This window comes from Lotus japonicus, chromosome 5, assembly GCF_012489685.1.
Source record: "Lotus japonicus ecotype B-129 chromosome 5, LjGifu_v1.2".
Classification (NCBI taxonomy): domain Eukaryota; kingdom Viridiplantae; phylum Streptophyta; class Magnoliopsida; order Fabales; family Fabaceae; genus Lotus; species Lotus japonicus.
The window spans coordinates 10,127,192-10,267,986 of record NC_080045.1 but is presented as its reverse complement, the minus strand read 5'-3'; the positions used below and the strand labels follow the sequence as shown (position 1 = coordinate 10,267,986).

The following is a 140,795-nucleotide window of genomic DNA, read 5'->3' as shown; positions in this document are numbered from 1 at the left end:
ATACTATTTTAATAATAATATTAAATAATATTCTTGAATTGCTTGTGCTATATGTGATATTAAGTCTTTTAAAAATGTGATTAATTGTTAGAAGAAATATTAAGTCCTAGAAACCTCTAGATGTTGATGAGCGCGACGATACGAGCATTTTGACTATAATATTGCTAGGGTTCGGCGACGGCGACTTTTAGGTCAAAATCGACCCGACGACAGCGATAAGTTGGCGAATCGAGTCGACGAGGACGATTTCGTGGGCCGGACCTTATGGGGAGGTGCTGGGCATGATTTTAAGAATATTCTAGGAGAGAATATTCCTTGGTTTTATTTTTGAAGGTTTTATTTAAATAAAATGGGGTTTTATTTAAATAAAACGCATTTAAATAATTTTAACCTATGATTTAATATCAAAATTAATTCTGAAAATATTTTTGAGGCATCATGGAGTTGGTGCACGAAATTTTGGAGCCAAAAATTATTGATGAGGATTTTTGATTTTAAAATTGAAGTTTTTATGCATTTAGGAGGGAAATGGTGCATTTAATGCATTAATTATTTTGGGGTTTTTATTTAAATTATTATTTTAAAATTTATGGTGAAAATCTGAGCAAGGAGAGTGTGTGGTCGGCCAAGACTTGTGGAGGAAGGAAAAAGAAGACTTTTGCAAAAATTTCCTTTTCTAGCTAGGTTTTATGATGGAGAGAAATTAGGGATGTGATTCTTTGATTTTCTAGTTGATGGGGGATTCATTTCTAAAGTTTTAAAACTTCCAAGGATCCCTCCAAATCTGATTTAAAACTCTTGTGACTCAGATTTTATTTCTTTAAATAATTAGGGATTTAAATGCTAATTTTTGTGGGGTTTAATTTAGGAAATAAACCTAAATTTGACGGCTAAAGGTGGGGAGTTTTGGAAAGTTCTAGAAACCCTATAATGGGCTGAAGGAGGGGCGGTTTTGGGCCTCACTTGGGGAGGAATAAAAGCAATTAATGCTTAGCTCTCACCTCTCACTATAAATAGAGAGCTCCTCCTCCTCATTTTTCACAACAAGCTCACTTGCTCTCCTCTCTCCCTAGCCGTGAGCTCTCTCCCTCTCTTGACTTCTTTTATTTATTTTTTTATTATTGCTTTAGTTTCTAAGCCTTGAGCAAGGCCATTCTCAATATGCTCTGTGGTTGCAGCTTAAGCTGATCTGCCAAAAACCAGAAGAGAATGATTTTGATCGGGTTGCTTAGGAATGTTTATGTTTTTGGGGGTTTTTCTTAAGAAATTCATGATGTTCTTATAACGTTCTTATGATCTTCAAACAATTATTTTAGAAAAGAGGTTTTGATCTTATGAAAGAGAAAGTTTTGATTTTTCGAGGTTTTAAGATAATGTTTTTGAAAAGACGGGGAAAGGATATATTATCGCTAAACGACTACTAATTCGTACCGTTACTCTGTCCACATGACTAGGAAGTTCGAATTGAGCGTGATCCCGCCAAATCCAAAGTCCTAGGACGTGTTTTTGCTGTGACAAAGGTAAGGGCACTTCGGCCTCGGCCGGCCTAGATAAATTGTTTGTGATTGTGATTGTTAGCAAGCATGATGCTAGGACTATTGATGATGTATGTACTAGATGTGCTATATGATGATGATGCAATAAATGCTAGCTAGTGTTATTATGAACATGCCTATATGCCTAGGGTGTTAGCTATATTTATTGCTATGCATGCAAGTTATTATGCGATGATATGTTGTTCATAAGAGATGAACGTGATGGGCTTAGGGCCTAGTGATGATGACTGACTTGCATGGCATGCATTGTGGACCAAGTGACCTGGATTGGGCTTGGTTGGCCACAGCTAGTGACCTGGATTGGGCTAGTTGATGGTGATATTCAGGGGAGGCCCTGAATAAGGACGAGCAAGGTACGACGATGTTGGAGAGGTCCAACCCCCGATCTTCAAGCTGTTGGGCAGCGGTGCGTTGGAGAGGTCCATCCCCGATCGCGGAGTCGTGTTCGTCCAGCCTTTCCAAGAGGGATTGGCTTGAGGATATCCAAAGCTTCTGCATGCATACTTACCCCACATTGACTAACTATGACCTAGAGACATGATAGTTCCCTTTATGTGAAAATGTTAGCCTAGGGCTTACCTATGAATACTTGACAAACACAATACTTGACTTGAGTGGTTGCTTTCTAGAAGTTGACCCTTGCTTGTTTGTTTGCTTGCTGTTTGGGGCGCTTAACGCCTAGATGGATCGCCGGAGAATGGGCCTCACTCTGCATAGCATGGATGAAGACACCGCCTGGGAGATAGACCACTCCCTGGACCGGTATGTGTATAAAGGCTTTATGTTTCTATCGACCTACAACCCGGACGACACTCATCGAAAGGTGACAGGCTTCGAGGGCGAGATTCGGATGCCCTATCCTCCCGCGCGGTTTGCACCACCTGACGACGAGAAGTCCACTATGGAGACAGACCCTTCGGAGGGTTCATCACCACCGGCCGTGTTCACACCGCCCCCACCTGGGCCTGATTCTTCGGATTACTCCCCGGCATCGCCTGTACCTGACCCTCCCATCCCAGAGGCTCGCATGGAGGAGATGTTCGGCAGGGTGATCGAGCGCCAGGAGCAGAGGCTTCGGACATTGATCAGGGAAGTCGTCGATGAAGCATTCAGGGCCAGAGGCTTCGTCTGAGTTGGGTTGGGAGAGTGTTGTGTCTGTACTTGGGGTGAGGTCGAGTGTTGTTTTAGGGCTCGATACCTTCTTAAAGCCATCGTGTATGTGGATGAGCTTAAGTAAGGTTGAAAGCACTAGTTTCCTTCATTGAGTCTTGATGTAATAAAGAAAAAGCCTTGGTCTATTTAATAAAATGAAGTTTATTCAGCATTCATTCTATCTTTTATTTACTATCATTAAAAGGTTTTATTTCGACAAAAATTTATACACGTTTTTGAAAAAGGTTACTAAAGTGACCCTCGAGAAATCGGGGCGTTACAAAATCTGGTTCATCAAGGGGCTTCAACCAATTTCCTTGAAACTTCTTGCACAACCATCATCTTCTTCTTGTTGTGAGAAGAATTGGAGTACTTATTCCTTCATCCATTCCAAAAAAAGGAATAAACTCAACAATAGAAGAGCTAATGACCTAGTTTTTATACATACAAATCTTCGTCTTCTTTCAACAAAGAGTAAGAGTTATATGGAAGGTGAGACCAAAATGTGGGACGTAGGTGGAGATGCATGGGAGTGCAGCTCCATACATCACCCACCAATCCCTGTGCTCGAGGTCCCATCTATGTTGTGAGCAATCATATTGGGCAAGTTCTCCATTTACACTTGCGAATTTGGCAATCTCAGCATATGCCTCTAATCTTTCCTTCGCTATCGGAAAGTAGCTTCTTAAGCACTTGTTTCTTTCCATGCAAATGTCATTGTCCATATCAAGGGTTACTCGGTTTGGAGCTCCCTCAAGCCATTGCTCACAATAGTATCTAATAGAAAGTATAATCAACAAGTAAAAGTTAGTTGGTTCCACTAAGAAAGAGTACAATAAAAATTGAAGTTACAAATGAATTAAGCTTACCTTGGATTAAGTGAATGGGCTAAGCAATGAAGTGGAGTGTTACTTTTGGTCCATATATCAATTAGGATGCTATACACCACGTCATAGAAGGACGAATGTTGATTCAACTCCTTGTTCTCATGTTGAAATATTGTTAATTTCACTTGCTCAATCATGGAATCCCATTTCTCATAAACCAAATGAAGAGTGGGTTGATTAGTATCACAAGCACGAAGCATGTCATATATGGGACTTGTAAAGCTTAGCACATAATCAACTTTCTCCCACCAACTATCATTTGAAATTGTGTCTTTCACAAATATTGCTCTATGTTTATCATCATCTCTATAGCTAATCCATTGTTCGTCAATGACCATAGAAAGAAGACCTTGCTTAACGACTCTCAACCTTTTAAGCATGATAATGGTTGAAGCAAATCTAGTCTCAACAACCGCAAGCAACTTCAAATTCACAAACTGTTGAGACATGGAAAGCCTCATGGAATGGTTTATGATGAAATTTCTAATGAGTTGAGCATCATCAACAACCTTAGATATCCAACTACACTCACTGTAGGCAGCCTCATTACTTTCAGTATTTTTTGGATCACAAATGTTTTTCAATGCAAGGTTCAATGTGTGAACAACACACGGTTTCCAAAAAATATGAGGATGAACACCCTCCACAATAGATCCAGCCGCCTTGCAAACAGGTGCATTATCAATAATGACTTGCACAACATTTTGTGCTCCAACATCTTTAATAACATCTAAAATCTTATTTGCAATATAATTTTTATCCTTATACTCACCAGATCCATCAACAGCCTTCAAGAACATAGCTCCTGCATCTGAAGCTACCATAAATACATGTTCACAGTAGTTGCAACGCCAAGTTGCATTCCCTCCTCCATCTTGCTTACTTTGTAACAAAGTCACATAACCCTAAAGAGGTGTTTTTCCTTCAACTTTTCCGAGTGCAAATTTTCCGAGATACGGAAGAACTAGATTGAGCACTTGAATTGTTACTAGATTGTTGAGTAGCCATTTGCACTGTAACAAGAATTCAGACAAAAGAACATGAACAAAATAGATATTCACAAAGAAAAAAATGAGCTCTCCTACCGAAACAAAAAGTTTAATATTACAGGTTCTTGAAAATGAGTTACAATTTACATGTTATCAGTATAAAGATATGGCCATAAGGGCATAGACAACACATGGAACAAGATAATAAGAGCAATAAAATTAATAAATAATTAAATATGCAGGTGTTGAGTGGACAGAGAAGTGGAGAAAATGGAGAAGGCACATATAATTGATTCATAATGAAGAGAAATCATGTCAGGGTCAGTTTCTACTAACATCACATATATGCATAGGTTATAGTAAGAATTATAGGTAGAAACTTGTAGCAAAACGTGAGAGAGAAGAGGAGAAGAGAGGTAGAGGCATAGAGAACTTACGTGAGACTGAGAGAGAAGAGTAGAAGAAACGTCGTGCAGAAGAGAGGAGAGGGTGAGAATTGAGAACGTGAGGAGTAAGTTAGGTTTATTTACTATCTAGGAAAATATTTTTTAATTATTTAATTAGTAAAAAAATATCAATTTTTTACGTTAAAGTACCCAGCAGCGTACCCGGGCCGCACCGCCAACCCACCCAATTACCCGTGGCGTACCCGGTGATTTTCGGTGCGCACCCGGTGGCGGTGTGGTAGCCGTACCCGTGATTCTATGACCCAGTGCGGTGGCCGTACCCAATAACCCGGCGCCAAATTGTCGTACCCGTGCTTCATAGAAAATGTATCACCGTAACAACCGAGAAGAAGACAAAAAAAAAACAATAACAGGAATGGAGATGATGCCTAAAAAAACGGAAAACGTGTTGTTTAAAACTGAAAATTAAAAAAAAATGTAAATTACCATAACACCAAATAATGTGTGTTGTTTTAAAATTAATTAGTTAGGAGGGTCTGATACTTTGTTTCTGACGAACGCTCCTCTGCACTTTTTGCAGATGCTTGTGGGATTGGGTTCCCTAGAGATTTTTGCTAGTTTGGGTTCGAATGATAAAATTCTGAATCATACTCATTGACTAATTGCAGCATGTTTGGAAACCTCTTTTGGAAAAGAAACAAAAATACTATTTACATTTACAAACTACTTATAAAATTGCATATTTATTACGAGATAAGTTACAATTGTGATCCCCGAAAGTTGAGGCATTACAGGTGCCCTCAACGACCTAAAAAAATCTTTATTGGACACGAACTGGCGGATGAAACGAGGTGTTATGTCATTCCAACAGTGTATGGATCTTGGAGCGACACTGGAATTTATTCAGGCTCAGTGGGAAACTCCTGCGGATGACGGGGTTTGCGGCACCTGCAAATTGCATGGCTCCGTAAAAGGTGTCAAGATGCTCTTGGGATTTGCGGCACCTGCAAATTGCATGGGCCCATAAAAGGTGTAAGGCGGTCGGACGAAGGTAGCTCAGATTTGGTGTCGAATTGTTGCCTCACAAAGAGGATTTTTGGGAAGGATGAATTCCTCTATGTTAATGTTTGGAACAAGCCGATCATGGCTTGAGCTCGGATCTAGTCCAGAGTGTAATTTTAGACGATGGATGTTGCACTCAAGTTGCGGGATCCGAGTTCTATGCTCTCAGATGATGACTTGTGATTTGGCTTCAGCTTGTCATTCCATCTCGATTGTCGTCTGCTGAAGGCAGTAAAGGGCCTCCCTAGAGGTTTGGGGAGAAATAACACGAGGCTCATCGAAGGGGCTTGGTTTGACTTCCTACTATGGAAGTTTCTCTGGTTGCGGTCTCCTATCCATATTTCGCGCACTTAGTATTCTTCAATGTAACAATCAGAGGTGGGTTGGAGTCGTGTTGTACATAAAGTCTTGGCCATAGTCGTAGCGGGGGTAAGTTCTACCAGTTCCCGCACATGCTGCCAATTGATCAGATGAATCCAATCAAATCTCCAAGGGAGAAAGTTTAGGTAGAGAAGACGACAAGCTTCGGGTAAGGTGTTGGGCGTTAAGGCGGTGGCTGGTTGTGACTTCGATAGAGGTTGGCCTTCACTTTATCACTTCAAAGCTTAAGTCAATGAATTCATGATGGCTGAAGTGAGTAGTGATGGAAGAAATAGTTCTCTATAAGAAAGGAGAGCGACTCTCGTTATATAATGGCCTCGTTTATATAGTTCACTTGGCGAGCAATTGGGTACGGGGTTTCATGTTGCTTCCCTTTGTCTAGCGGTTAAAAGACTAAGCGATTTGCTGGGAGTTTTTTGATCGTTTTGATCTTGACTCAATTAAATTAAATACCTCTGCTGGTCTTTGCGTGTGTGTTTGGCTCTCCTTGGGCTATGGATGTTGGTTGTGACGACCATATGATGGATCCTCACGTGACGAGGTTTGTTTAGGTTTAGAAGGGCTCAGAGGTTAATTAGGCTTAATGCATCTAGTGCGGGACGTTGATTAACAGTTAACTTTCAAGTCTTGAAAGCGACTACTCATTCTTATGGATCCATCCCTAGTCTTTTAACCTGGTTCAAGAGAAGGTATACAATCGTTCTTTAGAACTATAAGCTCTTGACTCGTTGATCGAGTCTATCTTGAGCTGGACAGAGGTGAGGATCCAGGTTTTCGTTTGTGGGAGGGGGGAGAATGGTTTCCCCCAAAACAGAAGTACCTCAATTTTGGTGTTGACCGAGTTAACAACTTGAGTTTGGCCGAGACCAAGTTTTGATTGACGTTTGAGGGGAGGCATACAGTTGCCCCGAAACAAATTGCATAGTACGGGGCATAATCACATATATATTTGCAATAAACTATCATCTGCACTACACTAACTAATTTATCTATATTGGACTACATCTTTATGCTTTACTTAATTGATTTCAATGAGTAGATATAAGTTATGATACACTCACACCTCTTTTTTTTACATATCATTTTTACCATTTTTTTCATTTCTCTCTTTGTATTTCCTGTCACATCACTTATCATATCACTCATTTATCTCTCTTTTCATCATACCTTAGTGAGTTGGAGACGAAATTAATATGTGAAGTGAGTATTATCCGCATATTTGAGTGGAATGAAATTAATGAGTTGGAGGCAAAATTTAGAATTTGTTTTTAAAAAAATTGGGTTTTTTTAACATGTGGGAGGTTAGGATTTTTCTTCTTTAATGAATATTTGAGTGGAATGAAATTAAGGAAGATGATGGTGGTTCGTAGAAGGAAGAAGAAGAAGGAGCTTGAATTTGTGGAAATGTATGAGGTATGGAGGAAGAAGATGATGATGGAAGTGGAAGAAGTGGAAGTGGAAGACGAAAAAGATGAAGTTGGAAGATGAATAGCTAGATGTGATTAAAATAATTTACAAAGACTAAAACTGATGCTAAAAAACCTACGTGGTCGGTCACTCTCAGTTGACTTGCTCTCAATGTGGACATACCAGCCAAAATTGATAAAGTAACGACTTAATTTAATTCCTCTTACAAAGTCAGGGTAAGCCAATAAAATTTTGGGCATTGCTCTGGTACTCTCTAAGAATGAGAGGGTTTAGTACCCTAGCATTCTTTAGACCATGAAGGACTAAGTTGTAAATTAAACAAAAAAAATTAAAATCATGACAAAACAAAGTAAAAGGTACCTTCTATTTTGAATGGGTACCTAAGAAATTGTCTAAAATTGTATATTATGGTAAAAAACCGGTGACTTGGATCTGGCTCGGTTGGACCACAGACTCAGCTTCTTTTGGAAAAAAATGTCAACACTAGAGACAGCACAGTGGAGAAGCCCAAAGAGAGAAGAAAGATTCAAGATTCATGGTTTCATGAAGTTGGTTGAAAATAATAATATTAGTCGTGTGTCTGTGAGAGGGAGAGGGAGAAGGGGAGAGAGAGAGAGAGAGAGAGAGAGAGTTGCATGTGTAGTGTGCTGCTGCTGCTAAGGGTGTACAAGACCCGGCCCTACCCGCCAACCCGTCCCGGCCCAAGCCTTTCGGGCCGGGTTGAACCCGGCCCGATCATTAAAAGATGTCGGGTTAGGGTTGATCATTGAGTTATCTGGCTTCGGGTCGGGTCGGGTTCGGGTTGACATTCGGGCCACCCGGCCCGTCCCACATATATATTTTATAAAATTTTAATTTGTTATAATGGTCAAAATATGATAGATGATGCTCAAGTTTATCTTACTATGTGGATGATATGAAAATGTTTAACATCTATCTTACTAATTAAATAAACGTTGGTTAAAAGATGAACACTTTCATGCTTTAACAAGAGAAAATCATGTAATGCACATGTGAGACAAGTGAAGAGAGATCAAACAAAATGAGTGACACGTGCATATAGATCAAATAAAATGTAAATCTCTCAAGTGCAATAGATTATGACATAGATTATGCAAGAATTGGATCATTTCAAGCTCTTTCTTCTAAAAAATAGTTCTCACTTGTAACCCTTTTAGTATGTTATTGTCTTTAAATTTTATAATTAGTATTAAATAGTCTTAGATTTATTGTCCCTCGGGTCAACCCGGTCCCGTCCTACATAGACCCGTCCTAAATTGGACCTGCATATTGTCGGGTTTCTTCGGGTCTAAGGACGAGTTAGGGTCTAAGAATTGGCCCGATCAATATTTAGGGCCGGGTTAGGGTTAACTAAAACCCGTCCCAACCCGTCCCTTGTACACCCCTAGCTGCTGCCACAATTGGTTGCTACTTGCTAGGGTTTCTTATTGTCTGGTGCCCTTTTGGTGAAATATTGGCCTTTTTTATTGGTTGAGCCTTATTTTGGTGCTATTGGGCCCAACGGGTTTGTTTTTGTGCATTAAAAGCTGTGCGTCCCATTTGATAGGGCTTCAACCAAAAATTGCAAAAGTTGTGGTCTATTACATTAAATATTTTTTTGTAAGTGGTCGGTTATATATATATAGTACTCCCTCCGTCCTTAATTATAAGTTAAAGTTGTAAAAATCGCGTTTATTAAGAAAGTCTTAATTGATGCATTGGTTTTTTAAAAATGGTACAATCTTTCATATTTACCCCTATTTAAGTGGGTAGTAGTAGGAGGAAAGAGAAAAAAGTGAGTTTTAATTTCAAAATATTGGAATTTAAAAACCAATAAATGCAAGGGTAAATATGGAAAGAAATATTATCTTTTACAACTTTAGCTTATATTCAGTGACAAAACATAAGTCTTAACTTTAGCTTATAATTAGGGACGGAGGAAGTATAAAATAAACAAATTAAATGATTGTCTAAATAACTCATGATAAAATTGGGTTAATTCACTCATTGTCTAAGTGCATGTGTACCAGTCATATTATAACATGTGTCATTGAGTACGAGGTTTCATGTTGCTTTTCACTGTCTAGGTGAGTTGGATTAAAAATTAATTGATTAAAATTAATATAAGGAACTAAAATCACAAAAAGACCTAACATTATAATCAAAATGCAATCAAACCTTAATATAAACTAATTAAAATGAGTCCATTTAATAGATACATTTAAACTCCCCATGTAAGGTTCATGATTCTAACCTCATCATCATTTTAGAGCTAAGAGATCATATATTTATATGGTTAATTTCATAATTCGAAAGCTATCATTCTGGGGCCAAGAGATCATGTATGGTAACTTGGTAAGGTTCCCCAATCTTATCTCAGAAGCAGAGCAGACAGTTTCCTTAAATGCATGGGACGTGGACGTTTACATGGCTTTCGATTATATGCAACTAAAAGACTGTCTGATGCAATGTCTCTTTCAACGATAAAGCTCAACCCCATCCCAGCAGTGTCCAACTTCACTTGACCACGTCCTGCCTCACTAGATCTAATTCATTTTTAGATCACTTCTTTTGCAGTCGGTACTAATAGTAGTTCTTTTGGTAGGACATTCCCCCTACGTATATTTTATTTATTTTGGATGGGCTCCAATCTTTTTAAACTTGTTTGCTGTAAAATAATAATAATAATAATAATAATAATAATAATAATAATAATAATAATAATAATAATAATAATAATAATAATAATAATAATAATAATAATAATAAATAATAATAATAATAATAATAATAATAATAATAATAATAATAATAATAATAATAATAATAATAATAATAATAATAATAATAATAATAATAATAATAATAATAATAATAATAATAATAATAATAATAAATAATAATAATAATAATAATAATAATAATAATAATAATAATAATAATAATAATATAATAATAATAATAATAATAATAATAATAATAATAATAATAATAATAATAATAATAATAATAATAATAATAATAATAATAATAATAATAATAATAATAATAATAATAATAATAATAATAATAATAATAATAATAATAATAATAATAATAATAATAATAATAATAATAATAATAATAATAATAAATAATAATAATAATAATAATAATAAGCTTTGTCTCATTGTGGTTATGTTGCTTTGTTTTGCCATCAAGAAAGGAAAGTTGTGGACGATGCTATAATTTCAAATGAATGTGTGAACTTAGAGGTGGAATTCACTTAAGCACAAGAAAGAAAGTTAGCTATTGAGAAAGGTTTCTTTAATATCCGTGTGAAAATTGATTGTTTTACAGTGGTGTGATTATAAGTGGGAGTGATAACATATTTCTTATTGCCCATAGTGATTGATGATAAAAGTCTCACATTATCAAGAGATATGATATAAATAGCTTTTATAAAAGGTAAAGCAACTATCAACTCTTAAGTTAGTTTTTGGGTTGAGTCAGGCCAAATTCTAATAATGGATGAGATAAAATTGCTTGTCTCATCTTTTATTTATATTTCTTTTGAATATACGCATAGAGAGACAAATATGTTAGCTCATAACTTAGCTAAGTATTTTGCTTCTCATATGTATGTTTGGTTGTTGGTGCTCCATCTTCTCTCCTCTTGTATTTGTTCAAACATTTTATATTTCCTATTTCAATGATATTTCACTTTCATGTAAAAAAATGACTTGATATTATTTTTCTTATAATATAGTAAATTTTTTGTTTTGATTCATAAATTTTTATTTTTATTTACTTTACCCTAAGTCTTAAAATTCATCATAATTTAGTCTTTTTGGTCTTTGATAAGAAGGGATCTAAAAGAATTAGAGACTAAATAGAGTATTTTTTTAAAATATATGAGCACTAAATTATGGGGATTTCTAAAACTTAGAACCTAAACCAAATAAAAGAATATTTAGGAACCAAAATATCTATTGCTGTATTATAAGGACCAATGATATTTAATCCTAATAGTACCTACAAATATAATTTAATAGATTCGAACCCTGACTTGTTTAACTCTGTACAAAGTTTAGGTTATTCCATAATAATGAATCTAGACAAGACTATCAACATTAAAAGAAATAACATAAATGTGTGGTGGTGATTTCAAAAAAAAAAAAAACATAAATGTGTGGTGGAAATTAAAATTTGAGAGATGTATCCACTTAACATAATCTTCAAATCTCAAGACTCAAGCGATTAATTTTGTGTGAATTGGGCGAGACTCCTCATCATAAAAGAGGTCCCGCCCCTTGCTGTCCAAGGGCGGTACGAACTGCCATGCAATGGGCGACTAAGAGTAGCAAGCAAAGGATTAGTTTAAGTGACACATGTTTTTAAGATTTCGATTTAGAATTTTGTTTATTAACAAAAAAATGCTTTGGCGTATGTGATAAAGGTTTTTTCCTTGTTAGTACTGCTTTGGACCTAAACCCTTATGATTCAATCATAGCAAAGCAAATACGGGTTTATCGTCCTCAGGGATTGTGTGAACATCAGTTCCACCAGTTAAATATTGATTTGAGCAAATGAAAATATGTTTGATAAAACTGTTTTTGTGGTTTTTAATATAAGGAAAGCGGTAAAAGAATGTTTACAAGGACAACAAAGAAGAAAACATATTTAGAATGCATTCCCTTAATCCTCTAATTGTTTCCACTCAATCACTTCTGTAAAGCTACATTTCACTTATGATGCCGAGAGTGATCCACCTAACTATCCCTAGTCTAGGTGAATCTATCAGTTGGAATTCCTAGACGTAATCCCTTACCATCTAGAAAACCCAAAAAGAACACTAAAGCTCAAATCCTCTCTCAAAGACATTCCCAATGACTGATTCATCCTAAGACAAGGTACCCTAGGTTGTCGAATCTCCGTTGTCACTCCGGAAACTCCTGCTAGAACTCAGAACCACACCTGTCACGTGGAAGTCCACTATCGTTCCTACCCAAGATATTCTAACCTTAAGACAACTAGTCCATTGAGTGGTTTCTCTCTTGAACCGGACCCGCAATTATCTCCCGATCTCATGCTAGTCCTTGGAAATCAAACGCAAATCAATCGATACTTGAAGCGAAGAAAGTAAAACTTTAACACAGTGTTGTGACCTAAGACATAGGCGCTCTACTTTCATTTATCTAAGCATTCACCAACTCATATCAACCTCTCGATCTATTTACAAATTAGTGAAGCTCATTTGACTATCAATTGATTGGTTAGAAGCATGAAGCATAGAAAGAAACATCATACATGAAATATTATCATTTACATTCATGAAAAGAGCTTACAACAGTCAAAGCATCAAGTTATAACATCCTAAATACAAAAATAGAAACAACATGTACAAGGGATAAGGAAGAAGAGATGAAACCCAGAAGAACGGCGAAGGATCTATGGCGATCGAAGCTTTCCCAAGCTTTCCATCGCCTCCGAGAGGTTGTCACGGTCCTTCGGCGGTCGTCGCCACGCTCCGGAGCTTCAATCTGTCAATCCTAGACCCAGGGACCCTTCCCCCATGAAGCCCAGCCTCCTATGAATGTTTTAGGGAGGAAAAAATGGAAGAGATATTGAAAATTTCGTGGTCTGGCCTTTTATAGAGTTTCTGGCCGACCTTAGTTGGCTCAAGCCAAGCTAAGTTGGCTCGAGCGAACCTTTCTTCATGCTGAAGTAGTTAAGACCGCCTTCAGTCCGCTCAAGCTAACTCAAGTTGCCTCAAGCGAACTATGCTGAAAATCTACTGTAAAGTGGTGGCTTGAGCCAACTTTTGAGCGAACTCTTTCCTTTGCTTATTTTTCAGCCTTGTTTCCAGTCCGCTCAAGCTAAATTTGAGCCAACTTTCCTCACTTTATTTTCTTACTCAAGATTCAAGCCTTCTTCAAGTGATCATCTTACTCCTACATCAAATTTAAGACATTAAATATTAAAAGCATAATATTTACATTAATTTTATGCTAAAACTAAATATTTTCTAAGCAAGCTACTTTGGGGATAAAATGATCAACAATGCAAGCATACTGATCAAATAAGTGCCTATAATGATAATGAAAAACACGTAAAAATTGCACTTATCAACTCCCCCCAACTTAACACTTTGTTTGTCCTCAAACAAAAGGTCATGACTTTCATTCAACAGGCATGGTCTTTGAATTCTTTAAAGCTCAAATTGCAAGATTTTTTAAGAGTTTCAAATTGAAGGATCCAAAATCAGAAATGTGATGCCCAGAAAAGAAAAACACAACAGCGATACTAATGCACATCCACACTGAAAATCAATAGGCATACAATCTATTCCTATCTAACCAAAGAATACTCATTCACTAATCAGTTCATCATGTTCAAAGTAAGGCGAGTGTTTCACTCAGCTCCCTCATTGAATCACAGGAATCAATTTTGTTACTCGTCTCCGTAGTTATCAAGGCTGCATGTTCAATCAAGGATCTCTAAGGTCTTTGAGGGTTGTAATGTGGTCAGGCTTCAAAGAAAAGTGGTTTTACTGGATATGCAAGAAACTCAATAAGCTAAGAGAGCAATCACAATTCAAAATAATCATAAATGATAAATCACTCTCTCAATTTTACCAACTATCTCATTCACCATTCTTTTCTTTTCTTTTGACCCTTTTCTTTCTCGATTTTTTTTTTCTTTTTCTCAATCCCTCTTCTCCTCCTTTTTTTTTTTTTTCTTTTTCTCTCTTTTTTTATGTACAACTAGTCCTTTTACCCGTGCGATGCACGGGGATTTTAATTTTTATTTATTATATAAAAAAAATTAAATTTGTATTATGTTTATTTAAAAAAAGTTTATGAGTTAAAAGGACAAAAAAAAATTGAATATAAGAAAACACGAATTTATAAATTTTTTCCGTGAAGAATGTGTTTGCTTTTATTTTGTAGAAACACAACTATTTTATTTATTACTGAGTTTTGTGTTTAATGTTGCACTATTTAATTTAGTTTGTTATAGAGGAAAAAAAAATATTTTGTTACCCGTGCGTTGAACGGGGTATTATGTTTATTGAGTTAAAGTTTAATAAAGTAATTTATCTTATTAGGTTTATAAAAATAAAGTTATGAATTAAAAAATTAAAATTAATTTTAGATGTAAGTTAACTTAAATTTTTTAGTGTTTTTTTGTGTGTCGTATGTGTTTGTATTTATTTTGTAGTGACATAATAATTATATTAATTTGTGTTTTTTACGTTTATTTCAACGTTGAACTATTTAATTCGGTCTTTTATATAACAATTTAATTTTTTATTTTAGTAGTTGAAATATTATATGAGTTTAATGGAGGTGTACTGTCAGTGTAAAGAAATTTTACAATGATATCCAATTATTATATGTCACGTGGGATAAATGATTATATTGCTTATTTATTTTAATTAAATTACAATTATAGTTTCTGATGTGACGAAAATCAATTAGATGTTTGTGTAAAAAAAACTTTACACCGACACTATATATTACCTTTTCTCATATTATATATGAGCTGATAAAAGACATTGGGTAAGTAATGATTATAAAAATATTTTGTTACAAATAGAAAATAGAATGATTATTACATTGAGAATGTAACTTGACATTTTGATTGACTTACTGGCTTTCACTAAATATAAGAAAAAAATAGAAGACAATAGTTAGTATAATGGGATAAATATATTTGGATTTGTTTTATATTTATTAATTTAATTTTGCCATTCATTAACTACATGGAGCAGGAAGGTTACAACTCTTTTTGTTGTGACAATTATTTTTTGGCAGCAAAAGAATGATTGAATATATTAATTAATAAAATTTTGTGCAAATTAAAAAATCATGATAAAATTCTCATTACTATAATTTGATTCAACCATTTAATAAAATAATAATAGCAATACACATCTTATCCTTAGTTTTATATTTATATAATTTTTTAAAATCCAAATTAATTTAGTATGTCCTATGGAATTTTGTAAATGATATTAAAATTTTAAAGATTAATAATAATATATTATTTATTATATTATATAATTATAATCCTAATAAAATTATCATGCATGTCTTATGGATTTCCGTAGCTGATATTAAACTTTTTAATTAGTGTGTAAATAATATTAACTAAACACCAATAAAATATCAAAGTGTAAGCGAAAGGGTTAGTAAATGGTTTATTGTGGCATTCATATTAAAGTTAATGTTAAAATTTCAAAATTAATTGCTAAAGAATAATATTAATATTTATTTATATATATTGTATAAATTTGATTATAATTTTCTGTGTCTTGTGAAATTCTGTAACTTATGTTATAATTCCCTAGAAAATTTATCGTGTCTTTTGGAATTTCGTAACTGATATTTTATTTTTATTTAATTTGTAAATAATATCAAATACACAATTAACAAAAAAACTAAGTGGAGGCGCAACGGTTATTAGAAATTTTATTGTCGCATTCATATCATATTTAATGTAAAAGTCCCAAACTTTAATATCTAAATATTAATATCAATATTGATTTACATCATTTATAAATTTGAAATAATTTACCATGTCCTAAAGAGAGTTCCATAATTGATATCACATTTTTTCAAGATTAATATTCAATATTAATTTTATATAAATTAAAAATAATTTTCATGTCCTATGGAATTCTGTATATGATTTTATTTTTATTTGATTTGTTACTAATATTAATTAAACTCTAACAATAAGAAATTTAGGTGTAGGTTAAAGGATTATTAGAAAGTTTAAGTTGACATTTATAACAAATTTAATGGTAAAATCACAAGCTTGTGCGGAATATTAATATGAATATTAATTAATATATTATATAAATCAAAAAATAATTTATCAAGGAATTCCATAAATCATATTAGTTTTTTATAATATTAGTATTAACATTAATTTATTTATTATATAAGACTGAAATGATTTATGATGTCTTACGGAATTTCGTAACTGATATTAAGTTTTTTAGATTAATATTATTATTAAATAATATATATAATAGGAAATTAAAATAATTCATATGTCCTATGTAATTCTATTACTGATATTTACCTAATTATTGCCCCTAAAAAACCTAATTATTTGATATGTAACTAATATTAACTATAAATTTGGTGAAGCTGGAATGATTACTCCAACATTTATTTTGGCATTCATATTAGATTTAATGTTTAAACCCCTACCTTTTGTACCAAAAAAAAACCCTACCTTTAATTTGTTAAAGATTAATATTAATATTAGTTAAATTTTTAATTAATATAAAAGAATTTATCATGACTTATGGGGTTCAATAATTAATATTAATTTTGATTTATTGTGTAAAATTAATTTAACTAAACACTAAATAAAAAAACCGTAAGTCATATTAACCTATGGAATTCTATCTCATATTAACCATATATTTTGATGAGTAAATTTTGCATTCTTATAAAGTTTAATGTTAAAACATCCACCTTTATTTTTAAATAAATATTAGTTATTATATTCTAGAAATCTAAGCAAATTTATAACTAATAACTTTTTATTATTTCAAAAGATTAAGAATCCTAGAATGGTATTTGTATTGTTACAAAAATAATTAGTTAGAAACTATATGGAAAAAAAATTAAGAATTCTGAAAATTCGTCATGTTACAATAGAAAATACTAAATTTGTATTAGGGTGTATTTTTCTTGTTTTCCGATAAAGAAAAAAAAAGTTTATTTTTTCTTCAAACATCAAATTAATTTAACCACTTTATTCATATAATTAACCACAAACTAATATCATTTAACCAACTAACCACTTACAAAAAAGGATATAATTTACCGTTACCCTCTCAGTATTGATAAAATCTGCCTTTCAATTTATCAAAAAGATCTCTCTTCAATAATAAAGTTGTATCTTTGTCAATTCACCATGAATAAATCAATTAATATTGAATATGTTTGATACATTGTAATGGTGCCTAGACAAACCAAGAAAGCTCAAACTTTCTGATGCAATAACATAATGTTTATAGCATACTATTTTTGTCCTGCTTCTCAGAATCATCCTTTTCTTCTTCCACTTCTTTCTCTTCCCCCCTCTTTGTCCTCTTCAATGGGAGTCGTACCACCTGGCTTAGACCTTTCCCTTTCCCACTCCTGTCAATATATGCATTCAACAATAAATCATCTTGTGTATTGAATGGCCACAAATAGAGAAGAAAAATAGTTAGACTTATAAGAGAGTCAGTGGAAAGTTTTTTTTATTTAGAGTTAAAAAATTCATAAAATTAATTAAAATTTTTAATTATATTCATTCAAAAAAAATACTTTTTATTGGAAATTGTTCCAATTCAAATATCAATTAATCTGGATTTCCATTTTACTACTTTCAAACTTCTCTTATATTTTTTTCAATATATCATATAATAATTGTTCCACTGACTTATAAGAGAGTCAGTGGAAAGTTAGTACTTGTAATTATTATAGTGGAAAGTTTTTATTGGCATTGATATCAAATTTAATGTTTAAACGATTAACTTTTATTTTTTAGGATCAATGTCTTGTATAAATCCTAACTAACTAATCATGGCCTCTGGAATTCCTAAATGATGTTAATTACTAATATGTAACCACTAAATTCTTCAATATCCACAATAAGCACATATAAATGAAAGAGAAGATGTGACATTTGGCCTTATAAGAGTGCTCTTCCAAATTGAGGGCATTGAAACTTGTAAATGTATGAGTGGCAATTCTTGACCTTAAAAAATTAAAAAGAATATCTTTTTAATAGAAAGTAGAAGTGAGGTTTAGTAAATAATTAGGAGAGAATCAATTGAGATAACAGTATGAAGAGAGAATAAAATGAGTTATAGTATTGGGGGACTTCTTAAGCCAGGGGATATTCATAAGGTGTCATTTTTGAAATCATGCACCCATATGAGGAATAAAATAGAGAAGATAGCAACCTAATGTGAACAAAAAAATGTATTGAGGAATAAAGACTGTATCTTACTGGAGTGGAAGAGGAGAAATGAGAATAAAGAAGACAACAACCTAATGTGAAAAATAAATTGTAGAAAAATTAAAAGTCCGTACTCTGAAGTCAAAACGCAGAAAGAAAGGAAAAAAAAAAGAAAGGTTCTTACCACAGTTGGAGAGAACGATCTTGCTCTTTGTGGATTTCTTCCCTCTCGCTTTGTTTTCCACAAAACAAATGGTAAAAAAAAATTAGAAGAATGGTTCTTACCACAGTTGGAGAAAACGATCTTGCCCTTCACCGTTTGCAGATCTTTAAGCTGCAGATCTTTCCTATTATGAAAATGTTTAGCTTGCTCGAAGATGGCAGCAAGTTGAATTTGTATTGTTCTATGTCTATCAAAAAAGTGCAAGAAGGTAAAATTGCAGAAAGTAGATTAAAGCTCCGTTTAGAAAAGCTTATTTGATTTTATTTAGAAGAGGTTATGTAAACAAATATCAACCTCCAACTCTGAATTAAAGAAATTAAAATATTAAGGAGTTGTACTCTTATGCATAAAGAAATTAAAAATTGAGGAGGTTCTCTTTGTCTTTTGTGATCTCTTTTTGGATAAACCAGAACCTCAAAGAGTTCTGAAACTTTGATCCTATGACATCCAAAATCATGTGAACATAGAGGACAATCAAATTAGTCCGACGAAAATGTACTCAATTAACTCATGAAAAAAAATCAAATAATCTGAGACAACATGTGGTTAATTAATTTCCATTAACAAAGAGCTTGAACTTTTCAGGATTTATGGTTCTAAAATCTTCAAGCGGGTTTTGTGTGAAAGCTCCATCTCCCATGATTTTATGGCGTTTTGCACAGTCTCCTCTAATGAACCTTTTGGCCATTCCTTCAAAATAAATAAATAAAAATAGAAACTCATGAATCATGAGCAACCATAGATCAAATATAGAGAAGAGAGAAAATAAATAAAAGTGGATTGATGTGGGACTATGGTATATACTGCACCTTGGTAGCAGCAAGTTGAATTTAGTATTGTTCTATGTCTATCAAAAAAGTGCAAGGAAGGTAAAATTGCAAAAGTAGATAAAAGCTCTGTTTAGAAGAGTTTATGTAAATAGCTAATGACCACATTAGCCAAAAGCAAAGGATTTCATTGAGCATTTTGGTCTCTGTTAAAAGAACAATCCAAGAAGAAAAACATTGATTAATTTTACTATTAAATTCCAGTTGTACTGAATAAAAACCGAGGAAACCAAAAGAAGAGAAGCAAACCTGAAACATTACATAAAACTTTGGACAATCAAGATTAAATCTTTCAAATCTTCACCATGCCATCATCCTCTGTTACCCAATAAAATAACAATTTATAAATTCAAGCATGAAAGTTTAAAAGAAAGAAATACAAATTTATTAGATAACTTTCAAATCATGATTTCTTTACACATGTGTCTTACTTTACTTGTTCCCCTCATAACAATCTAATCTATCATCTTCTCCACTCGCACAGTTTGAACCTGAAATTAACAAAAACCAAATTATGATATTCTAAATTAGAAGCTCAAACGTTGACAGACACACTCACTTTTTAAAAAATTGGCAAAAGACAAAGAAATGATATAATAGAAGGAAAAAGCAAAAAAGTACAATGAAAAGTCATTCGCCATTTGAGAGTTTGATCAAGCTTGAAACGCATATGTCCGAATCTACTATAAACCAAATAAAAAGCAAAGATAAAGGTAAGAAAACTGGCAAAAAAATGTATGGAGCAAAGGGCTATTTATACATGTAGTTTAAGCTTTGAAGAAGATGAAATGTTTAAAAAAACTGAAGAATATTAAAGGTTTCTTCAAAGGTATTTAGGACCCCATATAAATGAATGCATTGATTTTGACAATTAAGTTTAGTGAATGCATTTGAGAATGTAGAAAGACAATGAGATTGTTATGAAATGGACGGCTGAGATTCAATCCAAGTGAAATAAAATGCATCTTTACCAAAATATCCATGGTCAAGCTTCATAGTCTTTGAAATTATTTGTTGATTGACAGATTTACCCCCAAGGCTATAAAAACTCTCCCTTTATATAGTTTATAGATTTTCACTTTCAAGTATGTACAAATAGATTGATACACAAACCACACAAAAATAGCACAACTAGCCTTCTCCCCCCAACTTGAATACAACCATATTATGAACAGATACTCTCTTAACCCATTCAGCTTTGGTCAGATCATTGTTTTTCTTTTAAGGCTCAAGGTTATAAACACGAACAAATCACAAAAATATTATTTTCCAGGCTCAAAAGGGCTAACAATGGAATTAAAATGTAAATGGTAGGTTATATGGCTAAGTGGCTGTATATACCGAACAAAATATGCCTTGATCATTTCCAAGAAATTGCATACAACAATGATAATCAGAGACTCAAACAAAACCAATCATGCAACACAATGAGGAATCTCTCAGCTCACAAGTGTTTAGGAACACTCCCTCATATTGGTTTGGATTCAAAGCATTCCCTGATTTTCAAAAAATTTCATGTTATGCCTATGAATTTCATGTGAATCATACAATCATATCAAGTCATGCTATCTCTGAGTGCAAACACCAATTAAATCAAGGAATCAAACAATTCAAATTGCATTTAAAAGCATATCATGCAATTATATTGATGTTTCATTAACCATGCCAGTTAAAACCAGTCAGCTATCGATGAAATCTACATAAAGTGTTAATTAATATATATACCAAAATGCTAATAAGATATTAAAAACAAAAGAAAGAAGGACAAAAAGTACTCCCTCATGATGCTTTGCATTTAGTCCAAGGTTGCTCATCAAAGCTCTCATCCCCTCCAAGAGATATGGACTGTCCTCAAGCTAAATGTAAATATCATCATGAACCTTTTCCAGTGGAAGATGCATTTTCTGGGCAAGTACTTGGCTTGAGCAAAGTTGTAGTCACTTGAACAAAGTTGTGTTGGCTTAGAGTTTGCTCAAGCCATGTTTTTCCAGAATCATGAAGTCAAGTTCGCCTAAGGGTTGATAAGTGTTCGCTTGAGCGAACTGTATGTTGGCTTGAGCGAACTACAAGAGAATTATGCAGATTTGACAGGATTCCAGGGAATTTCTCAGGTATTTCACAACTCCATACCCCAAAAACCAATCCATGCTAAAAATTTACCCCAAACTTGATTGAACATGATATAATCATCAAGGAAAACTTGTGGAAATCTTAAAATCTAGCATTTAGACATTGAATCCACAAGATCAAAAACTCAGTTCATAAAACTAAAAACTGAAACCTCAAGAGCTGCAAAGTGCTAAAATCAAACCAAGCTTGAAATTTAACAAACCAAAACAACAATACACAAAACACAATGCATAAATATACTAAACTAACATTGAACATGAGAAAATTCAAAGGTCTTGGAGAGCAACCTGCATAATTGTTCAGAAAATTCACTTAAAGGCATGACTTTCTTCCATTTTAACACAACCTTATACCTCAAATTTTGCAATATTTACCATCCTTGCTTTCCATTCCTCCCTATGCATGAAAAACACTATTTTGGACCTGTGTCAAGTCTCAATTGCAGATTGTTAGAATCAAAAGCACATAATCCAATTCACATTCCATCCCACATACAAATTCAACAAGTCACACCCCCAAAATTTGATTTGATCACATTTGTTGTATCCAAACTCATTGAACAATCTTCATATGCTGGATAAAATTTGTGAAGCTCATAAAAACTCAAGTTTTGGCATAACTTCACAAAATCACTATCCTAGTTCTAAAAATACATCAAAAACTCATGGTTTCCAAAACTTATGGTTCTATTGTGATTCAAATAACTCAAAAGAGGATATTCATCATGTAAACTTGCAAAAGATCACTCAAGAACCAAAAGTGAGGAATCCTTAGGGAATTTAAAAACAAAAACAGGAAAACAAGAATAAGAAAACAACAAATATGTACAATTCACATATACAAAACAAACCTATGTATCAAAATCATCATTTCATGACTAATGACCTAATCGAGATTAGATTCACTAGCTGATTCATTCTAGGTCAGATTCAAAGAATTTCAAATCTCAAATCATGTTATAGGTGATCAGGCTACAACTAGCATTAAGAACGAGAACAAATCAGTGAAATTGACACATAAGAACAAAACATTGAATATGTACATTATTTACATTTCTTACAACTCAAATCAACATTCCACTAGTTTCACCAACATTTCAAACACAATCCCCGGCAACGGCGCCAAATTTGATAAAGGATTTTTCCTTGTTGTTTGTACTGCTTTTGGCTAAACCTTTATGATTCAATCATAGTAAAGCAGATACGGGTTTATCGTCCTCAGGGATTGTGTGAACATCAGTTCCACCAGTTAAATATTGATTTGAGCAGATGAAAATATGTTTGATAAAACTGTTTTTGTGGTTTTTAATATAAGGAAAGCGGTAAAAGAATGTTTACAGGGACAACAAAGAAGAAAACATATTTAGAATGCATTCCCTTAATCCTCTAATTGTTTCCACTCAATCACTTCTGTAAAGGTACATTTCACTTATGATTGCCGAGAGTGATCCACCTAACTATCCCTAGTCTAGGTGAATCTATCAGTTGGAATTCCTAGACGTAATCTCTTACCATCTAGAAAACCCAAAAAGAACACTAAAGCTCAAATCCTCTCTCAAAGACATTCCCAATGACTGATTCATCCTAAGACAAGGTACCCTAGGTTGTCGAATCTCCGTTGTCACTCCGGAAACTCCTGCTAGAACTCAGAAACACACCTGTCACGTGGAAGTCCACTATCGTTCCTACCCAAGATATTCTAACCTTAAGACAACTAGTCCATTGAGTGGTTTCTCTCTTGAACCGGACCCGCAATTATCTCCCGATCTTATGCTAGTCCTTGGAAATCAAACGCAAATCAATCGATACTTGAAGCGAAGAAAGTAAAACTTTAACACAGTGTTGTGACCTAAGACATAGGCGCTCTACTTTCATTTATCTAAGCATTCACCAACTCATATCAACCTCTCGATCTATTTACAAATTAGTGAAGCTCATTTGACTATCAATTGATTGGTTAGAAGCATGAAGCATAGAAAGAAACATCATACATGAAATATTATCATTTACATTCATGAAAAGAGCTTACAACAGTCAAAGCATCAAGTTATAACATCCTAAATACAAAAATAGAAACAACATGTACAAGGGATAAGGAAGAAGAGATGAAACCCAGAAGAACGGCGAAGGATCTACGGCGATCGAAGCTTTCCCAAGCTTTCCATCGCCTCCGAGAGGTTGTCACGGTCCTTCGGCGGTCGTCGCCACGCTCCGGAGCTTCAATCTGTCAATCCTAGACCCAGGGACCCTTCCCCCATGAAGCCCAGCCTCCTATGAATGTTTTAGGGAGGAAAAAATGGAAGAGATATTGAAAATTTCGTGGTCTGTCCTTTTATAGAGTTTCTGGCCGACCTTAGTTGGCTCAAGCCAAGCTAAGTTGGCTCGAGCGAACCTTTCTTCATGCTGAAGTAGTTAAGACCGCCTTCAGTCCGCTCAAGCTAACTCAAGTTGCCTCAAGCGAACTATGCTGAAAATCTACTGTAAAGTGGTGGCTTGAGCCAACTTTTGAGCGAACTCTTTCCTTTGCTTATTTTTCAGCCCTGTTTCCAGTCCGCTCAAGCTAAATTTGAGCCAACTTTCCTCACTTTATTTTCTTACTCAAGATTCAAGCCTTCTTCAAGTGATCATCTTACTCCTACATCAAATTTAAGACATTAAATATTAAAAGCATAATATTTACATTATTTTTATGCTAAAACTAAATATTTTCCAAGCAAGCTACTTTGGGGATAAAATGATCAACAATGTAAGCATACTGATCAAATAAGTGCCTATAATGATAATGAAAAACACGTAAAAATTGCACTTATCAGTATGATACATGAATTACCAAAAATAAGATATAAATATGAAGAAGAAGAAGAAGACCAAGAGTGACTAAAGTGCAATTAACTTTTTTTTAGTACATCAGAAAGATAAATTCCATCTTCAGGAATTAATTACTGGACCTCTCATACTTAACTCATATATATGTTTTCTAATTCTTACTACTTGAGCTATTATTTGAGGATAAAGCGCAACCACTTTTAAATCATAATAAGACCACATATTTTTTCAGAACACACCAAAATCGCCTCTAAACAAAAACGAAGATATGTATGCGATTTCCTAATTATAGGGCGGTGTCTATTTCAAGCAATCCCATCAGCCAATTAAACAGTGTCTATAGTATACAGTCCATCTCGCCCCTTTTTTATGGGTCCCTCTCCCTCCTCCCTAATTTTCTTCATGCCCACCACCACCCTCCTCGTGATATGTTTTTTTGTTTTGGATTCTTTTAACATGCAAATGTTTCATCTTGATTGCACCATTAATGATTTCAGCTTCATGTATCTTCCTTCTTTTATTGAGTTTAGCCTCTCTCCCTTTGTCTTGTTTGGACGCAAAACACGCCAAGCTTCATAATCGAAATTGGCCAATATAATTGGGTATATATGTTTTTTGTGAACATACTTTTTTGGTTGATATATAGTACATACTTCAAACTTATTTAGTTGAAAAATAAAACTTATTTACCATTAAATTGGTTACTAAATTAAAGTAGGGTAAATTGTCACTATAGTTGACAATACTTACATTATTTGTTTTGTAAGAAATTGTCACCCTAGTTGGTGGTACATGCATTTTTTTATTATTTTTTTTCTTAATTTTCTTATGGTGTCGCCACTATATATGCTTCGAGATTTCAATTTTTATTTTATATTTTTAGTAGCATCTCCACTATGGTTGGAGATTTCAATTGATGGCGTTTTCCTTAAAAAAAAAACACAAATTGCCAATAAAGTGGCGTTTTCCTTAAAAAAGTCAAATCGCCAATGACAATGGCTTTTTCATTAAAAAATAAATAAATAAAATCAGCAATGACAGTGGCAATAATAGTAAAAAAAACGTCAACTTAGTAGCGACACCATAGGTAAAATTAAGAAAAAATAAAATATGCATATATTGCTAGTTGGGTGGCCATTTTTAAGAACACAAAAAACAAAATTTGGATATCGCCAATCATGTTGACGATTTATACTATTTTGGTAAATAATATAAATGTGACCCTAATTTGGTAAATTAGTTTGAAATTTGCATTATCAACATAAAAAAGTGTCTTACAAACACATAATTTAGTGGCGATTTTTAACCGCCGTTAATATTTTTGTAGTGGTTAAAACCCAACAAAACTGTGCATATCAAATAAATACTATCATCATTCCTTATCAATTGTCATTTAGAAAAAAATAATTCCTATTTATTTGTCCACTTAACATTTCAAGAGAGTTTTAAATTATGTTTTTAAGAGTTATACCCTTGTGAGTAGGTCTATCCACTGGACAAGTTTGGTCGGATTCGGGCCGAAAAACGCAGGTTGTGTCGGGTGAAAATCATCCAACCACCAGGTCCGCCACCGACCGTCCAGTTGCCACAGACTGTTTGGTTTCGGTGGTTAACGATTTCAGCGGGTGGGTTTGGACGGGGTTAAACATTTAAGAAAAAAATGAGAAAAAAATGAAGATGAAGATAGACACAAGATTTAACATTCAGAAAAAATGAAGATTAAAGATTAAATTTCTCCTCTGCCAGCCCATTATGAAAGAAAATCATAAAAAAAAAAAAAATGGAAGAACATATTTGGATTGTGGAAGACCAGAACTGAAAGGTTGCATCTTCATTTGCAAGAGAAACCTGAGGCGGTGGTGCGGAAGCTGTTGGTGTCAACATCACGAGCGTGGGACAAACTCCGGTTGCGGCGGCGTATCTTCATGTGGTGGCAGTGCTGGACCTCAAAGAAGGAAAGGTTGTGGTGGCGCTGGATCTTTATGGGTAGTGATGAAAGCGCGGGACGTCAGAGAAGGAGAAGGAGGTGGTGGTGTGGCGTGGTGGAATAAGATTAGAGAGGAAGAGAATGAATGAATGATGGATGGTGGTTGTGCGTGGTGGTGGCTCTTGGTGGATGTGCGTCTGTGCGCCGTGGTGGCTCTCAGTGGATGGCGGTTGTGCGAGGTGGTGGCTTGTGGTGGGGAGGAAGAGAAGAAAGGTGACGGCTAGATCTGCTAGGGTTTGATAAAGTGAGGCTTTTAAACCTAAGGTTGAGGGTTGATTGGGCTAGTTCTTTATTTATTAAACTTACTTCGGCCGGTTCAGAGCCCAAATCGAACTCGACCGAACCAAACCATGCTCAACCGATTTTTTCCACCCGTTCAACCCGAAAAGCGACCTGTCTGACCCGAGATGGTTTTTTTTTTCTTAGCGGGCCGGACGGTTTCAACCGGGGCCAAAAAAATTGGACAACCCTACTTGTGAGAACAATAAATGAGGAAAGATAAAATACATTCTAAAGGGTAAAATAGAAAAATAAAAAACACTTTTTTTATGTAAAGAGATATACGTACGCAAAACAATATGCATTTACAACAAGAGATTACACAACAGCCTGGAGGAACTTGAAAACCCACCCAACAAAATAGTAGAAGAATTACATAGTAAACAACCATAACCATTATGTTTATTGTGCAAACAAAGACAACCATCGACGTTCAACATTATTACGTTACCTAGAATCACGTGGGCAGGACCATAAAGTAGACGGTTCAAGTGATCCGAGGTCGAGATAGCAGGGGGCGTCAAGAACTCATCGCACTCTTCAATGGAAGAAACAATTCGCTAAAGAAAAAACTCCACTATCTATGACGTGTCATCAAAGACAACGCTGTTACGCCAACACAAGAGCCACCAGAGGAAAAAACCCAAACTGTCGTTGTTTCGTATGGTGAGTGAGGAAGCCCACCCAGGTCTGCGAACATGAATGAAAAAGCGCAACAACAGTGGGCACGTCGTGACGTCGAGCTGGGTTCAGACTTCGATCGTATGGATAATCACACAACATTTTTTGTACATCGAAAAGATAAATTACACCCTCTAGGATTAACCCCAAGACTTTCCCCTTCCAAACCTCTATAACTCAAGCTCTTACAACTTGACCTATCCTTCAGGGACACACACTTGTCTGCTTAATTATCTCTAATTTAATGTAAATCTACCGTAATCCTATGAAATGGGAGCTCTAGTTGTCTTTTAACCCCATAAGACAATAAAGAGTACATTTAAAATAAGTCCACTCCTAAAACCCAGTTAAACTTTTTTTGTGTGAATTGGCCCACTAGTTTTATCATTATTTGATCAACTATCCTTCATCAGCTATATTAAGAGCCCAGTTAGACTTTGTTTTTTGTGAGAATTGGCCCATTAGTTATATCATTTCTTGATATCCATCATCGGCTATATGTTGATCGAATGTCTTTATCATCAATTATTTCCAAACTAATTGACAATTTCCCGGCATTAACACTATGAAATTTTTGGTGCAACTATTTTAATTTATTTCTTTATTAACATCGCATGTTTATAGCTGGTCATGTTTAGGGCTACTAATAATATTTAGTCAACCAAGTGATTGAAACCCTTAGAGTTAAGCAACTAAGCAAGTGATTTGGAGTTATAGGATGTTGTAGCTGCATGTCTTAGAACGTATTATTATTTGTATCAAACTCATAGAAAAGATTGAAAGAGATGTATACGATGAGTGTGTAGTATCTTAGTTTAAGAACAAACTTTGAATACTTTAATCAAGAATCAATTAAGAGCCTAGTTGGATACAAGTATACAACATTTTCTCCATTTCTGTTAAAAATAAAAATAAGTGCATTAATACCCCCATTTTCTGCTAAACACCTGACTGCCACAAATTACAGAGATTATGTTAATAAATTATGTAATTGTAGCAGTCAAAAACCGTCATAAATTGCTACTCCATCCGTTCCAAAATATAGGTTGTTTTAGGTTGTGCACATTGTTTAATAACTCATTAATTGATAATTATTTTGATTGAAATACCCCTATTTAAAGTTGTGTTATATTAATGAGAGATAAATGTTATTATTGGTTAAATGGATAGTGAGAGTTGTGATAGGTGAAAATTGGAGGTGATAATTAAAAGATATAATATTAAATGAGGGTATATGAGGAATATTAAAGAGAGAAAAAATGCATTGGTTTGCAAAACAACTTATATTTTGGAATATTGTATAAATTCTAAAACAACTTATATTTTGGAACAGAGGGAGCAGTATATATCTGACTAAATGCAAAGAACCATTTTATAAAAATGAATTATATATAGCAAAATTATATCCAAATACTTAACAACCTTGAGAAAATATTGACAAAATATTCAGATTTGATTAATCAAATACTTAATAACCTTTGATTTATATCCATAAATTGGTTGAATATGTTTTTGTACCTCATAAAATAGTCGATTATTGATTTTGGTCCATTTTAATTTTTTTTATTAATTTTGACTTCTAAAATAGTAAATAATTGAATTTGATCCTTCTATCTATTTTATAGCGATTTATATGTCTTAGTGATAGTTTTTAAACGGTCATTAATATGTTAGTTACAATTTAAACCATCTAAAGAATTAATAGAGGAACTAAAATCATTAAATCTCAAAATCAACGAAAAATTTAAAGTTAGATCAAATTCAATAAGCCATATTATTTTAGGGGAAAAAACATATTTAACCCTATTTTATTGCACAAAGGGCAACGTTGTCAATCAGCGCGAGAGAAGTTGATGATAAGCATTGAATGGCATATTCGATATTTTACAACAAATGCAAGTCCCTTATCCTAACAAAGCATGCATATAAGCCCATGCCCATCCCCTTGTACTGCTACATTGTTGGGCTCTAGCTTTTTTTCTCTTTTCTTTCATTAATTTTCTTCCCATTTCATACACATCTATCCATCTTTATCCCAAAGTTGCATAGTTTCTTCAGCTAGCACATCCACCATGAAGGGAAGGTTCATGTTTCTGTTGGTGCTCCTCTGTGCATCTTTTCATGTCTCCCTCTCCTTTAAGGACGGTAAGCCCCAAAATTGTACTCTTTTTCTTATCTAAGAGAAATACTCTCAGATTTCTTCGTTTGATATGTGCATACATTACCTACCATTCTCCATACAAACATACTAGTTATTCTAATTTGAAAGGTTCCAACTTCATGCATCTTCCCTTTACTTCCCTAGTTAATTCGCTAGTCTAGCAAATACTCCGTTTGTTTATTTCTATTACCATCTTCACATTTAGAAATGTATAAGAAGAGTAAAGTAAAAAATAGAAATATAATAAGTGATGTGATAAAAATATAAGAAAAATAAAGAAAAGAAAAAAAGAGAAAATATAAGTTGAGTGTGAACGTATTAATATTATTTATTACTAGTAACTTGGACAGAAACTTTCAACAAAATTCACACCTCAAATTAGAGGTAGGATGAATGCATATTATGAAATAAAGAAAAATAAAAGAAAAACAGTAAAAATTACTCCCTCCGTTTCAAAACTATTGTAGTTTTAGTTTTTTCACAAAGTTTAAGAGTTCATTAATTGGTGTTATAATTTGACTGAAATACCCTTATTTAATATGAGTTATAAGAAAGAGAGAGAATAAAAATTATTGGTCAACTAATTGGTGAGAATTGTGATTGGTCAAAATAAGAGGTGGTGCTTGGGAGATACACTATTAAATGAGGACATGAATGGAAGAAAATGAGATAAAGTGCTTTGGATATGTAAAACAACAATGATTTTGAAACAAAACAAAAAAAGCTAAAATTACAATAGTTTTGGAACGGAGGGAGTAAAATGAAAAAAAAAAAAAATGTGAATGGATCCAAACCTTTTTAAACCATATGCAGAGTCGGTCAAAAGTGAGCCTTTACCAATGTCTCCTCAATAATTTATATTGTCTCATCAATAAAGAGAATTTCAGCATTTAAATGCCACAATGGATGAATCAATTGTAGTGATTTTTGATGGTTTGGATCGATATCATCAAAACAGAGTGTTTGGTTCTATAGACGGCAAGTGTAACATCTCACATTTGGTATTTTAAATTGTACTCCCTCTGGTCCTATTTATAAGCATGAAAGAGAAGAAAAACCTTGGTCCTTTTTATAAGAATCAAATGAAAGTTTGAGCTATATTAATTAATTTTTTCTAATGATGCCCTTATTAATTCTAACTTGTAAAATGTGTCTCATTAATTATTTTCTCTCTTTCCCACTTTCCAACATTAATAACAAAGGGTAATTTTGAAAGTTTATTTTGATTTAAGACAAATTTAATGCATTTTATCTAATTTAACTACATTTCTTAAACTATGTGAATTTTTTTTTTGTTGCTTATAAATAGGACCGGAGGGAGTACTCCGCTATTAATCCCTCTTCCTTGATATTGTACTATTGTGCTAGGGGTAATAGCCTGTATGATGGTGACATGAGTGTCATAAATCATAGAAAAGATAAGTAAAGAATGACATTTTGGGGGCCCCACAATGTTAGGCATTGATTGAATAATGCATATGCAAGATGCTCTGAAAATTTCACATGGGGTTGTGTGCTTACTGGGGACGATGTGAGTAGACAATTACTAGAGATAGGTGATGCAGAAAACCACGTGACTTCAAAAAGCCACTTTACCTTAGCAATTGGCCAACTTTGGCAGTGTGCTTGTATTCTAGTCTTGGATTGGCCAAACGAGCTAGATGAGGTTGCATTTTAGCATTCAATTTGGGTTCCAGGATCTCTGTTATTCATTTGCAAAAAGCTAGCGGTCCAATGAATGAAATGAAATATACAGTAGTTGTTCTTACTTGAAGATAAGATCAATTTTAGTAATAATGTCCTCAACCAATTCAGAATGCGATAACACAATGAAAATAAAATTTGTGTTGTTATCTTCCCTATGTTGATATATTAATGCATATGTTTGTTTGCAGAAAAAATTTATTTGGGGATATACTATATAATTTGGGTTGTAAAGTTTTTTTTTAAAGGCGTAAAGTGTTTAAAACTTGTAGTATAAAATTTACTTATGTTTTATTTTGAAATTAATTTTACTTTTTATTTAAATATAATTTATTTTTTAAAATATGTCTTATTAAAATATTAAGTTTATTTATTTCCATTTTTGCGCAAAATTACCTTCTATTTTAATAGCATATTTTTTAAATGTGTGTCCTACTATTTTTCAAAAATACTATTTTGGGTAACCATGGAAAAACTATATGTGCAAAACTCTTCAAAATATTATTTTTCTAATAATAAACCAAAAGAAAAACTTTTGTGTAACCCTCCTAAATCATTTGTGACATTAATTCTAATTTGATGGATTATTGAACCATTTAAATTAGAGACCCAACCTTTTCCACTAGGTAGCAAAGCTTTTCAACATATTTTCTTCTAAAATATATTCTACTCAATACACTACCTTAATTAATTGATATATACCTGCAGGACTGGTGGCAAATGGAGACTTTGAGCTTGGGCCAAAGCCATCGGACTTGAAAGGCACGGTGGTGATCGGCGGGAAGAGCGCCATACCGGAGTGGGAGATCTCCGGCTTCGTTGAATACATAAAATCAGGCCAAAAACAAGGTGACATGCTACTGGTAGTTCCAGAGGGTGCTTATGCTGTGAGGCTGGGGAACGAGGCTTCCATTAAACAAAGAATAAAGGTGACTCTTCTTCAAAAATCATAGTTTGCCCACAAAATATAGATATTGCTTTTCGCAAATCCGAAAATTTTTATTTACACCTCCAATGATTTTTATAAAAAAATTTTTATTTACACTTTTGCAAGTTGAAATTCTGGAAGAAAATTATTGCTATTAAAATATAATATAAAACTGTTCATATAGCTCTTATCTAACCGCTTAAGCTTTTTGGATAATAACTTGTTTGACATGATGTTAGAGTTTCTATAATTAAGTGGTTTAAAATTTGATCACTGTCGCCTCTAATTTTTCAAGTAAAAAGTTGAATTAAAAAGCACGGTAGGTGAGTACGTGCAATGTTCAAACTTCAAAACATAAAGGTGTACAATAAAAAGTGATCCCCACAAAATATTATTGATAAATCATTGACTTGAGTACAAGATTAAAGTGATTAAACATAAATTAATTGGTAAATGAAATGGCAGGTGATTAAGGGAATGTACTACTCAATCACACTTTCGGTGGCTCGCACGTGCGCGCAGGAGGAGCGAATCAATGTGTCTGTGGCTCCAGACTTTGGAGTGATACCGATTCAAACATTGTACACGAGCAGTGGTTGGGATTCAATTGCTTATGGATTCAAAGCAGAGTTTGATGTGGTGGAGATGGTTGTTCATAACCCTGGTGTGGAAGAGGATCCAGCTTGTGGCCCCTTAGTTGATTCTGTTGCCCTCAGAACTCTTTACCCTCCTAGGCCTACTAACAGTAAGTTTCATCAATTATAGCTTACTGTTAATTAATTAGCATATACTACATAACTACTTAGCTAATGCATTAGTTGATTTATATTATGATTAGTGAAAATTAGATATATATGGCAGATGAGAGATATATTAATATTAAATGAGAGTATAAACTAACAACCTCATTTAGCTTTGAGAAATGCTTCAATGAACTGATGTTATATGAAAGAAAATGTGATAAATAAATAGTCTTAAATTTTTAAACGGGTTTTGAAAAATTGGTACAAAGCTAAATAAACAATGATTAGGAATGGAGGAAATATATTCTAGGACATGTGCTCTTTGGTCTTTGACATGTGCTTTTACATATTTGTGAAACAGTAATTCTCTCCCAATAAATGGCTGAAAGAGATGATAATTATTTTTGGGTTGTTTGGATTATGAGAAAACTGAAAAAGAGTTGAAAAGTGATAGTAATAAATAAAATGAGAGTAATTATATTACCAATTTATTCTTATATACTTATTAAAGTTATAATATTTAAGTATTGACTCGGTGATATATTTTGAAAACATTTCTCAACAAGAGAATTCATTTCATATATTTTTATCCCAAATATAAAAGAAAAGACAAAAATAACAAAAAGGAAAATTAAATAGAAGGAGCAAGGTTGCAGTTGCATCATTAATAAAGAACATGGTAATGGCATGCAACAATATTAATACATGGGGCAACAACATTGGAGAAGGTTGATAAGTTAATGTCTATTGTTAATCACTCACTTCTCAAGTTTTCAGCCCACTGAACTTGGACACTTTTCCCTCCCATTGATTTTCTTGGCTCTTCCAAACATAAAAGATCTTTTTTTTTTTGGTACATCGGAAAACCATAAAAGATCTTTATCCCTTCCCTTTTCCTTTCCCTCTTTATTCTTTCCTTCATTATTCCATAGAAGCAAACAGAGCATTAGAGTTAGGAGGAATTATAAGGATATAAATGTTTCCATGGTAAAAGTAATTAAAATTCAATGCCTAATTTATTTTAGTTAAGATTTAATATAATTCAAGTTATATTTGTTGTGAATAAAATGCCACTGCTCATTTAATTAGATTTTTAAAACAAAGAAAAAACAAATTAAAGGATTATTCTTAGACAAAAAATACTAAAAAATTTCAAACGTTGTTAGTAGAGTCAAATGCATGCACAAATAGACAGTGATATACTGCTAACATAGTTAATTAGTTTGCTTAATCAAAGAAAGCACATAAGAACATTCATTAGTAACATAAGACAATTGAGCTGTATCAAAACCAAAACCAATAAAGGCAACTTGTAATAATAAAATCATTGGCAATAGTAGGTAGGATGTTACACTCATATTTATGAAAAGCAATTATGCATTCTATCCCTTTAAAGCTTTTCTTGGAGCTATAGTACAAAAGCCTGCATTAATTCAAATTCATGTGTTGTCTGACAACAGAATAGAACCGTTGTTTTCTTATTGCTTCACTGTTCAGTACTAGACTAGATGATGAAAATGGTTTTGGACTTTGGTTACACAGAACATTGCTTCCCTTAAAAACAGAAAAAAATTCTACAGAAAATTTAATACATGCCAATATTTGTACGGAAAGTTTTAACGCTTACATGAGACCACAGACAAGCAATGAGTATTTACTATTGCCCACTTTATTTCTCCAGTTAGGTGACTATTTATGCAAAATGTACCTCACAAAACTGTCTTCTACAGTGATTCATAATTATTTCAAAGCCAATTCACCGCATTAAAATAAAAGGAAATAGTTTGCTTGAATGTAAAATGAAAAAATAAAGGTATATTCATTCTTCACGATTTGTACTAAATCAGAATGCTAGAATTCTCATTGGTTGAAAATATGATATAGATAATTTTATAAAGAGTAGAGCAACCATTAACGTTTGAGCTAACTTTTAGGTTGAGTTAGATCTCCTAAATTCTAATGTTATATTAAAGTCTATCACAAATCTATTTGTAGGTGTTATCTTATATCACAAGTGCTTATGCATGTATTTGAGAAACTTATATAAATTATTACCTATAAGCTATTTTAAACTTATATATTTTCATTACTTGTTCACATAAAATTAATTAATAAATTATAACTTATTTCAACAATTTCCTCACATTAACTTATATTATTCTTAATGTGATGGACTTTGTTGTCCTAAAATTGTTTATCCGAACACACCCTAATGTTATTAAGCTTATTTTTTCTATACTATTGATTCATCAATATCTTCAAATCAGTTTTTTTTCCTCTTTGTGCTAAATTAATATCTCATACTCCTTCCTCCACAGAGAACCTATTAAAGAATGGCGGTTTTGAAGAAGGACCATATGTGTTTCCCAACTCATCATGGGGAGTTCTCATCCCACCCATGTTAGAAGACGACCACTCTCCCTTACCAGGTTGGATGGTGGAGTCCCTCAAGGCAGTGAAATACATAGACTCGCCCCATTTCTCAGTCCCAGAAGGGACTCGAGCCGTGGAGCTAGTAGCCGGAAAAGAAAGCGCCATCGCGCAAGTCGCGAGAACCGTTCCCGGCAAAACCTACGTCCTCTCGTTCTCCGTGGGAGACGCCAACAACTCTTGTGAAGGCTCCATGATCGTGGAAGCCTTCGCCGGCAGGGACACGGTGAAAGTGCCTTACCAGTCCAAAGGCAAAGGCGGGTTCAAGCGCGCGGCGCTTAGGTTTGTGGCGGTTTCGCCAAGAACACGAGTGATGTTCCTCAGCACTTTTTATACCATGAGGAGTGATGACTTCTCTTCGCTGTGTGGACCTGTGGTTGATGATGTCAAGTTACTGAGCCTGCGTAAACCATAATCGGATTCTTATAATTAATTATTGGGTCTAATGTTGTGAGGATAGTGAATCAAAATAAGAATGTTCTTTTTTTCCTTTTTCATTTAACCTTTTTTAAGACGCGAGAGGTGCTAATTATATGTATGAGTTTCATTCTACTATGAATATGAGTGTGTAAATTAGATGATGTTAGTATATATAGACGTATACTATACAAATAGCGTGTTTCTATTAATCCTTTCATGTATTTTGCACAAATAAATGATGGAAAAAGAAATATTAGATTTCATATATATATCTATACTTTATTGATTAACAGAAAATGTAGATTATGAATCAGTGTGTGTACAATTACAGTTCATGAATACAAGTTCATGAATACAAGAGCAAGAGAAGAAGCTGATCATTAGTTCTAGTAGTTCTTACAGAATAAACTACCATGACTAACTTACTTTTTGATGTTTAAAGCTTTGTCAACTAACAAACTTGACTGTTATGTGTAATACTACAAGAAAACAGATGACTAGCGGCTGTCATTTTTCTCATTTAGGGGCGGTTAGCGGTTGTAACCACTGCTAAAAGAACTCATGGCCGTTCAGTTACTCACACCAGATTTGGACCACAAAGCAAATTACCCATAGTTATAAGCAACCGTCGGCATAACTGCTGCTAGATGCGTCTAAAATACTATTGGCGGTTTAAACCACAACGAAACCAACTTTGTGAAATGTCCGTCGTAATATACCGGCGGTTCTACCCGCCGCCAACCTAATCTCGTTTTGGTTATGGACTAATGTTCGTTGCTACCGCCACTGGTCTAATCTTTGTGACTAATGTCGGTCATATCGAGTGCTAGTCTTATTTTTTACATTCCATTTATATTTTGGTCCACTAATTCTCACTCCAAACTAATTAATTTAGCGAAGCAAAAAATTCATTGGATGCTAAAATAACAATTGATGAGATTGGACCATATAATTTTTCCATTCAAAATCACCCAATTCTCCTTATAAGACATGTTCTAACCTTGATTGCAATTTTGTACTTGGTCGTCCTAGCCAACTAGAGACATTGGCGATGTAGCCATTTGTGTCAATCTGAATGATATTGGACCGTGATAAATTTTTATACAATTCATTCTATAGAACGAATACATTATAAGAGAAGCTTCTTAGATATAGAATTGATTATGAAAAAATATGTAAGTTGATGCAAACATTATATAATTTTTAAAATAGAACATTTTTTTTATGCTTAACAAAGAGAACAGAAAAGAAAGCCCCTACTGTCTAACCATTTCCATCCCTAAAGAATCAGCCAAGATGAAGATGAAGTGCTCCATGCCAGGGAGGGGATCTGGAGGTGGAGGAAATCTAAATCTTGGTTAGCTTCAGCTTTAGCTAAGAAATCAGCACAAGCATTCCCTTCACGAAGTAAAAATACGAATCTCGCCAACAAAAAACGGGCGAGAAAACGAGGTTGAAAGAAGTTCAATAGACAAGATGCTAGTATCGACTAACAGCAATATACATAATCAATTATGCACTCAATTAGGTAAACTTTTATGTAGCCTAATTAACATTTTGAAGGATGAGACTCCATTACGAATATGCGAAGAATTTATATAACAAGGGGAGAAAGAAAGGAAGAATCTGTTCAAAGATAGAAGTCAAAGAACTGCTAAACGAAAACTCCTAAAAATATAAAGGAAAAACTACACATTGTAGGGCGATGCAGTCATAACTTCAATAAGTCAGCTGGGAACCTGTGTGCCAAAATCAACAAAAGTGTCACTATAATGGCAAAATTCTAAAACCACTTAAAACGAAATAAAAACAAAAACAGAAATCTGTCAACATGTCCATACCAGACAAGACAAGAATTCTATTAACATGGATCTTCTGTCTGTAAAGCATATTTTGAACATTCTTCAGATTTGGGATTGTCACTTGGTGGCACCATTACCCGAGTCCACATTGCCGTCCTCATTGCCATTACCTTTGGAATCCATGCAAGGGGTCAATGGTGGGAAAGACGGCACAGATTTCAATATGAATTTCCTGCCAGTTCTCAAGCCTCCTGAGGAGCTTGATCCAATCACACGTGGAGGAGAAACTCGCTTTTGGATCGGGGAATTTGCTTTGACAGTCTTTGTGGGAGTTGAACTTTCCTTCAATATAGCAGGTGTTTCATCTTCTACAATATCAAACAGCCTGCTATCTGATTCAAGTCCCTGTAAATGTTGTGCTTCACCTAAGTTGGTATTCCTTGGGGTAACTGGTGAACTACGCCAACGAAGAGAGCCACCAGATAATTGGCGAACACATCCATGAGAGACTCGGGATGATGGAGCACTTGTCCCCACAGGTTTAGCTGGGATGGATGGAGCACCAGACGTTGAATCAGGATTTGACAGAGGAGTGAGCTGAAGTATGCAGGAAGCTGAATTACATGGTGGTGCTGGTGATTGTACGTTCTCATAACTTTTCGAATCACAGGAGTCAGTTAACATCAGACTCCTGTGTGATGGGAACATGTCCTTGCCTTGGCTGGACAAATGGAAAAAGGTCAATTAGAACAAAAGCAGGGACATCATGTTAAAAATATGTAGCTTCTGGGTGTCATAATTGATTCTTCAAAAAGCTAATCCAAACATGCTAAAAAAACTAGGATTATAATTCCTTATTCAATCAAATATATAAGGATTCATAATGGAAAGAAATCTTACTCAGAGCATTGCAACGATGGCGTTATAGGTGACAGATGATGTTGATCATAGAACTCTTTCTGGAACAAATCTTCCCTGCTTGCCACCATTTCCGGTTTATTGAGCATGGTGCTATCTGACCCTTTTTCAACATTACTGCTCACCCTTTCTTTACTCAAAGCATGATCCGGTGCAACATAATCTGTATTTAAAAAATGTGTACTACATTAACCAACATTTTTGGCAGCACATCTTGAAGATTTGTATCCTCTCTTCCCCCATAATTTGACATTCAAATAAATTCATGGCTATTCACCAGTTAGTGGAGATTTAATAGTTCCTTCACAGAGCGTATAATTAGAGGTTGGTAGGGTTGGGGTTGAGATTCTTGATTCAGTTCCAAGTATATCTATCAATAAGAAACACAGTTGGGCTGGTTTGAACACTTCTTTTAAGAGTAGTATTATTATATCAAAACTTCTTAACATCATTGCATATCAGTTATACTTACTAGACAAAAGTTAAATTAAATTTCGTGGTGCATTAAGAGTTTACAGTAGAATAGCTATTCATAATATAAACCCTAACCTTCTTTCTTGCCATAGACATTCTTGCATCCCTCACATCGACATCCACTTGAGCATCCAACATTAGACTGTTTCAAATATTAATGAAAAAATGTGCTGTAAGCTGGAGATTAAAACTAGTGAAATGTGTAGGGCAAATAGAAATGTATATAATACACAACCTGATAACATTCACAATATTTTTTCAGACACATTGACCTTTTGCAATTGCAACCTCTTGTGTGCCTTGCTGATGACGGTGTCGTCAGATTTACATCTTCCTGCGAGGGCACAATTAAACAATCAACTCATTTTTTAAACCAAAAAAGATAGACAATATAATACGAGGGTCTTGTACCATATTTGACGGGGCATTAGTGGCGCTTTTCACAATCTTCGGAGCAAATGCAAGTGGATTTCGGGACTCAATTTGTTGCCTTGTCTCAAGAACTTTCTCCCCATATTCTGGTTTATTGAAGCAGTCTTGGCAAGAACAAGGGTCGAGACAAAAGACTCCAGCAGCAAAACAGTCACAGTAACTGCAGAACACTCAAATCAAAATACATAAATGCTGCATGTACGTATGAAATGAGATGCCAAAACATATATAAAAAATTACTCACAGTTTCAAACATTTACTCTTCTTACAGTTGCACCGCTTACAGCCATTACCATCTGCAGTGCTTGATGTTTTCTTCCTGTAGAGAATTGCAGTCTTTTGTGATATTACAAAACATCTAAAGAAAAAAAAAATTGTAAAATATGAAAAAGATCAGAACTAACTTTTTCTTGCCCGGGGTATGTTGGTCGAGTCCCTCAGAATTTCCAGCATCTGTAGGGCTTAGTTTCCTCTTATCATGGCCACTTGCAGGATACAAGGCAATAGGTTCTTTCAAGCTAGGAGAAAAATAATCTGCAGCTAATGAAGCATCTGTTTCATGGATCTCATTTCTATTATCAACTAATGGTTGCCGATCCATATTTGATGATATTACGTATTTCTTCATGTTCTCCACTTTATTTAAACTTATTGAAGATGTGGATTGCATCCCTTGTAAAACATCTGATGATCTCATACCCGTAGTTGAAGCGCAACTAGGTGGCATTCCATTTATAATGCTATTTAAATGTAACCCAATACCTGCTGGCTTGGAACCTGTCTCCGGAATGCCTCGTTGAAGATACAAGGAACTGACAGGTTTGAAGGGGTTGACAAAATGCATTTGGCTTGAAGTTGCATTCAGTTTCATGTTAGACATATTACTTCCAAGAGCACTGGAGGCAGCTTCCCCAAATTTTAGGCAGCGCCGACGAATGCCATGGTACTTCAGACTAGCCTACATTGACCATAATAATTAATATATTGCACAAAGAAAATCTTCACAGAACTGAACCAAAGAACAAAAAAAATGCAAATTCCTGATAATCAGACTAGAACTCATTATTCAATGGAAATCCATAGAATAGGCATTAACCAAATCCCAAATGCCAAGCAGGTAATGCCACTAGACCACAATAATAGTCTCACCATTACATGACTAAAACCTTTTAGCCAGCATGATATTACTGATTAGTCATGGTTACAAGATTCTACAGGCTCTAAAGATGTATTCGTAAATGACAACCCTATTTCCTTATCTTAAGAGATACACTTTACCGGGAGTGTCTGATGTAATACCCGGACTCACCCCACTTTTAACAAACTTGATTGACTGAAAAATGAAATTAAAAAATGTCCACAAATTTTTTAAATCTCCATCTGAAGAAATCTTGATGAGCAGAAAAATGGGGAATTTTTAATTAAGATGTCTGATATCCGTTCCCATCCACTAGAGATATGGAAGGTACCCTGCTGGTATATTCCTTTAAAAAAATTCTGCCATGAATCATGATGCATGCAAAGCTCCATAAACTTACTAACTATCAAAGCATAGCTTTTAAAGATTGTGTCAGTAAAGAACATAACTGTTCTCTTCTCTTAACTGGTGATCACAGAGACAAATGACAGAAAAACAGAAGTATATTCAAGCCTTACTGATCTTAACAGAATCTACACAGCTTAGAACTTAGAAGTATAGAAAAATAGAGATAGACAAACATGCTCATTCAAAGAGGGAGAAAAGTGTGAAAAGACAGAAAAGTACACACAAAAGCTAACCTGCCTTCAGAATACTAAAATAAACACCCAAAGGAAGATTGATTACCTCAGAACCATCTTGGGAAATATTCTCTTGCCTTACATGTAAGGTCGATACCATCTCATGGCAATCTTTAGATTCTTTAACATCTTGCAGAGGATCAGACATTGATTGAGCTGCGCAATCACTATGATCCGGTCCATTTCCTGCATGCTGAAGCTTAAACTTTTGTGAGTCAACTATAAGACTGAAAGACATCAAAGTCTCAAATCAATAACATCTAAAAACACTGACTGCTGCACGTCAACATCATCATACATATAGACTGCAAGAACTTATTGCTACCTGGGTAAGTGAATTATGAGAAACATCTGCAGCTAAATTGGACTCAAGTTTTGTGTGCTCTTGAGAAACCCGTTCAACAACTCTTTTGTCCCCTTCTGTTTCAGGGTTTTCAACTGGCCTTTCTTGATGAATCTCATTAGATTCCTCTGACAAAGGCGAAGGCTCTTCTGCTTTATCACCAGGATCATCATTCCCATTGCATTTTAATATAACTTTCTTTGTCCGAGTTAAGTTGCTTGGTTCAGATTCAACTGCATATGTAGATTGTTCAACGTCTGGGTTGACTGAATACATTTCATCAGTATCCCCAGGATCAGCTAAATATTCATCAACAGATGTTGGAAAACTGCAGCTTTGGGTATTCGTATCATTCCTGAGGCCAATATCCTGCTGAGTGTCAGTTGCAAACCTCTCTGGCAGAGGCAGTTGAGAATTTGATTCATTGGAATCACCAGGAGCTACACGAAGACTGTTGCCTCCATTGTAACTTTGAGACATTTCTACACTGGATAAATGAGTGCCTTGAGGCCTGACACACATTAATTTTGTCAACAAGCAGCCAGAAAATAATAAACACACACAAATTTGAAGTCACAAACCTTTCCAAGTACCGCGATTCACGGTCACAATTAACACGTGGCGACTTGAACACCAGAGGTGGGGAATTAAGCCCAAGAAAACTTGGTGCCACATGACAAGCCTTAGCAGGCCTCATCGGAGATAAATTGCTGGCAAATCTAAAAAATGGGGACTCCTGAAATTAAGAAGGTGACACACGAAATTAACACAGTAGCTATGATATTGCAAATGAAATCAAGAATCAGGACAAGAGCAAGATATCAATAATCAATGTGAATGAATGAATCCTCTCTAAAGTCTACCAATACTTCCATAATCGAAGGTCTTCCATTTCATTTGTTTTCATCATTCAACATTCCAACGCCATTAAAGCAATTTAGAAGATAGATCATCATCATTAAAGCAATTTCCAAAACAGCTCGAAAAGGGGGCAAAACAAAATAAACACAAAAAAACACCACCAACAGTGATTTCTAGCCGCGACGGCATTGACCTTGATTCACAAATCCAATCAAACGAAGTGAGCTCTTAAACAAACCAGTTTCTTAGAAGAAATCATGAATCAAAATGAACTGAATTCGTTACTTCACAAGATTCCTGACACAGTTAATTAACACCAGAGCGCATGATGAGCAAGCAAACAGCAATTAATCCAACAAAATTGAGTGAAATCAAATTAAAACCCTAATTGAAGTGATTAAGCAGGCAGAACACAACATGAATCAGTACAATTAATTGCAAAAATGAATCCAAAAGTAAAGGAGTGTTTGTGTGTGTTCGGAATTACTTGAACTTGAGGGGATTCGGATGAAGGAGTATTGACGGAGGCATTGAGAGCAGAAGCAGAAGAACTGCGATTGATCTTGGAAGGTTCTGGAGAATCCATCATCACTCACAACAATAAATCACACTTGTTCTTCGTCTTTCTTGTGAAGATGAAGATGAAGATGAAGAAGAATTAAACCCTACAGTGACTGCATCACTCTTATTCAGTCACTCATTTTTATCTTTTTTATTTTATTTTTCTTCTCTCTCGTTTTCTTTTTCTTTTTCTTTTTTGGTGTTGTTGATTGTTGTCGTTGATATTGCTTATGAGTTCTCAGAGAGTGTGTGGTGTGGCGCGTGAAATGCAAATTCCAGATAGGTCAGGTGCTATTGCTAAGGCGGGCGTTTAAAATGCGAGCGGGAAATTCCCCTCCTTCTTCTCTTCTTTGGGCCGGACCGGGTCGGGTCACTAATTAACAGGGTTTATTAGGTTTTTTCTGTTAAATAAAATATCAATTTTTTTTGTTACAAAATAAATAAACGTTATCAAAAGAGAAAATAAAGCTCAAGTGATAAGAGCTAGGGACATAAGGGTTGAGTGGGGTGAAGGTTCACGGATTCGAACTCGTAAGAAAGATTAATTTATTAACATTTCTAACAACTAACATTTGCATAAAAAAAAATGTACCAAAATAATAATAATCATACACAATATATTATTTTTGAAACTAAAAAGCTGCAACTCGGACAAGTGTCACCCCCTCATTCTATGTGTTTCTTCGTAAGTTTTCACTCTCATACTATAATTAGTAAGTAGATTATGTCATATATATTTTTTAAATAATTAAATATTAAATAATTCAATATTTTCAAAAATAAGTAATGTATTAATATTGCATTTAATAGTTTTTTAAAGACATTTAATAGTCTCTTTTTTAAAGACATTTAATATACATTAATGACATTAGAATAGTTAATAAAAGTCAATTGTAACTTTTTTAAAATATAATAGTACTGTATTAATTTGACATTTAATGGTTTTTAATGACGTTAGAGTAATTAATAAAAGTCAATTGTGATTATAGATGTATGCTGACAAAGTTTTTATAGTCAATTGTGACATTAGAATAATTAAGATGTATGCTGACAAAGTTTTTTTTTTAATGATTATAGTTATTTTTTACATAATAATATAAAAAAATTGATATCATATAGTTTTAAATGATTGATTTGGAAATTAACTCAAAAATTTTGTATTTTATGTTTTCGTATGTACATCTATATACATCTGGAAGATTAAAATAGTTTTGGTATGTTGATTCAAAGTATAACAAATTAGGAAACAAAGGAATTAGAATGTACCTAAGATTAGAAGATAAAAAAAAACTTAAATAGGTTATATACGTATTTAAAAAAAAAACGAGAGAGGAAATATGAAAAGGTCTAATGTATGCTAACAAGGTACTCTTATTCCATCTGTACATGGCGCGTAGGGGTGGAAATGGGCTTGGCTAGGCTTTGTGAGGTCCAGGCCTGACCTGCATTCGAAACTCGCGACCCAAGCCTTGGCCCTGTGGCATTTCGCAGGCCAAATTTTAAGGCTTGGCCTAGCCTTCTAGGAGGTCTGATCTAGCCTACGAGCCTGTTTGAAAGCCTACTGACTTAAAAAAAAATCCTTTTAAAGAGGCTAATATGTCTTAGGGCCTTAAGGAGAGCAATCGCTAGGTGAGAGGCTGAGAGAGTGAGAGTTAACAGAGTGAAAGACAAAAGTAGAGAACGTTTCTAATTTAGGTTTTCATCTTAGAATTTCTTCTCTTTTAATTTTTAGTATTTTTTTAGACATGATATTAAATTTATTAACATATTTTTTTGGTTACAATTAAATTTCTTTAATATATTAGTTATATATTTATTAAATCATAAAATATAATTTGGTAAGTGAGTCGGCCTATCAAGCATAATATGCTTTTTTATAAGCCTAAGCCTAGACTTTTTAGCTAATCAAGTTTTTTAAAAAGTCTAAGCCTGATCTTTTTAGCAAATAAGCCCGGCCTAGGCGTGACCTTTGTAGGCTAGGTTGTAGGCCCTCGAAGAGCCACTCGGCCCATTTCCACCCCTATTTGGTGTGGGATAAATACTAGTAGTTGTAAAAAGATACGGTTTTTATCTTTTAGAATTAGATGATTGAAGATAAAATATAGGGTTAATGGTCAAATTAGTCTTTTTAGTCCCTCGGAGTAAAATTAACGTTTAGTGACGGTCATTTTTACAATTATTGGTGGTTTTTTACCGCCACTACACATCATTTTCCCTCAGAGAGACTAAAATTAAACTCGCTTACAAACTCAGGAATAATTTGACCATTAACCCTAAAATATAAATAAAAAAATTGCTGGTTCCATTTGGGTAAAAAGAGCAAATGAAACTAGTTTATATGGCATATGCTAAAAGCATCTCCAATGCTAGTTCTTAGCATTATTCACCTGGACCCGTACTGTCACATGTGCTTTAAGCAATTCTCAAGCAACTTTTCCATATTTTGCTTCAATTATAAGTTCTTAACTTTGAGTTCTTAGCACTATTCATTTAGTCTTACACACTCAAGAAAGAAATATGACCGGCTCCACAACCCAAGTCTAAACCAAACCCTTCTCATTTTCCCTTTATTTTAGCAAAATATTTCTTTACTTCCATTTCAATAAAAAGACATGATAATGTAGGGGTTTTACCTTAGTGGCGAAAATACGAGATTTTACCCAAATTAGCATCGGTCTAGTTGACGACAATTTTAAGCAACATAAAACCTTATTTAACATTTTTCATCAAATTGTCCGATGCTAACCAACGTTTATTAGCATTTATTTACCTTATTATATATATGTAATAAATGACACTTTATATATATATATATATATATTATATATATTATATCTAAAATGAAAAAATAGATTATGCATACCCTTATTTTTTTAGTTAAAGCTCGTCATATATTATACAAAAGCTGAGTCTATAAAGAGAGCATGCTCAATACAAGAAGATGGATTAGACCACCATACATTTGCAGGAAAGGCAAAAGCATTGGAAGTAAGAATATGTGCCACTCCATTAGCAGATCTTCGAGCATGACAATAAACAATCTTAGAGAAGGAACTACTTAGACGCCTACAGTCCGCGATAACAAGCTCAATCCCAATAGTGCATTGACCCCCTTTCAACGCATTAAAACTTACATAAATATGTTTTTAGGACTAAAAGGAAGGATTAGGTTTGTAGATCAACGGTCCAAAAAAAAGGTTTGTAGATCAACGTTAAATGTCATAAGATTATTCTGCCTTAAGCCAAAAATTTGGGTCCCAATTCATTTGAATGCACTTACATAGTTACATTGAAGTTTTTGTATAAAAAAAGGAGGTAACTTGGGAAGCAAAAAATGTATAATATATAAGTATATAAATAAAAGCAGAAAATTTGGAGAGACCATGACGATGAGTGACAACCTCAGTCCCCTCCCTCCGCCACTATTTATGAAAGAAAATACATTAATTATTAAGTGCACTATTTTTTATTGGATATTTATTCATTTTAGACATTAACATTGACCGTTCACAATGAAGAGTGGGGTACCATTTACAAGATATTTGGAGACCATACAATTGGTTCCCCTTAGGCCTTAGCCATTTGTCACTTCTTGATCATCTCATGGTGGATTCAAGATGCATTGCTTCATCTTCCTTTTCACATTTACGTCTTCAAATCCAGAGACATACAGAATCATATCCACCAAAGGCAAGAAATCAAGAAATGAACCCAACAATAGTTGGTTTCAGAACAAGCAAGTATGACATGATATTTACCACAATCACAATTTATTGTCTTATATTGTCTTGGAGTGAATTTGCTCCTCCCTCTGTCAATCAATTTTACATGATGAATTGCAATTCCTCCCAGCTATTTGTGCCACCTCGAACAGCAAAAACCAGTGATTACAAGGAGGTCTTATGTTAGAAAGGCCAAGAAATGCATCTGCTCAATTGAAGTAGCTGAGAAGAAGAAGAAGGGTACTATTGCTGGTGCAGCTGCTCTTGTTATTGGTACTAGTATTGGTTCTGGGATTCTTGCACTTCCACAGAAAGCCTCCCCTGCTGTACTGTACACCCTCTAACACTCTTTAGATGCAAAAGAACAACTTTTGACACAAAACTGAGGTTGTCCAATTTACCGCAACGATTAAATAACTACATCGTTGAGGAATTTGGATTCTCTGCAGATGAGGTTCTCTACAGCTTTCTCCTCCTATAGACAATTGATTTTTGTAATTAATGATTAATCTAAATAAAAATTAGTTTATTAAATTAAAGAGTATTTTGAGATTTATTGGCTTGGGGAGGCTGTAGAAATCTGCAGAGAATTCGGATTCCATCATAGGTGAATCGGATCATGATTTTTTCACGTCAAGTGAAACATTGTGTCTATCTCTCTTCATAAATATTCAAAAGGTCTCACTTATTTAATACATGTGAATAAAGAGATAGATACAAAATTTCAAGATGAACAGACATGAGAAAGTTTCCAACTGACATGAGAGGATCTTAATCCATTACAATGTACCTAGGATGAGTTAGTGAACTCTTGGAATAAGTTAGACAGACAGCTCCTGAAAGTATTAATGCAGTTCATGCTAACATGTCCAGATTTGTTTAATTGCAGGGGTTTATTCCAAGTTCTACTTCAGTAATAGTATGTTGGATTTTTCTCCTCATTGAAGCCTTTTTGCTAGTTGAAATTAATGTGGGTTTGATGAGAAAGAATGAAGGGAAAGAGAAAGACAATGAGTTAAAGCTTGTTTCTATCAGAACCATGGCCCAAGAAACACTAGGAGACTGGGGTGGGACATTAGCTAGTGTTGTTTATATTTTCTTGGGCTATAGTTCCATGGTTGCATATATTTCCAAGTCAGGGGAGATCCTTTTCCAATTGATTAATCTCCCAGCTCCAGTTTCAGGCTGTCTTTTCACTATGCTCTTCACAATACTTGTGTCAATTTGGGGAACTAGTGCCACTGATCAAGTCAACCAGTTTCTAACCGCTTCCATGATTGGTACATAAATATCTGAGTGATGCATTATTGCCAATTTTATGGCTATGAATTTTCAGTTTAAGTTTACTCAAATGATGTGAATCATAAGTTATTTTCCTTATTTTTGTGATTTACTATGTGTATTTTATAATTTTACATTTCCAATAGGATCTAAGATCTCATCTATGGTCCTATGATTTAACACCACCCCACGCCCAAAACAGGACATTTGGAGTGTGGCAAGATTGTATATCGGCGGGTGACTCATGCATAAGTGATCTCTAATAAACAGATCTAAGATAGACTCTAATACCACCTTAATATTTGGATTAGGGCTAGAAAAAATAAATTTGCTTAAACGCCGCAAAAAGTTTGACACGGAAAATATGTGACCATGCTTCTTAGTGTCTAACTCTACTCCAGAAGTTAACTTAGGGTGAAGATTGTCCTATTTTATATATGGATTATTTTGAGCATATGGTACCCGTCAACACGACCTTTCACCCTCTCCAAGATCTTGCATAAGATCCCAACCCTGACAACATTATTTATTGGCAATATGGCATCGAGCAAACTAGACCAGAGTTTACCAAATATTAGGTTATTGTATGTTTTCTCTGGTTTTATGTCAGCATTTCATTCTATAATTTTTTGATGATTATTGCTTTGACTTTGTAACAATGTGTAGATTCTTGTTAGCAGGTTTATTATTGGCTATTGAAGTGCTAGCTGTGGTGTTTGGGGGATGGTCAGGAGTTGGGGGCATTAGTGATTGGACAAAAGTGCCATCAACAATTCCTGTGATTATTTTTTCCTTAGTGTTTCATGATCTAGCACCATGTGAGAATGAGACATTATTTTTATGAATTGTTCTGTATTTTCAGCTTGTAGTTTTGCTAAGCAATTTAGTTTCCAAAACCTTGCTGCAGTTCTTTGTGCTTATTTGGATGGTGACCTTCGTCGTATAAAAGCCTCAATTTTTCTTGGTAGTCTTGTGCCACTGGCAGCATTGCTTGTCTGGGCTGCAATTGCACTTGGTCTTGCATCTGAAGCAGAACAAGTTGTTGATCCGGTGAAGTTGTTATCTGGGTAATTCAGCCTCTGCTAAATACTAATATTGATGAATAACTAATATTGAGAAGTCACACGTTAATCAGATGTATGGCCAAAATAGTCCTTATATATGGTAAAGCAATCCTTGCCGCTAAGTTAACTTTTGGCGTAGAATTATGCCTAATCCAAATTCTAATATGATATTTGAGTCTGGCCACTCATAAATAGGTCGGCTGCAGATGCCCAGTCCTGCAAATTTCACTCTCCTCCTGAGCTTGAGGAGGGTAGAGGGTAGAGGAACCCTCACCATGAGCTAGCTTCCTGTTAGAGTCATGCCTAGTCCAAATTCTATTAACCATCAAGTTAGAGACAAATTTGGGAAGCCTAGTGGAAAATTCACTCAGAGTAATCTCAGATTATTTTGTTTGGCAGCAGAATAATCTCAGATAATAGTTACAATGAGTATAAAAGGATGTAATAATAGATGCACCACATCAAATGAAAATACCAGAACCTTAATAGAATTCTGTCTAAACTATCTACTCTTATATTTGACATCAAATGCCTTCTCTTCCATGATTTATGTTTTTCTCTTCTCATATATTCTCTCAACTTTAACAAAATAGTACCAAATAACAAACCTCTAACTACAATGCCAATGGCTTAGGTTGAGATGGAGTGGTGTTTCACTTATGGTTGGTGCCTTCTCACTTTTAGCAGTAGGCACATCACTTATTGGTACCCTCCTAAGCTTCTCAGAGTTTTTCAAGGAGCAACTAAAAAATGAAACCTGGCGATTCCCTTCAACACAAAAGGTAAAGGTAAACTATGAACCTTGAAAATCTTGCTTAAATAACATCCTACTTGTTTCAACTTTTTCCTATAAACGTGCAAAAACAAACTCAATATAGAAAGTAACCAAACATCATGGTATGATTATTTTTAACTAAGACAGCTCATTGGACAGGGAAATTGGTGGGACATGAATAGAATGAATGTCACAGCTGTGACAGTGGTAGTTGCTCCTTCTCTCTTTGTCTCAACAGCATTTCCAGATGCATTCTCTGCTGCCACTGATATTGCTGTAAGTTAAGGAAGAGGTCTTTTTCTTCATAGGTCCCAAGTTTTAGAATCTGATTTCCCTGCCGTTGGATTTTCCTAAATTCAAGTACATAAGATTAGATGGTTCAGATTTAAAATTTGATTGAACTATATATTCAAATCTAAGCCATCTAATCTTGATCAACCAATTATGAAGCCATGTCTGCCCTGCAGCACCATTCAAAGTCTTATTCCTCTAGGTTTTTTTTATAAGCCTTATTCCACTAGGTGAGATCAGCTATATGGATCACGGATCCATATTAAGATATCGATCAGTTTTAAATTGGCTGCAAAAGGCCTAACACAACCTTCCTTATTTATCTGGGCTTAGGACCATAGGTGGAGTTGGAGCATTACTTCTGTAAATTTAAAAAAGTTTAACTGCAGGAAATCTAAATCCCGTGTTATTCCGATATTAAGTATTTATTTATTTATAATCACACATAACAGATTCTTTCTGTTTATGCTTTAACATGTCTTAGGGGGGTTACTGCATGACAGTGCTCTATGGAGTTCTCCCACCAGCAATGGTATGGGAAATGCAGAAGAGGGAAGCTGAGCCTTCTGGACAAAAGGAATTCTTAAGTGCAAGACCAGCACTTATTGTGATTGAACTATTTGCATGTGCTATCGTGTTGGAGCAATTCCTGCAAGATATACTAGCACTGCAATCATAACTATACCTTTTTCTTTTTTAATCACCAATAAAAATCATCAGCCAAAAATGGTAACTTTAGTTGAACTTCTCTACCATGCTGATTAGAATTTAATCTACAACAACTATATTAGAAGTTGAACTTTACATATATTAATGTGTCAATATGTTTGAAATGTACATATCTTAATGTTTCATCTTGTGACAATTAAACATGTCAAAGGAGAATAATCACATTTTATCTTTCTATTACATTTGTCCTATAGATTAATTTTGTGTTTTGGTCTTTCGTCCTACTTTGTCTCCCCTGGTTGCTATTTATGGCAAATTCACCATTGCAGCAAAACAATATTGTATCTCACCTTGGGATGAGACATTGTACCACTAGCTCCAACTATGAATATAGTGTGATTTGCTTAAATATAGTGTGATTTGTTTTTCTTGATTTATTAGATTTTTTATTTTCCTTTATCACTGTACCTCAAGCTCCGGCTATTTAACTTTTTGTGTACTAGTGTTTGTCATGTGAGACAAAGTAAAGCAAGAATAAACCAAGAATATTCAGCCTATAATGCCAAATGTGAAATAAGCTTTACTTGGGATTCAATTCCAAACTAACACCCAGATGGTGAAATTCCAACAAAATAGAGAATACTTATTGGTGCAGGTGTGTGGTAACTGGTAAGTGTGTGGTTGAGATCATCAAGAATTTTAGGGATTAGGAAATGCTTGAAGCAATGGCAGGGATGGCAGAGTGAAGAGCACGACGGTGAGTAGTTCTTTGAAGTAGTTTTCTTGGCTGCCAACATAACTTCTGTTTCAATAAAATTTCAAAGGTAACTACTGTCTTTGTTATTAAAAATGTATAACGTAGAAAAAAAACCTCCGGAGAGCAGCAATGCTCACTCCTTGGTATGCATGGCTGGCTACTATCGCAAGCGGGTTCGGGTTATGCCAGCATAACCCCATGAGCACCAGAGGATCTCACTAGGGGTTCGAACTCTGAACTTATGAATAGGGAGGTGAGAGTCAAAACCGGAATATGTCCATTCTAAACCAAGTTGGCAAGACATATCTATTTATACAAGAAATTCTTACATCCTGAATAAAAATTTACTTCATGAGAGATTATGGCCTTTAACTTCCCCCTTCCTTGTAATTCCTTATAAACTAATGACTGTGATACGTTCTAGTTTCTACCTCAAGAGCATGCAATTGTTGATTTTTTACCATCTGATCCAGACATTTTAATTTTGTCAAGAACACAATTTTCTTTGCTGAGCTGATGACTGCTGATACTGAAGATTCCTTTCATTATAATGAGCAGAGTCAAACGAACCTCTCTTTTGGATTTTAGCCTATTCACTCTTTCTTTTAATTTGGTAACAACTCTTTTTTAGAGTGGAATAGTCAGCATCACTACCCACAATTTATGTTTCCAAGATTAGGTGGTCACATCCAGTTAGAAACATTTCTTCCCTTATAGAATAGCTCCCAATTGAAGACTCACATTTTGACCTGTTTTTTTTTTGTCAAAGATGAATGGAATATAACTCAAAGGATTGCCTCACGGCACTTACATTTTGACCTGTTGAATGTCAAAAGAAGACGACCGACTTTATTGTAAATCTCCAACAGAAACGAGAAAAATGGTGGATAAAGACAGACTTTTCATTCAAAATTTGGCTTTTGTAAACTTATTTTTCTTCAAAATCAATTATGACGTACAAAAGCTGTATTCTCCTCAAAATTGACTTCGTCTATAATCAAATTTAGAAGAGCTTCATATTAAAAGGAAGCATCAAAGCTTGAAAATTAGACTCACATACAAATTGTATATTTCTAGTGAAAATAAACAAAACAATATGGAAAGAAAGTGCAATTTTACATACAATTGTATGTGCTAAGACTAAAAAATAAGTGAAATTGCCTTCAATAATAGATGTGCTTTGCCCTTGAGCAGAAGAATACAATGATTTGTTTTCACTCTAACAATGACCAGTTAAGCCATGTCAAAGCCATAACTAATTAGTCAGTGCCAATAGGCAAGACATCAAAAATAATCAAAATCTCCATCCTCAATTTCTTATTAGAAGTATAAAAAACCCAATAACCAAAATGAAATCCAAAAAATCGAACCGAATTTGTGAAGGACAAAAAAATAAAACTCAGGTACTAATCCTATTCCTCATCATCATCATCATCCTCTACCAGTATTCTCTTGCAGGCTTCATAGCACATGAAAGAGATTCCTGCAGCTGGCACCAACTTCATGCAGCTTGGTCCCAACCCTCTATACAAACCCTGGATCCCTTCTTTTTCAAGAATACTTGCAAGGGCATGAAGCACATTCTTGTAGACTTGCCTTCCACTAAGGGCTCCAACTTGCATGTGCTTGCGAGCCACTTCGAGCGGAAAAGTTGCGGTACTTGAAATAGCACCCGCTAATGATCCTATCAAGAGGGTTTCGATGTTGCCAATCTTCTCTTGTTTGGAAAATTTTCTGTATGCTTTCCTTAAAGAATCGTAGGCAAAGTAATTGGTGGCGGAATATGGAATAACTCCAATAAGACTAGGTGCAAGGCCTCTATAAAGTTCTCCAGCACCTTCTTCTCGAACGATTTTCAAGAATGCATCAAATAGACCGTCGTAAACACCTCTCTGCAAAATTACCAATCCAGCATAAATTTTGTTTCTATTATCTGACGGGATGTTAAGGTGTAAATCCTCTAAAGTAAACTTCCACTCACAAGGGAAAATGTAAGAAATTTCAATAGTTGATAAGAAAATCAACTGTTAGAATCAATGATTTTCTCATCCATGGTAAAGATAACTTATGAACTACTTACTTTAGAGGAGACAAATCTATATAGAAGAGCGTGCACTTTGTTTTACATGTATATACCTGGATAGTTAATCGAGTTTTAAGTAACTCCAGAGGATATGTCAATAAAGTTGAACTAACTCCAGCGCAAGCACCTGCAATCAGTGATGGAGGAACGGGGAGTTTGGGCTGTTCCCCAGGCTTTGGTGAAAGGTTCTTGTTAACTGTGTCATAAGCAAAAAGCTGCAGAAAAAAAGTGAAATATATTCAGATGCATAAATATAAAAGCACTACCACATACAATTAGACTTAATATCATTGTCTTAATGTATTTTCGATTTTCAGTGAAAATGAAAATAGAAAATGAAGAAAGCAAACAGGCGCTAACATAGTTCTTTTCAAAATTTGAAGCAGATATTTCCCATAATGCACTAAAAAGAACAAAAGGTTGCTTTCTATATAAATGCCTTATGAAGGAGATTTAATGTTTTTCTTGTCAGAAAACAACAAATACTCTCTTCAAAGCAACAAAGAAGGCTATTATTACTTATCATGTACGTTGTTCCGGTATTCTATCACCAAGTCAAATTAAGGAAGCTCAACATGTTTGCTAGGTTAACTTGGAGCACCAGAAACTTGCCAACAAATTTACAGAAGAGACAAAATAAGTGTTACCAAAATCCAAGACTGCCAAAAGTAACATAATGAAAAGATACCAACAGGGAAAACAAACCAGTTACTAGGGAAGAAAGCAAAAAGTTCATTTGATTGCATGATTTGTCTTGACACAAGTTTAATTCGCAAGTTAACAGGCAAAAAATTATCCTACTTAAGTTTCAAAGAGCAAACATTTCATTAGGGGCAAGTTGTACATTGACCTGAATTAAAGTGTCATTCTTATGGTCTTAACATCCTCCAACACAACCTATCCTCCACCAGCAAAAGAGAAAAAAGAGCACATCCAAGGAACCACATGAACTGTTTTATTAACATGAACCAAACAAACTTAAACACAAAAACTGCTACATGATTTAAAAAAAAAATCATGAGATTTAACAAATAGCTCAACACTTGAACAAAACAAATCTGGAGCAGTATTACTTTTTGTCACTAATATCACTCCATCAAACGGGACAGGAGCAAGTGCTAGCTAAATTGATACTCTTTTTCAGCAAGGATAATGTGACTAAATTGTTGAAAATGACAGAAAAATATAGTCCGCAGAAAACAGATAAAGGTAAACTTTGGCATTGTGCTGATACCATATAAAAGAAATCCACAATTCATAAGTCTAAATCAGTCAATCAAGGTGGGCCTGTTCAACTTTTTTCATAAAAGAATTGGTTTCATAATATTGTTCATTTAACGTAAAATTTTATCCTGTGAGAAAAAATTTAAACTTTTTGAATGTTTTCAATAACATAATTTTTAGTAATATATTTTAATTAAAACAAGTTTATTCACAACAAATAAACTTACATTGATAATATATATGGTCCTCCTAAAAATCCAAAAACAAAAAAACACTCAAACTGCAAAAGTGTTGAAACTCTTAAAATTTGGTCTAGGCCTAACTCTAACTCAAAAGTTAGCTCAAATGTGAGGATTGTTCTACCCTTTATAATGACTATTTTGGACATATATCTAGTCAAATTGGAACTTCTCAACACACCCGTTAATGTGAGACTTCTCAACACAAACAATAAAATCAAGCAACTCAATAACAAATTATGAAACAAAACCATTCAAAATGATATAACACACTCATACCTCAATGGCCTTGCTAGGTGCAACACGAATGACATTAACAAAATTGCCCCTAAACAACCCCTTCCACCCATCACTCTTCATGATATTATTAAACACCTCACCACTGGAATGGCCACTACTCCCAACCATCAAATGAGTCCTTATCGTCTCCAACGGCGCCACCGCGGTACGCGACACCGCCCCCCCAATGGCCCCACTAAACAACCTCCTCAACGAAGGGTTCTTCACCTTAATCTTCAAACCCCTCTTCTTCTTCTTCATCCTCCTAACCCCTCCCACCACCTCTTCTTCATCATCATCATCATCATCATCCTCATCAGGAACACCAACAATCTTCACCTTCCCCTCCGACTGAACATACCTAATGTAAAACTCCGTGCAGGGAATCCTCATCCCATTGCCGCCACCGCCGCCACCTTGGGAATTCGCAGAAGGGTCGTTTGGTGTTTGGCCAAACCCCATACCCATTTGACCAATGCTCGCAAATAAACCACCTGGGTGGTGATAACCTTCATTCTGAACATTCCATTGAGACCCCAAATTTGAAACAGAGAAGAAGCCATCGTTTCTGTCATCGAATAGCGAAACCCCTCGCATACCCATCAATGAAAAAAACCCTTTAGGAGTGTGGGGCGGCGGAAAGTGCGAAGAGGAAAGGGAGAAGGAGGTTAGAGAGAGAAGGGTAGGTGAATGTGACTCTGTTGTTGTTGTTGTTGTTCCTCTCTCTCAACAACACTCCATTGGGTACGAGAATCAAAGGTGGTTGTGAATATTATATAGTATGTAATATTGCAATCTATGCAGGGTTTTGTTTTGTATTCCTTTGATCTGTGGGCTGGGTTTAGACTAGGAGTAATGAATGTCCTCCTTTAAGGCTTTCTATTGCTTTAGAGGAGTTAAATGATAATTCACACTTCAACTTTAATTTCACTTCAATTTTGTTATTTATACTCTTTTCTCATTGAATCATACTATCTTTACTTTCAAAAAAAAGAATCATACTATCTTTTATCGTTTTTCATACCAAAAAAAAAATCTTTTATCGTTTTTGAATGGGTTAATGATCAAATTAGTCCATGAGTTTGTAAGCGAGTTTGATTTTAGTCCTTATGAAGAAAAAAATGACGTTTAGTGGCGGTAAAAAACCGACAGTAATTGAAAAATGACCGCCACTAAACGTCATTTTTCCTCATAGGGACTATAATGAAACTCGTTTGTCCCGTCTTGTGTGACGTATAAGCGGCAATGTGGTGGTTGTGTCCACACGATTGTTCCGCCTTGTGTGGCGCAATAAGTGGCATTGTCCTATCTTGCGAGACGTTATTGATCGATCCATTTAGATAGCAGCATAAAGTCGCATTATAGGGCACTAACAGCTGATTCTATTTATGTCTGATTTAATTATATGTTATTGATTCTGTTTATATCTGGTTTAATTCTATGTTGCTGATTTTATTGATATCTATCTTGGATTATATTGTAAGCTTATTTATTTGAATGTTTTGAATTACCCAAGCGGCAATGTGGTGGTTGTGTCCACCTGATTGACGCGCCTCGTGTGGCGTTAAGTGGCGATCAGGAGGTGTTGTCCATCTAATTGTCCTGTCTTGTGTGACGTATAAGCAGCAATGTGGTGGTTGTGTGAACCCGATTGTCCCGCCTTGTGTGACGCAATAAGTGGCGATGAAGATGTGTTGTGCTATCATTGTCCCGTCTTACGACACGTTATTGATTAACCCATATTGTTGGTTTTATTTGTTATCTGATTTGATTTGATATTGTTGAAGTTATTGTCATTTGATTTGAGTTTAATCTATGTCGTTAAGTTGTTGATATCTGAGTTAAACCAATGTTGTTAAGTTGTTGATATCTGAGTTAAGTCAATGTTGTTAAATTGTTGATATTTGAGTTAATCTATGTTGTTAAGTTGTTGATATCTGAGTTAAATCCAATTCGTTGATTTTGCTGATATATGATTTGATTTCATGTTGTTGGATATATGTTGTCATCTATCTTGAATTAAGTTGCTAGCTTATGTGCCATGTTATGCACTTAAATTTGTTTTTCTCTTTTATGTGAGGTAGTTGTATGGACTGTTTGCTACTTGTTGTTTGACCTTTGTGCGAGTTGGAGATGAGGACTTGAAGAACTGTGGAAAACTCGAAGAATAGAGTTGGGTGTAGGGCTAGAGCCTTGGGTTAGAGAGCTTACCGTTATTGGTTTAAGCTTGCATAAGGATTTTAGGAATTTTATAATTAAGGTTTCGGGTAGGTTCCGGTGTATTGCTTTCCTGCAGTTTGCCGATGTGGAGATCGTTGGGAGTATGTCGGACTTATGGTGTCATTGCATAATAGACTCTTTGTTGAATCTGGTTCTTGTTAGGTTTTTCAGGTTGTGTCCTTTCGTTCTTACCCTTGGGTACTTGCCTTGTTCAAGGCTTGATGTAAATGTGTTTATAGTTGGGAGTAGACATGACATGTTTTGGAAATACTTTGAAAAAGAAAAAAATATATATACTCGCTTTTATGAATCCCTTAGAAAACATTGCATATTTATTTTAGCAGGTTACTGAAAGTCAGGGCGTTACAGAACGGGTGTGGGAGAGTAGGGTGGGCGATAAAACAGAAACATAGTGATCGCTAGCCCCACCGATTAATTTGTTGAAAATTAATCAATGTCATGATTGTACACTATACACATGACATGGTCATGTGAGAAAGAGGATCCAAATCCATATCTGCTAGCTTAATTTTTTTATTGGAAGCAAATAAAAATGCTAACTTTCCACGTCATTCTTTCTCTTACTTTTCTCTTCTACTTATATTATTACCAAACCACCAATAAAATATACTCTACCCTTACTTTTCTCTCTACTCTTATTCTCTCTTCTCTCTTATCTCTTTCTCTCCTAAACCAAGCATACCCTTAGATCATACATCACACCGCAGTCCTTTTCACCCACAACTTGTGGCGGGAATCAAGGTCCTAAGTGATTATGTAACCACATAAATGGAACCTAACACTTAAAATGATGCACGAACACATAAAAGTTTACAATTTACTGTAGCTCTCAAAAGGGTGAACTAGCAGGATCAAAATGTATTAAACCATACAAATTACCGAACAGTTTGAGAAGTAATTATTACTATATGTTAGACCTGTACGTTGCGCGGACATATATTGAATTTGTTTTAGTAAAATGATATATATTTTAAAACATAAATGAAAGACTAAGAGTTATAAAATAGTAAATTAAAATAGTAATTGTTTCAATACTTATAGTATTTTCTAATAATTAAAAGCTTACATAAAAATAGAACTAACAATAAATCATGCAACTAACTTATTTTTTCATAATACATAGATATAAATTATTTAAAAAAATTAATTCATTAATAAGAATTTTTAGAAATAAAAAATATAATGAAAATTTTCATATAACTAATTCTACTGAAAAATTAATTTTTACTGTGGTTCTTAACCTCTCTCTTCAATTTCAAAAAAAAAACTCTCTCTTCGTTCAACCCTAACCCTAGGGTTTGCTCTCGCAGAGACCACACAACGCCGGTGGCCATCTCGCTGCCGCACAATCTCTCCTCTATCGTCGTTGTTAACCAGGCTTCAACACTTGTAGCAACAACAATGATTTTTTTGGTGGTGATTTTGGTTCCGGTAGCTATCTGCCTTATAGTTGTTTTGATGGTAGGACAACAGGTAGTTTCAGATAGGGAAATAAAAGATTCGTTAGAAGCTGATGAACCCAGAGGTATTTCCCAAACCTTAATTGGGTATGGATCTTATGGTAGAACATCCATTTTTTAAGGTTCTGCAAATGGAAGTCCAATGGCGTATAAGGCCGTTCCAATAGAATGGAGGGTTTCTGTAGAGTTAGAGTTGGCTGCCCTTACCAAAGTAGATTCTCACAAGAATGTGATAAGATTTTTTGGGTAAGAAGAGATCAACAATTATATTATCTGGGTTTTGAAAGGGGCCAATTTGATATGGTTGAGTTAATTTCTGGCCAAATAAGATTTAAGCCCGCGAATGCAAAGAGTCGTGAGTTTCTCAAGAAAGCAATAACAACTATAAAATGGTTCAACGATATAGGTGCAACCTCTGATTTGCTCCGGATTTTACACAGCTGTTTCAAAGGTTTGCACCATCTTCACTTGGAGGGGGTTGTGCATGGATTTTTGAGGTGCCAGTACATTATAATAACTGGTGGTGGGAAAGAGCTACATGCAAAACTTGCTGATTTTGGGGAAAGCTTTTCTAAGCTGGAGGAAAATATGGCTAAGGATTTGTTTCGCGCAGGCTGCATATTATTTTACTGTTTGAACAGACGATCATTGTCATTTGGGCAACGTACTGGAAGTATTTTAGACTATGACTATGTTATCGGGATTTAAATAATTTGTACATTTTTTATGATTATCTTGAAGCATCTCATCTCCTCCGCAACTTGCTACGTGCTGACCTAATAAGATTTAGAATCGCTGATCAAGCATCCTATTTTTTGGAGTTGTACGACAAAGATGCAATACCTATGTTATGCGCATAAGCAAATGACAATTGACAATTGAAGATGGGGCTCAATCGAAGAATTGAACGAATCTGGTCGTGAATATTTTGGGGATTATTGGATTTCCCTATTTCAACGCAGAAGGACAAAAACTTCTATAATCTAGTCATGCGCTGGAATTATCATTGTGACAGTTTGACAGACTTGCTACGACTAATTTGAAATTTTAAAGAGCATCATGATGCGGACATCGAGGCGGCTATCGGGAGTCTACCCGAAGCATACTACTGATTTTTTGAAAGCAGATTCCCCCAACTCTTTATGCGGGTCTACTAGGTCGTTGAAGTTTATTTTAGAGAAAGAACTCGTTTTGCACATTATTTTGACTAGGGAGAGAGTAGGTGGAAGAAGACATGGTTAACAAAATCTCGAATGTGTGAAGGAACCCTTTTGTATTCAGTGGTGGGTTTGTGGAGTTGGTCTCCTCTAGCATAATTGTTCCAGTTATTGAAGGTTTTCTTTGGCTTAGGATCTATATGTTTGGTTCCTTGAACGTCTTGTTTTGGCTTTAGAATTAATGTACTATTTCCTTCTCTAGGTTTTCCCCAAGACGGGTTTTTCCTAGTTAAGATTTCCTAGTTAAGATTTTAATTAGACATTTTTTTTCTAAAGTCTACAGGAAATTTTCTCTAGGAGTAAAGCGATGTTTTTTCTGTGATGTATCTAGTTGTACTTTTTTCTTTGTATTGGGTTGAAGTACCCATTGTACCTGATTTCAATAATAATTCATTGCTTATCAAAAATATAATTAATTTTACTAAATATATACAAAAAAATATACATTTCATTAAATGTTATGAATATTTGTAGATTATATAGATAAACACATATATAGATAGTAAACATGTATTATACGTTTGTTATGTAAACATACATTTTAAATGTGTTACATAAACATGCATTTTATCATTCTTGAATTAGAATACCTAGACTTTGAGAAAATCTAGAAGTGTCTAAATATTTTAAATTGCTATTTATAAATATGATATATATATATATATATGTAAAAAATGACTTACATATTATTGATATATTTTTATTGAATAATTATTAATAATTATAATTTTGATTAAATAATTCTTATGTTAAATATTTCATTTTTCTAATTTGGTATATAGTAGATGTTATTTTATTGATTTATAAAAGGACTAAATATGGAAATCGAATGAAAGGTTTTACATTAATATGGGTAATTTTTATCAAACTATAAATGAGTTTTATTAATGAAGAGCGCAAGAAATTAAAAATTAAATTTTTTCAACCAATGAAGCACTTTCATCCCTAGTAAAGGTTTTTATTTTTTTTCGACTGAATCGACTTATTACTAACGATCTGTGTGGTCGGAACTTAGCAACGGTTGATGTATAACAACAGTTATGACCAATGCTAAGTTACCGACCACTTTTCAAAAATTGTCGGTGAATACTACCGACGGATCTTTAGCGTTGGTAATTTCTCTTTAACAACGACATTTAGGGCTTGTCGACGATTTTTTACCATCAGCAATTCCTGTTATTCTTGTAACGATTGTCATATTTGTAAGTTACAATTTAAAATTTGCTTGGATGACGATGAGATATGTGTCACTGTGGCAGCTCGACATCTTAGCTTCAGATTTAATAAATTACTTAAATATGACACACACAATGCGTGGACATATAGTTACTCGGTAAGATTGTTGAGAAATTAAAAAATATAATAATAATATGACAGGTCAGAATATGAAGGGTCAATGATCAGTTTGAGATAACTGAATTGAACGGGTTAGGAATCACATCATTTGAAGAGCATTGGAGATAGAGTTGACACGTCATTTAAAAATCTAATGTGGCAAGCAAGGAGTAAGAAAGAAGAGTTGTGTTGCCAGCGTTACAATACGTGCATCAGAATTAATATATTATAATAGATAGATAGATAGATAACTAGATGGCTAAAAAGCACTTTTGGGCCTTGATGTTTCAAGTTTGTGCAAATTCTACCCCTACTCTAGTTTTGTTGATGTTTCTATCCCTAATGTTTTCAAACAGTGCACCATCTACCCCTCCGTCAGGCAGACGTTAAAAAGGTAACGGAATGAGCTGATTTAGCTTTTTATATATATATTTTTTGGACCTGCTACCTGGATTACAAGTGAAATTGGAAAAGAGGCATGAGAGATTCAAACTCAAGACATGTAAGTAGCAAAACATGCATTTAATCAGTTCAGTTACATACATAATTGATATATACATCAAGGAAATTTAATTTATATCATTTCTTTGATCATCGTCAACTTCATATACTCCTCTTCACCTCTCCAATCCACTCAGGAACCTCTCCTGAGAAAGCCTGACTGACGGAGGGGTAGACGATGCACCGTTTGAAAACATGAGGGGTAGAAACGTCGACAAAAATAGAGTAGGGGCAGAATTTACACAAGTTTGAAACATCAGGGCCAAAAATGCTTTTTAGCCTAACTAGATTGAACTTGATCAATCATAATAGCTAACAAGTACGCAGATAGGATCGAATCCTTCAGCATTTATACATTAAGAGTTTTTCAAAAGTACACATTTATCATGCATTGCTACCCTATTTAGATAGCAGCAAGGAATAAAGAATCAATGTTGTCACTAATTTGATCACTCGTCCACTGGTGTGTATTACAGATAAATTATTGCTGGTTAGTGGTTACATAGAAGGTATAAAAATCAACTTGGCATCAGAAAGTAATTTCCGAACAAGAAGCATATAAAATATACCATCAGACTGATAACTCAGGTAGTATGCTGTGGTCACAATTCCTTTTGAAATTTTTATGTTGCCTCTGAAAATAAGGGTGGAAATTACTGACTCCATCCAAGTATAATGGCGTTTGCATTTCAATGAGGCGGGAGGCCTGCACAGAAAGAACCAATCTTCTTCTTAATTGATCTTTCAAAGTTGGGGAACATTATAGAATTTAGGAGATGGCTAAATTGTTGAATACAAATTAAAGTTTAAAAATTACTAGTCTTAGAGAAATTCAATAAGAAGATGAATTACGAAACAAAATCCATGGGCAGCGCAAGTAACAGCAGACAAATTATGCAGCTGCATTGTATTCTAATATCAGTAATGATAGCTGCACATATTTTACCCTCACAAATCCTTTACAAATTCTTCGGCCAGAAATTGGATAACATCGTGATCCTGTAGTAAACTCTTGGAAGGCCAAAGTATGAGGGGTTTGCAAGGATAAAATCTGCCCAAGTATCATTACTCTATCATAAACTTGAGATGGTTATCAATATGATAAAATGTTAACGCTGTCTGGAACATACTCGAATAAGATGGTTCTTCACAAAATATGGATATAGGAAGACCATAGTGTGACCACATCAGATTTTAATTATCAGGTCATTTAAAGTCTATACTGTAGTATCAGTTTAGAAAGTCAAAAGTTCTTTATACAGCATGCCTTTTACTCAATACAAATTATGCTTCACTATGGCACAAGTCTGTTGACTGCTAAATAGTATAGACTGCACTCTCACTGTTTTAATTATCTCCTTGAACCACTTTCAGATTTCTTACAGAATCCAAATAAAAGTAAATTGTATTTCTTGGGTTACTTCCGAGTTTACTTGAATTTCCTACAAAGTCATTATATATTTAGCATCTTTCATAAAAAGTGAGAATCTAGTATATGATAAACTCACTAGCAGGTACCAAACATGTATGGGAAATACATCAAACAATCTCATTATCAAATGCCATTTATAACATTTTTAGTGAAGTCAGAAACAAGGAATACTGCATGGAACTATTTCAACATATTGCTAAATAATGATTTTGTTAGTCCTACTCACAGCTCTGCGAAAAGCAAACATCTCTTCTTGACCAGAATGCATGGACATGATGCTAGCCACGGAACCTACTGAGCTCAGACTGCCATCTGCAAAGACATTGCGGCGAAGTTTCCCACCTTCAGTCTCTGTTTCAAACTGGAAACTGGAACCAAAAAAAGAGTGAGGAGGTTCCGATACCAATGCATCATTTAATCAGTACCATAAGATTTACAGCAAAGTCAAAGCTCATTATTGTCAAGACTTTATACAATGAAGGAACTTTAGCCCCAAGAACAGAACATAAGTGAGTCAGTAGCCATTATTTAAAATCACAAATTATCGAAAGATCTCATAACTCATAGATAAGGATGGCAACGGATAATGGATCCAATGGGCATCCATAAAAAATACATAGTGTATAACTGTATATTAGAATTAGGGAGGCTTAACTCAACCCAAAAGCTAGCTCAAGTATTGAGGGTTGCTCTACCCTTTATAAACAGTTGTTTGGCCATATCTCGCCAATATGGGACTTCTAGCACACCCCCTCACGCCCAGGGCTGGACATCTGGAGCGTGGAATGAACATCAATGCCAAGATAGTCCTCATATATGGGAAGGCAATCCTCACCTTTTGAGCTAGCTTTCAGGATAGAGTTAGGCCTAACCAAAGTTCTAATATTTATATTATACATCATGTGCATTATGTTTATGTGATGGGGGAGTTAATAAAAGCAAGGCAAATCCATGTGAGAATCAGGAAGGCGAGTCCTTGGAGAGCCAAGAAGGGGAGGTATGGTGAGCCCAAGTGAGAGTCTGGAAGCTTGGAGAGCCTAGATGGCGAGTCCATGAAGAGCCTGGGCCCCATTCATGCATTTCATATGAGACGATGATGATGATGATGTGTGTACTAGTATTTCAACATGAGTGGTGTGTGGTACGGTAACAGATCACGAGAGGGTTGATCTACTAGGTCTAGATCAAAGGTTGGCATACTGCATTCATGCATATTATTATGTGCCATTGTGGATTATATTTTATTTTGATTTATGAGAATGACGTGACTGCTCTGTCTCATTGATTGTTCAATTGTGAGGGAAACTTATTTGTTTATCTTTTGCTATTATATTTTCCGGTGTGTCTCACTCCCTCAGGTGGTTATATTTTCAGGATAAGCACTCGGAAGGACTAGATCAAGTTGGTCTTTCCAAGCAAGCATTGAAGCTATTGAGACATGGTAGTCTTCCATGGAATTAAGTTGTAAGATTAATTCTTTTACTTTAGGGATTTTGGGAAAACTCAGAATTGTATTATGTTATTATGTACTTAATCAAACTGAAATGTTTTTACTCTCGAGGTGTTTAATCGAACTCAGAGGTTTTGATGTTAGCAATTTTGGCAGATGCAGAATTTTCAGATCATCAACTAAGAGAAAGTCAGGTTGTCACATAGAACACTTCTACGTTGTAAGTCAAAAGCTCTCTGTGCATCATATAGCTCATACAAACAGACAAAATTACCTATCCAAGTCAAAAAGTGTGCCCTCTTCAGTTCCTTGAAATAATTCGTCAATTGAGGAGGATGCTAAACAACATAGACAGCAATGATGATTGTATAACTCATCAATAAGGGTGATAAATCTCCGTGCCTAAAAAGTGGAAATTTTTTTTGCTCAAAAACAGGATAGAGATGTACAGAATGAGAAGTAAAAGCGTAAAAGCATTGCATTTGAAAAATATCTTAAAGAAAAATATACCATACATCTATAAGACTTGCAATGTTATATCTAATTGAATGCTAAGCAGCAAAGAGCCAACAAGAAAGTAAGCTTAGAGATGAGAATGATAAGATGAATGAGTAGTAGTTACACAAGACATCATAGGAAGAACTACAATTAAAGAGAAGATGGTAGAGTGGACGACAGGAAGAAGATAGTCTAATTTCAAGAAATAGAGGGAGACCAAGGACAAATATTAGCTAAACCATTAAGAGAGATTTGGATATAATTGGCATATCTTTAGATATGATTCTTGATAGTTGATAGTATATTATGGCATCATTTAATCCATGTAGCTGACCTCACCTAGTGTGGAAGGGTTTTGATTGTTGTTGTATCTAAGGAATATCTTAGGAAATCAGGGAGTAAGAAAGCAAGCTTTTTAACCCACATTCTTTGGACATAAAAAAAGGGCAGTTATCAAAAAAATTGAGGCTAACTCTACTTATCTTTACTAATAATACCTTGTCACGAATGCGCATACTCATCACTGGAATGTCAGAAATGAAAACAGTGTGATAGTTTTCAGCTACTGCTATATAATCTGCTGCACCCAACTGAAAATGAAAGAAGTTTGAGAAAGAAAGAATAAGTTATCTTTAGAACCCGCTTGCAAGTGCACAATCACACAAGAGAATTAAAAATCATGATGATTTTAAGCATGTCATATAATGCCAAAAGAACAAGGGAGGGAATAATAATGAAGCATAACATTTGTACTTGTGGAAGATTGAGTGAGAATAGAATGGTTCTCATTGAACACAGGTATTTATAACATGGTAAAAGGCAACAAAAAAAGTAAACAAAACCACTCCTAATAATTTCCTAGTCAAGGGATTTCAAAGATGATATGCTAAATTGTAACCAAAAAAAAAAGATGATATGCTAAATGAATATACAATATTTACATTTACAGTGCAATACCTCTCCTCACGTTGAGGAATAGATGTCTTCCATTCCCAGCTTGATAACTAGAACATGGAAATTTGAGCTATTCATCCCCTTTATGAGAAGAGGAGGAAATAGCACAATGCACCAGATATCTTACAGAGGGAGGAATAACCGTTTGGAAGGGGTAGGGACACATAAAGTAAGCAAGAAAGTTGTGGTAGAGAGAAATTGGGGATTGGCTATAACCATGTAAGGGATGAGTGTTGAAGGTAGGCTAGGACTAGGATGTAGTGTGAGAGGATAGACATTCTTGAAGTTGTGATAGAGTGGTTTTGAGATCTTACTTGCAAGCTGTGAATGATAGATATACATTTACAAGCTTGAAAGGGGGGGGGGGGCATAGTAATATCATGATAATAATATGAGATATTTTATTTCCTTATTCATGAGATTTGTACAATTGTAATTAAGCGATCTGAATAGATCTTATTCTTTGTAATTATTTCCTTAATTAGGAGAGCCATAGTTTGTGACAAGATTACATTCCTTCTCCTTTCAACCCAACTTGACCATTAAGAAAAAAAAATATAAGTAAAACATTTGTATTTAGTAACTACATTTGGTAGAAAAATACTTTGGTCAACCACCAAATAATAGAAACAACGTACCGGACGACCACACAAATACTCAAATGTGAAGCGTGCAACTCCTTCACAACTTTCAGGAACCTCAAGTATCCTGTCAAAGAAAAAATTATATTATTCATGTTTATATACATCAGATGGAACTCAGAAACTCAATGGATTGGATGATCCATTGGCAGAGCCAAGTCTAAAGAAACCTACCATTTGGAAGGTTTATTTCAAAAACAGGTGTAGGACAAAAAAAATTACTTATATCTGTAGGAGCAACTGTGCATTTTTAGAAGCAGGAGCAGTTATGTAATTTTAAGAAGTTATTTAATTTTCATATAATATGTATTGTGTGATAGAAGACAAGGGTTAGGTATGAATTTGGTGGTTCTTTGGACAGAGTTATTCCATGTAGGAGTTCTTAAAAGTTAAAACTATAGGAATGTTTCTACTGTAACTTACTGTTAAATTAGTGTGAAACAAAAGAGCATCTCACTAGGGAAAAATTTAACAAGGTTTTGATTGCAAGATTTGGAAGAAGACTAGGGAACCCGCTTAAGAAGCTAACAGAACCCAAACAAAAGAAGTCGTATGGAGGAAGGAATACATCGAGCCTTTTGAACTGGTTTCCTCTCAATTTGATAGTTAAATGTAAGTGAGGTTCAGGTTAGACAGTTATTTAATTTGTGGTGTGATAGTAGACAGTTATTAGGTTCTGCTGCAGCAGTTACGTAATTTTCACGAGAAGTTAATCAATTTTCATATATATATATATATATATATATATATATATATCTGTGTGTGTGTGTGTGTGTGTGTGTGTGTGTGTGTGTTGTGTGATGGTAGACCAGGGTTAGGTGCGCATTTAGTTGTTATTTCAACAGTTATTCTTTGTAGGAGTTCTTAAAACTCGAGGACAGCTTCTGCTGTGATTTATTGTTCAATAAGTCTTTTTTTTATCCCAAATTCAAGTGTTCTATCAGCATCCATGTTTGACACAATTAAATATAAAGAGGATGGGTTACCTTCCAAACATTACTGAGATGGTATTGGATATTATATTTCCTCCAAATCTGCCTGTTGCATCATGCCAGATTTTCTCAAATTCATTGATAGTTTCCCTTCCAGTAGGCCAGAAATAGTGTACCTGCATGTCTATACCCAATGAAGTTCCAATAGGTTTCATTTCCAATATGCATAATATGATTTGTTTTGTTGTTAACGTATAACAATTAGAATATAAATCATGCATGGAAAGAAAAAATGAAGTTGGCAGATGACTGGTAGCATAATTGTTATGATATTTTTTGAAAATAAAGAAATATACAATAGAAAGGATTCTGGTAGCCCAAATATAATTCACATGATATTTTTTTAAAACAAAGAAATATTCTCAGATGACAGGTAGCATAATTCTCACGGACTTTCTTCCCTATAATTATGTTGCTGAGCCCAGAAAGGATTCTGGTTGCCCAAATTTGTAAGGTTGGCGCCACACCAGCTTTCTAATTGACCAAGGCAGATATACACTGAATTGATATTTCATTAAGTTAATGACCTAATGAAGTTATATGCATTGTTTTGTTTTACTGAACTGTTAATGCAGACATTTAATGATCATCTTTATAGTGATACTTAACAACAGCCACAACTTTTCCTTTATGGTTCACCTAACACCGTGGCCCCATGTTAAAAATCCCCACAAAAGTCAAGCTCAACCAATATCAAAAACATGACATGGGCTTCATGAAAGAGGAAATGAGTGCATGGTTCTGTTATGAGATGAATTTTTTATGAAAAATTAAATTATATATTTAGCGAGCTGGATGCTTTTGGGCCTTCCCTTATGATATATGCACCAAGCTGGATGCTTTTGATAGATATGCTCCAACTTGAGGGGGAGTGTTGGAAATGTACCATTAATTATTATCTCTTTTCCAAGTAGCTTTGTTCATTGTAAAGCCTAGTTCTTTGTAGACTTGCATTAGGAAATTGTGTAAGCATTAATTTCTCTTGTAAATTGTAGCATTTTTTCTTCAAATATACACATAAATAGCTGAGTGGATTTCTCAGTAAATCAATCTTGGCTTCAATCCCAAGTGAAGGTTTTGGTTTTCCCTTAATAGTTAATATCTTGTTCAGCAATCAAGCTGATAGCTACTAACACCAAGCTATTGATTATTTCCAATCTATCTAAAATAAGATATCCATTTCTAAATTTTAGTTAAATAACTTTAATTTTTAAATATCTCAATAGCCACAATATAGTGCAACTGCAATCCCTACAGGTAGGTGTGCACATATAAATGATATAATATATATATATATATATATATATATATATATGTGTGTTTGTGTGTGTGTGTGAAATGTAGATCACGTTAGCAAAATATATTTTCTGAAAGTTCAGGTGAAGGTAAGACAATAACTGATAAATTAAATTCTCACCAGGTTGACTGATCTTCGTGCTATGAAACGACGGTAGTCAATTTCACTCCCTACTAATACCTTCTCACAATGTTCTTCCAATTTGGAGAGAAGTTTTTGGAATATTTCTTGTTGCATACCTGGCTGCCCAAGAAATAAGTTTTGAACAAAACAATGGTAAATAAATATGAGGATTTTTTCATATCGGTCTAGGATCAAATTCCTCCAAAAAAAAGAAAGTCATTAAGGACATCATCAGTGTAATCATTAACCTCTACCTACCACATTATTGAATAACCAATAAAAGTAAAAAACATATTCCACAAAAGATTGACTGGTAAAGAACAAACCTCATTTAAGTCATTTGGTGCTCGATTACTGGTAGCCACAATAACGGTTCCACGGCTCAGCAAATTGCTTAGAATTCCAGATAAAGCTACAATGGCAAATACATCAACAGTCTGAAATAAAGAGCATCAAAATTAAGTCGTATTATACACTACACACCAAAGTATGAATAAAACAGTTGATGTAACTTAGAGGAAGCTCTGCAATTATGTAAAATATAATATCAAATCATTCATGTGTATGTGTCTTCACCCAACGGTTTAAGCTTTAGTATAGTTGGTTCAAGACATGGTATCAGAGCCTCAAAGACTAAATGGTCTAGAGTTCGATCCTTGTTACCCGCATTATTCAAATAAAAATATGAATTTCAGCACATGGTAGGTGGAGATGTGCATTGTTCACGCTTCAAACCCATTGGCTCTTGCGTGAGGGGATGTGTTAAAATATAATATAAAATCATTCATGTGTCTTCACCCAACGGGTCAAGCTTTTCGGATAGTTGGTTCATGAGTCATGACATTAACAATGAGTCAAGAAGGGACAAAAAATAAGATGCAACTCGATCTTATTGTCAATAACTAACAATCCCAAAAGCCTAAGCAGTTAGGTGAAAGCAAAGAATAGTTTTATATGGGCAGGGAAAATTATTCCTAAAACAAAGCCTAAAATAGTTACACACAAAAGAAAAGACAAGGATGCATACAGTATTCACTGCAATAAATCCTTTCCAATTATCACGAAAAACTGCTCCAAGTGGGAAGGGTGCATACAGTGTTCACGAAAAACCCAAATAGCAAATAAGAAAAGGTTACATCCATTCTATTCTCCCCAAGTAACATAAACCAATAATGATGGATAGTAGTATGGAATATATGATATATGATATACATAATGCAATATAGTAATTTTCCTTTACCTGAATCTCATCAAAGCACAAAATGCTAGCTCCCTTGTCGTCTCCTTCTCGATCCAGAAAAAACTCCTCTGCTACAGCAGGAAGAATGTTTTTCATCCGTACCTCTTGCTTGTATCTTTCTTCTGCAGCTAGCCACTCCTTAGCTTTAATGTCAAAGGGAAGATTCATAATCCAACCAGCAATGCTTGACTGCAAAGTCTTCTCTTCCAATTGTTTCTTCCATATCTTGTGCATATGTTCATTTATTCTAAGCATGGCCTACATATTGGTTGAGGAACTTTACATCTATCTCTTTCTTCAGAACCAAGTTAATGATATTTATCAATGGTCTGAGTCTGACTTAAGAAAGGTGGAAAATATATTCCAAAAAACAACTTAGATGACGTCAACATCAATATGACCATAAGTATTCAGGCAGCGCCCATCAACAGAGCAAAAGACTCACCTCATGAAAGTGATATCTTCTTCGATGTTTAACAATTCCTTCAGTGGCACGATAAAACATGTCCATCAGCATTGTCTTCCCTTCAACATTAGAAAATGAAGCAAATTTAATCAGAAAAGAAACTGGATAAGGTTACAAAGACAAGGAAGGCAATAAATAATATCTACTCTGCCCAGAGATATAAATGAAGCAACCAAAAACTTGAAGCAGTACCATAACTAGAAACCGAAGCAGGATATTGTAAGTTTCCATATCAAGTGAACATAAACATCAGCCAGAAAAATAAAAGAAAAATACAAGAAGGTAAATACCACTGCCGACATTTCCGTATATGTAAAGCCCTTTAGGAGGAGGAGGAGCAGTTGGATAGCGACCAACTACTGAATCCAACTTCATCTCACGTTTAAGATATGACACCCATTTCCCTACTCCTGGCTCCACACTTACTGGTTTATTTCTGGGTCATATTAAAAAGAAAAGACTTGTAGTTTTTCTGCAATATAACTGACATAGATATAAAAGAAATGAAACAAAATTCACAATATAAAAACACAAGTCGAATTTTAAAATTGCTAGTTTAATTGAAAATGCTCAGAGTCAGCAGAATCATATACAGGTTGAGTTAAATAAATGTCAAATTGACTCAAAATCTTACCTAGAGCCCCTCCTTCCAGTAAGTTTGTTATTCAACTGTTTCCACCAATCTCCTCCCTCCTTCTGTTGTGACTCCACTTCCTCCATGAGAAGCTTCCGCCGCTCGTTCTCCCGATTCTTCTCCCATTCAGCTAGATTCACCTGCCAAGCGGGAAGGGGCAAGTTTCAAAATCAAGACCCAAACTCAATTTTAGCCTAGCTAACTTTTTTTTTAGGCTTCCCAAGGTATCCCCACAGCTGGCAGTCATGAGACTAACCCCCAGAGGCTCTAAGATCACGTTAAGTGGGTAAGCCTCTCCCAACAAAACAAATGTTTCTCCATACGCACCATCCAGGGACCGAACCCTGGACTAAATGCTTCGGGAGCTCAACTATCTATAGTTGTGCTACACCTTGTTGGTCATAGCTAACATTTTTGAATACTACTACCACTCCCTCACAGTCATTCCTCATTATAAACATTTTTAAAATAATAAATTAACATTGTGAGATGTGTACACAACAAATGAAGAACTGATAACAGAATATTCAGTTTCTGATCTTACATGATACTCTTCCATTTCTCTCTCATACTGCTCCAGCCTTGCAACCAATTTCTCAAGTTCTGAGGCAACACTTTCTTGGTAAGGATCATGCTGCAACTTCCCTTGATCAACCAGATTCTTATACTGAGCAAGCAGACCTGGAAGAAGAGCATCAGAATTTTCAAGAATTCATGAGTAAAATTCGATTAATTTCAATTTACAGAGGATTGGGATTAATATGGACCTGTGCGGTTTTGGAGACGAAGGTGGGATTGATCGCAGTAAGAGCGAAGCGCGTTTAGGCGGCGGAAATTGGAGGTTGAGGATGATGCCGGTGTGAATAATTCAGAAGTGAGTCCCTTCTTGGAGTTAGAGAAAAAGTTCCAGATTCTTCTTCTCATTTTATTTGGATCGTTTGCCTCAAATGTTAAGTTGCAATTGCATTAGTTGGGTTGTTGTGTGCGATCATGTGTCATGAAAGAGGAGAAGAGTAGTGCAGAGGATGGAAGGCGGTGGAGAGAAATGAAGGTGGATGGTGGAATATTGGTAGACGATGTGGCATGTCCACGGCCGCTTACCGGTTTCCACCTTCCACACACTGTCGTTTTGCCTGAAAAGCGTAATTTGGAGATTTGTTAAAACTAATTTTTTACACGCTTCTAAATATTCAAACACAAGCACCAAGAGCATAAATCAATTTGCACACGGGCTGTTATAGTTTAAGTAGAGTGTCTTGGATTCTAATATTTGTGAATGCAGGTAGCTGCATTAAATACTTGGTTTGGTATGAAGAGTTTTACCCTTCATAGTAGTCATACCCAACTCAAAATTATAAATGCAGGTAAATACACCGAAAATATTCAAACACAACACCTTGTAAGTGCAAATGTTGGCTGCGGGATGAGGAGTGTGTAAAGGTTCTTAGAGCTTCGCCCAAATTGGGAGTCGTATGAAAAGGTAAATGTGTGTCTTATGTACCTCTCGAGAAGGGCTAAAAGGATATTTGGGGATGTTCCAACCAAAATTCAAGATACTAGAGAATAATTAACGGCTTTGAGCGGTAAGGAAGATGAGGAGGGGGTGTTGGGGAGGATTAAATTTTTGGAGGAGAGGATAGGTGATTTTGAGCGAGGAAATCTAGTGAGCTTAGAGGTCAAGGGCCATGTGATTAAAGCATGGAGACAAAAGTTTCAGTTTCCCATTTGAAGGCTTCACATAGGAAGGAGTAAAATTGGGTTGATTCGATACGGGATGATGAGGGGGTGATTTATGATAAGGAAGAGGAGATTGCTAAGGTTATGGCTTCTTTCTATGACTATCTCTTTTTTACTTTGTTCCCTCTTGATGGGGCTTCGCAGGTCGTGTAATAGATAATATGAGAGATAAGCTAGATGGTGATTTTACAGGGTAGGAGGTTAATAATATCGTGATGCAAATGAAGTCTACGTCGGCTCCGGGTCTAGATGACTTACGAACACCAGAAAATTATGGCTAGTTATTGGTGATGGTATTTCTAGGGTGATCTTTGAGTTTCTAAGCGCTTTAATGAGACTTTTCTTTGTCCCGTTCCAAAGGTGAAGAAGCCTAAACACACGAGTGACTTTCTGCTGATCTCTTTGTGCAATATTATATATAAAATCATTGTCGAAACTGTTGAAAATATTATAAAGAGGATTCTCAATTAGATTGTGATACCCTTTTAAAGTGCATTTGTGTCATGTAGACTCCTTTACTAATAATGCTTTGATTGCATTTGACACTTTTCACTACATAAGGAAGAAGACAAAGGGAAAACAAGGTTATGTGGATTAAAGCTTTACATGGCTATGACATATGATAGAATATAATGGGATTTCTTGAAAGCATTTATGGTGTCCATGGGGTTAGCTTGTGTGTCTTCACCCTATTTCCCTGTTTGGTTGAATGGTCACCCGGGCCAACCTTTTCATTCATATAGAGGATTGAGGCACGGGATCATTTGTTAGAATTTTTATTCAGATTGCGAAAGGGCAACGAAAATCTCTCATTTATTCTTTGCAAATGATATTGTCCTTTTTTTGGGCTAACAAGCAAGAAGTGAATGCGGTCGAAATAATGTTCAACATATGTGTGTTTATTAGAAATTGAAAGTTTTGGCCGTTGATGTAGTTACATACCTGACATTAACTGTTAGGAACACACTTTATTTAAAGTGCGAAACGAACACACTTTTAAAGTGCGAGAAAAAATTATTAAAAAGTTTTTCAAATCTTACAAATTTAAGGGTGACGTGAATAGATGAGAGGTTGTGGCGATAACATTTTTTTTTAATCTCTTTCTACTTTTTCTATATGGTTACTCATAAACCTCTCTTCCCGGGTGGAATGAGTTTGAAGTTGTTTTCCTACCTGATTCATACAAAGGTTAGGGGAATTGGGTTTGGGGCCCCCCTATGGGGCTCCGCGCCCCACTTAAAGTGGGGAAATTACTGGAAAGTCCCCCTTTAATAGAATACGAAAATTTATCTTCTGTATTGAATATGGAACTTCATTTTCCGTATTGAATATGAAACTTCATTTTCCGTATTTTGGGTCTGTTTAGTTTTTAAGCAAAAATCTAATTAGCTTGATTAAGTTCCATATTGAATACGGAAAATGAAGTTCCATATTCAATACAGAAGATAAATTTCCGTATTCTATTAAAGGGGGGCTTTCCAGTAATTTCCCCACTTTAAGTGGGGCGCGGAGCCCCATAGAGGGCCCAAACCCAATTCCCAAAGGTTAGTTGGACAGCACCATTGAAATGAGGGAGAGAACTGAAACCAAATCTCCATGATCATCAAAACCAAGTTCCCATTCTCACCTTCTTCCACTCCTTCCACACTCACCAATCTCACCCTCCAACTTCCCCCAACCACCACAAGATCAAGAGTTGCAGAACAAACCTGCTTAACTCTCCTCAACTCCTGCACCACCCTCACCACTCTCACCCAAATCCACACCCTCATCCTCAAACTCGGCCTCATCAACAACCCACTCGTTCTCACCAAATTCGCCGCCACCTCCTCCACCTTCAACGCCATTCACTACGCCACCTCCTTCCTCTTCTCCGATGACCCAACCACCGCGCCTCGCGCTTCCTCCTTCGATGCCTTCCTCTTCAACACGCTCATCAGGGCCTTCGCTCATACCCCTCAGTCGAAGTCCAGTGGGTTGCAGTTGTACCGGACAATGCTACGTTACGGCGTCGTGCCCAACAAGTTTACTTACCCGTTTGTGCTCAAGGCCTGCGCTGGACTCAGTGATTTGCGGCTCGGGAAGGCGGTTCATGGGTCTGTTGTGAAGTTCGGGTTTGATGACGATCTTCATGTACAGAACACCATGATTCACATGTATTGTTGCTGTTGTTGTGGTTCTGGTGAAGGTAAAGAAGAGGGAGAAGGGGTTGAGCTTGCAGGCAAGGTGTTTGATGAAAGTCCTAAGACGGATTCGGTGACGTGGAGTGCTATGATTGGTGGGTACGCGCGTCGCGGACATTCTTCGCGGGCCGTTGGGTTGTTTCGTGAGATGCAAGTAAGCGATTAGGATTCTCTATCTCTCTTTTTGATTTAGAATATTGAGTTTTAAACCCATCACAAGTTGAGGTGAATTAATGGAGCCAATCTTACAGGCTTAATTCTGTTCAATTTTAGCACACTATTATATCGTTGTAAGAAAAAGTATTGAGTATAATTTTGTTTGATATGATACTTACCACCTGTTTGGATGCAAACAAAGAGCACTTATTGGAGCTTATTTAGTGCATTTTACAGTAGATAAGCTTCAATAAGCTCATATCGAAACGGGCTCAGACGCTAGGAGATAGAGCTGTATGGAAAATACTTGTGTTATTTCCTGTTTTCATACTTTCTAACTATAAATCAAACGGACTCTTAGACAATTAAGGTTCACCTCATTTGTATGTTATAATTATTGTTTGCATAGGTGTACTTATTTCACAGCTTCTTTAATTTAAATTTGAATTTCTCTCTTTTTAATTATCTTAAATGAGTAGACAGTAAGTATAGGAGGAGGGGGAAAGAAGAAAATAAGTGAGAAGAACATTTCTTACTAAAATGTAGATGAGTAATTTATTTCTGCATGAACATCTTGCCTCACAAGAAAATGTTTAAGTTGGATGCATATTAAAATAATAATATTAAGAAGTTAATTCAGTCTTATGGATACAGTAAGTGGAACCATCGGAATTGTTGCCCACAGATTATAGTATTAGCCCTGATGAGATCACCATGGGTTGAGTGATGACCGACTTAAAACCTTGGTGTTTATAAACACTGCGTAGACAAGTATGATTATTTACAAATAATGCAGGTGATTAATTCTTTTATGAGCAGTTGAGCACACAGAATGTACAATGAAGTAGAAGATGGAGATACATTAACAGAATAATAATAATAATTATAATAAAGACAATATTATTATCAGTGTAGTTATTTTAATATTAAACTTTTATTGGTCGAATCCATACTCATACAATAATTGTTACATACAGGTTATGGGTGTTTGCCCTGATGAGATTACCATGGTTTCTGTTTTGACTGCATGTGCTGATTTGGGTGCACTTGAACTGGGGAAGTGGTTGGAATCTTATATTGAGTGGAAAAAGATACCAAAGTCCGTGGAGCTCTGTAACGCGTTGATAGACATGTTTGCCAAGTGTGGTGATGTTGATAAAGCTATGAATCTGTTTCGACAAATGGACTCGTGCACCATAGTTTCATGGACTTCAGTAATTGTTGGTCTTGCAATGCACGGTCGTGGGTCAGAGGCTGTTTCCTTATTTGATGAGATGGTTGAACAAGGAGTGGAACCTGATGATGTTTCTTTCATTGGGGTGCTCTCTGCATGTTGTCACTCCAAGCTAGTTGATAAAGGACGTAGTTATTTCAATTCAATGGAAGGGAATTTCGGCATTGTGCCAAAGATAGAACACTATGGATGCATGGTGGATTTGTTGAGTAGAGCTGGATTTGTCAAAGAGGCATTAGATTTTGTCCGAACTATGCCTGTTGAGCCAAACCAAATCATCTGGAGAAGCATAATCACTGCATGTCATGCACGCGGGGAACTCAAGTTAGGGGAGAGCATCTCGAAAGAGCTACTGAGAAACGAGCCAACGCATGAATCGAACTATGTTCTGCTCTCAAACATTTATGCGAAATTGCGACGGTGGGAGCAAAAGACCAAGGTGAGGGAGATGATGGATATGAGAGGGATGAAGAAGGTTCCAGGGAGCACCATGATTGAGCTGAACAACGAAATGTGCGAGTTTGTCGCTGGAGATAAGTCACATGATCAATACAAGCAAATATATGAAATGGTGGATGAGATGGGAAGGGAAATTAAGAGGGCAGGGTATGTTCCTACAACATCTCAGGTTTTACTTGACATTGATGAAGAAGATAAAGAAGATGCTTTGTATAAGCACAGTGAAAAGCTTGCAATAGCTTTTGCTCTTCTGAACACGCCCCCTGGAACACCAATCAGAATTGTGAAAAACTTGCGCGTTTGTGAAGATTGTCATTCTGCTACTAAGTTCATATCTAAGGTTTATAACCGAGAGATTGTGGTCAGGGACCGCAATCGCTTCCACCATTTCAAGAATGGTTTGTGTTCATGCGGAGACTTCTGGTAACAAATTGATTACGGCATCAAAGATTCTCTGTTCATGTGCTGAAAGTTTCAATATTAATATACTGGGTAGCATTCTCAAAGTATCAATTTTGTGGAGGGATTCAATCATGTGCTTTACTAATGTTTGAAATTTGTTAGTTTGTTCAACTGATGTAAAACATGGATGTTGTCCTCGGTCGGTGGCTCTTCCCTTCACAAATATAAATGAAGGCTATGGAGAGTTTTGGTCGCCAAATTTTCATTGTTAGTGAAAAGGCAAGCACTTTTACATTGGTTTCATGATGAAGTTGATAAAATCATGTATGTTATTTTGCTTTTCTACAAGGTTAATTCTAAGTGCCAATGCAGGTTGGCACAAATGGTCAAGGATCTGGCAGGGTTGGTGGTTCAATTTCCTTGTACGATTTTGTAAGAAGCAGCAGAAGAATCACTAATTCCGGGTAATTTTGTGTTTATGCATCCTTGTGAAAATCAAACTCATAGCACTAGCAAAATCGTCAATGCATGCATATGACAGTAAAGGATGTAAACGTATCTGGTCATTGATCGTAGCTAGTTTTTATTTCAAATGTATTAAAATTGCATTCTCGAGTTAATAACTTCACTTAAGAGATTGTGGCTTTTAATTGATTGATTATTACTTTTCTTTTCATCTAAAATCATTTGGAACAAACCGAGTGTTTAGTAAAACTTTTTCATAATACTATGTAAATAGACAGCATTAATGATATGCTTCAAACGAGTGGTTATGGACAAAACTATTTGGGTAATTTGGCCAGCCCCAAAGCGTTTAGGGCGGTGACCTAGGATGAGAGATTAGTCTCATGACTATCTGTTATGGAATACCTTGATTAAGATAAAAAAAAATATATAGATTATTAGATTTGATTTTATTGCTCCAAAAAATATCAAATTCTTAAATCCAGGTAGACATGCCTCTTTAGACTTTAGTGATGTAAACAAGTCACACGAGGTGAAATAACATCAGTTGCTGTCCCATGAACATTATGGCATATTGCAGAAGCTGGCTTGTCTAGATCAATTGAGGTAATGTTGATTTGTTGCAGCTTAATATTGTCACACCCTATCTTGGCACAGTCAAGCACAACTGCATGCTCATTGGTACATGTGCCATGTATGTTCCTGAATGTAACGTCAGTAACTTCTAATGCTTCCTTCTGCAGCCAAAATAAAAGGGGGAAACTATGATGCAGATTGTCACCAAACAAATCAACAAATAACAAGCAATAAGAAAGAATGTTAACCTTTTCTGGAGTCCTCATGTAATGTTGGTCAATATACACCGGGTAATTTGTTTGATTCACTATGATATTCTCGTAGATGATAGCCTTGGCGTACCCTTTTCCACCCTTCATAGTAAGTAGAAAGCATTTTTATTAATTAAATTTAAAATACAAATATATTATTGTAAATTATTTAGAAAAAAACTAGCAAAGTACAGCTTAATACTCTTTTCGTTATATTCATTTTTCATAGTTCAAATTAATATCAGATCTACTAAATTATACAGCTCCATTCTCATTTTGTCGGATCATGCTTGAAATTTAATATAAATTTCTACTTAATAAAAAAGTTATAATGGAAAGAATGTATTAGAAAGTGGTAGCATTTACCGGCCATGTTTTGATTCTAGCTGCACTATCACCTCCATTGAATGTGCAATTCCTAACATTCACATGTTCTGCGAATTCCTCTTCTCCATTTTCCCCTAGACTCCCCACACTGCATCAAAATTGAAAATTTTAAGGCATGCGGACAAATTACTCATTTATAAAACTTCAATTTTGGGTGAAAAAGATTTTTTTAATTTTTGCAAATCTAAGTCCCCTAACTTGTGCATATATGGCAAGGTCAGATGGTAACAATATTGACAAACCTAATCCCGTGACCAGGTCCACAAGTAACATGGCTAATGTTGATGAATCGTGAGCCACCTTTGATGGCAATACAGTCATCACCTAAAATCACACACGCAACACATAGATCAAAATTGTAGAATTACCTACTTAGAGAGAAACAATCTGCAAAAATAAGGGCAAGATCAGAAAATGATAATTAGTGGGTGAAGGTTTATGTGAAACATGTATATTTACCGCTCCCTATTATTGAGTTACGAATGTTAACCCGAACTGTGTTTGAGATATCAATTCCATCAGTGTTGTGACTAATTCCTTTTGGTGAATTTATGTGAACTCCTGAGATTGTTACATCTCGGCTGTGAACCACAAAGATATGCGATGCTGGCCCGTTTATGTGAGTGAGTCTACTTATTTGAAGCCCATCACATCTTTCAAATAGCAGAGCCTGCAAATTCTCCATTGCAAACATATCACTATTATTTGAACCAAAAAAAAACTTCTTATCAGGTAATTTTACAGTGAATTATGTTAAAAAATGGTTCACCGATTGCCATGTTTTTACTTATTATAAATGATATTCTATGGTGGACCTGGACCATGTGAAAAATAGGTCATTTATGAATTATATTTTTACCACTAACATCTAGTATATGTTATTTATAATATGTTCCTTATATATATTGCAGAAAGTTTTTTTTAACTTGTGAAAGAGATTTGTTTGAGTCATGATAGACAAAGTCTATTTAAAATTTGTTTTTTGTGCTAAAAATCACAATTGGAGAGAAAGTTCCGTGAACCGGATTTGTTTTAGTGGACGGTAAACAAAGTCATTTTTAGATGTATTGATTTGTGGTGACAAATCCCACTTTATGAGATATTCTGTAGAGATTAAATGAGAAGAAATTACTTAAATGCTACAAGGACACTATGTGAAGCCATTTCAAAAAAAAAAGACATTATGTGAAGAGTTTCTAACCGTAGGTAGTCCGGTGCATCCTTCAGTTCCATTCAGCTGCAAATTTAAATGTTTACTGTTAGATGATAATCTTACACACAATGGTTGCAAAACACGTTTCGCCAAAATTAATTAATTTGTACAGAAAGAATTAACCAATAGAACAATCAACAAAGTACATCAGTTTGTAGAAGATAAATAATCTCAAAAGGGTAAAATGCTTCGTTCTATTGGTTAAATTATGAGATGAATTACCCATAAAAAATTGCATAAGAAAACTTGTATCCGCAAATATTGAAACTATATCCTAATAACAAACTTTAACGTCTCGCTACATAATATTTTTACGTGCTTTTCAAAGAAAAATTTACCTTCTTATAAAAAAAATCTGAATATTTTTACCATAGTTTCAAAAAAAAATTTGTGTTTCAAAAAAAAAGTTTGTGCAAATTAAAACACAGCATGTAAATCATCATATGTTGACTTACACTGCCCCACCAAGATTGACCATGACCGTTGATCACTCCTGTTCCATCAAGTGTCAAGCCATTTACGCCAAGGAAATAAAGCCACCGTTTTGAACATGCTCCCCATGCATTTCTTGGAGGTGCAATTATGTTCCCCATAATCTGTATCATTAAACAATTAAAGGTGGCAAGTTTGTTTTTGTCCACCGATGGACCATCAATTAAATACCGTTGGATCTTGGAATATAAGAATATTCTTTAAATCAATGGTCAAGATTGATTTTCTATCAAAAGGGTATAATTGTCCCTCAAAATCCCCAAAATCCCCTAACCCAATCTCCTTCTTCCTCATCGGAAAAGCAAGAGGCAGAACACGGTTTTGGTAACCGGCGGTGCTGGCATGGGGTTTTGCTTCCTCTTTCTCTCAATATCTCTCCTTCTCAGTCCACAAATCTTACACCGTTAAGATGAACTTGGGGTTACTAGGTTGATGTTGATTTGTAGTATGGGTTTATGTTTTTGTATTATGGATATTGTTCCATCCAGGCTAAAATCAACGAAACACTGATCCAGAGAGGTTTCGAGCAAAGGGGGAAGAGGAGAAAGAGAGAAGAGTTTTGATTTTCTTTTCCAGATTTGGTTGAAATTTGATGGTTCACCCATATCTCTCCCAAGCTGCTTCAAGATCTCTTCTAAAAATCTAACCTTTTTCATCTCTTTTCAATTTTTGTGTTCTGATGCCTTCTTATTATGACGATAGGGGCAAGAAAGATTGGGGCTTTCTTGCAACTTCAACAAAAAAACGGGAGGAAGGTGAAGAATCATATTGGTTTGTAAGGTTGGGAAGCAAGGAGAGAGAAACTTCAAACCCAGATCTGGGCTTAGTTTTGCGCTTGGGGCTGGAACAGTGGGCGCAAACTACGCAGATTGATTACTACACTGTGAAGCTTTGGATCAGAAATCAAATCCAGTTGAGGGCAGGGGAAGAATATGCATAGAGTGTGGTGTGGGAGAAGCCAAAGTTTGATGCTTTATTCAAAAGGGTGTCTGGGGAAAGGATCAAAGTGTTTGAATTTTATAATTTTGGAGGTGGTAATTAACTGGAACAAGAGTCAAGTTTAAAATGGAACCAGTCAATCTCTCACGTTGTTCCTCAGATAAAAACAAATATAAGTACAGCATTTGAATATGTTAACAATTCGGAACTTGGAGATATGGGGCTCATATTGTATCTTGTGTATTTTCCCTTCTAAAAAATCTAATCTTCTTTAATTTCTTTTCAAATTTTCTGTTCTGCAATTCAGTTCTTTTATGATGATGGAGACAAGAAAGATGGAGGCAAGGAGGAAAGAGTGAGTGGATGCAGGGGCCATGGCTGACAATGTGACGGACCTGGCTACAATGGTGGAGAGATTGAAGTGGTGAAGGTTCAGATTGGTCTGGAAGCAGGGAGAAAGACAGAGAGAAAGGAGAGTAAAGTCTGAAATATCCTTTGTACAAAGTCTTTAATACCCCTGGTCCACCGGTGGACCAAAAACAAAGTTGCACACCCTAGTGGGCACCACAATTAAATACTACTATTAAAAGTTAATGCAATTCGGCATTCATTTTAATTTTTAATGGAAAAATATAATTAGACAAAATTTTCATGTACTATATTGAAAAAACATTGGCTATTAGTATGTAGCGGTCAAGTCTACAAAAGACACAAGTCTAAATCAATGAATGGCCAAAAGACACCGTATTACGCTGTCAAAAGTCACATAGTTAAAGTAAATACTTTCTCTATTCCAAAATTATTTTTGTTTTACAAATCCAAACCATTTTATATCATTTTCTTTTATTTATGTCCTCATTTAATATTATATTTTCCAACTACTACCTGAAAATGTCATCTATCACAATTTTCACAAATTAGTTGACTAATAATAATTATTCTCTCTCTTTAGTATAACACAACATTAAATAAGGGTACGTATTTTAGTCAAATCATAACATCAATTAATAAACTTTTAAACTATATGCATAACCTTAAATAACAATAATTTTGGAACGGAGGGAGTAACCAAAGAATATGCCTCCTGCACTAGAATAGCCAAATTAGATCTTCCTCGCCCAGCTTTCCTTCAAAGCTCAAAGAGATTCAAGCAATCGGTCTCCAAATAGATAAAGCGAAACCCAAGATCAATAGCAAGCCTCATAGCCCAACATAAGCTCGCTGCCTTCGCTAGCACCAACCAAAAATTTGATGCAAACCAACACTTGCGAGCAACCTCACACTGCAGCAAAACATACTCAACAGTTTCCTCTCCGACGCTGCACAATGGACATCGAGCATCCACATCAATCTCACACCGGCAAAGAGACGCGCACACCAGCAAGATATCAAGGCACCTTCTCCAAACCACCTTCAAACAGAGAGGTAAAGCCCAAGCTCCCCAAAGCATTACCCATAACGTAGACGACAGATGCATACCCGAGGAGGAAGAAGGCACGAGTCCTTGCCGGCTCTTCTTCACGAACATATCACTAGCATTTGGCTAGAATAGATGAATCAAACCTTTTGAACAGACAATGGTATAGCCAAAATTTGGGCCACTGTAGCGGGTGGGAAAATCATAGCAAGAAGTGATAGGTTCCACCCTCCATGGAGCGATGAAATGAGATGAGACATCCATTTCACACCAAAATCAGTCGCCACCACCCTGATTACAAGCAACCAAAATACCATTTGTAACCCACTTCTCTCGCCAAATGTGAACCTTCACCTCGTTACCAATTCTCCTGGCTCCTCCTTACTCAACAATCCAACTCGTCCCCACAATACTCTATACATAGCTTGGTCTAGGACCCTTCTTTGCACCACAAATGTCATATTTCGGGAAGTACACCGCCTTGAAAATACAGCCTAGAAGGGATTCAAGATTAGAATAAATCCGCCACCAATTCTTAGCCACAAGCACTAAATTAAAAGACTTAAAGTCTCGAAAGCCAAATCCTCCGTCACGTTTCAGGCGACACAACTAGTCCCACCTAGCCAATGCAAATTCCTCCTAGATACATCTCCGCCCCAGTAGAATTTACTTACCATTCCCTCAATCTGAACACATAGTCCATCAGGCAATAAAAAACATGACATCACATAAGTCGGTGTAACCTAAGTCACCGTCTCACGCCTCGCCTTAATATTTATGAAGTTATTTATATTATTCTTTTACCACATAAAAAGTTTCAGTATATGGGAGAGACTAGAGAGGGTAGAGAATCAAAAGGCTAAATTATAAAGTTTGTACCTTAATGTTTACATTTTTAGATTGGCAAGGACCTTTGAATCTTATTTGATGCACAAGAAATGTATGCCCAGCTGGTACCACAAGCGTTGCTGTTGTTCCACTATTTGCTCCACATAAGTCTTTCCATGCTTTCACAAAAGCCTACATAATATAGTATATCTTTATTAGGTTGTATCTCCACTTATTTCTCAATATGTAAATTTAACAAGTAATCAAGTATATTGTATATTCAAAAATATTTAGTGAATTCAATTAAATATAGAAACATGAATTAAATAAATATACATAAGAAATATATTTAAACTTATTTATTATACATGAAAAATTAATTTTGGCATAATTTTGAAATATATATATTACAAGATATTTAAAATACGAATAAAAGATGTAATTTGCTTAAATTATTTTCTAGAAGTTAAAAAAGACCCATGTCTCTTTTTTCAAGTGAATTATAACAATAAAAAGAGCTTCTTTTTAGAGAGTGTGTTTTAATTTTATATATAAGGGTATAATTCTTGAAAATTCCTTACATTTGGTATAATCAATATCTACAAAAAAAAATGCAAACAACAAAAAATATTTATTTATAAATTATTCGGAAAAAAACTCTCTCAAGTAGATGAGTATGGATAACTTCATCTATTCACAAAAAAAAAAAAGATAACCAAGCAAATAAAATATTAACAGAAAATTATTTAAGAACATTTTGGATTTTTGTAAACATATTTTATTTGTAACTAATATGGAGATGAAATCCGAAAACCAAGAATGAATTTATGAGGGTTCATACATGAAAAGTTCGGGTAGTTTAATTAGAATGAAAATTTAATTATTTTTTGATGTATTTAAAAAAATGAATGAAAATATAACATTATAAATTATATTTATCTTGGCACAAGTATTCTCCACAAAAGATAATCTCGTTCGGGTCAGAAGCATTCATATTATGATGGAATTAACTCTTTTAATGAGATTTTTCCATTCACAAAATCCGAACTTTAGATCTTACCTAAGAGAACCAACATGAGCCACCCGTGGAAAAATATTACATTATATATTTCAACCGTTGTAGAAAATATAATAGAATGATGGGTCAAATTAATATGTTTTTAATCGCGGTAAAATAAGGGTGAATTAGTCGTAGGATTAATAGAATATGTGAAAATAGTCATTGTTGTACATCCTCTAGCGTAATGTATTTTGAGGCAATTAAAACTGTTACTAATGAACAAAAGCTGCCGCAAAGTGAATGACAAAGACTAACCTCACATATTTTATTAATATTGTAGGCTAAAAGCTATAATTTTTTTTTTTGAGAGATCAAATCTCATTCACCCTATTTTACCAGGACCAAAAACATACTTAACCCTAAAAATTACCAAATAAAACATATCGCAGCTGTATATTTTGTGACATAATATTGTAGAAAGAATAATTGTGTATTTACTTGGGTATCATCAGAGACTCCATCTCCTTTGGCACCATACTGAAACACGTCAAATGTACTGTGGCCATGTCCAAACCACAAATTGCAAGAAGCAGTAGAAAACATCAAAAGGCCAATTATAAACAAGTCCTGTGGGATAAAAATATACATTGAATTAGAACAATACATTAAAGTAGTTGTTTACGGACAACAAATTCAACCAATATAATTGAATTTCACGGATATTCTGGTTGCTGCTTGTCAGCGGTGAATATCCTAGTGTGAAAGAAATCCAACCAACAATACAATCACTTACCAAAGTATGACTTTGCCAATACATAGGGAATGCGTAAAATTTGATGTTCTAGATTGCTTATGTTTAAGAAGACCTTTTGTGTCAAATCGAAAATGGGTTCAGTATTGGCCAGTTTGTTTATTTTTTTTCGAGAAAACTCATTTTAAGATTTATGTATAAAGAAGAAAATTTTGAAGACATTATATAAAGTAATTTTCATTTGATTAATATATATAATTGTAAAAAGGCTTTTTAATTTTAGAAGTAGTAATAATTGCAATTTTCATAAAAATACTTAATGGAATTTCTAAAATGATTTAAAATTTTAATGTGATGTTTTAGAAATAAAATTAATCTTGAAAATTTTGAAATAAATGATCTCATATGGACTTTACTATATCTATTCACTTTCCTTTGATGTTTATTGGAAAAATCGGTGAAAAATAAAAGATAGGTGGAAACTAACGTTATTTAGCATTGTTCAAAAAAAAAAAAACGTTAGCTGGTCAAGGCGAGGCTTTGGTTGTGATTGAGGATCCGATTCCAGGATTGGGATTGCTCCTTCTTGCGGATGCATCGGGGTTCTCCTCTGTGAGGTTGTAGTTTTTCTATTTTTTCAGCTCAAGTACCAAACTCTCAAAGGTTGACCAACCAATTTTGTTTTCATTTTTTTTACTAATATACCTTCAACATTTAATATGATTGGTTACATCGGATATTAATAATAAGGTAAACTTTATCCACAATGTTAGAGATATTGTAGTTGAGAAGAGATTTACCAAAACATCATATTTGTCAAAATTAAACCGGACAAGCCTGTTCAACCAGTTCGACCGACAACTAGTCGAATGATTGGTTCATTTAGAGGGAAAAAAATCAATTGATCGAGATAATCAGATAAAATATGTTTATGAACCCTTCAACACATTACACATACTCTCTTATACTTAAGAAATATGTTTATGAATGCTCTGATACATGTATTCATTCATAGATTCTGATATCTAAAGAACATGAAAATGAATCAAGTCAATATACTCTAACATATTAACATTTATACTCTGGTTCATTATTGATTGCAATGAACCGCAATTATCTAAAAGCAAATACATTACACAATGCTCTAGGACATTCCAATAAATATTCTAGCGCATCAATATCCACCATAGTTGTCTGTTGATCCAAACTCCATCACTCTACTTCCGCAACGACCCACATCTTCATATTGTACCACCTTTTCTTCTCTCCATGGAACCACCTTTCTCATCTATCTATGAAACTCCAGGCCTGAATTGAAGTGCAAGCTCATTTTTTAGTTTCAAAGATCACTTTTGCTTATTTTCTCCTAGTCTCAGTTTGTGTTGGTTTTGAAGGTAGCATTGCAGCATGAGAAGGCGATGCCTTTTCACCTTTTAAAAAGTAGCCAACTTTTCAAAAAAACATATTCTTTCTTCCCTCTCTTAGATGCTCTTTCTACGTTCTAGGCAACTGATTCACTCTCAGTAATTCTGACGTTTAGATTAAATCAACTGTGAAAATCTCCTAAACTAAGGGAATGTACTATATTAACTCACGGTGGAGGAAGAAACAACACTGATCATATACATGATAATAGAATGGCATAGTCATGACAATACTTTGGTGAGCAAATATGTAGGTTCGCAATGCAAATCATGATTGGCAATGACCTCACAAACACCGTGATAATCAATGCAAGATGTTTCCATTATGGTTCAATTCAAAGACATGGGTTTAGAAAAGCAGCGTGAAGTTCTACTGAGCAAAAATCTACACAATAGTAAATGAATTCTCATAAATTCAAAAGCCATCATACTGCAAAATCCTAGTACCAATGGATATACCTCCAACTATAAAATGGCCTCGACAGTCTATATTAAAACTACAAGGAGACTTGAAATTGGCAGGATGAAGCATCTGCTCTAAGAGCCCTTGTATTGCAGAACTGAGATATGATTGATCCATGAGAGCTAATTCATACCATCCAATCGATTCAAGCATTTCGCCTAAACCTTACTAAGATGGCACTGCAAAAGAAGGTTAAAGAAACCTCGTCAAAAATTGAAAGCACCAGCATAATAACAAACTCAGCCCCAGAAAGGAGGTAAAACTTAACGTAGTAGAAATCAAAATACAATATCAAATAAAGATATCGTGGAAGTTCACAAAATGATAATAAAGATTGGCACTTAATAATAAGTTAATGATGTGCACGGAAAAATTATGTTGCAATTGAGAAGGAAATACGCAATACAATTCAGCAATCCAGTACTCACAGATCCAATTTTGAGGTCTAACAAAAAATGAGCAAAATTCAATTTAGGAAACAATTCAAGCATTCATGTCTGAACCAATGTTGTTAATGACGGAGAGCCAAAAACACCATATTTGACAAATAATGATGGCGGAATATTGGCAATGGCAGAGAGACAAAAACCCGCCATGAGATTCAGCCATGTCGGGCCATGGTAGATATTTGACAACACTTGTCTAAACTGGAAAAGAAAAAGTGGAGGACTATTGCCAGTGCAAGTACAAAAGTAAAAATCTTGTTCGCTATAAATTTTCAAAACAAGTGGTTGAGAGACCAAAAGTAGCCAGAAACATGCTCTACTATTATTTTTGGATAATCAAATCCCAGCAAATTAACAATACTAGGGAGGCATCAAAGTATCAATCTGCTCGGGAAGACACATCCCGATTTGTTTGTAAACCCTTAAGTTTCGAGGGCGCAACTGTTTTAAGGGGGTGGTATTGTAAGGCCCTAAACTCATTTGTATTATTCAAGTGAAAAATTGAATAAAAATGGAAGTTTTGACAAGGTTTGAGTTTTGACAGATTCTGGCTGTCACTTTGTGTGAATTTTTAGAGGGTCTTAACGACCTCATTTGGGAAAACTTCCTTCATGAGAGTTGTAGCCCTTTAAGTTAAGAAAATTCTCGAAGTGGAATCAGGTCATTCCGACCTCTGTAGCTCGAGATATTCACGTTTGAGTGACCGTGGTTCTGGTTGTACAGTGATAGCGAATTAATTGAATTGTTTTTCTTTTAATTCTCCGAGTTTGCTTGTAAATTTACTAAAAAGGGTTTAGGTTTTAAGTAGGTTCAGACCTGATTAAGTGTGTGATTAGTGGGTCAAGGTAGATATGGGTTTGGGCTTAAGTGAAAAGAAGGAAAACCCTAACCCACTTGTTATGTGTGGCCGTGGGTTGCATGGGATGTAAGGGGGGAAAACCCTTATTTTTCCTCTCATTCAGAAACAGAACAGCACCCACACTTCAGTCACGTAAGAACACAGAGGGGAAAAGAGAGAGAAGCCAAGAGAGAGAAGGAGGAGCCGCCGTCCCCTAAGCCACCACCGCCGGTCGAGTCGCGCGAGAGAGGGAGGTTGTTCGAGAGAGAGAGAGTGAGACCGCGAGGGAGGAAGAAGAAGGAAGGAGACTTGGACAGCAAGGGACCAAGTTCTAACCTGCAGTTTTCTCTATTTTCAGAACAAGGATTCAAGGTAAGGGCTGCTCCTAGGAACGGGTAGATGTCTAGGATGATGCCATGAATTTCTATGAGGAAAAGTGATGATCTTGAAGGTTTTCACAAATTTCCAGCAACAATTATATTCACAAAACATCATGTGAAAACCTTCAAGATCATCATTTTTCCTCATAGAAATTCATGGCATCATCCTAGACATCTACCCGTTCCTAGGACCAGCCCTTATCTTGAATCCTTGTTCTGAAAATAGAGAAAAGTGCAGGTTAGAACTTGGTCCCTTGCTGTCCAAGTCTCCTTCCTTCTTCTTCCTCCCTCGCGGTCTCACTCTCTCTCTCGCGAACAACCTCCCTCTCTCGCGCGACTCGACGGCGGTGGTGGCTTAGGGGACGGCGGCTCCTCCTTCTCTCTCGGCTTCTCTCTCTTTTCCCCTCTGTGTTCTTACGTGACTGAGGTGTGGGTGCTGTTCTGTTTCTGAATGAGAGGAAAAATAAGGGTTTCCCCCCCTTACATCCCATGCAACCCGCGGCCACACATGACAAGTGGGCTAGGGTTTTACTTCTTTTCACTTAAGCCCAAACCCATATCTACCTTGACCCACTAATCACACACTTAATCAGGTCTGAACCTACTTAAAACCTAAACCCTTTTTAGTAAATTTACAAGCAAACTCGGAATTAAAAGAAAAACAATTCAATTAATTCGCTATCACTGTACAGCCAGAACCACGGTCACTCAAACGCGAATATCTCGAGCTACAGAGGTCGGAATGACCTGATTCCACTTCGAGAATTTTCTTAACTTAAAGGGCTACAACTCTCATGAAGGACGTTTTCCCAAATGAGGTCGTTAAGACCCTCTAAAAATTCACACAAAGTGACAGCCAGAATCTGTCAAAACTCAAACCTTGTCAAAACTTTCATTTTTATTCAATTTTTCACTTGAATAATACAAAATGAGTTTAGGGCCTTACAATACCACCCCTTAAAACAGTTTCACCCTCGAAACTTAAGGGTTTACAAACAAATCGGGATGTGTCTCCAGCATTTTATCCTCTAATTCCCAAGTCGCGTCGCCCGTAGCCTGATTCCACACGACCTTCACCAAGGACACCTCCTTGTTTCTCAAGCGCTTCGTGCTCCTGTCAACGATCTTGATGGGTGGCATCACCATCGTCAGATCATCCTTTAGCTGAATGTCGTCAGGTTCAAGAACATGAGAGTCATCAGCCATGTACTTTCGCAACGGTGACACATGAAGCACATCGTGAATATTGGATAGGAAAAGCGGCAACGCAATCCTATATGCCACTGGCCCAACGCGCTCCGTAATCTGGTACGGTCCAATGAACTTTGGAGTAAGCTTCCTCGACTTGATCGCCCTTCTGACACCAGTCATCGGGGTAACCCGCAAGAAGACATGATCTCCAGCTTGGAATTCCAGCTCTTTTCTCCTGTTGTCAGCATAACTTTTCTGACGACTCTGCGAGATCCTCATCTTTTCCTGGATTCGCTTCACTTCTTCCGTAGTCTGTTGAACTAACTCAGGTCCGATAACCAGATTCTCACCGTCTTGATGCCAACACAAAGGCGTACGACACCTCCGACCATACAAAGCTGCGTAAGGTGCCATCCCTATGCTCGCATGATAACTATTGTTGTAGGTGAACTCAATCAGTGGTAACAACTCATCCCAGCTTCCCTGATGATCAAGCACACAAGCCCGTAGCAAATCCTCCAAGGATTGGATAGTCCTTTCGGTTTGCCCATCCGTCTGTGGATGATACGCGGAACTCAACCTCAGCTTGGACCCCAAAGCTTGCTGTAGAGCTCCCCATAGACGTGAAGTAAACCTTGGATCTCTGTCCGACACGATGCTAGACGGTACACCATGCAGGCGAATAATCTCAGCGATGTAAATCTGCGCTAACCTCTCCACTTTGTAACTCAGATTGATTGGCACGAAGTGAGCAGTCTTCGTCAATCGATCGACTACAACCCAAATTGCATCAAATCTCCTTCGTGTTAGTGGTAAGGTCGTCACAAAATCCATCGAGACGCTGTCCCACTTCCATTCCGGAACATCCAACGACTGTAATTTCCCTGTTGGCTTCTGATGTTCCACCTTAGCCTTCTGACAAGTCAAACATGTCGACACGTACTCAGCTACCTGTTTCTTCATTCCAGGCCACCAGAAATGAAGTTCAAGTCCTGATACATCTTATTCATTCCCGGATGAATGCTCAACCTGCTCTTGTAACCTCCATCCAAGATCAACCTCCTCATAGTTGCGTCATTAGGTACACAAACTCGCCCTTTGCAACACAAGATGTTATCGTTCCCGATAGTAAATTCTGGCGCTTTTCCTTGAGCAACAAGCTTACGCCACTCAACTAATCCTTCATCGGTCTCTTGCTTCGTCCTTATCTCATCCAAGAGTCCACTCGACACCGTCACCATTCCGAATCTCAACTTCCCTGGTGCGAGCTTAACCTCCAAGCTCAGATCTCGGAATGCCTCCAGTAGTTCTAACTCCTTGACCATCAACGAGGATACATGTATAGCCTTTCGACTAAGAGCGTCAGCTACAACATTGGTTTTCCCCTTGACTGAAACTCGTGGAGGATCTAATAGTAGAAAATTAAACAATCTCAAATCACAATAGGTAGTGAAAAAAATTAATGGATGACGAAGAACATACTGTAGGTAGATGTATCAATCTGCTCAGGAAGCTGTTTTATATCCACCTCAAACCTGGATTGAACCTGCAATTCACGGCAAACCAATAAGTAATGCAAACTGACCCAAAATTCTCAAAGAACTTCATAATATAAATGAATAAAATTTTAACTTATTTCAAGCTACTGATGAAGGTTGGGAAGGTACTTTAGTCGCCATCACTTCAGATCGAGAAAGCAAGCAGAAATGGAGGGGGGGGGGGGGCAGGGAAAATGTTACCGAGGCTGGACATGCTCAGGTGTTGAGGACTTGATGTTTGAGTAGGTTGTTGAGTTAATGGCAAGACTGCAAAGAGATCTGAAAGAATGATGTGGTTTAATTGGTAACGTAGTGTGGGTAATCTGCTCAGCATGGGATAGTAGTGTGATATAATAGGTTTTCAATCACTTGAATCAGGTGAAGCAAGCTGAAAATAAGATAAAAAACTGGGCACCGGTTACAGATAGCCTGGAAATGACATTATGGACTTGAAGCCTGGGTGGATTGCTGGATTAAGCTGCAGAGAGATCTTAAGAAATGTGAGCTAATAATGAGTGAAGCAGTGAGGGCCCTCTGCAGTGGGTACCCATGGTGCTCTCAGGGATGTTTGGAAAGAGTCAGCTATTTGGGACTTTCAGTTCTAGGAATCAGGTGAGTAGGATCTTGAGAAGACTTTGTTTTGCTCACATAAAAACATAAAGGTGAGACATGAGAAAACTTAGTGAGTGATTAATCATGTGAGGATTGTCCTGTTCACATGAAAAGAGGGTGAGACATGAAGCTGATAATTGATACCTAAGAAATTTCCGTACAAGACTGATGCAGCGCAGATGCAAATACAGGAGGGAGGACTTCAGAAATTTAACAGGTCAAAGCACGATTCTGTTTCAAAACAAGTTCAAGACAGACTCCAAAATACTCCTAAAGAAGGGTAACTAAACCACCTTGGAAACACCATAAAAAAAAACCCACATTGCCATGGATCTCTTATGGCCTTATGGATGATTTCCACCACATAATGGCTGCTTTTTCACAACACTGCCCAACATAAAATATATACTGGCCAAGAAAAGCTCAAGGTTCTTACATTGTTGAGAACATCAACATCTGTAGCACATGAAACAAATGTAATTGCAAGACCTTTGGTGCCAAACCTTCCAGCTCGGCCAACCTGTAAAGAATTTTATCCAAAAAATATTACAATTAGGTGGATCGAGGCTAGAATATAGGAACTACTACTAGTACTAACAATGGAACAAAAAAAAAAGATTAAATAAATCATACCCTGTGCAAATATGTGTCTGCAGAATCAGGCATGTCATAATTTATGACTATATTCACACGTTCAATGTCAATTCCCCTACCAACCAAATCTGTTGCTACAAGAATCCTTGTCTGCCCCTCCTTAAAACCCTTATAACGCTTCAACCTACAAAAGCCATTTGGTTAAGATCAGACACAATTTACCAAAGCACACTTTTATTTCAAACAAATAGAAATCCAAATTTATTGACCTACTTCAATAACAATCAAAACAATTAGTGACAAACTCGAACAGATGCATAATTGTTAGAATCATGCATGTTCATAGAAACAAATACTGAAGAATGAAAGGATGTGTTTATACTTCATGGCAGAGTAAAGTTCCTCAACACTGACCCAGTGTGGGGTAGGTAAAGCATCGGCAAACTCAGAAAGTACAACGTGAATCTTTTTTCTGAGTATTCATGAGACTGAGTCAGGACTCTCCGCAAATTCCCAACTATAAATCTGACACCAAGATGAAGTTCTACATTATTTATACATCTTGTCTCTCACTCTAACTGTTGGTTTGGTAGAGGGTGATTTGGGTAGATAGAGATGGAAAAGAGAGAGTTAGAGGGGAGGAGAGGAGTCACCTGCGTTTGGTGAAGGTGAGAAAGAGGGAATGAGAAGAGTGGGCGTAGGACCCACCCACTTTTTGAGATCTTATCAAAAGAAGAAAAAATGGTACGGACTGGAGTCTTTTTTCCAATATTGTCCTACTTTTACAATTGTTTCATTTTTTTATTTGGGTAAAAGTGTATTTTTACTATGACCCACTATCTTTCTCTTCTATCTTTTCTATTTCTCTCATACCAAACAATCATAAAATCTACTCAATTTCTCACCTTTTTCTCTCTCTACTCGTCTTCTCTCTTATCTCTTGCTCTCTTCTCTATCTCTCTTCTAAACCAAACAGAGCGTAACTCCTAAAACCCATCTATCCAACTAACTAACTACTGTTCTTCTAACCCACTATAGGTATGTACAGCACGGACAAAACTCATAAATCTCATTTGCTGAGTATTCACAAGACAGGTGTCAGGACTCTCCACAAATTCCCAATTATAAATATGATCCCAAGATGAAGTCCTATCTATTATTTATACATCTCACCTCCCACTCAAGGTCTCTAACTCCCTATCCTACTAACTAACTATTGTTCTTCTAACTAAGGGGGTTGTTTGTAACGTCCAACTACTAAATAAGAAAGACAATATTCTGTGAAATTTCAAATCAGCTCAAGGGGTTGCATCAGGCACCCCTTTATGTTGATGCACAGAGTTGGGTTACCAGAAAAAATATTTGCTATCCGATCTAGGGCTGCACCCAATCACCTCCCTTAAGCGCTCACCTCTCCCGAAATAATCAGCTGGTCTCAGGCTGTGGGACCAGAAACTCCCAACCTTCATATTTGACACCAATGTCACTAACCTATGCTTGTCATTGTTTGGTGGTTTCAGCCGTGCAAATTGGTTGGTAAACCTTAAGGATTGGAATTTTATTGTTGATGATGACCCATCTCCATTGTTCAAATTCAGTTCAAGAACCTATGGACAGATGTAATATGGACATGCAATAATTGAGACCCACTTCCCTCCTTCCACATCAATTACATATGGGAACATACAAAGTCAGGTCTGCCAATTGGGGTAAGCAGGTGAGCCATTCATTGTTTCTCAAGTGTTCAGGCTTTAAAATTGCGGTTGTGGCTGCGGTTGCAGACATTATGGTGTGTTGCGACTGTTGCAGTGTGAATTTATTTTAAATTTGCACGTGTTACAAAAAAATCTATAATTATTTTACTTTAATGTATAATATAGTATAAAGTTTTATGCAAAATGCTCTGTGGCACGAGCAACATAGCACGACTATGCACACTGGCAGCATCTCTTGGATGTGTTTAGTAAAACTCAAAGTAGATGACAATTTCATTTTTTAATATAATTAGACCAGAACAAAAAACACAACAAAACAAGGAAAACATTTAAGCTTAATAAAAAAAATCTACTGATATCACATAATACGAACCTTTCTTCCTGGGACATTCCAGAATGAATGCATATAGACGGGAAGTTGCACTCCACAAGTAGTTTGTCCAGCTCAGCTGCTCTACTGACACTTTTCACAAAGATAACAATCTGATTGAAGTCCAGTGCATCAAGAAGATCATTCAACTTCCTGTTCTTCTCCTCCTCTTTCAATTTGATGTAGTGCTGTCATTTCAATAATCAATATCAGCCATACAGCTCACACATTATTCAATAAAACATGAATGAATATGAAAGTATTTTGTAGCTGACCTGGACAAGTCCATGAAGGGTCAATTTCGCTTCATCATCAACATAAATTTCCATTGGCTGAAACGAACAATGTCACAGTAAATCAGATTAGGAGCCCTCCTCGAGCTGAATGGAATCCAGAACAAAATCAATGATGGATGAGATCCCTTGAATCACAATTCCGGTCGATTTATTGTGTCTCCTTGCAGATACTTTTTTCAGTCATGCCCAAGTGAACATTGAAAATAGACACACTAAACACTGGCAGCAACAAAACCAGTATACTCTAACAACCCCCCTCCCATTATGAAAATTCGTATCAGGAAGACAGACTATTAGGGACAAAACTAGCTTCCAATGTGAAACAAATTGGGGGAAGTGTAGAAGAGAAGCCAAGACTCGGGAGCTTTCCTAAAACATTCTCATCATCTTCTAGCACCAACCCCATGCATAAACCACACTCCTCCCCACATTTCTGTAAAAACTGGCTGAGAAACAAAGGCACTAACCAAACTGAACCCCTACCATCAAAAGCAAATTTTGACGGAACCACGGCATTCTAAATATCAAACATGATTTCAGGGAATCTGTGCATTATGAAAAAGAGACTTCTAATAAGTATTAGTGAGCATGGGACATTACATCCTGCATAAATTTTTTGCAGACGGGACGGATTTCATTGCTGAGTGTTGCAGAAAACATCATAACTTGCTTGTCATGGGGAGCCAGCTTGAAAATATCTTGCACATCTTTCCTCATGTCTGCAGAAATCATAATGGGAAAAACGAAAACCATGTCTAAGTGAGAGCAAGTCCAGAAGTATGATCCGAATTTCTAAGAACAACCGTTAAGCCATTAAACATACCCAGTGATTCTAGCATCTTATCACATCAATATCAATATCAATATCAATATCAATATCAATATATATTAGAAAAGAACAACTTCTAGCATGACGTGTCGCTCTCACAGGGCAAGTTAGTGACGTGTCGCTCCCAGATTAATTCTCACCTAATATTTTACATGTAAGCTCTTTCTCCTTGGCCCCACTTGCCACATGTGCCCTGATTTTTCCTTACCTTATTTCTCCTTAATAAAAAAATACATTTTAAAATTTTAGATTTTATTAGGATTTAGGTTTTTTATTTCTTGATTTTATCTTAATTTATTTTTAGAGTATTAATTAATTTTTATGTTATTTTTATTGAATTTTCGGATTTTTAATTAATTCCGGATTTTATGAGTTTTTATTGTGATTTGCTAGATTTTGATAGTTTTTATCTATATTTATTTAGTACATTTTTTAATTTTAGATTTGATTAGGATTTATGTTGTTTATTTCATGATTTTATCTTAATATAAAATCTGTGATAAGTAATTTAAATCAATAATACATCCCATCAGCAAAAACCCTCTTAAAACCCTGCCTACCTCTACTATCTCCTCCATGGAATTCATCTCCTCCATGCAATTTTCATCTCATCTCTCCACTGAACGGAACCACCCCCACAAAATCGTCTCATATCTCAACGGAACCACTTTGCCATCGACTTGCAATCGCATCCCTCCGATTTGCTGCCTTGGACTGATTGGGAAGGTTGCAGATGGAGGTTTCAAATTATTTTCTTCCTTTGCTTGCATAATATGTTATGGTTTATTTCAATTTTATTTTACTTTACCTTTAACTTTCATTCACTCATGTTTGACTTCAAGGTCAATTTCGTTCATCACTTGCCATGCTCAATTTCGTTCATCACTTGCCATGCTCAATTTCGTTCATCACTTGCCATACTAATTTCAAATTCTTTTCTTCAGGTTTTTTTTTATAGATATTCCACCAAAAGAGATTATTTGGAAGTCATGGATGGTGAGTCCATTTTATATTCTATATGGAATTTTGCAATATTTTGATTTGTTTTTTATGTTTTCTGATTCTCCTTTGTATGTGATTCTATTTTATTCGTTTTTCTTAATTTGCATCTAAAATTTGTGTCCTATGTTATAGGAGGTGAAACATTGATCTGTGTATGTTTTGATTAACCTAATCATTGTTAGTGAAGTGGATTGAGGGAGTGAAAGAATTGAGGGGAGAGAAAGGAGAAGTTGTAGATTTTTTTCCTTGCAACTTTTTTATTTGGTAATTTTTTCTTTTTGCCTGCTTCTTGCACCGAGGAAATTAATTATTATTGTTGGTGCTTGCCGTTACAACTACAAAACTACATATCATGGATGAGATTTTACTGCTTATCTTTGTTCGCTCAAGCTATACTATTGAGGTTAGACTTTTAAAACTCGTGCTATCCTTTCTAATATGCTAAACGCCTAAACCAATGTTCTAACAATAAATTGATTTCCTTTGCTTCCCTGGAAACATTTGACATGAATTTATCCGTAGGTACAGAACGACAATGAGGTGCATACCTCTTTCTGACTACACTCTCTGATTCTCAGCTAGCTGAAGATGAAACATGATTGATGACTCAAGATCTTATCTTGCTCTCATTTCAAGTAAGTCACGAAACATGTGAGACCAGTACTCATGGAGGTTTTTCTCAGTCCATTATATGTATATATTCACCAGATAAGAGATAGAGATGTGTGTTTGGTGTTGCACTACTGTGATGCATATGTATATATTCACCAGATAAGAGATAGAGATGTGTGTTTGGTGTTGCACTACTGTGATGCATATATAGTTTTACTGACTTAGTTCATCAATTCTACATCTATCTATCATCATTACATATATTAAAAGTCGCTTTTCGAAGGCAATATTAGATTTTATAACTAATCATTGTTCTACTATGATTCAATTAATCAAACTTTAGTGTGATTGGAAGTCTTGCTTGCATGAGTGTGTAATTATCACATTACGATTTAGTATCAGCATATGTTTTTGATTTGGTTATTGTACTTTCAACAACAGTGCTACATAAAGCAAAGAGTTGTTTTAGCCGTTCAACAAATATAATGGGTCTAAAATTTCTAGAGGGGTTTTCTTCCATTCATCTTCTTTAGTAGCATGTGATTAGTTTTCCCTTACAAATAGATCTGATTGGTTATGGAAACCACTGGAAGGCCATAGCCAAAAAGTGGCTTCAATTCATTCTTTGGCTTTCATATCTGTCTGCAAATTTGATTGCTATCTTTGCACTATCATAGCTAGATTGATGTTGCACATATTGCTATTATGTTTGGTGGTCTTTAGTCTATCCTACTCTAACATGTCTATCAATCTCACTTCATGAGTTCTTGATTTTCTGTTACTTAGAATGCAGATACGGCTGGAAGCTGCTGATTTGGAAGCAAGTTTCATTTGAATTAGCATGAGTTCATATTAATTCATGTTAAAGTTGGACAACAATCAGGAATAGCACCTAGGATTGCTGTTGATTTGGAAGCAAGTTTCATTTGATTTTTTAATTAGAAATAAATATTTTAATGATTTAAATTCAAAATGTGATACCTTCTTACTTTATGAAGTGCTTTTTTATGCCAGAGAACAGACTCTGGTTGCAGTGAAAACAAAATTTGCATATGATGTTAGGTACTGTGTGGAATTTGTGAGTGTGTTTGTGGATAATTATAAGAAAAACGGTGGTGATAGTGAGGTAGAGAAATCTGAGAGAGATTTTGATGTAAATGGAGATTTTTCTTTCTTATGAGATTGGACTTTTAACCCTTATCCACACCATTCGAAATTTCCATTACTATTATTTTCGACACTTATGCCACTGACAAATAATAATTAGGTTCTGATGTAATGTATATTCTTTGTAATGGAGAATTAAGTAGTTGTTTTTAAGAGTCTTTTATATATAATTCAGATGCAAACAGTATGCACTCAGCTATCACTTGAGCACTAGAGCAAGTAAATGGAGCATACTACGACTGATTTACTATTCTGAATTTTTTTATCGCAGAAATGCTCCGGTAAGTACAACAAGCTCAAAAGCAGAATAGCATGATGAAACTACTAGATATTATTAATGAACCAAACCTTTCAGTTCCAAACTGTCAAGACCTTCGCTAGAAATTTGTTCTAAAGTACGCTCATTAGTACTACTATAAGAGCAAAGCAACATGCTTCTTATATTGGGAGATAGACAAAAGCAGAGGTTGCCTTAGTAAGCTTTCTCACCTGGATCAACAGAAAAAACAACTGAAACTCGATCGATGAAAGTTGGAATGGCAAGGTTTACTCTTAAAGTCTTCGGCAGGAGGAGGATACAAGAGATCGACCTTGAAGCAAGCAAGGTATGGTGGGTGTCATCATCTTCATCGATATTACCCACCAGATAGACTTGAGAAAAGACTTTCAGGCATCCTGAGAGTAAGGAGAAGCTGGATCTAAATGTATTAGAAAGAGCCTAAAAGCTTTTATATATAAGAAGAATATTTTACATGAAAATACTTCTACATAAAAATAAATGTTAATAAGATTTCATCGGAATTTTTTTTTGTTACAAGAAAAACATAATATAATATAGTTTGATGTTAATTTTTTACTACATAATAATATCATCCACTTTAATTTTTTTGTACAAATTATTATAGGAGTTAAATTCTCCTACGGGAAGAAATATATTTTAACAAGAAAGTACCTTCATTAAGTATTAATTAATGTATCAAATACAATAACAAATTTCGCGGTACATTCTTTTTTTCTAAGATTAAAATGTGTTCTGAATGCTTTATTGGTGATTCTTCATATCTATAATTTGTGATATTGTCTTTAGGCTAATGAAGAATGTGAAACGACTTCATGTTGATATGAGTCAAACTTAGTTTATTTTATTGTGTAAAAAATGAACTCGCATAATCACGTACATAAAGAATCTTTTCTCTTTTTTTCATTGTAGATTAAATCAGCTATTGTTTATTAGCCATCATTAAACCACATCCCCTAATATGTTTTGCATAATTTGAGATTTGGTTAACCAATTTTTTTATTAGTTATTCAATTGTACGAAGTTCAATCTATGCAACAAGGGTTTTAATTTAAGACTTTTTGTCCACTTTGCTCATCATTTCATACTCTTCTATTTCATCAGTTGTTTATTATATTTTTAATGATCAAGGTATTAATTGACCTATCAAATATAATAGATGTATTCCCCGTGCAACGCGCGGGTAAAAAACACTAGTTCATCTAAAATGAAATGCCGAACATTCTTCAGCGAAAGTTCCTTATCCCTGGCCAACGCTAGGATTCTTCCAGGAGTACCAACAACAATATGAGGGCATTCATTTTTCAACAGATCCTTGTGAACTTTAATATTGACTCCACCATAACAAACAGCAACCTTGAGATCAGGCAAGTGTTTGCTGAACCTCTCAAACTCATGGCATATCTACATGAAAGAGATAGCAAAAATATCTTAAATCAGATGCTGCTACAATAAAGATTTCCAGAAGCTTTTAAATATTGAGTCCCGAATAAATACCTGGTATGCTAGTTCCCTAGTATGACACAAAACAAGAGCAGAAACTTGCCCTGCAGCAGATCAAATATTGAGTCCCGAATAAATACCTGGTATGCTAGTTCCCTAGTATGACACAAAACAAGAGCAGAAACTTGCCCTGCAACAGGATCAATCTGCTGCAAAGTTGAGAGAACAAAGACAGCAGTTTTTCCCATTCCAGATTTAGCTTGACAAATCACATCCATTCCAAGGATTGCTTGAGGAATGCACTCATGTTGCACTGGTGATGAACCAAGGAAAACGGAGGTCGAAGGAACCGATGGTAAGTAAACAAACCTTTCTGATTGAGTTACCAATGCACAATAGTTCTCCAAAACAAGATTACGAGAGAAGTATTACCTGTAAAATAAAAAGTTGAAAAAATGTACAAGATCAGTGAAATTGTGACTTTTATAAATAGCATGTGCATTACACACGTATAGCTGGAAGAAGGATATCTTATGTAAGTTAAGCAAACTTGCGACAAGGCTAGACTAGCATACAGATGTAAAAACCCTTAAGCCAAACTATTTTTTTCAGTACCAGATCTTGCAAAGGCCTAGCGGAGGTACCAGATCCACACAAGGGGGCAAGGAAGAAGGATGAAGCAATAATGAAAAAGGAATGTTCCATCAAAGGATTTTGATCCGCAATTTCATTAACAAAAAATGAGATGGACACGAGGAAAAAACTAGTGTGGTTTTGCAAAAGAAAATAGCTTCTGTAAACAATGATTCCAACAACAATTAAACCTCCTAGGTTCCTAACTATCTACAGTAGCTACAACAACAATTACTATAAAGAAGGATGCAGATAATTTGCCTTCAGAAGGATGCTCAAATCCTGAGTCCTGAATAGCCCTAAGAAGCTCTGACTTCAGAAGAAAGTCTCTGAATCCTGAACTGTGGATCCCCACATAGCCCCTGCAAACAAACAAAAAATAACACTTAACATCATAAGTCAACAAAATTTGACACAATATCCATTTCCATTCCACTCAACTTCTTCCAAATTGCAACACATGCCAACTTCCAAAGAGAAAAAAAAAAGCAACAATTTTACACATCATTTTTTATAGGCAAATGTTAGTTATTAGTAATGTTAGTAAATTAATCCCTCGGATCGAACCCTGACCCTTCACCCTTTATTCCACCCAACCCTTATGTCCCCTAGCTCATACCACTTGAGCTAACCTTCGGGGAACAATTTCACACATCTAACTTCATCCCAACAGAGAACATGCTGAACTTCCATTATAACAAAAAAAAAAACTGCTATAAATGAAAAATTCTAAAAGTTGACAATCTATGTTATATATCACAAACAATTCAAAATTTGGCATGTTCCCCCGACAAATCAAACAACAGTGGACAGAAGCAAGCGGCAACTTACTTCTTGGCAGTTTCACCGTTGAGTTTGGCTCCGACAGAGTCAGTGGTTGCCTTGTCTTCTTCCTCTTCGTAGTCAAGAAGCTCTTCCTCGTATGCTTCGTCCTTTGTTTCTCCCATTATCTGCGAATCACACAGCGTTAATTCAAACTTCAAATCAATGTTTCAAAGAAATCATCAAAATCAAAAGTTAGGGTTCAGAAACACAGAGAGAGAGAGAGAGTAGTGGCGGTTTTGAAGAAGAGGAGAGTACCTTCGAGAAGAAGGAACCGAATGAAGAGAGAAAGAAGAAAGAGAGGAGTAAGATGCAAGGGTTCAGGGTTGGAGGACCAAATTTATAGGCAGTGGCACCATCATCAGAATCATAGATTTTTTTGAACTATTGAGGTGTTTGTTACATGCGTATGTAAAACATTCCCGGGAATGATGGGTGTGGGAATGCATATTCCTTTGTTTGGTATAAGATTAGGAAAAAAGATATTCAGGCATGGGACATTCCCGGGGAAAAGATTTTAGTTCATTTCAGCAACTCAGGATTCCTGGCTTCAAGGATGGCTATCTTGCATTCCCATGGGAATGGAAGTTATTTCCCACTAATTATAATTTTTATTTCAAATTTTATATTTTTAAATATTTTAGTTAAATAAATTTTAAAAACATACCTGGGAATTGAATTTATCAACCAAACACTTTTTTAAAAGATGCCCGGGAATAGCATTCTCATCATAATATTCCTGGGAATCCACTTACCCGGGTATGATTTTTGATAACTTGTAACAAACGCCTTTTTTGTTACAACAGAATGATAGAATTATGGGGGGAATAATCGGATAGAATTGTTTTGGCTTAATTGCATTTTTGGTCCCCCAACTTTGGCCTTCCTGTGAAAATCATTTCCAAACTTCAAAATTAGCAAAAAAAGACCCTGAAGTTTACACCCCGCTGCAAAATTGGTCTTCCGTCTAAAATCTAACTGAAAATGATGATATGACATTTCTAAATTAATTTTAACTCAAAAATATAATTTTTTAATTAAATAACATTTAGTCAGTTGCATTTGTAGTCCTCCACTCTATAATCACCACTCCTCCTCCCCTCCTCATTCCTCAATTTCTCCTTCTTCATCAATACAAACCTAGAAAATTTGTAATTACTAAAATTAAAATCATCCCCATCTCCATTTTCATCAATTATTGTTCATCTTCATCAATACATGCATTTGATTCCAATATCATCCCAACCACTTTCGTACCCAAATCCAAACACCACGAGACCAAGCATCAAGGTACAAAGAGTATAAATCCAATTATAGAACTTGAACACTTAATTATTTAGGAGGACAAAATAGACTAAAAATTCAAAGATGTCATATTGCCATGTATCAAATCCAAAGTTGCACAATTATCCCAGTATGTATCAACTAAATGAATGAATTCAAAACAAACAACCAATATGAGAGACTACCACTTGTTTCCGGGATTTGGGTTTGGCACCCCACCCTTTAGGCTACGCGCCCCAGCATTTTTTTTTATTCCAAAACTACCCATCGGTAAATGATTTGCCGATGTCAAAATACCAATCGGTAAATCATTTACCGTTATTGTTCCTCAGTATGAACACCTTCATCCCATTACCCAGAACACGAAGAACAATATCGGTTAATAATTAACCGATTATAATATTGTATCGGTATATCATTTACCGATTTGTAATCTGGAAGTTTGATCACCTTTTCACCATTACTCCTCCCTCCACCAACCCCTCCACCATTACTCCTCCCTCCAACAACCCCCCACCAGCCCCCCATAACTCGCCCAAACTACCTTATTCTCCATTACTCCACTCCTCCCTCACATTTCACCTTCCCACCACCACCACCATCTCCACATTTCCACCACCACCACCACCAACACCACCACCACCAAGGGAAAGCTTTTAACTTCTGGTAAGTGTTGTTAGCTTTGGTACTTTATTTATAGTTAGTTTAAGTAGTTAGTTGTTAGTTTAAGTAGTTAGTTTAGTTAGTTAAGTTGGTAATTTAGGCTGCTGAATCGTGAACTGAATCGGTAAATGATTTACCGTTATAGTACCGGAATTTGATTTACCGTTATAGGGTCGGAATTTGATTTACCGTTATATGGTCGGTTATTGATTTACCGTTTTTGTTCCAGGGATGACAGAGTCATTTTTCTTTGGTGAATCACAATTGATACATGCTGCTGGATTGGAAAATGATAATCCAGAGGAGCAACCATCACTAGCTGAACCTCCGATTATATCTATAGATGTCTCTCATTTGTATCATACTGATCAGGTACTCATTGCACAAATTTTTGCATGCTTTGTTTGCTTTGTTTATGCCTTGTTTTATGCCTTATGCCTTGTTTATCCTGAAACAGCGTTTCCCTTTGAAAGATGATCTTATGAAATGGGTTCGCGACATTTCTATGGCAAATAATTTTGTTTTGGTGACAACAAAGTCTGATAGTGGTGCGAAGGGAAGAAAAGAATATGTCATTCTGGGGTGTGAGAAGCATGGTGCATATATTCCCTACAGAGAACCGGATCTTGTTGAAGGAACGTCAACACAAAAGACAGGTTGTCCTTTTAGGCTAAAAGGACGACGTACGAAAGATGATAAAGGTTGGTGGTTGAAGGTGATGGACGGTAGACACATCCATCTCGCAGCTGAGTCACTAGTTGGCCACAATTACGCTGGTAGACTGAATAGTGAGGCGAAGGAGGACGTGATAAATCAGGCTAAGACTTGGGTTCCACCTAGAAAGATGTTGGCGTCCTTGAAGGAAAAAGATCCTTCAAACTTGACTACCATCCAACAAATTTATGGTGTTTGCAAGCGGTTCAGACAATCCGTTCGTGGGTCACTGACAGAGATACAATACTTGCTGAAGAAGTTGGACGGTGAGAAGTATGTTCACTTCGAACGAAATGAACCCGGATCGGAAGTGATTAGAGATATATTTTGGGCTCATCCGAATGCCGTCAAACTTTTCAACACATTCCCATATGTAGTGATCATGGATTGCACATACAAGACCAGCAAATACAAACTACCCTTGCTCGAGATTGTTGGTCTGACCTCCACGGATAAAACATACTCAATAGCATTCTGTTACATTGGCAGTGAGACCACAGAGGACTACATTTGGGCATTGGAGTGTATGAAGTCTCTGATTTCCGACCAATCCAGGTTGCCTAGAGTGATTGTGACGGACAGAGATCTTGCTTTATTGAGTGCTGCTTCACAAAGCCTTCCCACCACCACCCATTTACTATGCTTGTGGCACATCAACAAGTGTGTTTTGGCAAAGTGCAAAGAGTATGTTGGCACGGATGATTTTGCTCAAGAGGTTATGGACAAGTGGGCCGAATTGGTAGATGCTCCAACAGTTCCAGAATTTAAAGCTCATTGGATTGAATTGTTTAACATGTGCAAGCATAAACACAAGTTGAAATTTGCCACTTATTGTTCTACTACATGGTTGGTCCACAAGCAGAAATTTGCCAAGGCATGGACAAATCATGTGATGCATTTTGGAACAACAACAAGTAACAGGTACAAAAATTATGTTATGACTTGTTATATGTATTTCATTTCATAGATTATTACAGTATTAATTCTTACATGTGCGTTGTTGGTTTGCAGGGCTGAAGGTGCACATGCCAGCTTGAAGTTGATGTTGCGGAACAGTAAGGGTGACCTGGCCACATCATGGGATGCGTCGCATAGTTTGACCACCAATCGCCACACTGAGATAGTAGCATCGTTTGAGCGCAGTATGAATAAAATTGATCACCTTTTCAAGACCCCTTTCTACACAAATATTAGGGGATTTGTGTCAATCAAATGCCTGAAACTCATTGATGCTGAACTGACAAGAATGCGAGCCTCCGGCGGCAGATGCGATTGCTTATTGAGAGAGACTCATGGACTACCTTGCGGTTGTCAACTTGCAGGTTACCGGTCAACCACTCTCCTCTCAACTACTTCCAATTATTTATATTTGTGATTCAATGTAACATGTCTGTGAACTTGCAGATTATGAGAGGATTCCGTACGAGGCCATTCATCCATTCTGGAAGAGCCTAAGTTGGGAGCATGTACCTGTTGCAGATACTGGCAGCTCAGATATTTGCGGACTAAACCATGGAGAGATGCACCCAGAAGTTGAGGCACTGACACGTTATTTCCATTCTTTGGATACTGGAGGGCAGAGTATGGTAAGGAGGAAGCTTCAAGCGATATATTGTCCTGAAAGGAGTACACTATGTACTCCTGAGCTTCGGATAAAGTCCAACCGCACTCCTAAGTTGAAGGAGAGCAAACAACCCAAGGGTCGAGCAATAGGATCCTTGACTCGTGATCCTTCAGCGTTTGAACTTACTGACAAGAAGATTAAAGAGGAAAAGAAGTCTTCACAACCAGCAAAGAGGAAGAAGCGTGTGAAGAAGTCTGATACAAGCCATTTCATGTGTAACTTTCCAGCCTTTCTCCATCCATATATTGGCACAATTACAGATGTTGAGGATGATGGTAACTGTGGCTATAGATCCATTGCTGCATTAATGGGGCATTCCGCCGGTCAGGACGGTTGGCCTTGGGTTAGGGCTACATTGATACAAGAACTTGAGACCAATGTGTTAATGTATAATAGGATGTGGGGCACAGATGTTGTTAATGCCTTACATAATCGTCTCACTCTTCCTATTGGTGACCCGGCCACCCCTGACAAATGGTTTCAACTGCCAAAGATGGGATACCTTGTTGCCACAAAGTACCAATTGGTTCTCGTATCCTTATCCTCTATGGGTTGTAACACATACTTTCCACTGATAGGAGCCGGCCCACGAGATGAGCATTCTGTTATAGCTATTGGACATGTGATAAATCACTGGGTACAGGTATATTTTGACCAAATACACTAATATTTTAGTTGCCTACTAGCTTGTCGATTAATTTTTGTATGTGGAAGTTATCTAATTTTATGGTTATTCTCTAAAATGCAGCTCCAATTAACTGCTGGACATCCTATGCCGACTATTGCTCCCCAGTGGGATTGGCACGCTGATCTTGCCTCCAAATACTGGAGGAACCTATATCGTCCACGTTTAGACATGTATGATGCACAATTCCATGCTTGGCTTGGTGCTTTTAGTGGTCATGCGGACTATGTGGACATCACCACAGATTGAATGTTCTTGTATTGTGTAATATTAATTTGTAAACTCTCTGTAATTTGGTAGAATGTGGCCCTTATCACAGGTTGTTGTTAATGATGAAAACCTAGACATCATCGTAGATTGGCAGGTTCATGCGTGTACTTTTGGTAATGTTAATTTGATGTACTTTTGGTAATGTTAATTTGATGTACTCTTGTCATTTTCATTTTCATTACCCTCCACCACCAACCCTGACATTACTCTCAACCACCAGCCCCAACCACTCTTCTACCATCCACCAGTACACCTTAAATGTTTTGACCGCACTCCTGAGCTATAAATCTATGTTGTGTCTTGCCTCTTCTTCTCACTCTTCATTCCTCATCTTCCTGTCTATTGTGTCTTGACTCTTCTTCTTACTCCTCATTCTACACAATGGAACAAGACCCAAATCCATTCCTCCGCCATTGCAAAGGTCAAAGCAACAACTCTGGCAGCTCTCGTCCTCTCATTCCTGGCCCGGCTGGCGCCATCCAGGCTGCCATGTATGCCCGTAGATCCACCCCGAACACACCACTCATTCCGACCCAGGAAATCGTGAGGCGTGTGCTAGATCATGGATCAACCGAAACCGATCCTGATTTCAACTCACATGCTTGGCTATCAGCCCTGCAAGAGTGGGGAATAGCCACTCCGCTGGGCTCTCTGACAGCGAACGTTGAGAGGGTGGAGAATGTTGTTGCTGTTATCAAATCTTGCACTCCCAATGGATTTGGAGATGCGAAAGTTACCCTCAAGGTATGTCTTGAGTTTGGGTTTTGTAAGGTCTTGTTTTTTGTCCCCCTTGACTAACCGTTCTAATTTACTTCTCAAACGATTTCAAAAATTTAGGACCCCACGGGTGCCGTTGATGCTAGCATCCACCGCAAGGCATTTACTCACAGTGAATTTGCGAATGACATAACTGTTGGATCTGTTCTCGTTCTCCAAAAGGTCTGAAACCTAAACATGAAACTTGCTTCATTTTTTGGACAGTTAAGCATGGTTTAATTAAAGTATACATTTCACTTGCAGGTTGCTGTGTTTGCACCTAGAGGAACTGTTTGTTATCTTAATATAACATTGCCCAACCTAGTGAAGGTATTCCCAAAAGATTGCGGACCCCATGACTTCATCGATATCACAGAGGAATAATTTTGTTTTCGGTGTTGCTTATGTTTAATTTGGTTGTGTAACCGTTTACCTTATTGTCATGGATTACTACATGCTTTGAATTATTTATATGTTGTCGTTGTTTCTGTTTTTTTCATTATAAGAGTCATAATATTAAGACTAAAAATATAACACATGCAAATAAAACGAGGAAAGAGTCATAACATAACATAAAAAGTCCTAACATATACATAATAATGGATCCCACATAACAAGTGTAATAAAATCACTTTCCCCGACCCCGCCCCTGCGACCTCTGGGTCCACGAGCTCGACCTCCACGAACACCCTCTCCAGGATCACCCTCTCCACGAGCTCTACCTCCACGAGCTCCGCCTCCACGGGGTCTGCCTCCACGAGCTCTGCCTCCACGAGCTCTGCCTCCCGCAGCTGCGGCTCCTCGAATAGCAGAAAAGGCAACTCCCTGGGTACCAACGAAGGAACTCCGTCGAAAGAGATCGAGCGCCCTCTCCGTGAGGATCCGGGGCTGTGTCCCTGGAGCATAAGCACCTGGCACCTCCAGGGACTGCTCCAACAACTCCACACCCCTACGTATGGCAGACTGCATAAAAATAATATATAAAAATAATTTCATTAACAAAAATCACAATTGAATGAATAAAAATAATATACAAGTTTAGAATCCAAACTTACCACGGCACTAAGCTCCTCCCTCCTATCCTCAGGGATGATGAACACATGTGACACTCTGCTATACCACCTCATGTAACCCTCCACCGCCTCTCCCGGATATGTAGCAGGTATCCCCTGAGGGCGGAGGTGCGGCTCAAACTCAGCATAGGCAGCATCTGCGGTCTCAGCAAGGGACCCCGTCGTCTGGATCTCAGAGGGGTGTCGAGGGATGTCCTGTATGAAGCCAAACTGGCGCATAACCCGCTCTGGTAGATGTAGGCTCACAGACCGGCCGTAAGGTGTCCGGATGTAGCCGGAATAGAGGGCCCTGGGATCCCGCGGTCGAACATCTCGATGGTCCTCAAAAGGGGTCCATGTGATATCATCCACTGTAAGCTCATCAAGCATGACCCGTCTCTCATCGAGTCCGGAATGCGCGATCCGAGACGTGGACCACCGCTGCGCCCTAGGCTGGTCCTGTGTGTAGCCGGGGACCTCCGTCCTGATAATGACGCTGCTGGATATGTACTCATACGCCCATGACAGCACGAGGGAGGTGAACCCACCGATCTGCGCTGTCTTCCTGCGGGAAGCACGACTCAGCTGTTCGTACAACGAAGCCAGCGCAATCGCACCCCACGCGTACTCCGACACGCGACCGAGGTCCTCAAGCATCCCGATCCAGTAGACAGTAGTGTGGTAACCACCACTCTTGCTGGCAAAGAGGGTGGCACCAAGCTGGTTCACCAGCCAGATCCTAGCAGCATCCTCATAGCGTCCCCCTACAATGAAATGAATTAAGTTAACAGTTATTAATAATACTCTAAAAATAAATACAACTTAATAAAGTAATTATTAAGACATACCATCCATAGCAGACGTGTACATGGTCTTCAAAGTAATGAACCGAATGTTCTGGCCACCCGCCGCCTCAAACTCAGCCAGATAAGCAGCAACAGATCCTCCCAGGAGCTGGGCGCAGAGCGCTGCAACCTCGTCTCGCTCCCCTCTGCCCGGAGTGTAGAACCTCGACCCTGTGGGAAGATGGAGAATAGCCGACACATCGTCCAGGGTGATAGTCATCTCCCCGAACGGCATGTGGAAGCTACTCGTCTCCTCATGCCATCTCTCAACAAGGGCCAGTACGACAGCTGGGTCTGTCTCCGGTAACCCGCACCAAGGCAGGTGATACAAACCCGTCTGCTGCAGCAGCTGTCGCACAGCTGTGTGGGCCTCTGAATCGCCATCACAGGGGAGGTTCCATACCTTCCCCCCAACAGTGGCCACCCTCAATGTCCGACAGTCCACGTACCGCGGGTCTGTGCGAAGAAGTGCCTGCCACGTCCAAGGAGCCTTGTGGTCAGGATAATGCGCAAGAAGCGACAGATCCTCAGGCCCCCCGGGAAACGGTGCCACCCTCTGGATGAGGTCGTCATCCGCACCGCCCTCTACACCGCCCTCTGGCACAACATCAGCAGCATCAATCTCCTCCTGGAGAATAAGAGGCTCCTCCTCCTCACCACTGGCCTCAGAAGCAGTCTCAGAAGCAGTCTCAGAAGCAGACTCCTCGCCACTGGGCTCCGAAGAAGACTGCTCGCCAGATGTCTCCTCAAGAGGTAACTCAACCATCGGAGAGACCGGAGTAGGATGAGGCTGAGGCTCAGCCGGAGTACCTGACGGAGCTGTAGTAGATGGACCACCTGACGGAGCTGTAGCAGACGGACACGGAGACGGAGCCCCGGCCGGAGTAGCAGACGGAGACGGAGACGAGGCCGAATCCTCAACCGCCTGACTGGGTGCTCGATGGTCGCCGCGCCGCGTAGAAGCATGCAAGCGCTCGTGGCGATCCTCTGCATCATCGACTGTAGAAGATCGAGACCTCTTCCTCCCGCCCTTCATTCTCCTATGAAAAGCAAACAAATTTAACATCAAATTACAACTTGAACAACTTTAACAGTTACAACTTGTACAAACATCTCTCATATAGCAACAAACATCTCTCATATAGAAACAAACATCTCTCATATAGCATCAACACCCTTTCTAATTTGTCAATCTAGATAACTAAAATGCAACATTAAGGAAGTTCCCTAGTTCTAATAAGCCGATACCATCAACACCCTTTCCCAGTGTCATGACACTAAAATATTTGAAAATTTGTACAAAATATTCAGCCCAATAGATGGAGGAAAACTAAAAAAAACTGGCTTAAAAAAACTGCTTTAAACTGCCTTAAACTGGTTTAGAATCGGGAAATGTTTTCCCATTACAGAATCGGAAAAACATTTTCCATTACAGAATCGGAAAATGTTTTTCCGATTTTACAGTAACCCAGAAACCAGAACTGGAAACGACCCACTCGTGCCCATGACCGTTTCATGCCATTTCAGTCAATAAAACCTACCTCTAATCAATAATCAACTACCCTAGTGTTCAACATTCACCTAATAATCCATCAACTACCTCTAATCATCAATCAATGTGAGAGAATCAATAAAAATCAAACTTACCTTTTGAATGTAATGGAATGGGAGTTCCGGTGCTTTGAGGAAGCTTTGATGGTGATGGGACCGAAGCTTGGAGTGGTGGAACGCAAGTTTGGGAGAGATTTGAAGAGGGAGTGATTTGGGGAGGGAAATGAGTTTTGAAAATTATGTTTCAAAACCTATCTGATGCTGTTATATCAATACGAATCGGTAAATGATAAACCGATACGTATCGGAAAATCATTTACCGATATTAATCCTGAGGGTTTCCGGTAATTTCCCCACTTTAAGTGGGGCGGGAAGCCTAAGGGCTGGGGTGTTAAACCCAATTCCCCTTGTTTCCAGTTTGAAATTGAAGCTCTGAGAATGGACAAAATTGGAACATTGTTGAGCTTAGCCAAACTCAGAATCTGACGTTGAAGCTTGATATGAATGGAGCTTTCTTTCACGCCCAAATCGAAACTCATAACCATTGTCGCTGCCACCCTCAAATCACGACGACCCCCAAATCTTGACCCACAACCTCCACCGCCCATCCATTAATCGCAACCCACAACCTCCATTGCCCCCACCTCGAAATCGCAACCCAACAAACCCACACTGACCCACCACCACCAACAAACCCATAACAAAGGTAGAAGAGGAGCGTAGAAGAGAGAACGTTGTTGAGAGATTGATGCATCCAGATCTGGCCCCAATTTTTTAATCTCTCAGGTCTGTTCCTCTTCTCTCAAATCTCTCTGGCCAATCTATTCGATTTGCATCAGGGTGGCTGGTTCGGACTAGGACTTTGATTTAGCTGGATAATGAAGGTGTTGGATTTGGAAGTAGAAGAGAAAGTCTGATTGATGACAGGGTGTGAAGGGGTTGGATATCTTCGGATTTTAAAGAGAGAAATGGAAAAAGTGAGGTTTGAAGGAGAAGGATTATGATTATGGAATGAACTTTTTTTTTGAAAGCTTGTGACTTCTAGGTAGATGATGAAGAATGCTTAAAGAAAGGGATGAAGATGATGAAGTTCATGGGTTTTTTATTTTATTTTTTATTTTTTACCCAGAAAACGTTAAAATCTATTTTGTACTCAATTTTATTTTTTCTTTATTTTTTAATTCATTTTTAACGGAATACTCTGTTAGATTTTAGACGGAATTTAACGGAAGACCAATTTTGCAACCGGGTGTAAACTTCATGGTCGTTTTTTCTAATTTTGAAGTTTGGGGACGATTTTTGCAGGAAGGCCAAAGTTGGGGGACCAAAAGTGCAATTAAGTCAATCGTTTCATATAATCTTACATTGGCTTAAATACTCTTTTGATTCATGAAATTATAAAGTGAATTAAACATATTCCTTATAATGTTTTCGCATCAAGTTGGGTCCCTAAAAAAAAAATTAATCTAGTTGGATTCAAAGTGTGTATGAGTTTGATGTATCATGTTTTTTATCCGGTTAGCTTTTCCACATAGCTTTTTTATTTTTCCATGTCATATAATTAATTGTTATTCTTTTTTTATTCCAACTCATATCATTAAAAAAAATCTAATCTAATCTTCTGAAAAGATCTGTTGCATGTGAGAATAATCACAATTGCTCCTTCTCTCCCTCTCTCTCCTCCCATTTCCACCACTGCCTATGTTCCTCATCATTTATGAACCCATAAACTTCGGATGAACCAAACACTTCCTTTACATTCATCATCCATGAACCCTAAACCCAAATCAACAACAGAACACTAAGGAAAACGTGTTGTCGTTGCGCCCTAGATCTGCGGTGGTGGTGACATGATTTGGAACACGAAGGTGGTGGCAGCGCAGCCTTAAGCGGAAAAGGAAAAGTTGTTGCGGCAGCGGTAAGAACTCAGAGGGTAGTGATGGCGCGAATCCAGAAATAGAGGAGATGGCGGTGGCGGACTTGATGAGGGAAGGAGATGGTGGTGCGTGACGGATTTGAACGGTGGGGTGTGGCGGATCTGAAGCGCGGTGTTGCGTGGCCAAGGAGGAGAAGAATGGTGGCGGCATGGTTCTAGTTGAGCGAAGGAGACGGTGGTGCGTGACGGATCTGATGCGTGGTGGTGGTGCGATCAAGAAGGGAAACGAGGTGGTGGCGGCGTGGCAATGGCAGCCAAAGGAAGGGAGAGGAGAGGTGGTGGCTGATTGATGTGAGGTTGGAGCAGCATGGTGGGGTTCGAATGGTGAGTGAATTGGAGAGATATGTCAATAATTTGTTCGTCTTTCATCAAGTTTTTTTGGTGCATTCATGTGGTTATTAGTTGGGGCTGAGATGATTAATAAGGGATTAATATTAATTACAATTAATTAGAGCAAGCGGCATTACTCAGATTTAAAAAAAAAATCACGTGGAAAAGCTAACCGGATACAAAACATGACACATCAGACTCAGACATACTTTGGTTACAATTAGATTAAAAAAAAATTAAGGGACTCAATTTGATGCGAAAATTTTACAATTTACAATTCAATGGACCAAAAGAATATTTGAGCCATTTTCATTAAAATTGTGTTTGCCTAAATATTTTTTTAAAAGAAAATGTAAGGTATCTACTACTTATTATTCGTCAGTTTCAATTTCACTATTCCTAAGAAACAACCAATCAATTTGCGCCAGCTGTCCTTTTTTTTTTACTTTTTCGAATTAGAAACGACGTCGTTTCTATCTCCAACACTCTTCCTCTACATATCCAATCAACCCTAGCTGGCTTAAGGTGTTTCCTCTCCCTTTCTATCCACTCTGTTGTGCCATTCATCCCCTTCCTTTTACTTGATTCGTCTTCCACAACTTTCGTTTTCTCCACATCAATTTGAACCCTAGCTGTGTTTAGGTGTTTTTGTTGCTATTTCCACCTACTTCTCACCAATCCATCAATTGCGTTGTTTCCGATTGAACTGATGAGGCTTTCCTTTCCTTTTCGAAGAGGTTGTCACCATGCTTCGGAGCTCCACTCCACCAATTCATATCCCGGGGACCTTCCTCCCTGAAGCTCGGCCTCCTATGAATGTTTTAGGAGGAAAACTGGTGAAGAATGGAAAAGATATCAAAAAGTTCGTGTTCTGGGTATTTATAGAGTTTCTGGCCGACTGAAGTTCGCTTGAGCGAACTTTACTTCAGGTGTAATAATTTTAGAACCGCCTTATGTTGGCTCAAGCGAAATACATTGCAAAACATTCTTTTCCTTTTTGTTAAAACCACCGCTTGAGCCAACTTTGAGCAAACTTTCCTTCATCTGTTTTATTTTGGTCCGCTTGAGCCAACTTTAAGGCAACAATCCTCACTTGCATTTCTTGCTCAAGGATCAGCCTTCTTTAAGTGATCAACTTATCTGTACATCAAAATTAAGACATCAAATATTAAAAGCATAACACTATATTATTTTTCTGATAAAACTAAATATTTTCTAAATAAACTACTTTGGGGATAAAATAATCAACAATGCAAGCATACATGTCAAATAAGTGCCTATAATGATAATAAAAAACACGTAAATTTGGCACTTATCATATGCTCAGGAGAAGACTACATTGACTGAATACATCTATCCAGTGGCGGATCCAAGACCGGGGGTCAAGGGGTTCAAGTTTTTCAAATGAACATATCGGTAAAAATATAATTAAAAACAACTTTAATATGTTTATACATCAGAAATTATACAAGTTATAGTTGTCCTCTACGTGATTTCATATTCTGAAATCATTGAACAACTTACACTAACACTAGCGATCCTACTTAAAACTTGCAACCAAATAAGTAAAAACAGAGGAAAAAATACCTGTCACTTGAAATTTTTTATTTGCAAATATTTATGTATATATGCACATACATATGTATGTATGATTCATTAATAACTATCATTTCAGTATCACTTTTGACATTGAATAATTATTTCTTAGACTTCTAGGACTGCAATTGAACTTCTATTGTGCTATACTGAATTCATGCTCCTTCATTTTGTTTATGGGGCATTAGTTTTAACACCCCCTCAACTAATCCCCCACCCTCCTTTATGCACCAAAATGTCTGAAATACCCTTTAAAATTTAATTTCATTCCAAACATATCCCTTTTCTTATCTTATCACTACCATCATTTTTGTTTATCACACCACCATTCACTTTTACTCTCATCTCATAGTTTTCTTCGTTGTCACTTTTCACACTTAATATATGTGAAAACATTTCATACATTGTAAGTGTGAACCGATGTATGTTCATTCTCTCTTCACCTTCTTCCTTTCGTTTTAAGTATTTCACACTCAGTGAGTGGAAAACATTTTCACATTCTTAACAGTTGGTTCCTTCACACTCTTGAGGGTGAAATTTGAAAATATTTCACACTCTTGAGTGTGAAATGAAAATATAAAAAAATCAATTTTTTTTTAAAATAAAATTATTAACAGTTCAATAACTCACACTCTTGAGTGTGAAATTTGAAAATGTTTCACACATTTGAGTGTGAAATTTAATTATTAAAAACTAAATATTTAAAATTAAAAATAAAATTCTTAACACTTGATTCTTTCACACTCTTGAGTGTGAAATTTGAAAAGATTTCACACTAAAAGATTTCACACTCTTGAGTGTGAAATGTGTGAAATGAAAATTATAAAAAAACAAAAAAAAATTTAAAAAATCAATAATAGTTCAATAACTCACACTCTTGAGTGTGAAATTTGAAAATGTTTCACACACTTCAGTGTGAAATCTAATTCTAAAGAAACGAAAAATTTAAAATTGAAAATAAAGTCCATTCACACTACTGATCTTGAGTGCGAAACTGAATTGTGTTTCACACCCTTGAGTGTGAAACACAATTGTGCGAATCGAGTATCTTTATTCTCTCTTCACCTTCTTCCTTTCGTTTTAAGCGTTTCACACTGAGTGAGTGTGAAATATTTTCACACACATTGAGTGTGAAAATGTTTCACACTTAGTATGTGTGAAAATACTATCACACTTTGACTATCTCTTTATAAGAGAGGGTATTAAGGGAATTTAGAAAATAAAAGAGGGTGTGAGATTAATAAGGGGGGTGTTAAAACTAATGCCCTTGTTTATGTTATTGGTTGCCTACAAATGAAATTACAAAGTCTGAAAATCCAGTTATGAAAAACTTTGCAAAAAGAACCACTCATGGTAACCGTTTAGTATTACAAGAGAATGAATCAGTTGTCATAAAAATAAGCTACCTATTGACTACATAGTAATATAAAAAAGTATACAGAAAATACTGAACAATTTTGTTAACCAAGCAATTGGAATAGCCAAATAAGGATATTAACAACGGTGCTTCAACTCATTGTTATTCATGTAGTAATAAAGTATTCACTCCTTCAATGGAGAATACATGTGATGATGATGATTTCAGTGCAGGTTACTTCACATATCCCCAATCAGTATCTGGCAAAATATCTTAGTTTAAATTGACCAACTGAGGTAAGAAATCAAAACTAAAAACACCAAAGACATATATTATTCTCATTGAACGTTTCTAATTCAGTTAAGATCAGATAAATGAATAATTTTATTCTCTTCAAGAACTAAGTAACTAAATCAAAACATAAAAATTAAACAAAGGAAGCATAATTTGATATTGAACTATTTTGCAGACGATGATTCTGATTGCAGTTCTCACTTCTCAGTTGGGTGGGACTTAGGGTAGCAAGAGAAAGAGGGTGTGTGGCTGAGTGCTTGTGTCTGTAAGAGAGAGAGAGAGAGAGAGAGAGAGAGAGAGAGAGAGAGAGAGAGAGAGTGAGATGAGTAAGTGAGTGTGAGTCTTTGGTGCAAATAGGTGCAAAATTTGGTCTACTAGTAAAATTTAAAATTTTCAGGGGGTTCAAAAAATATTATATAGGGATGTAAGTGCAAATTTTTTTTGTTCAGGGGGTTCAGATGAACCCCTATCTGAACCCCCTCATGTTGATGTGCGTCTGCCACTGCATCTATCGTCTAACTTAAGCTCACCAATGAAAGTGTTGTCCAAAGAATGAGCGACATTTTCAATTTGGAAAATATCTCTGACAATCTTGGAGAGGAAATCAAGTGCAAAAAGATCATGTAATACTCTACAAAGCACATTGACCAATGGAACAAGTACAACGTTGTCACAATCGAGTTTCCTCTTTCTCTCCCTAAAAGAAAGGAACAAAGTTCAAGTGCTACCAACCAGTTGACAAGATACATCTTTGTGGAAACTGTGACACCCGGGACCGACGAGGGCGGGGAGTGATCGTCGGTGCAGTGAGGCACGGATAAGGAGCAGCTCCTGACAGACTTCTAGGTGGAGGGACACGTGAATGAACTGATCCCGCACCCAAACAAGAGGTATTCCAAGACGGTATAAGTATGAGACTATATAGTTGAGGAGGGCATAAAAGATTTGATTTTTGGTACTCATAACAACAAGATGTATATTTTTTTCGGGCTCCCAACTCATAAAAACTACATGGTCAAGTGTGCTTGCCTCGGAGAAATATTGGGATAAGTGACCTCCTGGGAAGTTTTCCCGGGAAGTGCATAAGTGAGGACAAAGTGCGCTGAAAAGACTCGTGTTGTTAGCGTGATGTCAATCATTAGATTGGAATGTTACAAATTGTATCAGAGCCGGCCTCTCCCAGTACGGTGGGGTCCGGGGATGAACCAAGCGGAAGTTGGTGGGCCTGTGACACCAGGGGCCGACGAGGGTGGGGAGTGAACGTTGGTGCAGTGTGGCACAGACAAGGAGCGGCTCCTAGTAGGCTTCTAGGCGGAGGTACACATGAATGAACCGATCTCGCACCCAAACAAGAGGTATTCCAAGATTGTATAGGCATGAGGCTATACAGTTAAGGAGGGCATAAAATATTTGATTGTTACTACACATAACAACAAGAGACATCTTCTTTTCGGGAGCCCAATTCATAAAAACTCCATGGTTATGTGTGCTTTCCTTGGAGGAATATTGAGATAGGTGACCTCCTGGGAAGTTTTCCTGAGAAGCGCATAAGTGAGGACAAAGCGCGCTGAAAAGACTCGTGTTGTTAGCGTGAGGCCAGTCATCAGATCAGGATGTTACAGTAACAAGTCTCAGTCAAAGGGTACAATGCATTTAATGCACATGACGAAAGGACTGTTTGATCCAACGACTATAACTTTGTGTGCTCTACACGCTCCAACGACTCTCAACAAACCCTAGAAGCACTTGAAGTATATAAGGAGAACTTGAAGACTTTCAGAAACAAGAATCATCAATGCAAGAACTTATTCTTTGACTTAGAAATCTTCTTCAAGCAAAAAGTTAAAAATTCCTTACATTGTCTAAGAGAGTAACCTTTAAAAAGGGTAAAATCTTTACATCCTTTTCTCTCTAGATCGAGAACCAAAAGATTTTTTCCAGAGCCAAATCAACTTCAATACTTTGTAGTTCTTGTGCTTAGAAACTTTCTACTATCACTCTTGTGATAAGAGAACCTTGTAGAAGTAAACAATCTTGAAAAAAATTATAAGAGAAGTCCTTGATAATACTGTGGTTAGGAGAAGTCATTGATAATACTTGGGTTAAGAGAAGTCCTTGATAATACTTGTAAAGGAAAAGTCCTCGATACTTGGTGGATAGTGAAAATCTTGGTAAAGCCAAAGACTGGACGCAGCTCTACTGTTTAAGGGTAGTGAATCAGGATAAAAAGACTATGTCTCTATCGTTTACTATTATGTTCTTTTATTCGCCGCACTAAACTTTTGTGAAAAGTTTTTAAAAACTAATAATATTTTGAAAAGTAAAGCTTTATAACAACACAATTCAAACGCCCCCTTTTCTTGTGTTATTTCATTACATCTCGGTATGTTTATTATGCCATGTTGATGGCCTATATACTTTATAGAGGGTGAGCTCCATTGTGAAAGTCAATATTAGAGCGGTTTTGCCTTGAAGGCTAGTTGTGGGGGGACATCCTAGGGTATTGGTCGTGACCGCCAGTCAAAAGATTATCTCCATAACGAGTCATCTAAAGGCGACATGTGTTCATTGAGACTTGAGACAATTAAGACACACTTTGCCCTCATGCTTCGGGTGCGGTGTCTTATGGGCTGGACGAGACCTGCCCATGATAGGACTCGCCCGGAGTTAGAGCGTGGTGTGACTACAGAAAGGCTAGGCAATGTGGCAATGTCTCCTTAGGGCGACCAGTTAAATCTTTAGCTAGGATAGAGCGACCTGGCTCTTATGAAGAGAATACGCCACACCCATATGTATCAGACTTAAAGCTTTCTCTTATTATGAGGCCCAAGAGTCCAATTAGGCTACCATTACATAAAAGGGGAGGTCATCCATTGTAAAAAGGATCCATTCATCGTTACACGAGACTTTTATTTCTCATATCTATGTCTGCTAGGGTTTTGTATGAAAGTTTACATTCTATGTTATATCTAGATTTAGAACACATTTCAAAAGTTTTTATCAATTTTTAAAAACATTATTATAAACTAATAATCTGTTAAATTCTTGAACATGAACTTTCTTAACCAGTTAATTTTGTTAAATCATATATCTTATCCTCTATTATATACTATATACTATTTTCAAAACTAAAAAGTGACAACTCCGATAAGTGTGACATCTTCATAAGTTTTCGCTATCATACTATAATTAGTAGGTAGATGATGTCATACTTATATTTTCTAATTTTTTAGTAATTTATATATTAAATAATTCCAAAATTTTGAAAATAATTCATGTATTAATATTGCATTTAATAATTATTAATGACATTAGAATAATTAACAAAAGTCAATTGTGACTTTTTTTGAAAATAACTAATGTATTAATTTGACATTTATTGTTTTTTAATGACATTAGGATAATTAATAAAATTCAATTATGACTTTTTTACGATTAAGATGTATGCTGAAATTTTTTTTTAATGATTATGGTTAGTTTTATATTACAAAATAAAAAAATTGAATTAAATATCTTATGTTCAAAATGATATCAAATATAACATAAAAAAAATTGATGTCAAATAGTCATAAAGAATTGATTTAGAAATTAACTAAAAAAAATGTTTTTTATGTTTTCGTATATATACATCTAGAAGATCAAAATAATTTTGGTATATTGATTCAAAACATAACAAATTATAAATAAAAGGGAATTATAATGTAATTAGGATTAGAAAAAAATCTTAAATAGGTGATATACTGCATGTATACGTATTTAAAAAAAGAAAAAACAAGATAGGAAATATGAAAAAGGTCTAATGTATGCCGACAAAGTACTCTTATTTTATTTGTGCATGGCACGAAATCAATACAAGTTATATACTATTTCCGAAATAAAAAAATGTCAACTCCGACAAGTGTCACCCCCTCATTCTATGTCTCTATTCATAAGATTTCTTTCTTATACTATAATCAGTAGGTAGATGATTTCATATTTATATTTTCTGATTTTTTAGTAATTTAAATATTAAATAATTTCATATTTTCAAAAATAACTAAAGTATAAATATTTCATTTAATAGTTATCAATGACATTAGAATGATTAAAAAAAAGTCAAATGTGTCTTTTTTTCAAAAATAACTAATGAATTAATTTGACATTTAATAGTTTTAAATGACATTAGATAATTAATGAAAGTCAATTGAGGTTTTTTTTACCATATATGCTTTTTTTTTTTAAATCTCCATTTAGATGTATGATGACAAAGTCTTTTTTGTAATGATACAAAAAAATTAAATGTAATATCTTATGTTCAAAATGATATCAAATATGTCACTAAAAATTGATATCAAATAGTTTTAAAGGATTGATTTGAAAATTAACATAAAAAATTTGTATTTTATGTTTTTGTATATATATGTGGAAGATTAAAATGATTTTGGTATATTAATTCAAAGCATAACACATTAGAAAAAAGGGAATAAGAATGTAATTAGGATTTGAAAAAAAAAACTTAAATAGATGATATATGTATTTAAAAAAGAAAAACGAGAGAGGAAATATGAAAATGTCTGATGCATGCCGACAAAGTACTCTTATTTAATATGTGCATGACGCGAGATCAATACTAATATTATAATATATTTTAATTTATTACAATTTTATAGAAAATTTGAGGATTTATTGATTTTAAATGGAATAATTTGTTTGCCATTCTCAAGTTGTTTTCACGATGGACATTCTCTAAGGATGCAATATCTACATAATGTTATTAGAGATTAATTTTTATGCATTGGTAGTGTAAAAAGTTTTATACAGTCATTCAATCACATTCTTCTATTTCCTATTTTAAATATGATTAAATTCAAAATTATTTATAAGCTAACAAAATGGAGGGTTGTGATTGAATGATTGTGTAAAACTTATTTACATTACATTGGAAGTGCATAGAAATTAATCTCATGTACTTAAAGCATTGAAAAAGATATTAGAAACATATGTTTTAGTATACTTCTAAAATATTTTTTAAATGTGTTTTACCCGGTTGTGGCGTGAGAGATAGATTCAGTCTTGGTTGATATTCCAATATATTATTCTCTAGTTATGGATCCTAACCAATTGGTTAAATGAGCTTGTTGTATTCTGGAGAATTGTTGCATCTTGAACGAATAAACTCTTAGGAAAGTATCATGTGACATGCCCCAAGCTATTTTGATGTCTGTTTCAAACTATTGTAGTTTTTGGTTTGAGACCATTCACTACGCCAGAAATGACATACTAAAGCGCCTATTTTAAAGCGACAAAATGCTTTAACATACTACACGAAACGATTCTAAATCGCTTGTATAGAAAAACCCTTTTAAAATTTGAAATTACCTATAGCGCTTTTAAAGAGAAAGCGCTTTAAAATAAATTTAAAATGCAATATTTCCTTAAAATGTTTGTCAATTTAAAGTGTTGTCCGCAAAGTGTGTGTCCTTACTACGTTGAGTCACATAAACACTTTAAAATATCTTATAATTTAATATTGTAAAACAAAAACAAAAACAACTTAGTCTACATGACCTGAACTTCGCACCCCCACGCTTCCACTTTTCATTTTCACGACGACCATCACTCTTCCAATTTTCATTTTCGCTTCGAAGAAGCTTTAGAAACCCTGAAATCCCTAAACTTCTCTTTTAAGCTTTGTGATGTGTCTCGAATCCATGTTAAGGTTGGAAGAAGCTGCTCTATTTTTTGGTGTGTTGACGCTTTGCTTCCAATGGATCTTCATGGGAACCCCTAGAATTCTCGTAAAAAGTACCTTTTTTTTCAATTTTCACAATCAGTATGGTGTTCTTATGGACTCAAGTTCTCAATATAGTCCGATCTTTGAAGGAGGTTGATTTATCTCTTTTGGATCCATGATTCTGTTTTTTTTTTGTCTTTGATTGTTAGATGTTTGGGTTCGGGTAACTTAATCAAAGGTTAGATAAATCATGGAATTATTTTCGTCGCGCATGTTGAGTCTACTTCTATTAATTGTTTGGATTCTTAACAAAAATACAGTTGCAGGGATGGGTGGTTGTTGGCTTTGGTAATTTCTGGTCTGTGAAAGGTTCCTTATCTAGAGGTAAGAGTTGAGGTTTTGTATCAGGAAATGTGGAGCAACTGACTAATTTTTTTGTAGCCAAGATGTCTGCAGCTTTTGGAAGATCTTTCAGAGTTCTAATGATGTTTAAGTCATCCTACCATTTATTTTAGGATGGAGGGTATTGAGATCAAGAACACGGAATCACATTGCAGTTACATGTAGCGCTTTGATTAAATATATCGGTTTATCAACCAAAAAAATAACCTTAAAGAAAGGGCTATAGAATGTGTGCTTTATAGTTATTGTGTGCTTGATTGTATTATTACTTCATCTCCAAAAGATATACTGCAGCGTAATAATATTAATCTCTAAATGTTGTATACTTGAATTTGGATATGAATTGTTATTTTTGTAATTAGTGGTTGATTATTGAACTGGGTATAGTAGATTGACCTGCAAATTTATTTTAAAGAAAATGTCACTGTAAAACGCTTCTTTTAAGAAAGGGCTATAGAATGTGTACATGCTACAACGCTTTTTCTCAAGAATGCATTGTAGAATGTTTCCTTCTAAAACGCTTTTATTTAAAAAAGCCTTATAGAATGCAGTCATGCTACAACATATTTTTAAAAGAAGCGTTGTAGAATGCATATATGCTAAAACGCTTCTTTAAAGAAAGCGATGTAGAATGCATGCATACTACGTCTCTTTTAAGAATCAACGTTATAGTATATCTCATGTTTTACAACGCTTTGTAAAATAAGCGTTGGAAAATACTAAAGCGGTGGATTCTACAACGCTTTAAAATGCAAAAAATAAGCGTTGTAGAACAACTTTTATGGCGTAGTGATTGTACTGTCATTGAGTTCCCACTGTACATTTTACAACAATCTCAAGAGTTTGCGTGAGCAGTGGTATGAAAAGTTTATCATCGATATAGGACATAGTTAAACGTGTTAGCACGACATGATCCGAGTGATGTTATTTTTCATTTCTTTTGTAATTTCATGATTTATTTTCATGCATATACCTGCAATTAATATGTGTTATCTTCAATAACTTGTATGTACATTGAAAATTACATATTTTTGGCAATCCAAGTGCATTGTTGTTTTGGTAATAGTGTGATATGTCCCTAGCTACATGATCTTTTGTCTTATTTGGGTTGCATGTGTTTTATTGAAATATGTGATTTTAGTCTTTGTCGTTATTTTTTGGGCGGTTTTAGTGTATTTGCAATGACTTTGAACCGCCACAAAATGAATCGAGGTAGTAATTTTACGAATTCCATGAATGTTAGGGACTAAAAACAGTGAATATTTTTTTGATGGATCAGATCTAATTCACCCTTATTTTACTGGAATGAAAAACATATTTAACCAATTTTATTTTTTAATAAAGGTCAACTTTTCAACCGGGTGCGTGAATGCATAATTTGAAACTAAAAAAAATGAATTCGTAATTTTTTTTCTTTAATTGATGGATAGATTTGAATTTTGAATTTCAAACGTGGATTTGGATGAACAAAAAGGAAATCCCATTCATCATTGCGTGGCATGATAAGGATGAGCACAAAAAGAAGGTTGTGTTACTCGTTATCATCTTAGGATTAGGGTTTCTGGATTTGTATTTATAGGCATGGATTTCAGAGCCAAATGATGAGTACAATCAACCCTGTTTTTGTTCTTTGTCCCATATCTATCAATCGATCCTCTCGGTGATTCAACCATGTCCGGATCTGATATGGGTAGTAACAAGAACCCTTCACAGTTGGGTTTCATCAACCGCAACAAAAATCATAACTGCTATTTCCCTCACCTTTCTCACCTTTTATCTTATGTTGTTGTGTCATGCTTTTGTTTTATAGAGTATTTGTTAATTTTGTTTCTTAAAGCTTTCAATATTAGAGAATTTTTTGAAACTATAAAAAAGATAAATAAAGTTATGGAATTTCGACCTTTTTAAAACGCCAAATCTTATAAGAAATTGAAAAACATGTTACTGTATGTTTTAACTTGTTATGGGACTGGTTTAGTTTTCTAAGACATGACCAAATTTTGAATTTTCAATCCTTCAATTTGTTTCACTGATGAGTCATATATAATGATACAGAGCTTAAGCTTCAGTTACAATGCAAGTCACTGCAAATTTTAAATTGTTAAATGCAATCGAAATGAAGGGTATTTAATCTATTATTTTATGCATCTAGAATTCTGGGGGACCTAATCCATCTGAATATCGATTCCCTAATTTTCCAAATCACTCTTTTTCCGGTGAGACATGTGTTGCTCAATTTATTTTGTGTATCTTTTGTTCCCTTGCCCGAGAAAATGCAATTACATATATGATTCACCAATAATATTAAAGTAAGAACATATAATGTATCCCTCAAATGTCTTAGATTCTTACACTAATCTTACATAAAGATAATGTTACATTATATGTAATATTACATAAAATGAGACCAATTTCTATTGATACATTTTATGTAATGTTAGCTTTGTGTAAGATTAATGTAAGAATCTAAAACATTTGAGGGATATGTTATATGTTCTTACTTTAATATTCCTGGTGAACATATATGAAATTTCATTTTCATGGCAAGCTAAAAGAAAATAAACAAAATAAATTTTATACATGTCTCATGGGGAAATGAGTGCTTTTAAAAATCAGGTAATCGATATCTAGATGGATCAAGTCCACTACAATTCTAGATCCAGCAAATAAATTGATTAAATATATCAAATACCCATCATTTCTATTGCACTAACAACTTAAAATTTATAGTGATCCGCATTGAGACTAAAGCTTAAGCTCTGTATCATTATATATGACTATGATCAATGACCTAAATTGCAAGATGGAGAATCCAAAATTTGGAAATGTCTGAAAAAACTTAATTAGACATCAGACAACAAGTCATAACAAACACAAACATGTTATGGTCGGAATTCGTCAATGTTTTATCTTTTTGTATTTTCAAAAAAATGCTCCAAAGTTGAAAGCTTTAAGAAAAAAGATTAACAAATACTAAAACAAAAGCATGGCATTAGCAGCATAAGAGAAAAAGGGAGAAAGGTGAGGGAAATAATAGTTACCGCCGTTTGAAGACTTGGAGCATTTCTTGTTGAGTGAGCCACGAGGTCTACCTCTAGGCTTCTTCACGAAAGCACCACCAGTTGAGGACGCATAAGCTAGTGATAGAGGATGAGGAAATGGCTCATCGGGCTAGGTAACAAGATCATCAAAAGGAGGAAATGGCCCACCGGACTGGCTAACAGGAGCGGTGGTGGTGATGTTGGTCATGGTTGGCGATATGACCACATCGGAGCCATATTTCATAGGCTTTCCCCTCTTCCTCTTCAATGGTGGTATCGTTGAAGGTCCACCTAGTGCTGGTGTTGGTGCTGCTGCAGTAACAATAGAAATAGAAGAAGAAGAAGAATCTCGGGGTTTGATACACCAGATTAGAATAATCCAATCGAAATTGCTACGGTGGTTGTGGTAATTGCTTCAGTTGTAGGAACCCAACCACAAAGTGCTCTCTATTACTACCCATATCCGATATCGACATGGTTGAATCACTGAGGGGCCTATAAAAAAACCCGAGGGGATCGATTGATAGATATGGGAGAAATTATGTTGGAAAAACTTTGTGTATTTCAAAAGTCTCACATTGCCTATGTGATGAGTCTTCTAAAGGTTTATATATCAAACTTCACATGGAGGTGGTTGGACTGGACGAGACCCCAGAGGCCCTCGCCCAATGATGCTCACCCAAAGGCGATGCATAAGCCAAAGGTTTGGACCTCCTCCGAGAGGCCCAACCGGCCCACTAAGGACAGTTGGATACGCCAGGCCCAACCCCTCGCCTATAAATAGGGGGCAGTTACCAATTGTAAAGGACTCTTGGCTCATTTTGATGAATAATAAACTCGAAATTCAGTTACACTCTCTCTCTAAGCGGTTACACGTTTTCTTTCTCTCTAGATTCTCTCATTGCAATCCTCTCACTCTATGTACTATACATTCTTTCTATGTTTTTAGCTCGAACAATGGTAAAGAGCTTAGTAAAAAGTTAGTCCTCACGTGCATGAGATTAGGCCTTGTTGTCCCTATGGGTGTGTTTGGATGCACGTTGGATCAGGCCTGATCCACGTTTAAAGACCTCAAACGTGATTTTTCCATCTCCATTGATGTTTGGATGTTAAATGTTGATCCAATTCTGGCCCCAGAATTGGATCCATCCTAACACAACAATTTGTTGCTTTAGCATCAATGTTGATCCAATTGTCCCCTTTCCCTTTTACAGATCCAATTCAAGTCTATCAGATCCAATTCCTGATAAATGTATCCAAACATAAATCACGTCACTCAAACTCACGTTTACCAGATCCAATTCATATCAGATCCAATTCTGGCCAGATCCAATTCTACTAACGCCGAGCCAAACACACACGTACATGCTTTAGAGTAATGTTACTTACACACCTCTTTTTTGAGGTGGAAGATGTGGAATGATGAGAGAGATAGGAAGAAAATGAAAAGTAAGAGAGAGAAAGTATGAGATGTGATAGATGGTAAGAGGAGAGAGATAGAAACAAAAAGAGGTGAGAATGAAGTGTTTTAAAAATGAGGTGTGTATATATCATTACTGCATACTTTATTATGTCAACCATCATATATAATAATAATCTTACATTTAACAGAGCATCATCCTGCATTGCGCCTCATACTTGGGCAATTTTTTTCCTATCATGAAAGAATTTCATATTATTCAAATTTTAATCATGATTGTCTTTAGTATCTCTTCATGAAATGACTCATCTGGCTCTGGAGCAAGCGAGTTGCATCAGATTGAGGATAAAATATATGAAATATGTGTGGTTCTTCCTTAGCCTCCACAAGCTTCACCTCTTTCACCCCTTTCTTCTTCAAAAACTCTGCATACATGACACCCCTTTCTTTCAGAAAATCTCTACCAGCAACATAAACCTCTATCCCCGGAAACTGAGACCACACACTCGCATCCACATCATGTTTCTCAAAATTACACCCAAAATAGTCGCGGTTCGAGTCTTCCGGTATACTCAGCCTCCAGAACATGTCATTCATAGCGACACATTCTTTGTCATCATCAGCCACAGCCTCCTCTTTCTCAGTCCGCTCCTCACTCCCAAAGTAAGGGTGTATAACCATCAACCCTTTGATTTTCAAGACAAGCACATCATTATTTCTCTGAGTCGTTTTCACAAACACATGGTGTGCAATGTTACCCCCAGCACTCTCCCCAGAGAGAAACACCCTTGAAATATCAGCACCCTGAAGCCAAGGCTCAGAGCTTGCTTGTTCCGCAAGCCATTGAAGTGCAACATAGCAATCTTCATAAGCCGCCGGGAGACGATGCTCCGGGGCTAAACGGTAGTCGACGGAGAGAACAATGGATTGGGACGCGACCGAGAAGTCACCGAGAAAGTGATGGTAGCCGAGCCATGTGGTGGAGCCAATGCAAAAACCGCCACCATGGAAATAAACCAAGACCGGGAGGAGGTTCTGCTGATTCTCAAAATGAGGAAGGAAGATTCTTCCGGTGATGGGTTTTGATGGGTCAATAACAACATCCTTGGATTTGTATCCATTGGAGGGTTTGGAAGATGCAGGGACAGTTTCAGGGTCAAAGCGTTTCACCAAACCATCAGAATAGACTTGGAGAAAATCTGGTGCTTCTGCTATCAAGGACATTTTTCAAATTTCAAGGCTAGATGGTGACTTTAAGGTTCTCTATGTGAAGATTTTATACATAAGCTGAAGGATAATACAGTTATTTTCATTGGTAGATCATGTAAATAGCATTGTTTGCTAAAAATGTTGTATGGTTGATCATGTAAATTGTATTGTTTGTTAAAGGGTTAAGCTTGCTTGGTTACTTTCCATGAAGAAAGTAATATAGCTCAGAAAAATAACTATAAAATTGAACAAAACCATGCAAATGTCAAACCTACAACTTTTTTCTTAGAAACCGTACTCAATCCATGGAGTTAGGAAATAGTTGGATTGATACAACGACTTTTAAGACTAAATCACAAACAATTGTAATTGGAAAAAATATTACTCTTAAAGCTCTTATGAAGTATTGTTTATGTTTTTTATCGCACAGACTAAATTATTTCAAAATAATCATATTATATATATATATATCAATTCGTAATTTAAGAAACTAGAAGCAAGTTTCAACTCGTCCAGCCGAGCAGCCTTAAGCCGACGTGTTCACAATACATAATTGAAAGGTGAACTCTACGTGCAACCATCGTCTTGGAAGTCGTACATAAAGATTAGCTTCATCAAGACTCAAAGCCTCAAGAGTATAACTCTTACATGAATAGAAGTTTGATCGTGTTTATTTAGGGTTTGCGGTCAGTTTTAGGGATATGGATTGATTTTAAGGTTTAAAGCTGATTTTAGTGTTTAAGGTCGACTTTAGAATTTGGGGTTGATTTTACAGTTTAGGGGACGATTTTATAGAATCTTTAGTTAGAATGGAATTCCAACTCAACACATTTTGACGAATCTATCGCTTAAGACCTTTGGTCTCTACCCGGACCTGTTAAAAAAAATGGGATCACTTCTTGGAAACCTATTTTAGAGATTAGGCCAATTTTAGTGTTTGAATTCAATTTTAGGGTTTGTGGCCCGATTTTAGGTTTTGTGTCGATTTTAGAGTTTTGAACTGATTGTAGGGGTTGGGACCGATATTAGTGTTTAGGGCCGATTTTAGAGAAATGAATTTCTTATAAACTTCTTTTTATCTAAATAATAACAATAATAATAATTTTTCGTACTAAAAGTCATTGGATGAATTGGATATCGATGCAATAAATATTTACTAATGAATGGATTGGATGAATTTTTATTCACTAATTGATGGGTTTTTTTAAACAATTTTAGTGGATCCTTAATGGATAATGGATTGTTTTGGATCCATCTATTACAATTCATATTCATACTCATATCCATCCAATCCATCCATTTGCCACCCCTAGCAGGAACCAATTACACACCAATTACACACCGCACTTATAACTGTAGAACACAAATTATACATTTCTCAAAGGAAAATGCTGTGGGGCACGACCTTGGGGCTCGTGCACCACGCACGAAGCATTTTCTGGCGGTTACCGTAGCTTTTCTTTTTATTTTGACAGTTGTAATTTTGTGGCGGTTTTGAACCGCCAGAAATAGTAGGTTTACTTTTTTTTTTGGCAGTTGTAGTTTTGAACTCTCGTGCATTCTTCGTACGTGCCCTCTCGTACTATATAGCATTGCTCTTTCACAAATTGAAACTGCGGAAGGGAAGAGTATGATATGAATATCTATAGGGGTGGTGACAAAAATAATGACCATAGTTAATAAGGTGATACAAGCTGAAGCTGCACATGCTGTTTTTCCAGATTCCATGCCCCTATAACCCTGAAGAGAATTTTGTGCATAAAAAAGAAAAAAAAAAAGGAGAAAATCAATCTAGCCGCATCCATCTACCATCGGACACTGTTCCAAAAAGGAGGACAGATTCCCCTCCAGCCTCATTTTGAATGGGGTTCTCTTCTCAACATAGAAAAGGACAATGTTCAGCAGCTATCACAAGTTATTGCCATCATCTATATTTGGCTGTTTGATCTAAAGCAGAGAAAAAAGAGTGATATGATACAAAGTCAGCACATATCCTGTGTTACTCCAAACATCTATTTGGCTGCTTGCTCTACCATAGCCTCCTTATGCGGAGGCAATGAGTATATGCTTACGGTCGAGCTTCCACCCCTAATCTCTTTCAAGGTATCCAATGCTGATGTAGTTAGTTTGATGAACATGTTCTCCATATTTTGGATTTCGGCAAGTTCTTTTGGCACCTGCTTCAGTGTCTCTCTATTTTCATTTGCAGTCATGGAACTGCACGCTTCTTCCTCAAGATCACTAGTTGAGAAGGATGGACCTAGAGACCCACTTTTGGGGAAAAGAATACTTAGCATCACCTCACACTCCTTTACAAGCTTGTTAAGAACATCAATTTTGAAGAAGGGCTGGTTCAATACATCTTGGATAAAAGGTAATCGAAGTAGCGCACCAGTTCGCTTATCATATTTCTTTATTATCTTCACTAGACCTGCACAAAGAATGGAAGATGAGATAGAAGAATAAGCAACATTTCTAAACATTCATCATCAAAACTCCCTCCTAATCCAAGGAATATTTAACCATCAATCTACTTTATTAAACATTCGATAAAGTATTATGTCAGCTGACAAAACAGTTAACAGGACCTCAAAAGTCAAATTTGTCTACAATATATATGGTGACTTATTCTTCATACCAGATATTAGTGTGGGTTTAATCATTCACTTCTTTTATGAACCAATTTATTGACAGGCATAACTAAATGATACATTCAATTAGAATTGTATTAGTAGACCTAGTTAATAAATGGAATTCTTCCAGAACAGCGCACAATAGTTACTCATTTTTCAAATAAAAGTTCGAGACTTATATGCGTGGATTTACCAGTAACATGTTACAAGATAAATGGAGTATATAAAAGAATTAAAAAGCAATAGAAGTGGTAACTGGTAAACCAAAAAAGAAAGGGGAAAAAATACAAGATGTCAAATGAATTGAGCAAATAGAGTCCATAGCTTTTAGTCGGGCTTGTGATCAAATAATATTGTTGCCAACAAAATTGTCTGGGTTAAGACTATATAGTCCATGATTCCTTACAATTTCATCTGGCTATACATATTAATAAGTAAACTTCCATTTTGAACCTAACCCTGTGTTTGGATAGAGAATTTTCAAATTTCAGAGAATTTAAAAAACAAGGGATTTCAATTGAATCAATTGAACTCCCTAAATTTGTAACATCTCTTGTTTGGGTTAAATGTTTGCATTCCTTCAATTGTGATTTTCTTTTTTGTCTTGTAGATTTCTAGTTTCTCTAGCCAGTGTGGTGCTTGTGGGTCTTCCGATGTAAGTTGTGGCGCAAGGTCTCATGGTGCTCTGGAGCCCCCAAGATGAGGTGTGCAGCATTGTTTCGCTCATGGTGCTCCTCGGCACGTTCACCTTTCCCTCACTTCAACACCAATACACTAAGGTTAACGCCGCCCACAGACCCCCAACACCGCAGATGGCTATTCCTCCGCTATGAAGCTATTAAAGGTCCTCCACGACCAACTTCGTCGTCATTTTGAGGAGGCGGAGTTTCAGATCTGGAAGTCTCCATCATGTACACCATAGCAGAGCATTCACCATGGCAACCACAAAGCTTGTTTTTCTGGTTGTTGGAGGGACTTTACGGCAGGAAAGTGCAGTTTTACAACCGACCGAACCACCAGTAGTATTGCTTTAGCCAGATAAAGGAAGAATCGATCGAGAAAGATGAGAGGAATTTCACAAATTCTACCTATTTTGGTGTCATTTTGATTTCCTCACTCTCAACCCAGTTTAATTACCTTGAATTTAAAATTCTTTGTAATAAACATCCACACACTGTATTTTAAAATAGAGCATTTCAAATTCCCTGAAAAATTACATTACTTCCTAAAAACACTCCATCCAAACACATTCTAAAAGTGTTTGGCAATTTAGTCCTTGATTTAAGACCATTTAGTACATAAATTATTCAAACTCATTTCTTATTGGCCCTTTTATTATATGTCATAGGAGATTGTCATGAATCGGGTTGAATAATTCAAGGACAAAATCATATGCCGAATTTACACGCGGGCGGGACTGCATTGCAAATTTGCAAGTGAGGTATACTTCCAATTCCAAATACCAAAATACTATTTTACTCCATTTTAACAATGTCTGAGATCCTTCAAGTCATCAAATGTTAATACTCTTGATGATAAAAATGGAATCTGTCACTTAAAACTTATGCAATGGTTCATAAAGAAAGGAAAATACCTGTGTAGTTAAGTGCACTGTAGTTCTCCAACAAAACCATCTCTCCATGCAAATCCACTATTTCCCTCCCTACTGGCATCAAATCTACATCTGAATTCTTGGCCCAAGCAACTTTGTTTTGCAACTCCTGCATCACAAACATAAACATATAATCTTAGAAATGGAAAATGCTTGGTCCATATCTCCAGGAGTCACATCTTCTCATGTTTGGAGATGTGCCAGTGTCAGAATATAAGCATCCAGAAATCATATGGTGAAAATTGTCGACATGTAAGGGTGACATATATGTGTGTAGCACTAGCATTACTAATTATAAACATATGCCAACTAAAGTTTATAACATTTTCCATCCATCACAAAATTTCTCTTCTGCCCACCTGATAACACGCATCTTGTACAAAGAACTAAAGACAAAGCGAAATTATTAAGTTCCAAATTAAATGAAACTTAAGGCATCATCAGTTAAATGTATGCCTTTAGATTTACATGCTAAACAGCAACACGAATGCTAAAATTCAAAAGCGTAACTCATGCCCTCCAAGAAAGTTATCATATGCCGAACAACGGAAACTTAAACCACCAAAATAATGAACCATGTCTTCTAACACAATTTTCATTAATTCATTATTACCGAATTGATATTTTTTAGTCCCAGTCCACACTAACAAAACAAATCCCTTTGAATAGCCTTTTCCATACACAGCAAATTATCAAACCCTTACATGGTTTTCCATTTACATTGCCCATCTACAGAACCAGTTCTAATATTCTCTAACTCTCTAACGTGGTTTCTCATCATATGAACATGTTTGGGTGAAATTCTTAGAAGCACATGCTCGCAAAATCACGTTGAGCAAGAAAAAAATATCACGTTGAACTAATCTGATTATCTAGAAGAAAAAAAAGCAAAAAACTAGAATCGATAATGGTGATTAGTGATTAGTTAGTTAGTTACCTTCCATTTGATTACATATTCCTCTTCCATCTCGACGAAAAAGGCGTTGAACTTTTCAATCTCGACCTCCAAAAGACGGAGGAAATCGTTGACCTCTTTGGAGACCTCGCCGGCGCCGTCGTCGTTGTCGGAACGGCGTCGTTTGAGGGAGGAGGAGGAGGAGGAGGGTTCTTTGGGGGCTATGAGCTTGAGCTGTTTCTTGAGATCCTTGTAGGAGAGAAACTTGTCACGCCAATCAGGTAGCGTTTGCTCGATCTGGTTGCTCAGAATCTTCCAGAACTTCATCGTTGTTTTGGTTCTGAAAAAATTGAACGAAAGGGAAAGGGAGAAGAAGAGAACGTAGGAATGTTTGTTTTTTTTTTGGGGTTAGAAACTGAACTTGAAATGCGGATTTAAAAAACCTAATTAAAGAGTTTTGGGTTCCGGTTATATATTGAAATTGAAATGAAATATAGTAAATAGAATCTTTGTGAGAGAGGGAATATTATGTGTCAAGTGTGTACTTGTTGTTGGTTATGACGTGCCGTTTTTATTAAATTCATCTCCCCTAGTTGTTTCCCTCTTTAGTTAGCTCTACTTGTTCCTTGTTTAACTATGCATTGATTCTCTATAATATGGGTTCGTTTGCTACAATGTATAATGTATAATATAAGGTCTAATAGTATTAGACGTGATAAAAAATGTAATAATATACAATATTTAGTAATACACTGTCTAACTTATCACATCATTTAAATCAATACAACTCATATGTTTGGTGGATGATAGTGATGGTAGACAGGGGTGATGGTGGTAAAGATATTGGCGATGACGGCAACGGTGGAGGGTAGTAGGTGTGGCAATGGTGGTGGTGGTGGCGGTAGAGTGGTGGTGGTAGTGGCGATAGCAGTAGGGGAGGAAATTGTGAGAGGGCGGTGGAGTTGGTTATGACAATAGTGGTGACAGTGATAGTGTTGTAGGGTGCTGGTGGCGACAATGATGAAGGGCGGTGGTGGTAATAACAACAATATCACTGTATAATCCATGATGAAGGGCGGTGGTGGAGGGTGGTGGTTGTGGCAGTGGATTAAATAATTTCAAGTAGCTTTTACATCAAATTCTTATCATGTATAATCCATCATCTATATGATGATTTAAATAATTCATCATTTTAATGTACAAGAGTGGATTGATGGATAAGTCAATACAATGTCAGCACTAAATAATGGATAAACTCATAACGCATTGTATAAACTTATATTATCATGTCTTATACACATACCGAACGAACCTTATCTCTTTTTCCTTTTGTGAATTGTCACTTCTCTAAATTACAATTGGTAAAGTTTGAGTTTAATTACTCATAGTCTTAGGTCAACTAAACATATTTAAGATAAGTGAGTTAGAATTTTCATATTTTATTTATTAATTAATTTATAAATAATCATATTGGTCCATTAGGGAGACGGTAAAGTAACTCTCACAGAAAGTGAGATTAGAGCGAAATGAAGTGAGAGAGGTTTGGGGAGAGGAGGGAGAAAATTTAAGTGTGTTGGTTTGTCGGAAAAAAAATGTAGGAAAAATGGTGATGAGGGAGAGGAGGAAAGGAGGAGGAAGAGAAAGAAGATGAGAAAATGGAGAATGACTAAGGAATTGTTTGATTACAATTTTAGTATTTACATTTAAAATTTATTTTTCAAGAAAAAATATTGTGAAAAAATGGCGCGATTAAATTCAATTTTTTTTTGTTACAAATGAGGGGCTAACTCCGAAACAAAAACGAAAAGCTAACTAGCAACATGCCCTACAAGAGGGGAAATGGGATACAGCAGGTCCCTCTGCAATATCGAGTGACATTCACCAAATGATGATTCGAACGAATGCATTCCAAAAGGAAGAGACAAGCCCACCTTGGCAAGGTAGTCCGCCAAAGAATTTGCTTCCCTAGGAATGTGCTGGATGACAATCGACCCATGAGCTGATATCTTCTGAACAATATCCCAAGCAATCGCACCATACTGGTGAGAGGAGGAAGAAGTCCACCACTTGGAGAGAGTCACTTTCAATAATAACTTGGGGGATCTCTCAGCTAATTATATAATCCACTGTAGTTTGCACAACCAAAAGCTCAACATAGAAAACATTATTCCAACCAAGAATCCCAAGGTTACGAGTGAAACCTCTCGACCACATACCCGTAGTATCTCGAAAAGCCCCACCACAACTAGCCTGGAGCTCACTGCTGAGAGCGCCATCGACATTGGCCTTGATCCAACCCTCGGGAGGTCGCGTCCAGCGCTGAGAAGAGGCACGCGAGCTACCACCGACCGCGATTAAATTCAATGAAACTTGATGAAAGACAGTAAAAAAATTTGATGAAAGAAAATTTTGAAGAACTAAAATCATGTGTAAATACACGCGGGCACCTATATCTGACTAAAATTGCTGGATAAACAATTTTAGATTTTTTTTGACAACAATAAACAATTTTAGATTAAAGTGTATAATTGAGTGATAAAAAGCATTTAACCCCTAGTCCAATTCAAATTCAGTTAAATATCAAAACGGACCAATAATCAACCAAAAAGAAGTCTACAAGTGCGCAAGAACTCAAATGGGTTGAGGACCATAAGGGCGTGTTTGTTTATCTTCCAGGTTTGCCTTAATTCCTCGGCAAGCAATGAACCAAAGTGGCCGTTGTTTTATATTATTTTCTGGAGAACCAAACAACTCGAATATTTGCTATCTTTTTGTCCCTCACCTTTCTTTTCTTTTTCATTTTATAATATTTAATATTATCATCATTTTAGGGCTTCAGAATTTTCGGTGACAAATCCAATTCTGTACATCACGTTCCTCATTGGTTCTGTGGCGTGCATAGGGTGAGTCCTTTGTTCTCTTTCTTGCTTGTCTTTCTTTGAAATTTTCTATTTGAAAAAATTTCACTTTCACTGTCCTACTTATTACTTAATCTCAAAGGAAGAAGCACCTTTTGTAGTTATAAAATTTTATAATCTTGGTTAACTTAGCTTGCTTAGTAAGTTCAATAATCAAATAAGTGAGTTTTCAGGTTCTGTCTATTTGAAGATTGGAGGTTAAACCACTAATTTTCTTGGTTAATGTGTTTGTTGCTTCTTGAATTTCAGAAATTTTGAGAATTTTTGCTGCTTTGCATCTTGTGACCTTTCTGGGTATATTAAGGTCATTCTATGTTATTAGTAGCACTTTTATAATCATGTTTAGGAATCTTTATTATACTTGCTTGGTTTTTAAGCAAGCATAAGCATAAGTTGGTATAATAAGATACATAGAATTTGTTAGCATCCTTTCATAGGAAATATGTATCCTGGGTGTTGCTTGTTAGCGCCGCCGTTGGGTAGATGCTCTGGGAAGAAAGCTTGTGGCTCGTTTTTACTGTTTTGTGGTGCCTGTTTAAGTGCTCTTGTGCTTTCTGCCATGGAAAAGTTCAAGCTCAAATGCAAAGGGATTTTCTCCGTAAGAGAGACTTGTTTTATGCTGAGTTTAACTTCAGGATATTTATGGTTAAACTAGTTGGAGCTCTTTTGTATTTTTGCATTTCTTAGAGAAGGGGAAAAGGGTTTCGTTGTGGACCTTAGTGCGTAATTTTGACCCCTTAGAGCCTACATCCTTTATTTCTTCTGTCTTGCTATCACAGTGCACTTTGTTTTGGTTGATTTCTACACACATCATGGTAGGCTTTTCCACCCTCAATGTCAAAACAATGGCTACATCATTCTCGATTTGCATTTACTTTTCTCAGCTGATTTTTTTATTTATTGCAGGGGGGGGGGGGTGGTTGTTTTTTTTATAGAGCTCAATGGTGTAGTGTGATTCATATAGCTGACCCCTTTTTGTGGGATAGACTTCTATTGTTGTTGTTGTTGTGAATTGGGGGGGGGGGTGTCTATAGTGCTTTCATATGTTTATCATAGTGAGCCTAGCAGATGTTCAAGACACAGGTTTGCTACAAATTTTTTTTTTGTTTAAATGTGAATTCAGTAATTGAAAAATTCAATGATAAGAAATTAGCAAGCGTTGAATAAACTTGATGGCAATATTTATGTTTTGAAATCATTTACCCCCGCAGTCTTTAATTGCAAATATTTGTATTTTTGTGAGGCATAATTTTCTTGCACAGACATTGACTGTTAAATAAATAAACATGTTCTTGTATCATGTGAGGAGAAAGACATAAAAGTTAGTTACTGAGGAAGTTCATATCTCTGATGTGCTATTGATGTGAGAAAGCCTCCTACAGAAACATTAAAGGATATCAAAATAATTAATAGGTGAAAACATACCAAGCAAGTAGGCTATTACGTCTCTGTCTGTTTTACTTGTCGTTTAATGCATTGTTTTGGTCTATTGAGTAATGATAAGTACTATAAATGGAGTGATACACTTGTGCAAGGTTTTGTAGTTCAACTTGAGCAATGATTGGCACCTACAGTTCTTTTTACCATCAATATCTGCTTTTAATTCTAGTTGGTAGAGTGTAATGTTAATAGTTGGTGTTATTATTCATAATTATGATTTAACCTTCTTGTGGTTGTATTGTACCTGCTTTCTAACAGAGCATAGGTTGTCTTGGAAGCTGCACAAAACCTCCAGTTATTGGTTCAATGGATGAGGCATCTAAAGGACTAAGAAATCAAGGTCAAACAGTGACTAAAGATGATGGATCATCAGATTTCTGGAGCAGCAACACTATCGAAATGGATCATAATGCAGCTCAGTCGCTGAGAAGCGTCTCATCAACTGCAACATCAAATTATCCTTCTGATCCCCAAAGTAGTGCATGCAGTCAAACTGCTCCTCCTGAATTTGTCAACCATGGCAAGTTTGTTGTTACATGTTTATTTTGTATTGGTTCTCTGATGTGGAAATAGCCTTCTTTATTTGTTAATAGAGTTATACCGGACTAAGGTGTATAACGATGTTAGTTTCTAATTTGACTTATCTTCTTCTGTTTTGGTTTGTTATTGTGTTCTTCATCACCTTCCTCCGGATTTTTAAATATCTCCCCTTTTGTTCTCCAAAACTCATTTCTCTCTGATCTTTGGGGTTTCCTGTCTACTTCAAACCTTCCCATTCCAGAAGCACCTCTTCTCTTTACTCCCCTTTTGTTTTTTGATAAGCATCTTCTCTTAACTCCCGTGAATCTTCTTGATTCAAACATATTCCTTTCCTCTCCCTATGCTCGATTAACTCCATTTGATGCCAAAATATATTTTCCTCATGGCTCACCCTGATGTTCCATTAGCATTCGATAAGACTTATTTCCTCACTTCTCATGGTGAGACATTCATTCCCAAACCTGAATGGTCTAAGGTGTATAACAATGTTTTTGTTGTTTCATATATAATTTTTTGAAAACCGGAAACAAAGTGACACTTCTGTAATTATCATCGAACATAGGAAATGAAATCTCGAAACTATTTCTCGAATCAAACTGACTATGAAATATTGAATCAAACTCGTTGACCCTCAAGGAATAGTAACAATTCAAATTCCTTG

The 140,795-nt window shown here is 36.0% G+C and overlaps 15 protein-coding genes and 2 long non-coding RNA genes across 24 annotated transcripts in view; 7 read left to right on the top strand and 10 right to left on the bottom strand.

Annotated features, from left to right (window-relative positions):
* Positions 1-3,002: 3,002 nt before the first annotated feature.
* On the bottom strand, positions 3,003-4,419 carry LOC130719057 (uncharacterized). The gene is made up of 3 exons (XM_057569705.1): positions 3,578-4,419; positions 3,255-3,485; positions 3,003-3,087 (listed from the first exon to the last, which is right to left on the bottom strand). The coding sequence occupies exons 1-3, from the start codon at positions 4,417-4,419 to the stop codon at positions 3,003-3,005; spliced, it is 1,158 nt and encodes a 385-aa protein (XP_057425688.1).
* Positions 4,420-17,754: 13,335 nt separating this feature from the next.
* LOC130716632 (uncharacterized) lies at positions 17,755-24,517 on the bottom strand. Of its 2 annotated transcripts, XR_009012104.1 has the most exons (5): positions 20,490-24,517; positions 20,300-20,359; positions 20,118-20,186; positions 19,003-19,731; positions 17,755-18,010 (listed from the first exon to the last, which is right to left on the bottom strand). It is a non-coding gene; the product is annotated as an uncharacterized LOC130716632 (long non-coding RNA). The 2 variants fall into 2 exon arrangements; XR_009012103.1 differs by having other exon boundaries at positions 20,300-24,517.
* A 5,199-nt stretch (positions 24,518-29,716) lies between these two features.
* On the top strand, positions 29,717-36,419 carry LOC130717716 (protein DUF642 L-GALACTONO-1,4-LACTONE-RESPONSIVE GENE 2-like). Its single transcript, XM_057568056.1, has 4 exons — positions 29,717-29,915; positions 32,344-32,564; positions 33,029-33,308; positions 35,625-36,419. Exons 1-4 carry the CDS (start codon positions 29,843-29,845, stop codon positions 36,149-36,151), a joined length of 1,101 nt encoding a protein of 366 aa, XP_057424039.1. The 5' UTR covers positions 29,717-29,842; the 3' UTR covers positions 36,152-36,419.
* Positions 36,420-37,646: 1,227 nt separating this feature from the next.
* On the bottom strand, positions 37,647-43,537 carry LOC130718846 (protein tesmin/TSO1-like CXC 2). Its single transcript, XM_057569473.1, has 12 exons — positions 43,253-43,537; positions 42,486-42,640; positions 41,887-42,415; positions 41,608-41,754; positions 40,187-40,740; positions 40,027-40,101; positions 39,762-39,942; positions 39,586-39,684; positions 39,426-39,492; positions 38,859-39,039; positions 37,998-38,679; positions 37,647-37,895 (listed from the first exon to the last, which is right to left on the bottom strand). Exons 1-11 carry the CDS (start codon positions 43,352-43,354, stop codon positions 38,076-38,078), a joined length of 2,694 nt encoding a protein of 897 aa, XP_057425456.1. The 5' UTR covers positions 43,355-43,537; the 3' UTR covers positions 37,647-37,895; positions 37,998-38,075.
* A 3,316-nt stretch (positions 43,538-46,853) lies between these two features.
* Positions 46,854-52,242, top strand: LOC130721146 (uncharacterized). Of its 3 annotated transcripts, none has more exons than XM_057571886.1 (8): positions 46,854-47,066; positions 47,179-47,374; positions 47,938-48,328; positions 49,010-49,147; positions 49,237-49,396; positions 50,028-50,175; positions 50,328-50,444; positions 50,944-52,242. In XM_057571886.1, the coding sequence occupies exons 1-8, from the start codon at positions 46,930-46,932 to the stop codon at positions 51,136-51,138; spliced, it is 1,482 nt and encodes a 493-aa protein (XP_057427869.1). In that variant the 5' UTR covers positions 46,854-46,929; the 3' UTR covers positions 51,139-52,242. The 3 variants fall into 3 exon arrangements, with proteins under 3 accessions (XP_057427869.1, XP_057427868.1, XP_057427870.1); XM_057571885.1 differs by having other exon boundaries at positions 50,028-50,181; XM_057571887.1 differs by having other exon boundaries at positions 50,328-51,084.
* A 791-nt stretch (positions 52,243-53,033) lies between these two features.
* Positions 53,034-56,542, bottom strand: LOC130720668 (adenine nucleotide transporter BT1, chloroplastic/mitochondrial-like). The gene is made up of 3 exons (XM_057571344.1): positions 55,711-56,542; positions 54,022-54,183; positions 53,034-53,777 (listed from the first exon to the last, which is right to left on the bottom strand). The coding sequence occupies exons 1-3, from the start codon at positions 56,311-56,313 to the stop codon at positions 53,298-53,300; spliced, it is 1,245 nt and encodes a 414-aa protein (XP_057427327.1). The 5' UTR covers positions 56,314-56,542; the 3' UTR covers positions 53,034-53,297.
* Positions 56,543-62,794: 6,252 nt separating this feature from the next.
* On the bottom strand, positions 62,795-73,403 carry LOC130717801 (uncharacterized). Of its 2 annotated transcripts, XM_057568164.1 has the most exons (14): positions 72,959-73,397; positions 72,736-72,872; positions 72,192-72,331; positions 71,848-71,993; positions 71,537-71,616; positions 71,092-71,349; positions 70,178-70,288; positions 69,849-69,971; positions 68,426-68,547; positions 67,437-67,506; positions 66,342-66,434; positions 65,621-65,748; positions 64,123-64,264; positions 62,795-63,170 (listed from the first exon to the last, which is right to left on the bottom strand). In XM_057568164.1, exons 1-14 carry the CDS (start codon positions 73,113-73,115, stop codon positions 63,036-63,038), a joined length of 1,842 nt encoding a protein of 613 aa, XP_057424147.1. In that variant the 5' UTR covers positions 73,116-73,397; the 3' UTR covers positions 62,795-63,035. The 2 variants fall into 2 exon arrangements, 1 of the variants encoding a protein (XP_057424147.1); XR_009012409.1 differs by lacking the exon at positions 65,621-65,748 and having other exon boundaries at positions 63,029-63,170; positions 72,959-73,403.
* A 2,061-nt stretch (positions 73,404-75,464) lies between these two features.
* LOC130717657 (pentatricopeptide repeat-containing protein At4g21065-like) lies at positions 75,465-78,641 on the top strand. The gene is made up of 2 exons (XM_057567984.1): positions 75,465-76,265; positions 77,245-78,641. Exons 1-2 carry the CDS (start codon positions 75,525-75,527, stop codon positions 78,385-78,387), a joined length of 1,884 nt encoding a protein of 627 aa, XP_057423967.1. The 5' UTR covers positions 75,465-75,524; the 3' UTR covers positions 78,388-78,641.
* Positions 78,642-78,738: 97 nt separating this feature from the next.
* On the top strand, positions 78,739-83,339 carry LOC130717659 (uncharacterized). The gene is made up of 3 exons (XR_009012377.1): positions 78,739-78,826; positions 79,313-80,773; positions 82,993-83,339. It is a non-coding gene; the product is annotated as an uncharacterized LOC130717659 (long non-coding RNA).
* LOC130717658 (probable polygalacturonase At3g15720) lies at positions 79,274-82,380 on the bottom strand. The gene is made up of 7 exons (XM_057567985.1): positions 81,710-82,380; positions 81,243-81,278; positions 80,501-80,711; positions 80,284-80,365; positions 80,021-80,129; positions 79,652-79,756; positions 79,274-79,564 (listed from the first exon to the last, which is right to left on the bottom strand). Exons 1-7 carry the CDS (start codon positions 81,857-81,859, stop codon positions 79,334-79,336), a joined length of 924 nt encoding a protein of 307 aa, XP_057423968.1. The 5' UTR covers positions 81,860-82,380; the 3' UTR covers positions 79,274-79,333.
* A 4,944-nt stretch (positions 83,340-88,283) lies between the features above and the next one.
* Positions 88,284-103,741, bottom strand: LOC130717955 (DEAD-box ATP-dependent RNA helicase 15-like). The gene is made up of 13 exons (XM_057568369.1): positions 103,613-103,741; positions 103,364-103,482; positions 102,794-102,894; positions 102,040-102,212; positions 101,655-101,860; positions 97,372-97,397; positions 97,149-97,267; positions 96,528-96,584; positions 96,256-96,440; positions 94,207-94,351; positions 94,010-94,093; positions 92,906-92,969; positions 88,284-88,747 (listed from the first exon to the last, which is right to left on the bottom strand). Exons 2-13 carry the CDS (start codon positions 103,477-103,479, stop codon positions 88,737-88,739), a joined length of 1,287 nt encoding a protein of 428 aa, XP_057424352.1. The 5' UTR covers positions 103,480-103,482; positions 103,613-103,741; the 3' UTR covers positions 88,284-88,736.
* Positions 103,742-106,800: 3,059 nt separating this feature from the next.
* Positions 106,801-108,758, top strand: LOC130716580 (uncharacterized). The gene is made up of 4 exons (XM_057566550.1): positions 106,801-106,936; positions 107,027-107,337; positions 107,420-108,282; positions 108,388-108,758. The coding sequence occupies exons 1-4, from the start codon at positions 106,809-106,811 to the stop codon at positions 108,571-108,573; spliced, it is 1,488 nt and encodes a 495-aa protein (XP_057422533.1). The 5' UTR covers positions 106,801-106,808; the 3' UTR covers positions 108,574-108,758.
* Positions 108,759-108,858: 100 nt separating this feature from the next.
* LOC130716581 (uncharacterized) lies at positions 108,859-109,768 on the top strand. The gene is made up of 3 exons (XM_057566551.1): positions 108,859-109,338; positions 109,432-109,533; positions 109,615-109,768. Exons 1-3 carry the CDS (start codon positions 108,976-108,978, stop codon positions 109,732-109,734), a joined length of 585 nt encoding a protein of 194 aa, XP_057422534.1. The 5' UTR covers positions 108,859-108,975; the 3' UTR covers positions 109,735-109,768.
* Positions 109,769-109,858: 90 nt separating this feature from the next.
* Positions 109,859-112,182, bottom strand: LOC130719056 (protein MAINTENANCE OF MERISTEMS-like). Its single transcript, XM_057569704.1, has 4 exons — positions 111,251-112,182; positions 110,406-111,166; positions 109,983-110,313; positions 109,859-109,872 (listed from the first exon to the last, which is right to left on the bottom strand). Exons 1-4 carry the CDS (start codon positions 112,011-112,013, stop codon positions 109,859-109,861), a joined length of 1,869 nt encoding a protein of 622 aa, XP_057425687.1. The 5' UTR covers positions 112,014-112,182.
* A 16,815-nt stretch (positions 112,183-128,997) lies between these two features.
* Positions 128,998-130,282, bottom strand: LOC130718479 (probable carboxylesterase 1). Its single transcript, XM_057569079.1, has one exon. It carries the CDS (start codon positions 130,109-130,111, stop codon positions 129,170-129,172), a length of 942 nt encoding a protein of 313 aa, XP_057425062.1. The 5' UTR covers positions 130,112-130,282; the 3' UTR covers positions 128,998-129,169.
* A 1,437-nt stretch (positions 130,283-131,719) lies between these two features.
* LOC130718955 (SPX domain-containing protein 2-like) lies at positions 131,720-135,681 on the bottom strand. The gene is made up of 3 exons (XM_057569611.1): positions 135,279-135,681; positions 134,324-134,450; positions 131,720-132,527 (listed from the first exon to the last, which is right to left on the bottom strand). The coding sequence occupies exons 1-3, from the start codon at positions 135,561-135,563 to the stop codon at positions 132,109-132,111; spliced, it is 831 nt and encodes a 276-aa protein (XP_057425594.1). The 5' UTR covers positions 135,564-135,681; the 3' UTR covers positions 131,720-132,108.
* Positions 135,682-137,815: 2,134 nt separating this feature from the next.
* Positions 137,816-140,795, top strand: part of LOC130720409 (uncharacterized) — a 5,002-nt gene continuing 2,022 nt past the window's right edge. The window contains exons 1-3 of one of the 4 annotated variants that reach the window (XM_057571051.1): positions 137,816-137,912; positions 138,068-138,139; positions 139,853-140,114. In XM_057571051.1, coding sequence (XP_057427034.1) covers positions 139,901-140,114 — 214 coding nt within the window. In that variant the 5' untranslated portion in view covers positions 137,816-137,912; positions 138,068-138,139; positions 139,853-139,900. Of the gene's footprint in view, positions 137,913-138,067; positions 138,140-138,219; positions 138,352-138,481; positions 138,970-139,852; positions 140,115-140,795 lie in introns of those variants that run through there. The other 3 variants (XM_057571052.1, XM_057571049.1, XM_057571050.1) reach the window with 3 other exon arrangements.

Coding starts and splice junctions, on each gene's coding strand:
- LOC130719057 (XM_057569705.1), bottom strand. CDS start 4,419: ATGGTAGCTTCAGATGCAGGAGCTATGTTCTTGAAGGCTGTTGATGGA. Junction 3,486..3,577: donor GCCCATTCACTTAATCCAAG/GTAAGCTTAATT, acceptor ACTTTCTATTAG/ATACTATTGTGAGCAATGGC. Junction 3,088..3,254: donor CACAGGGATTGGTGGGTGAT/GTATGGAGCTGC, acceptor GAATGGATGAAG/GAATAAGTACTCCAATTCTT.
- LOC130717716 (XM_057568056.1), top strand. CDS start 29,843: ATGAAGGGAAGGTTCATGTTTCTGTTGGTGCTCCTCTGTGCATCTTTT. Junction 32,565..33,028: donor CCATTAAACAAAGAATAAAG/GTGACTCTTCTT, acceptor ATGAAATGGCAG/GTGATTAAGGGAATGTACTA. Junction 33,309..35,624: donor CCCTCCTAGGCCTACTAACA/GTAAGTTTCATC, acceptor CTTCCTCCACAG/AGAACCTATTAAAGAATGGC.
- LOC130718846 (XM_057569473.1), bottom strand. CDS start 43,354: ATGATGGATTCTCCAGAACCTTCCAAGATCAATCGCAGTTCTTCTGCT. Junction 41,755..41,886: donor CTCATAATTCACTTACCCAG/GTAGCAATAAGT, acceptor TTTAAGCTTCAG/CATGCAGGAAATGGACCGGA. Junction 39,685..39,761: donor CTAATGCCCCGTCAAATATG/GTACAAGACCCT, acceptor GTGCCCTCGCAG/GAAGATGTAAATCTGACGAC.
- LOC130721146 (XM_057571885.1), top strand. CDS start 46,930: ATGGTGGATTCAAGATGCATTGCTTCATCTTCCTTTTCACATTTACGT. Junction 47,067..47,178: donor GTTGGTTTCAGAACAAGCAA/GTATGACATGAT, acceptor AATTCCTCCCAG/CTATTTGTGCCACCTCGAAC. Junction 49,397..50,027: donor CCGGTGAAGTTGTTATCTGG/GTAATTCAGCCT, acceptor CCAATGGCTTAG/GTTGAGATGGAGTGGTGTTT.
- LOC130720668 (XM_057571344.1), bottom strand. CDS start 56,313: ATGGGTATGCGAGGGGTTTCGCTATTCGATGACAGAAACGATGGCTTC. Junction 54,184..55,710: donor CACCTAGCAAGGCCATTGAG/GTATGAGTGTGT, acceptor TTTTTTCTGCAG/CTTTTTGCTTATGACACAGT. Junction 53,778..54,021: donor AAACTCGATTAACTATCCAG/GTATATACATGT, acceptor GTAATTTTGCAG/AGAGGTGTTTACGACGGTCT.
- LOC130717801 (XM_057568164.1), bottom strand. CDS start 73,115: ATGAGAAGAAGAATCTGGAACTTTTTCTCTAACTCCAAGAAGGGACTC. Junction 66,435..67,436: donor AGTATTTGTGTGGTCGTCCG/GTACGTTGTTTC, acceptor TTTCATTTTCAG/TTGGGTGCAGCAGATTATAT. Junction 63,171..64,122: donor TGTTTGCTTTTCGCAGAGCT/GTGAGTAGGACT, acceptor CTTTCTGTGCAG/GCCTCCCGCCTCATTGAAAT.
- LOC130717657 (XM_057567984.1), top strand. CDS start 75,525: ATGATCATCAAAACCAAGTTCCCATTCTCACCTTCTTCCACTCCTTCC. Junction 76,266..77,244: donor GGTTGTTTCGTGAGATGCAA/GTAAGCGATTAG, acceptor TGTTACATACAG/GTTATGGGTGTTTGCCCTGA.
- LOC130717658 (XM_057567985.1), bottom strand. CDS start 81,859: ATGATACAGATTATGGGGAACATAATTGCACCTCCAAGAAATGCATGG. Junction 80,712..81,242: donor GATGCACCGGACTACCTACG/GTTAGAAACTCT, acceptor GAGAATTTGCAG/GCTCTGCTATTTGAAAGATG. Junction 79,565..79,651: donor ACATGAGGACTCCAGAAAAG/GTTAACATTCTT, acceptor TTTTGGCTGCAG/AAGGAAGCATTAGAAGTTAC.
- LOC130717955 (XM_057568369.1), bottom strand. CDS start 103,479: ATGGGAGAAACAAAGGACGAAGCATACGAGGAAGAGCTTCTTGACTAC. Junction 97,268..97,371: donor TAAGATGCTAGAATCACTGG/GTATGTTTAATG, acceptor TGATTTCTGCAG/ACATGAGGAAAGATGTGCAA. Junction 94,352..96,255: donor GGAATGTCCCAGGAAGAAAG/GTTCGTATTATG, acceptor TGGCTTTTGTAG/GTTGAAGCGTTATAAGGGTT.
- LOC130716580 (XM_057566550.1), top strand. CDS start 106,809: ATGTGCAAGCATAAACACAAGTTGAAATTTGCCACTTATTGTTCTACT. Junction 106,937..107,026: donor GGAACAACAACAAGTAACAG/GTACAAAAATTA, acceptor GTTGGTTTGCAG/GGCTGAAGGTGCACATGCCA. Junction 107,338..107,419: donor TTGCGGTTGTCAACTTGCAG/GTTACCGGTCAA, acceptor GTGAACTTGCAG/ATTATGAGAGGATTCCGTAC.
- LOC130716581 (XM_057566551.1), top strand. CDS start 108,976: ATGGAACAAGACCCAAATCCATTCCTCCGCCATTGCAAAGGTCAAAGC. Junction 109,339..109,431: donor ATGCGAAAGTTACCCTCAAG/GTATGTCTTGAG, acceptor TCAAAAATTTAG/GACCCCACGGGTGCCGTTGA. Junction 109,534..109,614: donor CTGTTCTCGTTCTCCAAAAG/GTCTGAAACCTA, acceptor TTTCACTTGCAG/GTTGCTGTGTTTGCACCTAG.
- LOC130719056 (XM_057569704.1), bottom strand. CDS start 112,013: ATGGTTGAGTTACCTCTTGAGGAGACATCTGGCGAGCAGTCTTCTTCG. Junction 111,167..111,250: donor GTACACGTCTGCTATGGATG/GTATGTCTTAAT, acceptor ATTTCATTGTAG/GGGGACGCTATGAGGATGCT. Junction 110,314..110,405: donor GGGAGGAGCTTAGTGCCGTG/GTAAGTTTGGAT, acceptor ATTTTTATGCAG/TCTGCCATACGTAGGGGTGT.
- LOC130718479 (XM_057569079.1), bottom strand. CDS start 130,111: ATGTCCTTGATAGCAGAAGCACCAGATTTTCTCCAAGTCTATTCTGAT.
- LOC130718955 (XM_057569611.1), bottom strand. CDS start 135,563: ATGAAGTTCTGGAAGATTCTGAGCAACCAGATCGAGCAAACGCTACCT. Junction 134,451..135,278: donor AATATGTAATCAAATGGAAG/GTAACTAACTAA, acceptor TTTGTGATGCAG/GAGTTGCAAAACAAAGTTGC. Junction 132,528..134,323: donor CAGTGCACTTAACTACACAG/GTATTTTCCTTT, acceptor TTCTTTGTGCAG/GTCTAGTGAAGATAATAAAG.